Genomic DNA, 144,179 nt, shown 5'->3' on the forward strand with positions numbered 1-144,179 from the left:
GGAATTAAAATTTGATGAAAATTTTTTTTCGATAAGTGAAACGTCTCCATGAAATTGCATAATTGCAATTATGTTTATTTTTTATACGAAAAATGAACAAATTATTACAGTACAGTTACATTAAATGTTAAATCGAGTATTTTTTACTTAATCATTGTGTATAATAATTTAATATTATTCATTTTCGTTGAAGTTAACTGCGATTAAATTAAAAAACAAATGAAAAAAAAAACAGATCAAGATAGATTCGTGTAGCCTCGTGAAAATGTGGGTTAAGAAAGCTAAAAACAAAAATGTACGGAAGAAATGAAACGAATAAAAATTAGTTTGATATTCGTTAGATATTTTCAGGGACACTATTTTTGACAATAATTAAAGTCGACAGGATCGTCAAGGGGGATTTCGTGATTTTCGACCGCGAGAAACCACGAAACGTTTTGAAAAGCTTTGCAGTAATTAATCGTCGTCGAGGGAGATAAGAACAAAGAAGCGTGAGGGGTTGTGTGGTTCGTGAATGTGAGAGAAAAAACAAAATCTGGAGAGACAGAAAAAGAATAAGAGAACGAGAAAGAGAGAGAGAGAGAAAGAAAAAGAATGAAAGAAAGAAAGAAAGTGTACGGACGTGTATGTGTGTGTATATGTGTATATGTGTATGTGTGTAAAAACGAATCGTACACGTTAGGTACGATGAGGAATCATTGCCATTTGGGGCGTGTATGCAAATGAACTGTGGATGCCACTACGAGACGACAACTACTACTACGATAATTTTGCTTACATACCAACACAAACACATCCAAACACACATATATATGTACTAGTATGTAGACTTACGGTGTAAAACGATGCAAAAAGAGTACGAGCGAGTGAGAATGAGTTAGAAACGAGTGAGATAGAAAAGGGTTGCGTGTTAGGTCGTTTCAACGCTTCTACCCGCACGAACCAGATAGCCGTACGGCGATTCGTCGAATTTACATTTTTAGCGAATTTACAATTTGATTAGAGCCAGAGCTAAGCTTCTTATAACAGTCGAGCACGAGGCGCACCTTGCTACACTACATCCAACTTTTTAAAACACACACCCTTCACCCTTCACCCACCCCAACCCATACTACACCACGTTATCTCGGTTAACGCTCAAGCTGCTCGTGTCATTCGATTCGTAGAAGAGGACTGAGATTTTCTTAACGTAATAGTGATCATGCGAGAGTTAGAGTTAAAGGTTTTAACAGAGTAAAAGAAAGAGAGAGAGAGAGAGAGAAAGAGAGAGAGAGAGTGGAGGATTTGTTTTATTTATTTTTTTTTTCTACTTTACTCCTCTCGCGTTAATCTTTGCACGCTACCGATTAAGGGCAGGTGTTAAGGTAGAATGCAACTACGTGTCTTTGATTTTTTATTTTAATTTTTTTTTTTTCTGTAATTTTATTTCATTTTATTTTATTTTATTTTATTTTCTTCTTTTTTTTTTATACTCATCGAACTTTCTACGAGCTCATTAAGGACACGCACGTTTTAAAGGTAGTACAGGTAGAGATAGGAATTTTAAATACATACGTGTGCGTTTGTATTTGTGTGTAAGGATTATGTTACACTTTTAAGAGTATGAAAATTTAATTTTATTTTTTGATAAATCTGACTTATCATTTATTTATTTATTATTCTTCTTTTTTTTTTCTTAACGTATATTTAAGTGAATAAAATTAAATAAAAATGGAGAGGGGTAGAGAGAAATATTAAAAATATTTTTTTTTGTATACAGATTCTTAGTATTATTAGTATTTGATAAAATATACTATTTTCTTTTTTTATTATTCGATTAAATCAAGGATTTTAATTATCAATTTAGGTCGACTGTATCGTGACAATTAAAAAAAGCACGTTACATGGACTCGATTCGATTAGATTAAAATAAGATTTGGAGACATTTGAAAAAGTAATTTGCTGCCTAATAATACTTACTATTTGAGATAAGATTACTTTTATTTCAAATATAAACAAACGTTAAATAGTATATACAATCTGTCACGCAAAAATCATCGAAGGGAAAAATTTAACAACGATAACTTTTGTTAAAAATGTTCATGAAAACGTGAGGATTGCCTCGTGCGATAAAATTATTTCCTTCTTTCTTTTTTTTAATTTTTTTTTTTTTAGATTGCTAGTATCATACAAAATGATTAAAATTTTTTAATATTATAATTATTATTCTTTTTACGTTGTCTCTTGTATTTTTAAACCTGTAAAATGTTCCAACATTTTTTATTTATTTTTTTTTTTTATATTTACAATTCATTGCATTTCGTTATCAATTTTTCTTATCACAAATCATATAACTTTGTAATATTATTAATATTAATTATAATCAATTAATGTGATTGTTTTTAAATTTTGTTTTTTCTTGAAACTATAAACAAATTCTAATACAACCTGTAAAATGTTCTAACAAAAAAAAAACTTGTATATTTTTTTTTATATTTTCAATTTTTTATGTTTCGTTATCAATTTTTAACATTACAAATCATATAAATTTTAAATATTAATTATGATTGTTTTTAACGATCGATTTATTTTTCTTAAAACTATAATACAACCTCTATATGGTTATATTTTATATTAATTTTTTATTAAATTTGTACTATTTTCATTTGTTTCACAATTTTCTTTAATTTCTCGTCAACCATTTTCATTTTGTTTCTCATCTTTTTTCATTCCTAATCCCATATATTTTTTTTCTCAGCTCATGTTTGAAAGTACCCGTCCAACTATCCATCCATTCGAACGAATTTCCAAGCTTGGACCGATTCCCTTATTGCGGGCTGGTTTTAGACGAGCGAGTAAACAGACGAGTAAAGAAATCCATCTCGTTTCCTTCGTCTTTGCAAAGTCAATACTTTCGCGTTTTTCTCTCTTTTACTTTTTATTTTTGTGTGTGTGTGTCTATTTCTTCTTCCTCTTTTTCTTCTTTTTTTTTTATTTCCAATTTCTTTTCTCCTTATTTTCTATTTCTAATATGTCGTCGTTTTTTTTTTTTCACTATCTTGAATAAAAAGGGGTAAAAGAAGAAGGGGCAAGAGGAAATGACAATGAAGGAAGCAAAAATAAAATAAAAAATAAAATCAATAACAAACAAACAAAAAACTGAACTACTCATCCCGTTCAGATGAATATTAATCCCACGCTTTTTATCTCGCGTTGTTTTTTTTTTTCTTTTTTTTTTTTTTATTATTTATTTTACCTGGAAACGTAAATTTTTTCAAGAAAATTGTCTATTTAATTGTATAAAAAAAAAAAAAAGAAAAAAAAAAGAGAAAGAAAGAGATTCTTTTAACGTTAAGTCTCTCGTTCGTTATATTCGTATTCTTTATTTTTGTTTTTATTTCTCTTTTTTTTTTTTTTTTTTTTTTAACTCCAATCTTTTTCCTTTCCCTCGAAAAATCCGATATCAAACGTACCACCCATACTCCCATTTCCCCGTACTCTCACACGAGACTCACATACAAACCTACGTATATATATATATATATATATATATATATATATTCGTATTATATTATTTTTAAATTCCGTAATAGAATACCCGCTTTTTATATATCGATGTTGGAATTCAAAGGGTATCAGAGAAAAGGAAAAGGAAGAAAAAAAGGAAGAAAGAAAGAAAAGAAAAAAAAAGGGAAAGAACAAATTCAAAAATAATAGAAAGAAAGAGACAGAGAAGAAAAAAAAAACTAAATAAAAAAAAAAAAAGTAAAACGATAGAATAGGATTTGTAGAAAATTTATAAATTAAAATCTGTCTCTAGACTACTTTTGAAGTATCGTGTGTTCGTGTTAATTGAAATTAAAACGGTTTATATTGGGATAACCGGTGTTGCTACGTGAGATACGTGATTACGCGTATGTACACATTGTACGCATATATATATGTACGTAAATGTATATGTGGAATGTTTTATCGAACAAGTTACACACGTACGCAGGTAAACGAAGAAGATTTTCATCATTGCTTTATCGATCTTCCGATCGATTCTCTCTGCTACGATACTTTTTCCTTTTTATTTTTTTTTTGTTTCCTTTCCTTTCATTCTTTTCTACAATCCTTTTACCCTCTTTCACCACAGCATAGCCCATTTTCTACCTCTTCCGGGTACTCTATCTCACAGGTTAAGCATATCAGTTCGTTTTCCGAGGGAAAAACTCGTACAACACTTGAAAGTGAATGATAACGTGAACGGAAGTAGGTACTCTTATCGTTTGACGATAAAAATAACAAAGAACGCTATATAATATAACGTATGTATGTGTACGGTGGTGGTTTCTATGCTTGGGTTGACCGCATGCTTAGGTCATTGCTTGATTTATTGAACTGTTTTTTTTTTCTGATTTTTAATATCCATTAAGGGGTTAACTTGTCACTTTACATGACATTTTACATGGTCAATTTTAATTATTGATAATTATTGATATTTGATAATATTATTCTGTGAATACTATTTATGAATTTTTCGATAGGGGATGTTATAGTTTTATTGAGTTATTTTATTGATTGATTGATATGATTTCTTTTATTGAATTGTCAATAATTATTTTGGTGTTATCTATAGATCTTACAAATTTGGAATATATTTCGTGTAAAAAAATATGGTATTTTAATGTAAAATAAAAAATAGTAAAAAGTTTTAAGTGGTTTTTATTTTTAACGTTATTTTTATTAAGTGTAAATAATATTATTATTTTTATATAAAATTAAAACTAAGAAATTTGATTAACTGATTTAAAGCTGTCAATTATTTTTGATCAAACTTTAGTAAAATTATTTTTACAAGTTTACTTATATTATGATTTTTTTCTAAGAAGTGTGATGTTACTTATTTAATATCAACAAATATTGATTAGTTATAAAAAATTACAGTTAAAGAAAATTATAACAAATCTTAAATAATATTTAAGAAAAATCATAAAGGTTTGTTTTAGAAATTCTCGTTTATTTGATTAATTGATTTAAATATCGTATTATTTTAATAAATTATTTAATTTATTATTATTATTAACATCAAATAAAAATTAATTAAAAAAAGGTACCACTTATGTTCAAATAAAATTTAGAAAAAAAAATAAATATAATAGGGACCATAAATTCTTCCTTTATGAACGTTCGCAATATTTTATATCAGACGAATATTTGGAATATTTTCGATCGTACGAATGAAAAAAAAAAAAATCAAAGAGTAATATAATTAAAATCACGAATAAAAATTAATCAATATCAGGTAATAATAATAATCATCGAAAAGATGTTTATAACGAAAAGTATAGTATATCATTACGTAAGGACCTTCTCGTTCGTTGTCATGAGTTTGAAGATTGTAATCTACCCCCCATTACTTTCACCTCCTTTCCTCTTTCCTCCCTTTTTATTTTTTATTTCTCCTTTACTGTGTTAAAGGATAGGGAGGAGAGGGTGTGTGCGTCCAAGCGAGTTTTCTACTCTTATCGGAGGCGTTTGATCGTTCCTGTGAAAAAAATTGCAGGTTGTTACGCGCGTCCGATACGTTTACATTACAAGTAGTAGTAAAAGAAGAAGAATAAGAATAAGAAGAAGAAGACGAAGAAGAAAAAAAGAAAGAAAAAAAAAGAATAAGGAAGAAGAAAGTAAAGGTACAAGAGAGTAAGAGAGGGGGAAAAAATAAGACCAAAAAAAAATGTACGCTGAAAGGAAGAAGATCGTGCTTGATTAGACTCATTTAACAAAAAAAAAAAAAAAAAAAAAAAGAAAATATAAAACGAGAAGTTCAAACATTTAGCTCTTGATTTTTACCCACCCTTTAGCTCTCACTCTCACTCACTTTCTCTCTCTTACTCTTGTTTTCACCCCTTTCGTTTTTTCTTTCTTCTTTTTCTTCTTCTTCTTATTATTATCATCTCTCCCTTCCCACATTCTATAAACGACCTATTTCGAAACTGTTATTTCGCGGTTAAAGTTCATTTGAACTTCTATGCGATAAGTTACCCTTTTTTCATCCCCTTCCCCTTTCTCAATCTCATCGTTTCCTAAGCACGTTTTTTTTTCTCAATTTTGTAATAGTACGAGAGTTTAGTTTCTTTTCTTCTTTTTTTTATTTTATATATCTATGTTACAGCTAAAAATAACTAAATCAGTTATTTTATAGATTATATAGGTTATGTGCTGATTAATTAGGGTGATTCTTTATAGTGTTAAAAATTTATTCATTTCTTAAAATATTTACCATTTTTTAAAGTGAAAATAAGATCTTCGGATAATAGCAAAGTTTCTGTACGTTGTAATTAACATAATTTTATTTGTTCATAATTGGATATTTAAAGAATCAAATTAGTATAATTAAAAAATTGAAAAAATTAGTAGAATCAATATATGTATATATAATTAATTATTATATTAATAATATAAATAATAAGTAATTAATAAATAATAAATTATTATTATATATAATATATATAATATAATATAATTATAAAATATTATATAATATATAGTATTGTAATTATATATTAATATTATATGCTATATAATATTATAAATATAATAATTATAATATATATTATATTTTCTTTAATTTTTTATTTTTTAATATCTATATATTATATAATATATATAATAAAATAGATCAAGTAATTTAAAATAATATTCCAATCAGGAAAATAAATTTGTTAAACGTACGATAAAATTATTCCTAATTAATAGGTGCAATAAACAAACCTTTTAACTTGAACAATACAAAATCTGTTAATCTGTACATTACCTAGATGAAAAAAAGAGAGAAACAAAATTGTTGATTCCACACATTAACGAAGCAAATCCAAATCATTTAATCTGCAGATCATCTAGATAATATTCACATTAACAATAAAGTATAAAATCAATTAATCTCGACATAATGCATTCTTTCTTTTATTTAATTCTATCTTTTTTTGTTTAGAATATTCTTTGATCAAACTATGAATCAAACATGTTACACATCAATCGGAAATGTGTTAACGAATGTTAAAGATCTGACGTTCAATTTTCTAATTAAAATGCTAATTCGTTGAAGTAATACTCACGCACAGGTATTATGGAAAACGTTTAAAACAAGTATGCGAAAGAGAAAGAGAAAGAGAGAGATAAACAGAGAAGGATGGTAGATCTAACGAAGTACCAACGACACGAATTAAACAATCCCCATCTCGAATTCCACTTAAAATTCCAGGATGGTCCACCGAAAAGGTTCGGACTTCTCCTATCACGTTCATAAAAGATAGAGAAAGATAAAGATAGAAATATATATATACATATAGAGGTAAAATAAAGGGGAAGAAGTAAACGGGTAGGTGGGTAGAGAAAGTAGAGAGGGTGGTTTGTGGATGAGGAAGACTAGGAGAGTGGGGGGTTTAGTTGGACTGCGGAAGACGATTACTTTCCTACTTAATTACCGTAGACGGAGTTATAATCTGTCGTAAAATCTGAATAACAGGGGTGGTGGGAGAACGAGGGGAGAGGGTGGGGCCAATTTCTCAAGTTTATCTATGCAAATCCTTTTCCCAACAGACAGCATGGTGTAGCCATTTCTACGACGTAGTAGTCCGAAAATCCTTAACCCTCTTCTCGCTTTCGAAAATCATTCAAATTTAAAGGTATAGAAAAAAAGACGAGGGTTGATAAAAAAAAGGGAGGGGGTGAGGATATATCCCGAGGAATCGAAGAAAGGAATGGGAATAAAGAAAAGTACTTTTCTACTGAAGAAGAAAGAGGATCTCTTAATAAATCGTGAAGAGTAGAATTCGACAGAATGCGGGGGTTGGGAGGGGGTCAGGGGTGAACAATTTTTCATGCCTTACGGATAAAATTCGACACGAACGGGGGAACTGTGAGGCAAGGGGGTTTCGAAGAACTTGTTCGTCGGGAAGAAATGGGGGAAAACGAGACGAGAAAAAAAGGGTGCAAGGGCAAAAAAAAATTGGGGGTGAAGAAGAGAGTTAAAAACGTTTAGAGATAGTCTCGTTGAGGTGTAATGGTGAGTTTGAGGGAGATAGAAAGGGGAAATTGGTGGATTTTCGGAACGAGTCGTTTTGTTTAAAATTTCAACGAACGAAAAAGTAGAAGAATTATGAGGATAGAGGGGTTGCTTCAGAGGTTTTTGTGATAAATGGGTTTTATCGTGGTTTTAATTTTAAGAAAAAAAGAACAAGAAAATATTTCACACGCAAAGTGTACGTGACGATTTGTTCGTATTGTCATTTACACTTAGGGGCTTAACAAATTATGGTTATCTTAGGAATCTTTAAGGGATTGGTTTTAAGAAGAGTTGAAATTAGGAGACATCAGGTTTGATATTTGTTTTGTTTAAGCAACATCGAAATTCAATAATTTTTGATTGATTTTACAAAATTTAAAGAATTGATTTTTGAAAGAACTATTGCAATATTGCAAAATTACAGATATATTATAATTATTATTTATTTATTTCATCATTTCTATCTAAACATCTAACATATTTTATATAAAATATAAATTAATGGTTAAGTAAAAAATGTATTTGAAAAATAAATAAAATAATTTGTATCAACTGTTTGATGTGTTAAACATTTCGAAAAAGGGATTTGATTTTTAGAATTAAGAAGATTTCTGTATATTGCATGGGTCAAGGTGGTAGTGATGGTGGTGGTGATGGTAGATTCATTAGCATGAGAAATGAATATTCGGTAACGCAAGTTAGTAACTGGTGTTAGTGTTTGGTTGCGGCGCGTGCCAACGTCACATTCGTCAGAGGTTTGCAAGGAGAATTCTAAAGAAGGGGGTTCTGACGACCGTCTAATATACTCATCCAACCCTCGATCCACCCGGTCAAAAGTTCAGATAGGATCTCAGTACACTAGTTATGCCATGTTTTCGGAAGACGTCGAGATATCTCGGTGATATATTCGCTTTGTTCTACGAGTTTTCTATCTCTCTCTCTCACTCACTCTCATTCTCCGTTACTGTTTCTGGGATTCCCTTTCTTGTGAGTATCACGTTTCTAGTTTTATCCTTCTTACTAGGAATTCTTAATCCAAAGCTTCTGTATATCCTAACAGAAGTGAATCTCTTTTCTTACCATCATACAAGATCGTGATTTACGAGTGTTACTTCTTTTATCTTAAGGGTAAGATCAGAAAATACGAAAAAGAATGTTTAAGAACATCGTAAGAAATGATTCACTAGTTTATGTAAATAACTATGCGTTATTTGAGAACATCAATACATATGTATATCCAAGTAAAAAGAAGAAAATGAGAGAAAGTACAACGAATTACTAAAAATAAAAGGAAAATAATTTGACGGGGTATTTGTAATAACGATTAAAATAAAATACGAAAATCGCGTGTTCTCGGTGCATCCGACATTGAATTTAAGTCATTATGTGCGTTAAGTTAATAACAGATTTACATGATTTACTTTGTCGAGAACCAAGGGAAAATATTAAGAAGAAATAATCGTTTCTTGTAACGCTTAGAAATATGAACGATTTAAATCTTAGATCGTGGAAATGATTAGATGAATAAATTTGTCTTTAAATTGTTACTGTTAACACATGACCAAGTGTTTTTATGCAAAAAAAAAAAAACAGTAGGTAATTTGTATCATTTGTTTGCACTGCAATAAGTTAACGATAAGCAAATTTAACTTAACGTTTGATTTATTAGATTAAATTATATTTATTTGAATAATCATGAAAGGACAAATTATTTATCCTAATACTTAAAAATATAAACGATTTAGATATTAGATCGTAGAAATGATTAGGTACATAAGAATTTGTTGTTAAATTATTGCAATTAATTTACAATGTTCTGACGTACTTAATTTTTGATTCGTTTGATTAAATTTTTGATTTTTGACATTTAGATGATTTATAAAAAGATACAGAAAAATATTTATATTCCATGAAGTTTAGAAATATTATTATCTACACATCATAAAACATATAAAAAATATTTTAAATTATTTTTTATAATTTTTACTAATTAATATACGACGAAAATGTTTTTTAATCATAAAGAATTAGTTTGAAAAATGTGTACACATTTATCCGCAGTGCGGTAAAGATTTTGTACACGGATCCGATAGAAGTCCCCATTCGATTTCCTTGACTAAACTCTTCTCTCTCTCTCTCTCTCTCTCACTCTCTTACTTCCATTCCTTTAACAGAATATAAAACGAGAAGGCATTGGCGAATCGTGGCGAAGCGATCAATTGTGTTGCGGAACTACGGAGAATTGCCATTGTCGGCGAAAAGTTCGGAATTATACATTGGAAACTTGGAACGGAAGGTGGATAAGAGTAGGAGGAAGAAGAGGAAGAGGAGGAGGAGGAGAGGAATGAGGAACTGGGAAAATGGGGAAGGGAAAAGATAAGAAAAAATCTGAGACTTTTAAGGTGTATTCAAATTAAGTAACTACACAATTCCATATGTTGTTGGTAATTTCATCTAACACCATTATATTTTTCTTCTTTTAATAATATTCTCTCTCTTTTTATCTCACCCCCCCTTCCCTATTATCAACTTCATTTTTTTCTCATTATATAATTCATAATAAGTGTAGTCGATGTTTTCATGATAATCATAGTAAAATAAGAATCATCAATTAGTATGAAATAAATGGTGATTTTTGTAAGTACACCCGTTGGTTACCATGATGTTCTATGGTGTAATACCACAGTATGGTACGATATGGTGGCTTCGATTTAATTCAATGTTGATTCTGATTTAATTAACTACAGGCGCCGATCGGGCGAAATGCTTGGCGATAGTAACTGGAGTACTCGACGCCAATTCTTAATGGGCTTTCCCGGAATATGGTGCAAGAGAGAGAAAGAGAAAGAGAGAGAGTACTTTAGAAGGGGTTTTGTAGGTTCTCATTATTATTCCTCTCGCAAGGAATACTACTCGTAATGGGTTCTCGGCGGGATAACGATGTAAAGTTTGCGTGGCTGAACGTCGAATAAATTAATTGAAGAACGAGGAGAGGCGGTTATCGACGTTTAGTTATTTCTTCAACTTCCGACGACTGATTCTATCCCGAATGCTTTTGTTTTTTCATTCCTATTTTACTCTTTTTATTTCTTTATTTCATTATTTCTTTGTTTCTTATTTTTCTTTTGATTGTATTTTTTCTGTATTTTATACTTCTAACCTAAAAATGTATACTTAGGTTGGGTTATATATTTCATACGATTCGTTTATTTTAATTTAATTAAATTTTACTAATTGTTTTTCAGTCTGATTTAACATTTTTATTTCTTTATTTCTTATATTTCATTTAATTTCTTTTTTTATATTTTGTATTCTAACTCAAAACTATATATATATATTTAGGTTAGGTTATAATTTATACAATTCGTTTGTTTGATTTAATGAAATTTTATTAATGTTTTTATGAAACATTTTAATAGGGTTAAAATTGTGCATTTTAAATATGTTGGATAAAAAATATTTTCATAAATAATTGCAATATTAATCTGTCAGATGTCAAGACGACTACGAGTACGTAATGGAGAAATATTTCTGTGTTTGACGAATATACTCATCGTTGTTTTAATTTCCTTTTTTTTTTGTTTTTTTTTTTTTTTTTTGAGGGGTTGTAATTTAGGTATACACTTTTTAACAAAATCGTCGTCGTCAGATAATTGGTTAATTAATTGATTGTTTCGTCACGAATAGGAACAATTGTACGATTTTATATTTTAATTTTTATCATCGAATGAAATATGTTTATTGATTTAATGAAAAATTGATCCTATTTGTAGATATTTCGTATTTAAAATACTGTATCGTTTTACTTATTTATTACTAAGTGAAATATGTTTATTAAAACAATCAAAAATTGATCTGATTGCAGATATTTCGCATCGACATACACACGAGCCCGTATTTATCCGTGTCCCGAAATCAAACGATTCCACTCAAAAAACATATTTTTTATTGTTGTCCCGACAACAATCTCTTCAAACGTATACGTTTTAATATTCTACGAACGAAATGTATTTCAAAATTCTAATATTCTAAAACTTTATATACGTGTATCTGATACGCAAACGTACAGACACATAAAGAATATTCATTTACGTCTCGTGTTGTAGGAAAATTGATTCAATTTTTAACATTTTGAATAGCATACTAAATTAAAAAATGTTTAATCTTTTTAATATTTAAATATGTATGGTATAATATTTATTATAGTATATTGAAGAAATAAAATTTAATTGAAAATTGTGATGATTTAAAATTACTTATGATTAAATACTTCAACGATTTATTATTTATAATATTTATTTTATGTTATTAGTAAGAATTGTTTAAATAAAAATTAACTTTGTTTAATGTAATCAGAATTAAATATTATTGCAATTTATTTTCTACAAGTTTTAAATTGTATTTGGGTTTTCTGTATTTTGCTTGCCGGTATTTGACTGACAAAATACGGACACTTACTACTTAAAAATATTCTTCACGATTTTCATTGATTCCTAATTCATTTAATTCTCTATTAATTTCGGTAATCCAAACATGAAATAAAAATTAATTAATTCAACAATAATCTTTCGCAATAATATTTTATTGTATTATTTTTTAATATATTAAAAAATACTCGAATAATTTCTCGACATTTAATATAAAGTCGTAGCACTGATATTTTCAAACAACTATGATCATATATATTACAACATTTGCTCGACATTTTAAAAAGAATAGAAATAAAGATTCTAAAGACGTAGAAATATGCTTCCGGCAAAACTATACCTTTCCCTTCTTCCTCCACCCTTCTTCTAACCGACCCTTTACACATTGCCCTTTCCTCGTTATTTCAGAATTTAACGATTCTAATTTCGCAGACAGTTTCTTCCAATAACTTTCGTTAATTGTTTCGACGCCTGTATTCGAATAATAGATTATTATTTTTTCAACTACTATGATACAATGAAATTAGGATAGATAAAATACAAAGGTATTTGGGCAAAAATTAAAGGTCTCGTTACTCCTCATATTTTCGTTTTCCAATCGTAACGTTCTTAATTGCAAAGAAAATAGAACTGTAGGAAAATAGTTTGTTATTGCAAGTGTTTCGCGTAACATTAATTCAGATAACAAAAATTTGGCTTATGTTATGATACGAAAGTTCATATCCAATTTGATTCACAGTTTGTTCGAATTAATAAAAGATTTTTGGGGAAAGTAGAACAGAATTGTTGAATAAACATTGAAATGAATATCATAAATTAATGAAAAATTTAGGAACTAGACTATTTTTATTAATGTTAACTTTGAAAGTAAATTTAACGATAAAAAAAAGGACAAGAAATGATATAAAAGTTGACATCAGTATTACGTTGCAATAAAAGATTGAGAAAAAACATTACGTTATTTAAATTATCTCATTTTGATATGAAATAAAAATATTCCTATTACCGATAGATTAAATTATAAATTCATTAATTTATCGTTAAAATAATAATCGTAAATGAAAAAGAAGTAGGAAAGTGGATTAAAAAAAAAAAATCACATAGATAAATAACTGGACAAGATTGTCAGAAGTGAAATTATCATCGATCCTTGTAAATATAAAAAGAAAAAAAATTATCGAGTTAATCGATCTTTTTCTTGTCGAAGTGAAAGATTATGACTTTGTGGTATGATGGGGAGGATGGGGGAGGGGGTGGTGCATCTTCGAAAATGCTGACTTCCACCACCTGGGACACAATTAGTTACAATCTACCTTAGTTATGACTTATTCGCCGTAGCTGCTTGCCGCACAAATTACTTAACTTGGTCAGCTTACCCGGAAGTTGTTACGTACGATCCTCGTTGTGGAAGTTAGAGGCTGACTTTGCACCCGTCGTAGATTCTCATTAGCTGCTAACTCTCCCCGTTCCCCCCTACAAGTAACCACCACCACCCTACCATCACCAGCAGCACCACTACCATTACCACCATCAACTACTACCACCTTCTTTACCACCAACACCACTGGTATCAACCATCCTTCTCTACTTTCTTGGTACTGTCATTTATGATGCCACGTTCAAGATTGGCTCTTGGGTTAGTGGATCACGTTACGAATTTCGTTATATGACAAAAGTTTATATTACTCTTGATTAAATCGTTTGGGAAAATATTCTTTGTTATTAGTTTGATTTTATTCATATTATTAATAATAATTATTCTTTTTTAAGATAATTGTATTCGTGAGATACTCGTTTAGATGATTTGTCATCTTCTTAATAGAAGATTGTTTTCTTTACCTACATTTTTAATCAATTAGTATTATATTTATTATTACAGTTCATAATTTTATGTATTAAGTATATATGAAAATACTTTCTTTTAACAAATCTGTATTAAATAAAATTGAAACAGATGATTATTACTTATAAAAAATAATCTAACGATTAATCAAATTACTAAATTTTTCTTCACAACAATTTTTCGTTATTTATAGTACCAGTAAACAAATATTCTGTGTTATAATCGAATTGAATTCACGTACAAAAGGTTAATCAGAATGTTATTACATCATGAACAAGTTGAAATGCGCTAATTTTCTAAACGATTACGACCCAGATACGATGTTACGCTGGTTGCACAATCGCAGCTCATTTTCCTGATCAATGTTACGAAACAAGATAGAGAGAAAGAGAGAGAGAGAGAGAGAGAGAAAATGCAATCGATGGGTACGTCAATCGAACAGTTAGAATCGAGAAGGTGCAAAGCAGAGAGTACCTCAGTTGGTTCTCGTCTTGTTTGAAAAGTGGATTATCGACTTGTCGGAGAAGGGAATCCACCCTTTTCCTCGCCCATCCCTTTACCACCACCACCACTACCAACCAACCAACCAACCAACCTTCTCTTCCTTCTACACTTCACCATATCGAACATTCCAGTTGTGTTGTATAGGAGAATCCAACTCCTCGTTTCCTCAAAACTCAAGCTCTGGTCTCGGTCGTTTATAAATTTCCTCTTCTCACACTAACCCATATTACCAACGAGGTTAAAACCAGTTCCTACTGACTTTAGTCAGGATCGATAGTCGTGAGAAATAACACCAAACGTACGTCCAATATTTAAATGCAGAACAAGAATAAAAGGATGATGTTTGTGTGTTCTATGAGGGATATATTTGAATGAAAGTTAAACTCGTAATGGATTCGTTAATGTCTTATTTCATGTCATGTTTTAATTATGACAAGTTCATTGACCTCGTATCTAGAAATATTAAAGCATTTTTTTTTATTATTATTATTAAAGTAATGTATAATCAATTTTAAATTTATTATAATACATTAGTAATTTTTGTTAATTGATATTATTTAATAAAATGTTATTACTGCATAATAAGGGTGAAATGTTTTTTTAAATCTACGTACTACATTTGAAAGAATATTAATTCAATTTCAAATTGAATTTATTTATTATTGCTAATGCAGAAAGCTTCGTAAAGTTTCTAAGGGTTCCATGATTCGTATCTTAGATTTTGTATATATTTTTTTGTATTATTTTAATAATTAAATGAATGTTAATATTTATTAATATTATTTCTAATGAATAGAAATGTCTATAGAAAATAATTTATTTTAAATATTTATATTTAATGGTTAATAACATGAATAAATTAGTTATTTATAGATTATACAATACTACAAACTTATTCAATCTTCAGTATTATTTCTATATCTAAATAATTATAAAATAAACTTTATAAAAATCGTAATATAATACATTGAAGAGTAACCGTGTATAATTTAAAAGGAAAAGTATCATTTTTACTTCCATTTAATTCGTAAACTCGTATAAGAACCTTCAAGAAATTCTTTTCAAAATGAATAACATTATCAAGATAAGTATCATTTCAAGTCCCATTAAAAAAAAAAATGTAACCCAAAACCGTAAGTTGAGGATTTTTTAAAATAAAATTATTCGCGGGGTTAACATTTATTTTCAAAAAATTCTTCATTTTTATGTAACGTTATCAAAAGCGAATCATAAAACTGTTTAGTCCAATTTCGCTTGAATTTATTTCAAACTTTTCAGTTACCGCTGTACATGCTCTAACCAACTACGCGACAGGTAGTATATAAAAAAAAAAAAAAGAAAGAAAGAAAAAAAAGGCAGAAGCGAATATGTTAGAGGCTGAAAAATAAAAAAAATATAAAATACAGGAGGAGTCTCATTCGTTATCATCATCCTTGTTTAACATAAACGATATGTGAAGGAGTAAAGAGAGTATTATTTTTTCTTCTTTTTTTTTTTCTTTTTCTTCTACTTCTACATTTTCTTTTTTTTCCCCCTGTTTTATTTTTTTTCTTTTCCCGTTGAGCTTAACGTCGAAAAGGCTGAGAGATTCAACGAACGAACGAACGAACGAACGAGCAGTAGTAGAGTTTACTGAGAAGTAATTTTCCCGTTTTCCTCTTTCTCAGCATTTACTGCGATCTCTCAGCGAACGTTTTCATCGAGATCCTCCTCTCCTACATACACGTACACACACATATATATAAAAATATATATTGGGTCGGAGAAAAAGTTTTTTCGTATTTTCTTGAATACATGGATGTAAATTCTCATAACCAAAACAATATTAATTGTATCTGTCATTAATTGGGTTTATTTGGAAGTTCATAATATCGTAGTGTAATAATTGATTAAAAAAAAAAAAAAAAAATAAATATGGATATACTAAGTTGAAAATTATTTGAAGAAAACAAAATTAGAAAGTATGGAAACAATTATAGTTTGGTGATTTCGTGAAAATACGTAAAAACATTTTCCCTAATCCAATAAGTTTCTTCGTATTTTCTTGGATACATGAGGGGAGGGGGGTTAGGTTCTTATAATTAAAACAATATTAATCATATTTGTCAACACTTTGGTTCATTTGGAAGTTCATAATAATAATTGAACATAAAAAAATTAAATATGAATAAACAAAGTTTGAAATTATTTGAAGAAAGGTGATTAGAAATTATGGAAACAATTAGTAAGATGATTTTGTGAAAATACGAAGAAACTTTTTCCCTAACCCAATATATATATATATATCCATGAAAAATCGAGGAAGACTTCTCACTGACTTCGAGGTCACTCGGTTCGCCCCCCATAAAGGCATTATTAATTCAAGCCAATCCCGACGCGGCACGGAACGAATTGCCTCTATAAAATGTAATTTCGGAAGAGTTTTGATCCTAAATTTTGGATGGCAGCTTCAGCCTGGATAGTTTCATCCCGATAGATGAAATTTACTTCTTTCTGACATTTCACATTGGCTAACTTTGGAAAACCCTTGTCTTCTTTATTACTTATATATACTACTTTCAACCTATCTCATAAACACCTTTAAGAAAATACGAGAGACTTAAACTATTCGTCGTTTATTCTAATTTTTATTTTCATAAAGATGAAATCAAATCATTTTCGACAAAAATTGGCAATTTTTTCGATCAAATATTAAAGATAAAAGATTTGTTTTATGATAGTTTGTTTAAGAATGTTTTTTTTATATATATTTCTTCTTCTTCTTCTTTTTCTTCTTGTTTTATTATCTCATTGACTTCTAGAATTTTTCTTTCATTTAGTTGGGGAAACCTAATCAAAATACCTTAAGGCTATACTAATTCTTATGGATTAGACTTGTTGTTTGTTTTAATTAATTTTTTTTTTCTATGGCTTTTTCTTTGAAATGATATAAAAATAACTAATACAATAATAAGTACTGTAATTAGCAACTGTTTGTTTTAATTAATTTTTTTTCTAAGTCTAATTGAAATAGAATTAAAATAAACAAAACGATGACAAGTATAATAATTAATACGTATAATATTAATAATTGTTAATTATGATTGAACCCTGATTAGATCCTGATTAATTTTTCTTCCAAATGTTTATATTGTTTCACATAAAAATACTCGTACTCACAATAATATTAAATAGTATAATAAATGTACTATGCATAATTTAAAAATTTATGATAAAGTAAGATATTTTGTATAATATTTGTTTCAATGGAAATAATATATTGTTTCCTTGTGGTTGTTTTGTTATCAGCATTAGAAGTAATGTTTCCGAGAAAAAAAAAATACGATATATCGATAAAATGTATTTTTATATATGAGCGTTGTAAAATTCTTATAGACGGAAGATAAAGAAACTTGGATTTCTCGCGATATTTCTGTGACGTCACTGAGTCCATAGATCCATAGATGATAGTCTGTCAAGCTTTACTATCGTAGAATTGTACATAGATGCATTTTAATATTTCATACTTTCGCATCACCCAGAGAAATCGAGATTGTTTGAAAAGTTTTCTTTGCGAAAGTAGTTTCTATTGTTTCCACATGATCTAGAATATTTTTTCTTTCATATAAATGTTCTCATTTCTCACAAAATAAAAATGTATACGTATTATATACATATATGTATTTTTAAACGATAATTTTTATTCATAAATATTAAGATGAATAAAAATTTGAAGATATTTATTTTTAATGAATAGAATTTTTTTTTAAAAAATCAATCAATTTATTTACAGAAAAAAAAACATATTATTATGACAAAAGTCGAAACATTTTTTTTTCTTTTTTTTTATATATATAAATAAAAAAGAAAAAATGTGCAATATGAAGTATTGAAAACATTAAAAAGCAAAAAAAAATTGATATTTATTCGTCAAATATTTGTCAGCCATGAAACATTCAGGTCAACGGATCAATCTATAAAATTGTTTACAGTGTGATATATCACTCGACAACAATAACTCCTCCACTATCCTTTATTTGATTATTTTATATTTTAATCTAGAAATATACATATATACATATATATACATAAAATAAAAAAGATAGGAAAAGAATGGAAGAAAATAAATATCTTGTGTGTATAATTGAAATAATTCTACTAACATAAAAGAAGCTTAAAAATTATATTTTAAAGTCATATTATGATTAAAAATGTTCTTAAAGAATCTTAAAGAACATAATAATCTGTATAATACTTGTAATAGTTATTAATTTATGGATTATCCGATCAAAGGAGATGAAAAAGATTATTTGAAAATATATTAATAGTTTCTTTATTTTCTATTAAAAGAAAAAAACATGTTACAATTGTTTCTTATTCGTTAAAAATGAAATTATTATTATTTTATTAGTATGTCATAATAGGAATGGTGGATTAATGAATTTTTGAAGAATTTTAAAGACCATAATAACTTGTTATCCTTCTAATCGTTTCTAATGTGTAGATTATTCGATAAATATGATAGTTTATTAATAAATAATTTTGTACACACATGTTTTGTTGATAAAAATTATAAATAAAATTTCAAAATGAGAAGTTGAAAGTGTCCTAACAAATATAAAACATTTATAAAATTGATTATAAAAATTTGGTACACAATGTGAAACATAATAATGCATCGTTTTTAATGATTAAAATATTCTATAACAATTTCTAATATTAATTTGAAATAATTTATATAAGTTTTTTACGGTTTATTGTTTATTCATCAAGATTTTGCGGTGTCCTATATTTGATGGTGTTCTGTGTTTGGTACATTTTACTTTTTACTAAATGAAAACTAAAACTTTGCAATTAGCAGAAACGTTGGATCAAAAAATGAGAAGAATTTTAAAGACTATAATAACCTAACATATAATAGTGATCATCTCAAATATCTATATTGATCAACAGAAATAATTGAAAGCAATTAAATAACGCGCTCAAAAATATTTTTACTATCACAAGGGAACAAATAACCAAATTTTTTTGGTACCTGTCAGAAACATTGTATCAAAAATTAATAAGAATATTAAATACTATAATAATCAACGATCCTAATCATCTGCAATTTCCGTATCAATCAAGAAAACTGATCACAGAACAATTAAACCAAACTTACACACTTAGAAGATATTCATTTCTATTAGAATATAAGTCAAACAGTAATAGTTGGTGCCTTTTTCGTTGAAGATGGAATTACGATTGGGGTAAAAGGATTCTACCTAGAATTGGGGGGTGGTAGTAGTAGCTAGTAGAGAAAGGGTGGATCGATGAATTTCGTAACGGCGAATTTCCGCGGCCGTAGTAGTCCCGGCGCGTTGAGGGTGAGGTAGAGGGTAGAGGGTGGAAGAGGAGGAATGAAATGGGAGGGGGTGTTGGGTGAGGGTGGTGCTACCGCCGTTGCCGGTCGACGAAGGGGGGAGGTGGTTGGGTTGTTGGAAGAGAAGGTGGATGAGGTGGATGAGGAGTCGGAAGAAGAGGGGGATAGGAAGGGGGATAGAAGGGGGTTGGCAGGGGGTGGGATTGTAGGTGGTTCGTGAGCGAGGACGAAATCAATAGCGCCGTCGGGTTCATAGTGGCGCGCAGGAAGCGCCCTGTAGAAAAGGGACAAATGTAAATAAATTTAAATCAGAGCGCGGGTGGTAATAGCATGGCGGATAGAGAAACTTAGGGTACTGCTTCTGGTGATGATGATGGTGTATGTGTATGTGTGTTTGTACGTGTATGGATATGTATATGTTGTGTACCTGTGCTTGCCACTGCTGCTGCCATCTTCAGCGGCATCGTAACGATGTCGTTAAAATCCCCGCCAAGCGGATTATTCGTTGCTGAAGGAAGGAATCCTTAAAGGGACAATTCGCTTTTAATCAGCAAAGAGTTAGACAAAAAAATCATTGTTTTTGTTTTTTGTTTTATTTCATTGTAGTATACTATTTTGTTCGATTTGTATGTATATACTTTTTTATATTCTTTTTTAGATTAGTTTTTATCATTTTTAGTATAATTATTACTTGGAGCCCTTCGAATTCTATTCTGTTTAAATTGAAAGTAGGGTAAACCAATTGCTTGAATATCACTGTCATTGTATATTTGAGTGTGCATGTGCATGTTTCATTGTTTACATTTTTTCATCTTCATCCTCATTTTCATTTTCTTTTTTTTTTCTCTTCACTTCTTTAATACGCATGGATATAAAAAATCCGATTTCTTTTGATCAATTTCTATTTCCAAGTCGTTTAGAGGTACCTTTTTACTTTCGTTCTTCATTACTTGATCGTTTTCTACTTTATAGTAGCTTCTATCTTTCTTTTTTTTTTTTTACTTTTATCTACTTCCTTTTACTTTCTTTCGATCAGCAACCCTTAAAGGTATCAGCTCAGGCTTTGCTATAAACGGAAATCCGGTTCTATTAGAAGAGTAGATGAAAATTCAGCAGCCTCTTATTCATCTTCATCGTCATCTTTTTTTTTCTTATATTTCTTAAACACAATTTTATTTTTTATTTTCTGAATGAAAAAAAAAAAACTACAGAAACTTCAGTCTCATGTTTGATCTGTTCTTTAAAAAAAAGAAAAAAATTGCAACAATTATTATTTTTTCCAAAAATCGATGAAAGGAACGAGCAAAAAAAAAAAGAAAAACAGAAAATTTTTTTTCCTCAAGTTGACGCATCGGAAATTGAAATTCCTTGACGAGTAAATATAGAGAATAGGGATAGTAAAAAAAATGAAAAAAAAAAAAAAATACAAAAAATTGATTCCGGAGGAGGAAAAAAAAAATGAAAAAAATTCAAAAAAAAAAGAAGAAAAAAGGGTCAAAATTTTAAAAAAGTATGCCAAAAGACTCACATCGGTGTGTAGTATATTTATTCTTGTAAACGTATCCTCTATCCTATATTCCTATTCGTTTGGTATATGTGTATGAGTGGTGCGAGCTAGTATCACGTGAATCCTGCTGCATCAACCCGGTAAACTAGTTTCGCTCGATATTCTACCCACTGTGGCCTTTGGTAACTTTATGACGGACACGTTCCCATATTGTTTCTGTTTTGTGTTTGGTCACTGACCTGCTCTGGCGATCACAGAGAAAGATGCAAAATGGCTGAACCCTGTTATATATTCCGTTGTCGTTGATTACTATTCCATTTCCTCCGTTGAGTTTATAAAAGAGAAAGAAAAGACACACAGAGAAAGAGACAGAGTATACGTATGTATATGTATATGTATATGTAGGTATGTGTATGAGAGAGATTCGTTATCTTTCTCTGCAATCTGTCTCGTTCACGTTTCTAACAGATGAGAAACAAAAAAAAAGTCTAAAAGATAAAAAAAAAAAACTAGATCTCAACCCCTTCAACGAATTCCTCATATTTCTGTTTATATATATATATATATATCATATGTGGAATAAATATGAAGTATTATACGGATATATACATGCTGAAATGAAAAATATGTGAATATATCGATAAACTCGTCTATTTATAATACATACAATAGATTTTTCTTCTTTTTATTTTTTAATTCTTAATATTACGTATAAATGTGCCGAGATTGAATTTATTGTTTATAAATTTATTTTTTAATCAAATGTAAATAACTCGATTAAAATTATATACTTGAATAAAGTATTCATATTATTTTTCCTGTCTATCAGATATTTTTGTAATGAAATTACTGTAATAATTTTTACGATTAATAGTAGTATAATGGAGTGGTAATAATAAAGGGATTTATTAAAGTTAAAAAAGAAGTTTAAAAATTTGTTATCTTATTTACGATTTTTTTTTTTTATGGATATAGACAAGTATATTTTACTTGTGCGTGTTCTATTTTTACAATACCATCCAGTCACGGTATCTGCATAAATTCTTGTTAATCTTGATTAACCTTGAACATCACATGAACTACCTCAAGGATTTCTATATTGATAGACTTAAAAAAAAAATACTCAAGGTTTGATATTAAATTAAAATAAAACTGGAGAAAATATATACACATTATTCATTTTCCCATTTTTGAATAATGAGATCTAATAAAAAAAAACCAAAAAAAAAAAGAAATACTAAACTTGATCTGATAATTGTTTTATTACATACCATTGCATGATAAATGAGATAAGAAAATGATGAAAATAAGAAATCAATATAAAAAAAAAAACAAAAACAAAAATAAAAGTAGAAAAGATTATTAATAGTATACAAAAGAACAAAATATTAATTGAAGTATTGTCAAGTGTAGAACCACGAGACGATGTTTGACCGTAACGACAAATGTAATTGACATTTTTCGAATAAATTTGGTTAGGTTGGTTGGTTTGGTGGTACTAGTGGGTACTGATACTGATGGTGGTGGTAATGGTGGTTGTGGTGGTGGTAAGTTTATAAAGTAACGTTTACGAATCCTATACTCATTCGGTTTTATCCTGAAATTGACGGCTGAGAGGTATAAAAAGAAAAAAAGAAAAATGTTTTCGATCGTTATTCACGAGTTGTTTGGTAACAGGAAAGAACGTTCCTTATTTCGCAGGTACACATTTACGACATAAACTATTATTTTGACGCAACCTTCAACCTATATACTTTCCGTTCTCATTCTTTTTCTCATATTCTTTCTTCTAGTACTAACCCACCCCCTTCTATCCCATTTTTCCCCTAGCTCTTGTCTCTCACATATTCGTACGTTCCATGTTTTTCGTTCTATCAGGTGAAACACACCCATCCCTTCCACCACTATCCCACTTTCATCCCTCTGTGTGCTATTTTCCTCGCAACATGACGACTGCTTTGCTGACGTGATAATAAATTCTCCTCGTTCGTTTCGCACCCTCTCTAACAACTTCCCCTTTTTTCTGCACACCCCCTCTTGCCACTTCCCAGGAACCGTTTCTCTTCTCTTTCTTTTACTTCATCTCTTTTTATCTCTTTCTTACCATTTTGTATTCTCGTTTTCGCTGACTCTTTCAATTTTGTGTTTTGTAATCTTTCAAAATTTATTCAATGATTATTATTTCATAGGACACGATTGTTTAAAAAAAAAAAAAAAAAAAAAAATAAACAAACGAAAATAATTCATACGAATTTTGGATTTTTTTTTCTTATTTTTTATCAAGATAAAAATGAAAGAAGAAAAATTGTAGACAAATTGACAATGACTGGTAATATTCCATGGTAAGATGATTTTCGATTTTTATTCACACGGGAAAGGATGTGGCGAGGGTGGTTAGATGGAAAAATGAAAAAAGAAGAAAAAAAAATTGGGAAGAAAGAGCCAACAGAAGGGGGCGTTAAGGGATGAGAGGAAAAAAAAGGGGTGAACGAAACAGAAAGTGTGAGAGAAAGAACGCATCGAAGAAAGAGGAAAGAATGAAGGGGTGAACTAGCAAGAAGAGGAAAAAGGGTGGCATAAAGGGTGGGGCGTAGGGCGAAAGAAGGTAGACGAAGGTAGACGAAGGGTCGAACTCGAAAGTACTGAAATAGCAAACTATTTTTCTTTCTTTCTTTCTCTCAGTGAGCCCACGTACGAAAGTATGTGTAAAGGCGAAAAATGAAGAAGAAAAAAGAATAAAAGGAGAATACAAGCATAAAAAAAAGGAGAAGAAGGAGAAGAAAGGGAAAATGAAAGATGAAGAAAGATAGAGGGCTACGAGGTTAGGCAGGGTGCAGCCCTTGGGATATAACAGCATGCTCCTGCTTCGACCCTCTTTTCACTCTTGCGTCATGGTATGCTCCTGGTGGTGATGGTGATGGTAGCAGTGGTGGTGGTGGCATCAGTGGATCGTAAAAAATGAAGGAAAGAAGGGACAAGGGAAAGGGATGAATAATCAAACGGGCCGCCTAATGCTTGGACATTGTTTCTATTCTCTCATTCTCTCTCTCTCTCTCTCTCTCTTTATATTCTACTCTTTTTTATATTACATTCTAATAATTTATAAATATGAACATGTATGTATGTATGTATGTATATATGAAATGAAATTTTTGTTTAAGAATATAATAAAAATAATATATATAATATATTTTTTAATATAATTTTTGTTAGATGTATAGGGTAACCATATTATTTTATATATTTACTAATGTGTTACAAATTTTTTACATATATCCAAAAATTATATGACAATTCTTTTCTATTTTCTTATTAATATTTTTTTTAATTATTAAACTATTGTAATTTATTTGATAACTATTTATATTGATCTTAACGTTTAACTTTAATACATAAAATATTTATTTTTATGTTTTTTAGTTTTATGGAAAAAGTATCAAAAAATTAAGATTAATTTTTTCTTATTAATATTTATTAATTTAATTTTTATATATTATATATTTTATTATAATATTAATTTACATTATAATATTAATAATTTTCTAATAGTACATCTTTTTAAATGAAAAAATAATTTTTCTTTTAAGGACATCAATATTTTTTTAAACAATATCATCCACATTTTTCTACATTTAAATGAATTTAAATGTAAATGTTAAATTTCAACACAATATTAAAAGACAACAAAAAAATTCTAACTAATTCCTGTGATATACAATAAATCTTTATAAAAAGCAAGAGATACCCTAATTATTTATTTGTAATCCCAGTGAAAAGAAATTGGATAAAAAAATTTGATAAATTATTACTTAGAATACATTTCTTCATTTGTAAATTCATTGTATAAAATATTAATAATCTTTAATAACCTAACAAGATGGTAAACTTGATTAAAATTATTATTTAAAAAGCATCGTTAAATCTTAACAACGATAATTATCAATCGATTATTAACTCTTCATTAACGAATACATTTTACATTTCAGCCATTTTGATGTCTGAGGGTTGAGAGGGGGGGGAAACTCATAAACAGAGTTAAAGCACAAGAAAGACGAAAGGAAACACAATCCTTGATTGCGAAATTCATACCACTGTAGAAGAAATAAATAACATCCGTTCGTTCTTTTCTCCCCCTCTTCCTACCCCCTCATCTTCCCCTACTTCTTTTTCTTCCTTTCTCTTCCTTTCTTCATCTTTTACTTCTTCTTGAAACGTAATTTAGATAGCGGAGGACCGAAAGGCCACCTTCATCCCTAACTCCCACCACAACCACACCATCACCGCCATCGTCATGGCATTCATTTCACCTTACTATTTATGAAAACTCATTTCTTGAAGGAAACACCGAGAAAATAAGAAGCCCATCGTTCTTTTCCCAATGCTTTATATTTCTTATTCTTATATTTTGTTGTTGTATTTGTGTTCTTGTTTTTTATACTCATTTTTATTCATACTTTTTTTTTTACTTGTATTCGATTATTGTAATAATACACATAACAAGGATATACATCTTGGATGATTTATATTCTTGTAAATTTGAATCACGTTAATTGTAAGTTTCTAGTTTCTTACAATAAGTATAGTTGATGTTGATTTATTATTCGATGTTCTTTACAATTTGGATTTATATATATATATATATATATATACTTTTGTTTTGGTAAAGTTATAATTGGGATAAAACAAAGGATTGATAAGGTCTTTTTTGAGAGGAAGAAAGGGGAAAGTTTGAAAATGGTTTTTGTGTTATTTGAATTAATTGATTTATACATGTATCATTTTTTGTTTATATAAAAACTATAGTTGTAGTGTTTATTATGATTATAGTTGAATTATATAAATAATTAAAGTAAATTTAAATAGAAGAAGCATTGACAAAATTTTTGGAAACGTTTTTAAGTATGTAATTGAATTCGAGAAAGAGAATTAAAAATCTTATGTTGCTTAGATCATAGTTATTTGTTCTAATAACGATAATTAATGTCTATATCTAATATTTATTATTATTTCATGTATAAAAGTTAGAATTTTTGTATAAACTTATAAGAATATAAAGAACAAATTGATAATTTTTTTTAATTTTCATTTGTAAAGAAAAATCTTCAAATAACAGTATTGGAAAGTGAAGAAAAATGTTATAAAGAAGAAGAAGAAGAAGAAGAAGAAGATGAAAGAATAGAAAATAGAAATAGTGAGAAGAAAATTCTTCACTAAGTTTCTCGTTTTCGTCTGTTACAAGTAGATAAACGAGGGTGTGTGGATTTTGCCTCGGAAAAGCAATTCTCTTTCTTCCCCTTTTATTCACTTTCTTTTTTTTTTTTTCTTCTTCTTTTTTTTTCTTTTTTTTTCCTTCTTTATTACAACGATAACGGGTCTGCCGAGATGCGGTTAATATGAAGTATCGTAGGTGATGGTAGAGGTGAGAAGAGACTGAAAAAGGGGGGTGGTAGGATGAGAGGGATGAACGCAGAGGGATGAAACAGAATCGGGACGAGGGTTAAAAAGTGCGCGAAAAAGAGAGAGATAGAGAGAGAGAGAGAGTGAAAGAATGAAAAAGAGAAAAGGGGGTTGTGAGGGGGTGAGGGTTTAGTTCGCTATGAGCACACAGAAAGATTTGGAAAATGTCGAGAAATGGGAAGGGTTGTGACCGGCTGGTTCCCAAGGGAGAACTTTCCTTGCTACGAGAATTTTTAAGGGAAGTTTCTAGTATCAAAGATTACCCGTCCACTCCCCCTCAATTCTTAACACTAAATGTACCGAGACTTTTTAAATGATTTTCTTATTTTTTATTTTTGCAATATTTCATATGAATAAATTTTTAATTAAAATATATTTCATAAACATGGTTCTACTTTTTATTTTTTTTTATTTATCTTAATAATTTTATTTTAATAATGTTTAATTCTTTCAGAATCATAATCAGGATCTCGTAAATAATTTATTTTATGTAAAATCATAATTTTTTGGAATTGATGGGAGTATTGTTTTACTTTCTTTTTACTTTTATTTAACTTTATAATAATTGTAATAAATATTTAAAAATTATTAAACCATTTATTTATTAAATGTTTTTATTTAACGTTACTTTTATGTGTTCGTTTAACTATTAGAGAATTAGAATTAAAATTATTATCTATATATATATATATATACTCTCTCCAAATATATATATATATAGTTTATATTAAATCATATCTTAGTTTTATTGTTATCTAATAATAAAGTATTTTATTTATTATATCAATTAAAATGTAAACTCACGAATTACATCACATCGATTCACCTACTCCATTCATTGATTTAATAATCCAATCTTTGTGAACTCACCTGTAACAGAAAAACATTAACTTGTTAGTGAGATAATCCAAAGATAAATGTTTTAATCAACAGATCAAAAAATTGTATAATATTTTTAGAATAATAAAAGGTATATCGATACCTTTCTCACATTTTCCTCTTTACACACATTTATTATATATTACTATCAATTAAAATAGAGATACATTAAACTAAAAGTCAAATAAATCAATTTTAAATAAATATACCACATGTTCACGTGCTTAAAACAAATTTAGAAACACGCGGGCTAACAAAATTAGATAAAACTTGTAAAAAAAAAGAAAAAAACGAGGTGAAAGAGCAAAGCAACGAAACGAGTGAAATGAAAAGAATTGAAAAAAAAAATCGAAAAAAAATGATCCCAGCATAGGGGGTTTAAAGGGGACAGTGGAGGTTTGTTTGGGAAATTCGGTGGCTGGTTGAGTTTTTTGAAGGGGGATTTTTTCCTTTTTTTTTCTTTTTTTGGAAAAGGGGTTGAGATAAATTTGGTGCGGCGGTGCTCGAATTACGTTGGCGGCATGGACGGAATAATTGAAAGGCAGGGTTGCGTCAACGATGAGGAGAGCAAAGGGCCGTGGCAAGTGCAAATTGAACCTCGGGTACGGGATTTGCGTTATCGGGGCAGCCGTCAGCTTGTTTGCAAAGTGACTCCGACCATGCAAGCTGAGATGAAAAGAAGAGACAGGAACACGCCCACATGGTTCCGAACGGACCAATGGCGTACAACGATTGCTAGAATGTTTCGCGGCATCGAATTTACTTTACTCCCGATTCGATTCGAAAAAACTTCTATGTCCATTTGTTCCACGTGTGGGGATAACTTCTACCTATATATGTATGTACGTTTGTCTATACATGTGCGTGTGTGTATTCGACTCTTGTACAGAACAAAACGTATTCAAGTTCCATCAAATACATCGATATTCAAATGAAAATATATTTGAAATTATTGTAATTATATATACAATAATTCATCTGATTTTACAAAATTTTACATTTATATTTTAGAGATTTGAAATTAAAACGAAAATGAACAAAACAACAAAACTTAAATACGTCAATACAAATTTAAATACGTCAGTAATTAAATATCCAACCAATTAAGATTTTAAATAAATGCCATTGAAATAATTTTAATTGTAAAACAAATTCTTGGCTAGCCGCTACGATTTTTTTTCTCTCTTTTTGTTTTGTTTCCTATTTTTTCTCCAGTTTTAATTCTTATTTCTTTTTTTTCAACGGTGCGCGACAAAGCTAAAGAATTTTCTCCCCGTTTTCGTTTATTATTATTTCTATGAGAGGGGCAGTGGGGTGGAGTGAAGAGAGTGGAGTGGAGAGATACGCAATGCTCGGTTATTATTTTCGCGATTTCTTTTCTACCCCCCGGGGTAAAACGTGGTCCTCGTACCAGACATTCTTTCGATGCCTTTCTCACTCACAAACATACACATACACAAACATACACACACACACACTTTTTCACTTTCTTCCCCCACTCCCACTACTCCTAGCTCACTTACCCCCTTATATCCTCTTTTGACTCCTTCATAACCCCACACCCCCTCCTCTTACCCCTGTTTCTCTCTCAGTCAACGTTCCGAAAGACGTACGGTCTGACGTTGATGTTGTTGCGGAGAGAGAGCGAGATTCTAATTAAAAAATTAGCGTTAATTACGACGGTTGCGTTCGCGTGCTACACACCACGAAGATGGGTTCTCTGGTGTTGCTTTTGCTTTTGCTTTTTCTGCTGCTGCTGCTGCTACTACGAATAAGCTAAAGCGAGAAAGGAAGCGTCGAGGTGAAAAAACTCAACGAATGCATTTTAATCAACGCATTTTCTCTCTCTCTCTCTCTCTCTCTCTCTCTCTCTTTCTCTCTCTGTCTTTCTTTTTACTCATTCTTTCTTTTTATCTCACTCACTCACTCTTACACTCATTCTTTCTCTTTTACCGCACATTTATGGTTTTTTTTTCTTCCTCTTCTTCTTCTTCTTCTTGACGAAACGATTTTACTCTTCTACCTTTCGTCGCTAGGTTTTTCGTTTCTCTATTTTCCTTCTTCTTCTTCTTATTCTTATTCTTTTTATTCTTCTTCTACTTTCTTGTTTTATTTTTTCATCGTTTTATTTTTTTTTCTTTCTTCGAATCCTTTGGCTGAGCTCGAAAGATAACGGGGGAATCCTTCCCAAACTCTGGCTGGTACAAAAACCTCTGCTCTTACTTCTATCACCATCATCACCACCACTTTTACTACTACTATTACTATTACTATTACTGTTACTAGTGGGATGGAGGAACCACGAATACAGAAAGAGATTTTAAACTTTTTTTTCTCGTTTCGAATTTTCTTCGAGCTTAACCCCCTGGTATCTTTCTTTCTTTCTTTCCCTTTCCTCGGAATGCATTTCGTCGTGAAGCCACGACTTGAATTCTTTATTAAAGCGAAATTCTTCTCTACTGTTGCTTTATCTCACAGATTTTTCTCACTTTTTCTTCTTCTTCTTCTTTTTTTTTTTTTTTTACCCTTTCGTCTCTTCTTTATTTCTTTATTTTATTTATTTACTTACCACTTTTTTTTTTTTTTAACATCTCTGTTTTGAACGAATAATTTTATTCTCCAATGTTACGTCTAATTTTTGTCAATCAAACATCAACATTTGTTTCGATCTACCTTTCACGATATTTGTTTTAATTATGTTGTTTGGAGGGTTCATTAATCAAGGATTGAGATAAGAAAAAATTGATGAGGTATATGAGGGATGCATTTGAAAGAAATTGTACAAAATATTGTTTGAACTGATCGAACGAAAAGGGATGAAATATTATAAGAATGGTATTTTAATATTAAAAGAAGAAGAAGAAGAAGAAGAAAAGTCCTGGTTGATCCATTGTCTTTTTTTTTCCAAGCAGGATTCGACGATAAAAGCGAGAGACGGTTTTACAAGACTCTTCCTTTCCCCTTTTTGAAACTCTTCAAATGGTATTGGTGTTGTCTTCGATAGAATGAGAGAGGAAGAAAGAAAATAAAAAAGGATTTCATCTTTGTCAACAACCCTATCGGAGGATTAATAAGAACCAACGAAAATATAAACCCCCTGTATATCAAAAAAATAATCTTCAAGGACAACAATGAACATCATTTTTTGCTTTAAAAAATAATCTCCAAGAATAACAATGTACGTACATTCTTTGCTTGATATTTTTGATCTATTTTATTTTTAATGTAAATGTTTATTTTATTATTATTATTATTGTTATTATAATTATATGACACAATTCTATCGGTGGATTAATAAAAATAAAACCCTGTAATCCACAAAAATAATCTTCAAGAATAACAATGAACATCTTTCTCTAAAAATTCTAAAACATTTATCGTTTAATCAAAAGTTTTATTTATTTTATATTTAATCTTTTGCATTATTCAACAACAATCATTGCAAATATAATTTATTTTAAATTACATTAATAAAAATAAATCTATCATAGTTATTTATAATAATAATAATAATAATAATTGAACGATTGTCTGAAAGTTGGATCCAAATCCTAACCTACAAATTAATTACAAGTAGTAAGTACTAAAATTAAACACCAAAAAAATTAAATCCAAGTAATTCATCATGATTACCAACAATAAAAAATAATTTATATATTTTAATAAATAATTATAAAAATATAATAAAATATCCCCAATGTTTTTTATGCCCAAATATAACTGAGTATGCATCTGAACAATATTTATTTTTATGATAAATGATGAAATATGAATGAAACATGAATTTTAATATTTAGATAAAGAATTTGGTGTAGACAATGTCTGTGTTCAGTCGAGTATTAAAAGAAGGCCGAGGTCAGTCCTTAACTTTGGTATCTTCATTGGTATTTCAAGGGTAGTACTCGACATCTTTTAACCTCCGGCATACTCTCGAAAAGCCAACACTGTCGTAGTTCCTCTCACGAAACCTGATCTTGAGATGCATATTGTTCTACGAGAGTAAGAAAAAAGGAAAAAAGAAAAAAAAAAGGAAAGAGACAAAGTGAGTAGTTGAGGTGTGGTGGTGGGGGGTGGAGTATCCGAGTGTTAGGAGGCAAGGGGTTTGATATATCTCAAAGTTAACAGGGTTAATTACCCTTGATCGTCACGAACATCTCACGTTATTGGATCCTCACCACTCCCACCAACCTCACCCCTTAATAATCTCAAATTTTTTACACCCTTCTATTTCCCCCCCCCCTATTTCTCACCTATCTCTTTTTTCTTATTATCGAAACTCAAGGAGATTTCACAAGAGTGGGAAAAGAAAGAAAAAATAAAATAAGGGGCAAGAAAGGAAGGAAGAAAAAAAAGGACAGTATGAGATAGAGAGAGAGAGAGAGAGAGAGAGAGAGAGAGAGAAAGAGGGAGAAAAACAAGTAGATTTCCTTTGTCTCGAGTTCTTCGTTAAATCTCAGCACCCTTACCCCCTCTCCTTTCTCCACCTCAACCATCCCCATCCTATCTTTTTCCCCCTACCCCCCTCTTTTTTCCCTCGATCCTCACCAATTTAAATAGAAGACCAGCCGCCGTTGGTTATCTGGAATAAATCTCACAGTCTTCCCTTATAAGTTGAAGAGGAAAGGAAAGAGAAAACGCTGGTGGTGAAAGGAAAGGGGGATATGGAGAGTAGAAGTAAAATGGGGGTGGGAAGAAGACGACGAAAAGCCTTGGAGCTTAATTGAGAATTTCTCCATTTTCTTCTCTACCTTTCTTTTCTCTTTGGTAAACCTTACTAACCCGCCTACCCCCTCGTAACCCCTTTCCATCAATACCTATCTTTAACCCTTGACCTTTTTCCTCAGATTGATTAATTCGATTTTAATTTTTTATCGGGCATATAATTTCAAAGGGTGTTAAATTTGACAATGATTGTAATTTGTTTGATGATATTTTTTAATTTTGTTAAGAATTGTTGGTCAATAGTTTATGAATAATTGATTTTTGTTTGTATAAATAATATAAATTAATAATACGTGTTTATATTTATAAATATTTTAACTGTAAATTAAAATAGAGTTAATATATTAATTTAGAGAAAGATAGAATATTAATATTTATTTTATTTAATTATTTCTAATAATATTTGTATATATATATATATATATTAGGATTTTAATTAATCAGTATGTCTTATTTTTAGTGATAAATCATAATTAAATAGATAATTGTGACTGGAGTTAAATTATATCTAATACATAATTATTTTGTATGCATATGTACTTTTATAATAATATTATTGTATATATATTATAATAATATGTACTTTTTTGTGATAATATAAATATGTATGTGTGTGTGTGTGTGTGTATACTAACGCATATATATATATATATATAGCATTTACTTGTCTTGTATTTTAATTTAATATTTTTATTGTATTAATATGTGCAAGATAATTATTGTATTAATTCATTGCTATCCATTGTTTCAGATGGAAATAAAAAAACACGAATAAACGAAGCAAAACATTTTGTGGGCACCACATGGTGGAGGAAGATAAAAAGAAAGAAAAAAAAATTTAGAAAAAAAAAGCTTTGCGATAATCGATGACAGGTCGCGGATAACCATTCGATCCCCGAACAGTATCGAAGTCTATTGGGAATTAAAACCGTATTGAGTGTCGGTGGGTACGGTTGGTACAGTCGATGGGTTGGATGGACTCCCCCTTTGGGAGTTTAGGACTTCGTTTGTTTGATCTATTTCATAGGATATATATTATTACGTTTGAAATTATTTGAAATAAAAAAAGAAAAGAATTTTTGACAAAGAAAATAATTAAGTAGATTTAGATGAAAAGATTAAAAAAAAAAGAAAAGAAAAAAAAAACAAAAAAGAAGAGATAAAAATTAAATATGAAAATTTTCAATCGTCATAATTAATTGTTCGTGTATTTGAAATTGAAAATCCGATAACTGATTTTAAAAGAAAATAAAACAAAAGAATAAAATTGAGTAGCGAGTTGAGGATAGAATCGTTCGTGTATTTGAAATTATTATGAAATCGATAGCTGATTAAAAGGAAAAGGGAGAGAAAGGGATGGAAATAGAAAGAGAGAATGAGAGAGATAGAGAGACACACACGAGAGAGAGAGAGAGAGAGAGAGAGAGAGTTAAGCCTTTGGAATTGTGTTCATATGAAAGAGTCACGGTGGTCCCTCATTGTCGAGAATAGAGCCTATTCATTTGCAGTATTATCTGGTCAGATCACGTGCAGTTGATACTCATCTATAATTTGATGGCTGCTCTCATCAACCAACCCTCCTGTAAATCTACCGTAGTATTGCCCGCTTTTTTTTTATTCCTATTTTCTTTCTCTCGTACCATTCTCCTCTTACACTTTTTTTATTCTTTCATTTTTTTTTTTTGCAGTTTCCTTTACCAGTCTGAGAGATAGGGAAAGAGAGGGGGAAATTGAAAGAAAATATTATCTAGCTAACCGATAACGATGTAAGACGAGTAGTAGTGTTACGAGAATAAGTATGAGTTATATATATATAGTGGGGGATAGAAATGGTTCACCATAGAAACGGATGTATGATCTTTGACATTGATGTTTATGAAAAAAAAAAAAAAGAAAATTGAGAAAGATAGATACAATAGTTTTTTCGAAAAATTTTCATAACAAGATCAAGAACAATTTTGATAATCAAATATTAATGTAAAACGTTTGATTATCTGATGTATGTATCTTTGAAATTGTTTATTTTAATCGATCTTTTTTATTTTGTTATTTTCATTTTATATTTTACGAAAGAACGATATAAATTATTTAAAAATTAATGAGAGAGATATCAGAAATAGATAAAAGTATTATTTGAATTATTTTAAAGTTGTCTGCACGTTTGTCTTCTTTTTAATCAAACTTAATGAAACTGAAATATCTATAGTTGTATTTCAATTAACCCTTGATGGTTGATTAAACAGTAATGTGTCGATTTACAATTACTTGATTAGTCGTTTGATAACTGTCCTACTTATTTCTCACCTGTTAACACCTTTTCTAATAATAGACATGGTCTGGTTCAATTGTGATAACTGTTTTTATTACTAAATAATATGTTTCTCATTTATTGAACAATTACATTTAGTATACAGATCAATAATGCGTTGATGAGAGACCCAAAATTATGATTCAGTTAAATGTTAACATTAAAAAACAAAATAATTCATCAGATCAACAACACCAAAGTAAAAAAGGAACGAAAAGGGTTGTAACTCAACTAGAAGAAAGAACAGATGAGATTTTTAAATGGCCATATGCGTAAACCAAAAGTATGATATGAAGTATTCGAACAATCACTATTACCATAACTAAATCTCCGATGAATAATTGTAACGATTTATCATAACGATATGCTAGGGAAGTAATAAGGGCGGTCAGCTGGCGTTTATAATCTTCGTAGGAACACCAACTGCGAAGGGTTCCACGAGGATTCGAAACAAATGAAAAAAAAAAAAATCCAAATCAGCTTTGACTATGCCATATCATTCTTATCGCGATTGTGTGTGGTGCATTTCTTTTTCAAATCCGTATACTTTCCGTTCAGCGAAAAAAACATAGTTGGTTTTACCATTCGCGAGGGTTAAATCCGGAATATCATCATATTTCTAGGGGGTTAGTATAGCAAAAAAAGAAAAACGCTAAGCGTGCGCATCTCTTTACCACTTTTTCTTTCTTTCATTCTTCTTCTTCTTTTTTTCCCCCCATTTTCATTTCATTTCATTTTTTGTTTCATAATCCCTCGAACGAAATTCGCTGATTTTGGGATCCTTCCAAACGAGTAGTATTAAATCTTTAGAAAAAGATAGAAATAGGGTCGGTGTCATTAACAAAACTTTTTCGATAGATCATAACCAACTTTTCTGTATAATAAAACGAATGAAAATATAAAAAAAGGATAAGAAATATATATACAGAGTGTCCCATATGATTCTTTTCACAATTTTTCAAGTACTTGCAATAACCTGACGAAAAAATACTTTAAACAAAAGTTAATCTGTTTTTTTTTTTTTTTGATTATACATTGCAATAAGAAAATAGTTTAAAAGATTTTTTAAAGCTATTTTTATTTTTTTAAATGACACCCCATATTTTTGATCTTACAGTATTACAGTCCTTAATAATACGAATTAAACGAATTAAAATGGTGAAAAGAGTTATAGAGTACACCCTGTATTATTATTCCGGATAAAATTAGAACAATAAATCATAACTCGCGTGTAACTGACTTAACTTGCAATTAGTAAAGAAATAAATAATCAAAAAGAGAAGAATAGTGGGGGTAGTTTCTTGCAATATTAGGAAAACCTAAAGGGTTCAAAGACATTAAGCAATGAGATATTCCAGTGTTGTGTTAGACAGAAGGGAAGGGAGGGGGTGGTGGTGTCCAAAAGTCGATTAATCCACCCACATTTTAATTCATTCTCATTTCTACCTAGGACCCTTAACCCATCCCTTTCTCTTTCTCTCTCTTTCTCTAAACCCTTTTTTTCTCTCTCTCTCTCTCTCTCTCTCTCTCTCTCTCTCTCTCTCTTAACAACGAAATAAAAAGTAAAGTGAGTGAGTGAGTGAGATAGAGATAGAGATAGAGACTGAGAGATAGCGAGAACTATATCGGGAAGTCCATTCGTTACGGGAATTATCCAGGCATGGGATCTGAAAGAGTGAACCCTGAAGAGGGCGTCGACAGAGAAATAAAGAAAGAATGAAAGAGAGAGAGAGAGAGAGAGAGAGAGAGGAAAAAGGGACTGGCTGGTTTCGACGGGACTTTTCGTGATGCAAAAAGGGAGATGGGGACTGGTTGGTTGGTTGGATGGATGGTTGGTTGGTTGGTTGGGTGGATGGTTGGTTGGTGGAGGACGAAGGGCTTGTCAAAGCAACTGCGAGTACTCGTAGTCGTTCGGCCGTGCTATCAGCTGGCTATCGTTTCGACGTGTATTCAGAGACGAAAGCAGAATGTATTCGAGTGACTCTATAGTCACCTTGGGAATACTCGCTTTCGTTTGCCTGTTACTACTACTACTACTACTACTACTATTACTGTATTTTCATGTTGAAGTAGGGGAAGAGAATGAGAAGACTCTACTGCACCTTTTCTCTCTCTCTCTCTATCATTCTCTCTGTTTGGGGGGATGATGAGCATGAGAAAGAGCAAGAGAAAAAGAGATTGAAGTAGTGGGGGTATATATTGTATGTGTGTGTACGTGTGTTTATGTGTTTTTGTATGTGCAAAACGAGACTCGGTCGTTCCCTGCTGATTGCACGTACGTGATACGCGTACGTTCTTCCAGACTATCCACACGTTTACTATTCGTTCTAGTATTTATATATATATATGTATATGTATACATGTCTCTTTGCTGGTACCTTTAAAGCATCGTCAAAGGTTTCAGGGAATATGTGTAAGTTAATATATATCTATATATGTGTATGTGTATATGTGTTTTTGAAGACACGTGTACGTATGCAAATAAATGTTCCTATCGTGTACATATGCACGTGTGTAACTTCCTGCAAGAATGATTCTTATCATAGAACAGTATCTATCTATCTATCTTTCCATCTATTTATCTATATCATGTATCTCTCTCTTTTCTGATGTTTCATTGGTCTCGTTTTAAAGACACTTAGATAGTTCAACTTAGAAATAATATAACATACTTATTTTACTATGATTTTTGAGTCAGAGAAATTTAATTTTGTATACAATATTGTTACTTAAACACTACGTTTAGTATCGTTAATAACTTAACTTTACAAATAAGTTGCTTTGATAGATTGTTTTAATTTTGTTTAAAGTTTTTAGAAACTTTTTGTATAAAATGTATGTATGCTTGTACGTGTATTAATGAACAAAATGAAAAGCTGAATAATACGATATGAAACTGAAACGATATTGTAATATTTCATTCATTCATACAAATTTACAAATTGGGAAAACGTAAATTACGTGAAAAGAAAACAACCAAAAAGAGTTGAAATATTTTTCTTTTCAATTTCAATTCGTTGATTTGTCCCCTGTTATCCTTCACTCCTTCCCTTCCACCTCACCCTTTGAAACAAAAATTTGATCGAATGCAACAAGACACACACGGAATGAACTGAGGTGGGGCTTTGGGGTGGGAGTATATAATTGTCGCGTCGAATATAATTGTCTTTTTATTTCATATAAAAACTATTTGGATAGATATAAAACGTTAATATCAAAAACTGAATTGAAATGATTTTGATTTGCGAGGTTACGCGACCTATGAGATATGGAAGCCGATTGGTGGACAACAACACGAAAGGAGGAACGAAGAGAACGAACGAGGGTTTCGCCGAACGTTGAGTTTCGGGTTGTGATGAGGGCAGGAAAATGGGGTGAGGGGTGAAGGGAGAAGACAGGGGGGGAGGGGCGCGAAAGCACACCGACGATAACCACCGTTCGACGCCCTGAATATGCATGGCCCCAAAAAAAAAAAAAATTTTGCGCGTGCGAATCGGTAATTGGATTCGTCATTTTCCGCGTTTTCTATGGATGCTAAAAAAGAAACGGTGGATTTGTAGAGAGAAAGAGAGATACGATGGACAGACAGACAGAGTTAGAGTTGAAAGAAGAGAGAGAGAGAGAGAGAGAGAGAGAGAGAGAGAGAGAGAGAGAGAGAGATAGAAAAAACATGCGATAGGCGCATTCGAATCGTCGATTTTGTCAGATTTCTTCCTATCTTTTGCTTTTCCCTTTTCCCTTTTCCCTTTTCTCTCTCTCTCTCTCTCTCTCTCTCTCTTTCTTTCTCTCTCTCACACGTTTGCAATTGATTCTCGTCCACGAGAGCACAACGAAGTTTGAGTTTCATTGGAGATAAAAAGCTTTGGAAAAGGAAAAAAAAAAGAGTGAAAGAGAGAGAGAGAGAGAGAGAGAGAGAGAGGAAGTTTTTTGGGGTAGGGAAAAAAGGGGAAAGGGAGTGAAAGGGTGGTTTTCAAGTGAGAGTAGAAAAATTCCAATTTTTCATTCGATCTTTCCAAACTATTCGAGAATGTTTTTTCTAGTTCTCATACTCCTCTCTTTCTTTTTTTCTTTTCTTTTGTTTAGATTTTGATTCGATATCCGTAAATACGTAAAATTTTGTTGGAAATATGATATATATATATATATGATAACAGATTGTAATTAGAGAATTTGTAGGATATCGTAGAGAATAATTAAATAAATATTTTCGCTATTAGTCGATTTAGTAGTAAATTTGTAAATATTTTAATTCGATTAAGAATAAAATTGTAAATAGATAAAATTATAGATTAGTTAAAAGATAAACGAATAGATAAATCGTAACAAGTATTGAATTGGGGATGGGAGGAAAGGATGGATTGAAAGATGAAATTATCGATATTATATATTGCAATTTAAATTGATAAATAAATAATATCATTTAGTTTATTATACGAAATAAGGATAATTAAATAAATCATAGTAAAATAATTATACTTCAAATTCTAAACATTTTAAATCTGAATTGGTTTTAATAAATACACAAAAGTCAATAAAATTACAAATGTAACGTTTAAATAAAGAATAAATAAATTATAATAATATATCAAATAGTTTATATAATAAATTATAGAATTTATTATAAAAAAAAAACATTGAAGTTTGAGTAAAAAGTATTACCAACCTTTGCATCATCGTTTTGAATAAAATAAAAATCTCTGAAATATAAATTATAAGAAAGTCTGAACCGAGAAGTAAGAAGAAGGGGGATGATATGGGATGAGAAAAACGCGTCTAGGTTGTTCGTACGAGAACCCTAGGAATGATCGTAGATAAATTCGAGATATCGAACCCCGATATATAGGGTGACTGCTCCCTCTCTTGATTTATTTAATTTCGTGCTTCGATTTGTAACAGAGATCGAACCGCATCGATAAGTCTTCCGATCGGGATGGGTAAAACGTGAGTGGCTCGCTGATGAAATTACGTGCCATATCGAAAAATAAATCCGTTATTATCATCATTATTATTATTATTATTATTATTATTATTATTATTATTATTATTATTATTATTGCTATTTCTGTTATATTTCATTTTTTGTTCATCTTTTCACACAAATACCAACAATTTTTCTTCTATAAGGTTCCAATTCTTATAAATGTATCCTAAACATTTAATATTTTATTAAATCATATCAATGTTATTTAAAAATATGAAAAAATCAATATCCTGTGTCACTATTATTATTATTATTATTATTATTATTATTATTATTATTATTATTATTATTATTATTATTATATATTTTATCGAATATATTTCAATAACAATACATCTTTCGATTAGTTTGAAATTAATTTCGTCATCGTTGTTGTATCAAAAATTTTGGACAATCTGACATAGTAAGATACGATTGATATTTTACGATACAAAATAGAGAGAGTACGCGATGTTATCAGAACCAATTTAAACTTTAACTATACTTATATACATAGGGTGTCCATGTATGTATGCGATATATCATTAAGGTTAAAGCTCCCAATCGGGGGAGGGGGTGGGTGGGTAGAGGGGGGGGGGTAACGCGCATATAGATTTGTTTAATGAAGTAAAATTTTGTTGACGGGGTTAAATATGACGATCAAATATGTCGATCAAATATTGCGGAAGGATTTTATTTGCCTTTACGAACGACAGTACCGAGTGATATATGATTAACTCAAATTATATTCGTATCGTTCGATGGTCACTCGAGAGCGTCATTTCTATTCGTTTGACGTACCGTAATCGAAAACTGCGTGTGATTTTCCACCCTCCTCCTACCCTCCACCACCCCCCTGCCCGCCTACTCTTTTCACTATTCTCTTTTAAAATTCCACCACCCATCGCACCCAAAGGCATCAATTCTTCTTTCACCTATGATAACAATACGCGTAAACGAATATAATCGTTCGTAGAGGAAAAATCATTGTGATGATGTGTGATTTTCCAATAAAAAGAATATAATAATTATCATTTTGAACATAATCGTAAAGCTTCGTTGAAATATTTTAAAAATCATTTAGTATGTATGCGAGTGTGTGTGTGTGCTTTATCGTAGAAGATACGAATATATCGTTAAGAATAAAAAGAGGGAAAGAGAGAGAGAGAGAGAGAGAGAGAGAGAGAGAGAGAAAAGGTATCTATCAGAGTTTATCGTATTTTATTCCCTTCGATAAAAAAAGGGACTAAGAGAAAAGGGAATTCCGAACCGCAGAGTTAAAGAAATTGAGAAGAAAAAGAAAAGAAGAAGAGTGGGGGAAACTCGTAAGGATCCCCCATTTAATTAATCGAATTCTCAAAGCTTTTCGAAAGCCGATCTGAAGTTCTTGTAATCAACATGGCGATCGAGAAGTTGTTAGAATACATATATATATACATATGTGTGTGTGTGTGAGTGGTTTAGCAGAGTATCACATACAGGTACACACAGTCACATTGCATTCAAATCCGTATCGTCAATAAGCCAGTGTCGATTTTCAGTCCTGATAAGGTCATGCTAAAAGAGAACCTTTCTCTCTCTCTTTCTCTCTCTCTCTCTTTCATTCTCTTTTATCCTATCGTACAGTATACGGATTCGTATAAGTATATATATAGATATATAGTACAAATACAAACTTGAACACACACAATGGAGACAAACGTATGCGTTGAAAGTACGAAGGGTGGTAGGATCTCTTTCACCGATCATCCGTGTTTTATCAGGCCGGAATTATGCCGCCCTATCTCTCTGCCGTATTTTCGGACGACTTGGTCCAATCGTGAGAGAGGAGAGACCCTTTCCCTTTCCCTTTTCCTATTTTTCTCTCTTTCTCTTTCAAACGTTGCTGGATTTCGCGAACTCTAGCACGCTTTTACCAAAGCTCTCGAAAAGAACCGGAAGAAAATCTATTCCATAGGAAAACGTCCCACGTCCGTTTTTTTCGGCCCTTCACTCTTTCTTCTTCCTCATTTCCCTCTTTCCTTTCCCTATCTTCTATCCTCCCCCCCCCGTACCCTTACTCACCCTTCTCAATCTTCTCTCTTTTTCTTTCTTATACTTTTTCGTCTTATTTTTTCTTTTATTTTCTTCTACCTTCAACCTTCCAACCTTTTTGATTCGTTTTTCCTCCCTATTTGAAATCGACGAAATCGCGTAGTAGTCGGATTCTAAGCACGTAAGCTTTTTCTATTTATTGCACTCTTTTTTTGGCTGGCCTAAATCATTGCGCATCCCTTTTTATTGAATAGGAATGCTACTCTACTCGATGCACATGCTTCAACGAGACGTCCTCTCATCCACGATCCCTCCTCTATTTCTTTTTATTTTTGTTTTTGTTTTTTATTTTTTCTTTTCCTCCCCCGAACTCCTGGCTCTCACCCCCAACTATTCACACAACTCTGGCTGGTTTTTCATACTTATTTTTTTTCTTTGTTTCTCTCTTTTTATTCTTTATATTCAATTTTCATTTACTTTTGAATCTTGATTATTAATTTTCAGTAAAGTGAAATCGATATATGTGACGCGCAGTCTCTATTACTAAATATTTTTATTTGATTTTATTTCATTTATTATACGAATATCGTATAGAATTTAGATTTTTTTTATTGAATATTGAGATCCCCGAATTATTTTTCATTTTATTCATTTACTTCATATTCATTCAATTAGTTATTTATTGTTTTACTTTTTTCATTTGAAGAATCCTAAATTTGACGATAAATTTTTCGAGAATAATTATTGAACGCTACATTCGATTTTAATACTTTTTTCACTGTTATTATTCAAAGTATAATACTAATTTATTTATTAATTTTTAATATATTTTTTTTATTTCTTTTTTTTAACTTTTTCTTAACGTGATTTATTAACGAAATATTATTAATGAAGTATTAAATTTTGTTACTATAAATATTTATACAATCGTAAATTACAATTTACAATTAGAGAATAATCGATAAGTTACATATGCGTACATGTATATATGTATATCATATGTGTATAAAATGAATGCGTTTATTATACATACAGGTGAAAAATGATATAGGATTCTGGTCGTTTTCGAAAGAGTCAAATGTAAACTGGAAGGTAGAGCTCCGTTAATATTAGATTCGCCTGCTTGGAAACGATCCATATGGGAGTTTCGTTGACAGTGATAAAGACGTTCGATTCGCGAGATGCACGTCTCTATTCTACGTTACCCTAAATGTTATTTTTATAACTGATCTCAAATCCAATTTCGTATCGTCAAAAACAATATTCATATAATTCTCCGACATATTCATTCTAATTACTTTCTTCGATATTATTGAAATTATCTTAAATAAATAAATTAAAAAAATAAATAATAGAAAACTTACATATTATATAATTGCATTAAAAGAAAAAAAAATAAATTATTCGTCGGAATATTTTTGATTAAAAAAAAAAAAAAAAATAACAAGAAATAATTTTCAAAGATGGTATGAAACTTTGATGAATCGTATCTTTCTAATTTATTTGCATATTAAATACAAATAAAATTTTTTCTAGACCTTATATATATATATAAATTTTGTGGTTTATATATATAACAAATAATTTATATATAATAATAAATAAGTATATAATAAATAACTAAAACAAATATAAAATAATTATATAACTAATATATATACCTAACTTTAATACATAACTATATAACAAATACCTATATAATTAATATATAATTATAAATATATAACTATATAACAAAAAACTATAATAAATAACTTATATGTAATAACAAATACACATACAAATATATGTAATAAAAAACTTTCTATTGTCTTTAAATTTATATTCAGAAACGTTTGGAAAACGTTCAAGAAAAAATGAGGGAAGGGTAGAACGTATAAAAGAGAGTTGGTAGAGGGGTAAGGTGTAGAGGTAAGGGGTACAGGGGTGAATATATATTCTAGCAAGGTCACGATCTCGAGAATAGTCGAGAGAAGGGTTTTCCTTCGGTCGTTTCGTCTCGTGAAAATCAAATCTTCAAATTTGTCGTCCGATCAAACGGTCGGTTCTCGGGTCAAAGGTCGAGTAGGAGAAATCTTACGTGTACCTTTTCTATTTTCACTATTCTAAAAGGGGAGGAAAAGAAAAAAAAATAACAAAAAATGAAAAGTAGAGAAAAAAGAGAGCAGTAAGAAAAAAAAATGTCAAGTAAAAGGATTCATCATTTCTGTCTTTCCATATTTATTTTCTCTTATCTTTCAATATCATCTTCCTCCTCTTTCTTTTTATTTGTTTCTTGCCTATTTTTTTTATTTTTATTTTTATTTTTTTTTTTTTAATATTTTTATTTTTCACCTCAAACCTAGTACTCGTTTTCGATTCAGGAAGCCGTTGGAAAAATTTCTTTTGAAGAAGTCTACGAGACGCGGATTATTTTGCACTGCTTCGTAGACACCAAGAGAGGTTAATCAAAGGATACTATCGAGAGAGAGAAAGAGAGAGAGAGATAAAGAGAGGATCAGACGAGACTCTGGCGATCCAGGTGTTAATGAACAGAGTTCAAAGGGTCTCCTGCTTCTTCTTCTTCTTTTTTATTTTTCTTCTTCTTCTTCTTCCACTTTTCTTTTCCGTCTTCTTTTACTTCTTCCATCGAAAGGGTGATAAGGAAAAAAGTGAAAGAAAAAAAGGTTTGGGTCGTTGAGACTGCAAAGAAAGGATCGAAGGTAAACCTGTGATTTTTATTTTGTTAAAAATTATTTATTGTTTTTTTCTGTTTTTTTTTTTTTCTTGTTAGACGAAAACAAGAGAGATAGAAGAGTATTAAAAATTGACACGAAATTGTAAAATCGTTTTAATTTTATTGAATGTTCCTAATTTTTTTATTTATTACGATTACTATCAAGTTTAGAAATAAATTTTGATTATTTTGTTATTTTATAAAATTTATGTTATAAGTATTGATAAAGATATTTTGTGATATTGTTTAATTAAATAAATATAAATATAGATGTGTAAAATTAATATTTTATATACTCTACTATTATTTTGTTAAATATATAAATATTTAAAAAAATAAAAATATATAAATTAATATTAAGTAAAATATATAAATTATAAATCATTTATTATATTTTATATTAAAAATATTCCCAAAGGTGTTAGAAAATTATTAAATAAAAAAAAATAAATATAATTATTAATCTGAAAATTATTTTATGAATATTCTTTTTCTATAATAATACATAATATTAATATAATAATTTTTACTAATAGAATAAAATAATAATTATCAATATTATTAACGAGTGCTTAAAAATTAATAAAATGAAACAAAAATAAACTTAAACAAACTTTATTAGGAACAAAATATTATCTAATATTTGTTAAAAAAAATTAACACACAAGTCTTTCAAAAAAATTTTTTAAAATAATTTGCTGTTTGTTTGTTTGTTAAGAACCGAGTTGAGTAAATTGGTTAAAATATTTTATTTGTAATTTTTCCTTCTTTATTTTCCCCCACTTTGTTCTTACAACGTCGACAGTAATTTTAGAAACTGTTCGTCGTAAGGTTTCACTTTGAAAGCTTACCGGTTCACTGTTTTAAACTTGCAGCTGCCTCTTCACGTCCGACTATACACGGTTATCCTAAACGTCGTTATACTACGATTGAAGATTCGCAATGAACGTGTTTTTTTCTTTTCTTTTTTTCTTTCTTTATCTCTTTCTCCTTCTCTTTCCCTTTCTCATTCTCCTTTATTCATTCTTTCTCACTTGGGACCATGATTCGAGCTCTAGTTCATCTTTAAGTGGAACAATTGGGCTCGATTAACGAGGCTAATCCTCTTGTTCAATGCTTTCAAAATTTCACACAGTATAACATAGCTATTGAATACTTTTTATCTTACCAAACTAAAGATAACAATATTTTTTTCGATATTTTTATTTTAAATGAAACACTTTTTGTAACAAAAAGATGTGTAAAAAAAATATATATTTATTATTATATAAATTTAATAAATTAATAATCTTCTTCTTAGAAATTAAGAATAATCTTCTTTGAGAAATTAATAATAATATTATTTAAATTATATAAATAAAAGAAATATGAAAGAGAAGTTTATACAATTTAATAAATCATATTTTGTATGGGTGCTTTTTTTTCAATGTTTTAAAAATACATCTAATTAAAATTAAATAAAAAATAATTTCACCTTTTATTCTATTTTTTTTCTATTAGAATTTGTAACACAAAGAAATTTCACTTTTATTACCCGTACTTTATTACACGCTGGATGCCTTTCATATCCTTTTTTTTTTTATTTTTATTTTGTTTTCTTTTTAAAACGTATTAAAGACAACCTTCTTCTTTTTCTTTGAATAGAAGATGGGTGGCACAGTTCGAATGGAAAACACGTGCAACGCATAACGTGCAGTTACGCATGCCACTCCTCGTCCGGTTTAAACGGACAAATAAAATAAAATAAAAAAAAAAAAGGAAAGAAAAAATAATAAAAGACCATAACAATTTCTGCTATACCTAAATCCATGGCTCCTATCAGGTATGGCTTTTACGAGTTAGGTACGGTGCTCGTTAAAATCCTCGTATTGTCATTAGTCGTAACATGAGTGTATGCGTTGAATTAGAATGATTTGTTTTATCTCAGCTGTTGGAATTATAAATCAGTTGAGGGGTTGCAACGAAATATCCCCCTTGGCGCCGAGTTTAAATCCAACAATTTTCTGGTCTGGTTAGTTGTCTTGTTAAAAAGTTACGTTCTCATTTTTATTCTTTGTTTCAAATCATTCTAAAAGTAATTGATTAAATGCGTACGTAAATATGTTTTAAATGTGTGCAATAATTTTTGATAAAAGTGTTCATTGATTGAAAATGGGTTTAATTAATATTTAAATATTTATTTTTGAAAGAACAGAAAACTTTAGAAAAACGTATCCAAGATTTGTCCACGATATAAAATGTTTTTAATAATTGCATTAATAATAATTAACATTACAAATATTGTCAAGTATATTTATACAAATATTTGTATCTATTTGTATCACGTTATATATTTTAAAATGTATCATTTGTGCTATAAGAATTTTCAATTAACAAAATAACAATACTGCACAACTTGTAAAAAATTTTGTTTAGAAATGTTAATATTAAATATATTATAAAACAAAAATAATAAATAAATAGTAATAAAATATAAATCAAATTTTTCCCCTGTTCCAATAAATGTTGAAATTAATTACATTGTAATTTGAGATTATGTTAAGTTTGTTTGTTTAAAACGAGTTGATTAAATCGTCAAGAATTGAGAGTGACATCACGGTTGTTAATTAACAATAGACAAATGAGTTAGTCAAGGTTTTGTCTCGTTTTAAGGTAGAGATCTCTGTGTTCAGGAAGAGAACAACTTCGTGATAGTTTCAAACGAGCACACACGAGAATCCAAAACGTCCTGGGTAGTTGTCATTGTCGTTGTCGTCGTTGTACATTCTAAGGGCGAAAACTTTACGACAGATGGTCGTCGTTTGGTCGTTCGTGAATTCTCGCGAATGAAACTGACGAAGACGAAAAGGGAAACGAAGGGACAGAGAAAGAGAGAGAGACAGATAGATAGAAAGACGTGAAAGCTTGGTTACAACGGCATGAGGTCGTTCGGTCATTTGTCTTTTCCTTGGCAGCTCACGCGTAACACGACAAACGTTGACAGTGCACGCTAGTGACATTTCTGAACCAACTTCTATAGCAAGATAATACAAATTTTTGTCATACTCCAAATTCGTATTTTTATTTCTTATACCAGTTAAAATTAATTTCTTATCAAATTCAACATTTAAATTTTAAATATTATGTTTATTAATTTAAATTATAATATTTCATTTAATGTGTATGTAAATTAAAAATAAATATATTTAAGTTTTAATTTTTCTTAATTAGGAATAAAATTTGGAATTCAATTTGTATAATAAATTAAAATAAGAAGAAAGTATAATACATTCTAAAAAAATTTTTTTTAATATTAATGAATGTTTTCAACAAAATGTATAATGTTTGTTTTTTTTTACAGAATGATATATTTTTTTTAATTATTATAATATGTTCTCTTTCGTTCTTGGTATGAGGTTACGAAAGAAACTGTTGACTTTATATCTCAACTCGGATATGTAATTAAAGATTACTGTGTCAATGACCTTAAAGATATGTAGGTCAATATACTAGTAATGATATCAAAGCAAACAACTTCTATTTATACGAGAGTAGTTTCCATCCATTTGTAGAATCTTATTTATTCAACAAATATTTACACTATATTCTAATAATTAAATAAATATTATTTACCAATATTATATAATATACAATGTTAATAAACAATATTCCTATCAAATTGACTATACAGATTGTATTAAAACACTCGATGTCATACACATTCACATATATGTACACATCTACGCGTGTACGTATAAGAACTTAAATATTTTTCAGATACAAAATAGAATTTAAAAATAAAATTGTATTAACAAAACTATTATCAAATCTATAGTCAATTCAATGATACTGTATAAATATTCAAATTTTTGGATAATAATATAAAAAAAAATAATTTATATGTATCTATGTGTAGATTATCCATAAGCGCATCTGCAAACTATCTGTGATAGTATTGGCTAGACACGCGACCTGGTTGTTGTCGTCTGGCAAGATAGAGATTATTGGCCGTTGCTGGTATCCGATAAACGATAAGAGATTAAAGGAACACGTGGCTGGTAAGTAGAGAAGGGAGAACCCGATTGGCTCTGACGGGACCATTTGGATTATGTCATCGAAAGAGGAAATAGAAAAGATTAGAACGGCAGGATGCTGTTTCGATCGTTATGCTACTACACTTATCTAACCATCTTCGTAACGTAATGTGAATTGAGATTAGACAACCCCTCTTTTCTCTATTATTCTAATCATTTTTTGTTATCTTATTATTCTTTTTCTTCTATTGAATAAACTTATGCGAAAATTATTATATATTTTTATTTTTATTTTTTTTTTACAAGAATTTCTCTTCCTTCGCAATGAAACAATCAAAATTTATAAAAGAGAAAATGATAATAATTATTAAATTATTACTTTCTTTTCATTAATTATTTTCTTTGAGGATTAGGTGAAACATATGCATGTACTTGCCTATAATATTTTAATTCATTTTTTTTCTTAAAAATTAATATTATCTATACATATTAATTAAAAGTAATTATTCTGATTCTGTATACTTCGAGAACGTGCAAGTAATGCAATCAAAAAAATAGACAACGGGAGTATGGAAAAAAAAAAAAAAGAAAATACAAACGAGCTTGTTTTTCGATTACTCATGTGGTATACCATGGGGGCCACAATATCCAACACTATCTTTCTTTACGTAGAAACAGAACTACGTGAATGATTTTATCTTGTATAACCGAAGACGGTAGCGTTGTGGTTAACGAGCGATCATTTCTCGGGTCACGTAGAAACCAGGTAGAGAAAAGAGAAGACGAATGAAAAAAAGGATAAGAACAACGAAGAAGAAAAAAATAAAAAAGTAAAGAAAGAACTGCAATAAGGGGTTACAGGAGAAGAGCTGGGATTGGGTAAGAAAATAGGAGTGGGGGAGCGAGTAGCGTGGAGTGGGAGAGTAGCGAGCGAGGAGTGGGGCTATAGAGAGTAAGGAGTGGGGGAAAATAAAGTCAAGACGCGGCGCGTGCTTTGTTGAGATAGATAGGAGTGACACGAGAATCGGTTCCTTTTTTACCTTTCCTTACCCCCTCCCCTTTCTTCTTCTTCTTTTTCTCATCCTACCACATTCTCAAACCTTAACAACTAATATTTTCCTCTTTCTTTTTCTCAGGTAGTTTTGGTATCTTTTCTTCTCTTACTGTTTTTCTTATTTTCCTTTTTCCTTCTATTTCTCGTCCTGGTTTCTTATTTTTCTTCTGTGTTTTGTGTTCTGAAAAAGGAGCATGGTTTTCTCTCTCTCTCTCTCTCTCTCTCTCTGAAAAACGAGAGTGTTTATCAGGGACACGTTTAACGTAATCTCACCTCCCGAGGCACTCGCGTAATTAGGGTCTCCTTCGTCTCTTAACGTTCTTTACACAAACCACAAACATAGGAACGTATACAATCACATGCATGTATCTCGAATACACCAAATCGTTGTCTTTTGCTAGACTTCAAGTCACACTAATTCGTTCCCCAATCCTTTTTTCCCTTTTTTTCTTTTGCTCAGTCTTATTATCATTTTCTCTTTTGTTTTTTTTTCTTCTTCTTTTTTCCATCCCTTTTTCTTTCCTTTCATCCACTTTTTATCTTTCTCTATCTTAATTATTTTAATTCTCTTTTTCTTCATTTTATTCTTCTTTTATCTTCTTTCATTTGCTTTTTATATTATCTCTTCATTTCCTTCTCACTTTATCAATTATTATATTTCTTATCACATTTTGTAATATCTACATTTTTTTCTATTTCTATTTGTTATTCTCTTGTTTTTATTCTATGATTAGTATTCATTCGATTTTAGTTTCTACAGTATTATTCTTTTACCATTAACTTAACTCGTTCAGCAAGTATTATTTTAAGATTTCAAAAAGTGAGTAAATGAGAAGGGAAAGAAAAAAGAAAGGTGAGAGATGGGAATAAATCGAGAATTTGTTTTTCTCTACTATTTCTTATGTTACCACTTTATTCATTCTACTTTAAACCTTTTTCGTATTCTTTCCTCTATTTTCTTCAATTTGTCTTTCTCTCTTTATTTCTTTCTTTCTTTCTTTACTTTTCTTTTCTTTTCTTTTCTCTCCGAGAAGAATGGATTAAACTGGGCGTCTAGCTTATTCGTTTCAACTTGATACTAACTGACGTACGTACCGGAGTATTATCCAACGACGGTCTTAATTTATGTGGAGCGGATGGATCGTATTTCGACCTAAGTAACTAACAAGGGCTCTATCAAACCTTGAAAACGATTTTCTTTAAGCTCTACACAGTTCTAAGGTTTCATTAAGAGCACATACTGTTCTAATCTCAAAACTTGTTAATTTTTCTTAGTAGTAAGCTCAGAATTTTTCAACACTGCTCATAGTGAGTTCAGAACTTTTCAACTCTTTTAGTGGTAAGTTCAAAACTTGTCAACTTTCTTTATGGTAGGTTTTAGACTTTTCAACTTTACTCGTGGTAGGCTCAGAACTTTTTAGATCTGCTCATAGTAAGTTCAGAATTTTTCTATTACTCAAAATAAAATAACACGTTTTATTTTTGAATTTTTTATTGAGTACAACTTAGATAACTCTACTCTATATGTCATGAAAATTACGAAGACCCATAATAAATTGAATTACGAAGTAACTCAATTTGCGAACCCAATATAAAGTTCGAAATATATATATATATATATATATATATATATATATATATATATATATAAATAAAAAGAATAATAGGTAGATAGATAAAAATAAAATGTAGTAAATGAACGAAAGGTAAATTCTAAATGAGACTTACAATCGTAGTAAGCTCTCCTCGTACCGGGGATTTATTTCGTTATCCTACTACTTTCTGATATTCGGGAAAATTTTCAGCATGTTGTATATCCGGGAACGCTAACAATGCCAAAACGTAATACATATATTCGCTTCTTGCTTTTGGAAATGCATAAAGAGAAATGAACAGAGAGAGAGAGAGAGAGAGAGAGAGAGAGAGTGAGAGAGAGAGAGACCAAAAGAGAGTGAAATGAATGGGGTAAACATAAACGGAACGAGCTGCGTGCGAGTATTATTTGTCAAGAGGCGCAACGAGCTGCAGTATTTCCGGTAGAATAATTAGCGGCGCAAGCCGGTCATTGTACGAATCACAACTAAATACCGATTTTCTCCATAGAGAATTTACATGAGGATTTCAGGAGGGGAGGGGGTCTCTCAACGTGAGTGTGTATGTAAACGAACGAATGAACGATAGGAACGGAACGAAATGGAACGAACGAACGAACCAACCAATGAATGTACGAACGAACGAACTAACCAATGAACGTACAAACGAAACAACCAATGAACGAACTAATGAACGAACGTATGGAAAAATATTTGCGTTTTTCACTCGATTCCATTTTACCTATTACCCATATCCGAACGAATTTTTTTTTTAGGAACCTGTTTTTCTCCATCTCATTTTATATTTTTTATTATGTCAATCTGTATTTTTATTAATTTTTGTTTTTGTTAACAAATCTAGAATTTGAGGTTAAGTTTTTTTTTTACGTTGAAAGAGATATTTTTTTTTTTTATTGGACAAATGTAATTTCATTCTTTAGGGACTTTTTGCGACGATTGCAAGACAGACTGAATTAGATTTTGTGTTTTGTTAATTTAGTATTATATTTAGGTAATTTCTTTTTTGAATATTATTTAATTTATTTTATATTTTTCATTATGTTATATTAATTTATGTTACTCTGTAACATTCTAGATATTACGGTAAAAATGTTTATATAATACTTATGTTACACTATATGTGAAAGTTTTTATTTAAATTTACGATGAAAAATAGATCATTCTCATGGTCATTTTTACACGTACATTATATTTGTCCTTTTTCATCGTTCCTTTTTTTTGTTATTATGTTCTCCTTTCTGTATATATAATATGAAATGAAAATATATCTTCTAAGTTTTCAGTCAGTATAATTAATAATTACATCGAACTTGTTAATGTATCGATTCAATCGATGTTAATCAATTTAACTTCTTATTTTTATAAAAATCATAATAAAAAAAAAAAAAAAATCAAATGAAAGAAAATCAAATAACAGACATTTCGTTCTATCCTTTTAACTTTGATATTTAAAACCTACGTTAACTTTTCATTCGCCCGAAAGAGAGTTATAAAGAGTATTTTAATGATTGTTAAATTAATTTGATATGTTTAATAATACAACGGTGTGATTTAATAAAGATTTTAATTCATATGACCTAAACTATTTTTAGAAAAAAAAAATAAAATTACTTACTTTGATAATTAACCGTGTAAAATAATAATTTCAAATTATCACAAACAATATATATTTCATAATATCAAATAAATTATATAATATCAATTTTTCTTTAATAAATATATAAATAATTAATACACAATGTTATATATAAAAATATATAACAATAAAAAATAAAATTCTAAAATTGCTCCTCCTATTAATAATTCACTACAATAATCGTAATAAACCCTAACACGTATGACGAATATTATAAAAAAAAAAAAAAAATATTATTTTGATTTTGATTCAATATCGAAAATATTCATGGCAGTATTGTTAATCCTAAACGAGAGAAAGAGAGAGAGAGAGAGAGAGAGGGAGAGAGAGAGAGAGAGAGAGGAAGATGAACAAACGTGCATTAAACATCGAATATATTCGACACATGCCTGCTGGCCGGTTGCATTGGTGACTAAGAGAAATCGGATAGAAGAGAAAAATAGAAAGAGAGAAAAAGAGAGAAAAAGAGAGAGAGATAGAGAGGAGTAACAATACATCGAAAATGCGTTTTCCATTATCCGCTCGTGAGCAAATCGCAGGATAGTGGACCACCATCACCACCGAGCGAGAGTTTTTGGGTTGTAAGAGAGATAGAGAGAGAAAAAGAGAGAGAGAGAGAGAGAGAGAGAGAGAGAGAGTAAAGAGCTTCGAAACGGATCGTTCACAATGTGTCGTTCTAACGGTATACGGATAGAGGTCGATTTCCAATCGACGATTCACTCATTTTTTTAATGGATAATCCCGGACAAATCGATCCTGCCGGTTCCCATTTCCAAACTAAACCCGACCTCCCTCCCTCCCTACCTAACCTCACTCCCGAAAAAAGCCCACTTTTCTCTACACCCAATCCCATCTCTACCTACAATCTCCGAATTTCTATCCATTGAATCTAGTAGTGCATGTAACACAACGAGCAACGTTTGCGCGTATTATAGTGTGACGTATGTAGGATACGAGGATTACGATTCTTGAACGGACGTTCGGTATCATTCGTGGCGGATAATTCCTTTGGCGGATCAACTGTACCCACGGAATGAACTATAGTTTTCTATAGTTTTGTATTTTTTCCTATTCAATTTTTATATCACTACATTGAAATAAATAAATGGAATAAGAGAAATAAAGAGATAGAAATAGAAAATGAAAAAGAGAAAATAAATTTGATACAAACATTAGAATAACAATTATTTTATTTAACCTATTGTGTGTTGAATACTTTGAACTAAAATATTTTGTAGGAACGAATATTAAGAAAAAAACTTTAATAAATTTATATATATATTTTTTATAATTATTATAAAACTTTAATAATTAAAGTTTTTGTTTCTGTGAATATAATGTAATTAATTAATATAAATATTACATTATTTTACATTAATATTAACAAACAGGTATTTGCGTCGATAGACCACTCTGTAATTTTTACCAAAGGCATATATGCGTCCATAGTACTATAAGGGTTAACTATTGAAAAATAAATGTTATTAATATTTATAAAGAAACGTATGATTTTTTTATTTCTCTATACTTGCTACCATACTTTAAGTAATTATATATTAATTTATTATTTTTAGATTAAAAAAAATAGAAGGTGTGAGAAAATGATGAGAATTGAATGAATAATTGATTAGAATATAATTAATAATTTGTACTATTAATAAAAAAAAAAAAGTATGATTTTATATCACTCGCTATATTTTATTACACTTTTAATAATAATCTATTTAATTTTCTTCCTTCTCCATAAAAAAAAAAAAAAAAAAAAAAATAGAAAAAGATAAAAGAGAATGGATCTGGTTAATTGGTAGTGTAAATTGATTTGTTTGATTTAAAAAAAAAAAAAAAAAAAAAAAAAATCTAATTTTTTATTTTACTTTTGTTTCATTTTATCACTGATAATTATCCATTTGTTTTTCTTAATATTCTGTACTCTCAAAATCAAATATAAAGAGAAAGAGTGAGGAAAAGGGATTTGATAAATCGATCGAGAATGATAATTGATTTGTTAAATTGAATAAAAAGGAATGTTGGGGTTGTGGAGAGAAGGGAAAGTTTGGAAAAGGTATGAATACATGTAAAAAGACGTGGATTGTTCTATCTATCTCTCTCTCTTTCTCTTTTTTTTTCCCCTCTCTTTATTTTTTATTCAATTTATCTTTAATAATTATCTATCCATCCTATTTATTTTACTTTCAGTCGATAGTTATATCGTGGCTAGAATTTATTGCCTCAAATCGTTGTGTGTACACGGTAAAATGAATTTTATTCACTGTTAAAATAAATATCGTCGTACCGATGTTAAAACTATATTTTAAATTTCATTTTACAAAAGCGTATTTGTAGTTATTCGTCGGGTCTCGAATTATTTCACATATTGTCAGCAGTTATACATATATATATGTATTTTTATGCCCTCCATTTTTTTCTTCGACTTTTGGTCGTTTCATTAGATTCTTTTTTTGACTCTCTTTTTCTTTTTTCTTTTAACAATTATAAATCCTTTTTTGTAGATTCATTTCTTCATTAATGAATTTTATCATCGTCCACCCTATATATTATTTTCACGTCTTTCCTCGATTAGTTCGTTGCTTGGTGTTTTTTTTTTTTTTCTTTTTAAATATCTGACTCTCGACATTGAACTTTTTTTCGTAATCGTAAAAGGGAAAACGAACTAAACGAATTCAAGTTTTTTATGAGACTTTGTTTTTATAGAAGAAGAAACTAAAAAAAAAAAAAAAAACAACACGTAAATCAAATTTAAAACGTAAGCTCGTCAGAAGTGGTTAAACTATTTCAAAAAAAAATTATTAAACGAGTCTGATAAAAGATACAAAAAAAAAAAAAAAAAACTAGAAGATAAAAAAAAAGATAGAGAGAGAATATAAGAAAAAGAAAATACGATGAAAGAAAAATTTCAAGATGAAAATAAATAAAAAAGAAATGGTAGAAAGAAATGGAAGCAAAAAAAAAAGAACAAGAAAAAAAAAGAGAGAAAAGAAGAAGAATCCGGTAAGTAATTCCGTATTTGTCAACTCTGTAAATAAAACAGTCGGTAGGAATTCGAGCAGATTGGCAGTAAAGTAAAAAAGAGAAAGAGAGAGAGAGAGAGAGAGAGAGAGAAAGAGAATACCTACATTATCGACAGAACCCTCGGATCCTTTTACGTATCCTTTTGTGATCGGTAGTTTTGTTAACTGCAATTTCCATCAACTACTTCCTACGAACTTTGAAATAGCAAAAGGAAAAACCCATTGCACATAGACGTTGATAGAAATAAGAAAGAGAAAGAAAGATAGAAAAAGACAGAGAGAATAAAAGGGAGAAAGAGAGATAGAGAGCGAGAGAGAGAGAGAGAGAGAAGGAAGGAAAAGGAAAGAGTAAGAGAAAGAGAGAGAGAGGGAAAAGGAAAGAGGAAGCTTATTTTGAAAACACCATCGGATTAGCCGTTTTGTCGTGTCGGACGACAATCGAGGCAGCCGCACCCCTGTGCAAAACGAGGGTGCGATAAACCAGGTGGCACGTCGACGAAAAACGATGACGGACGTTCACTCCTCCCCCTTTTTACGTTCGGCATCATTCTCTCTCACTCCCTCTCTCTCTCTCTCTTTCTCTCTCTCTCTCTCTCTCTCGTTCTATCTTTCTTCCTTTGTTTATTTTTTTTTCGTTTTTTTTTCTATCTACCTTTTTCGTTCTTTCACTCTTTTTCTCCCCCCTCCCTCCTAACCTATCCCTTCCCCCACCCCTCGTACATATCCAGTTCAATTTTTTGTCAACGCTAATACGCATACCTGACGAGCCACAATGCGTCACTTATTTCGGTACCGAACAACCCACGTTTACTACCCTTGTCTGCTACCCCTTACCCCCTCTTACAATATAATACGGGTGGGGTTTCCTTAATACATGTTAACTACTATGTGGATTGGATTTAAATGGGAAATGATGATTATTATACACGATTTTGTGTTGGAAAAAAATCATTGTTATTATAAATGTGACGTTGTTCGATTTGATCAGAACGTATATTTGATTTCTGATTATTTTTTTTATAAAAGAAAATACGAAAAATACAAGAGAAAAAAGTAAATGAAAGAAAGTGGGAATGGTAAGGGGTTTCTATACAGTTAGGGTAAATCAAACTTCATTATTTCTTTTTTGAGTAAACTTTGGATATAATTGACTCGTTGCATTCAGTGTGTTAGATAAAATATAATAAAAAATAGGAGAATAGTAGTAATAATAATAATAATAATAATAATTTTGAGAAACGTAAGAAAGCAAAGCTCGCGTATAGTAGAACTAATGCTATGACTAGGTGTAGAATAAGGTAAAAATAAAAAGAAAAATATAGAAAAAGTGTAGAAAGAAGAAGACGGTCTATGTCGTCGTCGGACGTGCTCGGAATATTTGACACCGTTTCACGCGAGTTGCGCCAAAACTTTTTTACGGGCCACATAACGTGTAACGCTTTTTCAAGGCGTCTCCTAGAATTTCAGATTTTTTCCCTGGGCGAGCTTTAATCGTACATTCTTTTTTTTCCTTTTTTCTTTTTTTTTTTTTTTTAGGTGACGAAACTTTAGCACGTAATTTTCATCCTACCTATCATCCCACTTTTATTCTCATCCTCTTTCTCTATTCATCTTTCGAATTATCTATGCATTGATTATGAAACGTTTTTTTTTTTTTAAGTTTAAATAATTTTATTACATTTTTTTCTTTCTTGGTAATATTGTATCATTTGCTTTGAAATTTCCGATTACTTTGATCAATTTTTTTTTTATTCGAAATTGAATAGTTTATGTTTAATTATTTAATAATTTAATTATTTTATTATATATACTTTATCGAGATTTTTTTTTTTTTGATTGTATTTTATATGATTTTATTTTTTTTTTACATTTAAATTTGTTGAGAACTTAAATGAACCAACTTTATCAGCTATGATTTAGAATAAAACGTTTTAGAAAAATTATACATATATTATCATTGTCAATTAACTTAAGATTTGAAAGTAAGATTAATTTTAAAACCGTTACAAAATGCATTAATTTTATTATCAAATACCAGATATATATATATTTTATGAGAAAATATGTTGTCTTGGTCACAATGTTAAAGTTCTCAACGCCTCATTTATGAGGTATACCGATTTTCTTCTGTAAGTCTTTCCTTTTGATCTCAAGTGTTTCTCTCGTATTCAAAATCATTGACCTCGAGTTTCAAGAGATTAGAAGTAGGAGTTACTTTTCTTATAGTTATTTTTTTTTTTTTCGACTAAGTCCTTCTCTAAAAAGGAATTTTGTGGGTGGGCTATACCGAGATTTCAGTTAAGAGATAAGAAAAACTCTGAAGCACTTAAAATGGCCATTAAAACCGATCGAGTTGTGGTAGCCCCCGGGAGAAACTGGGCCCCCGAAAACTTTTTTTTCGGCCAACCAGTCCTCTGTTGATATCGACCAGACGCTTCGACCTCGCCCTCGAAGATAACCCTATGCTACATAAAACAGACCCTTTCTTTTTATTCTTTTTCTTTATTTCGTTCTAATTTCTTTCTTTCTATGTGATGAAACACAAAACTAACTGTTGAACCTTTCGAAAATAATTTATTAACACTAAGATCACACTCTTTTTCACGGCTTCTGAGAAATTGTCATTCGTTTTAAAAGTATGTTTCTTCATTTATTTTATTATCGCTCATTGGTTACGGATTACCATGGACTCGTAAAAATCTATTTTCGTTTAAAACGAACGATAAACTTATCTAACAAGTTCAAATGCTAACGAGGACCCATTCGTGTTTAGTCAAATGGAATGAGTTACTTTTTCTTATCGATTTTTCTCATTTAAAAATAACCGAAAGACGTAAATCTTGGAAATTTTTTACTTTCTAGTTACTTTTTTAGTATATAATAGATAAATTTGTAAAAGTATGTTATTATGTGCAATAAATTTATCTTATTGAGGGGATAACGTGTTAATTTACTTTATTTTTATTACATTTTGTCTTATTAAAAATTTAATAAAAATATTTTAAATTAAACTTAGATCAATCATCACGCTAACGCCAATTAGATATAAATTAAATAAGATAACATTTACAATTTTATCATAAGTTGAAAATAAATTTTAATAAACAGTAAAGTGTTCTGAATTTTTCCGAACTAAGTTTAGACTTTTATTTCACATATAAATTTGAAAATCTAAAAATATAAATATATAAAATAATAAAATAAATACAAATATAAATATATAAAATATATAAAAATTCGGTGTCATTTCAATGTCACTTATCTAGGTCTTCAGGTAGTTTAAATATTCAATAGATGGCTTTATATTTCAATTCAATTATTTCAATTTACATACGACATGACCTTACTTTTTCTATTTTTTCGTGTATTATTATTTTATGTATTCCATTCTAATTGTGGTATTATTTTATGTATTATTATAATTAACTAAATAGTTAAGAATTATATTAAGTCAATATTTTATAACAAAGCCATAGCAACGTTGTTTATTATTTAGAATAAACTCAAACTAATTTGTGTTTCATTATTATTGAAAAAGCTATTTTAATGGGTACTTATTTATTATTTTTGCTCGTTACATTAGACTTTTCATTCAGTTTCTTCTTCTTTCGTAATGTTGAAAAAAAGAAAGATCTGGTATAGGGGACTAGGAGAATTTGGATTTATTTGACTTGAGCGGAAAGATGAAAATGTATCGCGAGATCGCGCGTGTGCTCGCAAGCACGCTCAAGGATAATGCAAGACGTTTGTAGAGGAAGGGAAGAGAAGAGTGAAAGAAAGAGGAAGAGGACGGGAATTCACCCTTAGAGTTGCTCTCGGCAAAGCCATTTCGGAGGGTTCAGGCATATTTCAAGATTTCCCATCTTACTGATGTGAGTACATCATGTGCGTGAACAACTCTTAGCTTTTTGGATCCTCCTGGACGATAAAACGACCAGACAGTTAAATCATACCCCATATATGTCAAAATAATCCACTTATTATTATTATTATTATTAATATTATTATTATTATTATTATTATTATTATTATTATTAATAAATTTGGTTGCTTAGATTTATTATTGAATATTGTTTATATCTAAGAAAAATATAATTAGAGTAAATTAAAGTTTGTTAGTTTTTAATTAATATTCGAAAAGTATATTTTATAAAAATAATTCATTATGCAGTTTATAACACAATTTGTGATATAATAATTTAATAAATTTTTTGTGTTCACCCTAATAATAAAAGTAAAATAAATAAATAAATATATAATAGATATATAATTAAATATAATAACATATAATAAATAAATTTATAATAAATATATAATTAAATATAATAATATATAATAAATAAATATATAATGAATATATAATAAATATATGATAAATAGATGAATAATAAAAAAAGAATTAAGAGAAAAAAATGAGTGAGGTAGGAAAGAGAAAAATCCCCTCCCCTCCCCTTCCCCCTCCCCCCCCCAAAAAATAAGAATAAAATGAAACTATGATAAAAAGGGAAACAGTAGGACGACGAGTAAACGATTTTCCTGTTAGCAGAATATGAAAACAGTTTCCTCTCTTGTAGAATAGTTCTTCTGTACACAGCTTCTATGGAATAAACCAATCAGGGTGAATAATAATCCTTGCAAACAACTTCGGTTGTGTTTTCATGGGGTCGTACGGATATATATCCGTGCTCTATTCAAAGTTGTTCGTTCATTTTTCTTTTTTTATTTTTATTTTTTTTTATTTTTGTCAACTAAAACTACTTTTAAAAAAGATCTCACATACGAGACGAACTAAACTCACGTATTATTTTTCCCGTTTATCCGTTGCATTTTTATTTTATTTCTAATAAATTTTTACATTTAATAGTAATAAGTAAGTAATGATGACACTTACGATATTTATTTGTTATAAGTGTTGTGTGTAAAAATAATAAATAAATTATGTTAACATTTAAAATAAGAAAATGAACTTTTACTGAAACAACGCGATTGATTATGCATTGTAAAAAAAAATAGAAGTACATATATATATTTTTCTATTAAACATTCTGTCTAAAAGAATATGAATTATTCAAACTAGATCATTCAATCGAAATAATAGAAAAAAAGGAAGTAAAAAATAAACAAGAATAAATACCATTTTGTTATCTTTAGAAACACACGCCCATATCTTACTGCACAGATATGAAACTAATGCATACAACAAATTGCATAATAGTAAACGTAACGAACAATCAAACATTCAAGTATTATGATTTAATAAAAATTGATTAAAAAACAAAATAGAAATAAAATAAAACAATAAACAAATGATATGAAATAAATAATTTCCAATTAATATAATTTGTCTCATAGAATATAAAAATCCCTTTACACCCTAATGGACCGATGTACAAATTTTAGTGTCGAAATTTTGTTCTGAGACGGGTTACAAACTAAATAAAAAATAAAATAATAAAAAAGAGAGAAAGAAAACTAACAGAAACAAGAATAAGTTAAACAGATAGATTGGTAGCCAGTGTTACAGAGTGTTGGAGGATGAAGGGATGAGAAAAAAAGGGACAAGGACGAGGAAATAGGAAGTACTGGCCCGTAGGAACAAAACACGTACACATACATACGCATTGGGGACGTCATCGTGTCGCAAATTTCCTCGTCGAGAGGATTTAGCATAATTCCGTTGGCGGTGCGTCTCCCTCTGAAAAAGGGAAAGAGAGTGGAGAAAGGGAAAGGGCTGGTGAACGTTGGAAGAAGTGAGATAGATGGAATGGAGTACCGTCGGTAAATGCACACCCTTCTTTTCCATCACTATATTTTCCTCTTTCCTTCTTCTCCTTCTTCTTCTTCTTCTCTGTCTCATTTTTACCCTTTCTCTATCTTTCTCTCTCTTTCACTTGCACACGCTCAAGGCAAGTACGAAAACGAACGACAGGCATACCTCAAGCGCCGTGTGGGTCCATTTGGTTCTCTATGGTTACCATGGTAACCTGGACCACCCTATTTTCTTTCTCTCTCTTTCTCTTTCTCTTCTATCCAGTCCTCTCGAACTACTTTTATTTATTTTGTTTTCCATCTTTCTCTTTCTATTTCTGTCTCCTTTCTTTCCATCTAATCTTCTGTTATTTTTTCTCCCTCTATTTCTATTTTTTTTTCTATCTCATTTCATATTATGTGTCTGGCGTTTCGCGTTGAAGTTTACTGACTCGACCAACCCTCTTTTCACCCCCTTACTCACTCACTCTTGTTTCGTACAGCTATTTGCTTGAACATCGTTGTTTCTAGCGTCAACTCGCGTACTCGTTGCAGTAGGTTAGTCTAAAAGCTACTAGGCTAAAGGTTTAATGGTTCCCTAGATGTTTGCTACTTCAAAATTAAATTACTATTTTTATCATATTATCTATCTCATTCTCTTTCAATAAATTACTCACTCATTTATGGTGCTTGCACGTGTCATTTAGTTTTGTCTACTTCTCTCATCAACTCACTTCTATTTGTCTATTTCTTTCTCTCTCACTCATTCAATTATCCGAATATGTCTATTACTATCTCTCTCTTTCTCTATCTCTCATTCATATTTGTCAGTACCATTTTGATTTTTCTTTTTAAAACTCACCTCTGCAGATTTATTTTTTATTTCTCACTCTTTTATTGATGAACACATTCCTCTTCTGATTTATATCATTCTATCTCACTCGTTCACTTGTTAAACTCATTCATTTAACTTACTACTATCTCTTTTTTTTTAACCGTATGAACTTTACTATGATATTTCTTTTATTTTTTCACTAGTCGTTTAAATTATTATTTTTTTTTTTTTTTTTTTTGTAGAAACGTGTGAATTATTATTTATAAGGTAGGAAGAAAAAAAAAGGTATAACAATAATCGAGTTTAATTTACGCTTGAAATAACTGATATATTGTTATAGATGAGATAGATTTTGATTCTTCGCATAGAATGAACACACATGCAACGCATTTACCATCACGTAATATACATATACATATCGCCGCAACGGATCATACGTTGATCCAACGCGCGTAACTTGTTTGCATGGCCAACGTAATACCCGGACTTCATTATCAGCAATGGACATCAAACGCAGAGTAACGCTATTGCTGAATCTAGGAACTAATATCTTTGTATGTACGTTATACAGGGTGTTTCATTTAACCCTTTGCGGATGATCAACATTAATCATCAGCTTAGCTAATAAACACAGTTACAATTTCGACAGGTATAGAAGTCTGTCATCGTAATATATTCGATTTATCTTAATTATCGTTCATTTTATTTAACGTAAGGTTTATATCAGAAAATTTGTTTATCATAGTAACAAATGTTTATATCTTTAAATATAAAAATTCAATGTCACGTGAATTTCCAATGAACTTCTAAAATACTGAACTGATCTTAATGAAATTTTTTGTATTTTGTGTGATTTTTTTCAATTTAGTATATAGGATAGATTTTATTACGATTATTTTGTATTTTTTATTGCAAATTTAAAGATTTATTATTCAGAGGTTATCTAGGTTTCTACGTTGTTTAAATATTCAATAGATGGCGTCATATTTCAATTCAATTATTTCAATTTACATACGACATAATCTTACCTTTTTCTATTTTTTCGTGTATTATTATTATTTTACGTATTTCATTCTAATTGTAGTATTATTTTGTGTGTTGTTATAAATTACTAAATAGTTTAGAATTATATTAAATCAACATTTTATAACAAAGCCTCTTTTTTTTTTTTAATTTTTTAAAGAAAGCATCATTACTTTGGTCTCACAAAATCCGATAATTTTTATTTGAGAATATATATATATATATATACAGCTTATTATATTTCAATTAGTGAATTTATTTTCAAATGTAATATGGTTCTATAAATTTGATTTTTTATTACGCAATATTTTAGATAAAATTTATAAAAACATTTTGTGTGTGTGAACAATCCACTTAAAACCATCAGGTTACTCGAATAGTTCTCTGTTTAAAACTACTCTATCACTAAAGCACGAATATATCATAGATTCTAATATTCGATGCACATCGATACTACTTTGCATAATTTAATAATCCCGCTTTAATACCACTTAACACTTATCAAACGATCAACAACTGATGGGGGAAAACTGTTAGAGGTTTATAAGTAAATTCACAGCCACGATATTGGCAAAACTATTTCATGTTTTTTTTTTTTTTCATTCGATTAAAATAATTTCTCAACTGTCATTTAAATTCTGATCCAAGTGATTAAAGTTTTTTTAACTGGTATAAATTGAAATTAGAATCATTAGTGAAATAATTAGATTACTCGGTATAATCTCAATAGATACAGGTAAAGAAAAGTTTTCGAATCTTCTATGAAAGTACAAGAAAGAAGAAGAAGAAGAAGAAAAAAAAATAAGAAGAAGAAGAAAAGAATGAAGAAATGAACGAATGAACGAATGAATGAATGAAGGAAGGAAGGAAGGAAAGAATAAAAGGTTCGCAAAGGAGCCTGCAGGCTAGCGATAGAATTATCGTCGTATTGCAGTGTCGTGCCAAGCGCGTACGGTGCCACTATCACCACCACCACCACCACCACCACCACCACCACCACCACCGTCGTCGTTTCTATCCAGCCCCCGTTTGGTTTTCCCTCAACTACCCTCTTCTTCCCTAACCCTCCTCCCAGCATTGCAAGCTATGCTGCGGAGCACACACATTGTAAGCTAGACGGTAGGCGGATCGATAAGGAGACGAGTGCGAACGAAGGTTCCTACGACGGCAAAAGAGTACAGAAAATCAGACTTTAAAAGAAAAAAGAAAAGGATATTGATATTTTTATATTTCATATTTTTATTCTTTCTTCTTTTTCTTATTTTCTTATGTATATATGAATACATTATAATATTATATAAATATAATAAATAATACTTATTATAATTGTATTAATATATAAAATAAATCTCTCTTTCATCGTTAATGCGAATTTTTCGGGTAAACTATTGAATATAATTATTTTTATTTTTAAATTGAAATTCTAAGTGATGATATAAATTGTTGGAAAATAGTTTAAATACCTTAAAGAATGCTAATAAATTTATTTCATATATTTTTTTTAATAATATTAATATTGAAAAACCTACCTCTCATGATGGGGTTATGAAATAAATTGTTGGATAATATTTTAAATACTCTAAAGAATATTAATAAATTTAATTAATATTCTTTTTAATAATATTAATATTGAAAAAAATCTATCCCTCACGATGGGGTTAGTAAAATCCATTTTTCTAATGAAGTGAGTTAAATATATAAAATTAATCAAATATATATATTTATATCACTTATCTATAAATTATATCTATATAAATTTATTTATTAATAAAAATTCTTGCTGGATAGAATAAAAAATTAATATAAAAATTAGCATATATACATACCATATTATATAAGTATTAAAGAAAATATTTATATGAATGTGTATATAAGAAGATTTATATATGAGAAAAGAGAGATATATAGGAGGATAGATGAAGAAGAAGAAGAAGAAAAAGAAAAAAAGTTTATGACAGTAGAAGACGCTATGCCAGAGAAATGAATTCGAAAAAGGGGTTATCCGCGTGCTATTCGCTATCTACGACCGTAGCCTATCGATCTGACGGCATTATTGCTGCAGGAAGCAGCGACCTCAAATTCAGCCATCTGTGCTGAGAGCACCGCCGTTCATATTTCATCGCGAGGTGGATGCACCACCATCGCTACCAACACCAACACCAACACCAACACCAACACCAACACCAACATCAATACTACTACTACTACTATTACTATTACTATCCACCTTTACGTATATTCAATACTACTATTTCTATCCTAGTATCGTAGATAACTTTTTTTTCTTCCTTAGAGTACTCAACATTTTCTTCCAGTCAACCTAAAACTATAATACTTGTCAATAATTCGTTTTATTTGGTTATTACTTCAATCGATTTCACTTACTAGATTTTTATAGTTTGAAATTAAAAATAAGGGATGAAAGAGCACATACATGTATATATGTTTGTACGTATAACTATTGTATGTTGTACAATATTATTCATTGTTTTTCATTAAGTTTAATTAAGCTCGTTTCAATTAGGATAACATCCTCTTCCTGTGTAACATTGAATGAAACTAAACGGATAGATCGAATTATCCTGATTGTGAATTTCCAATATGTACTGTGTGTATGTGTATTTATCCAAATGTTTTATTATCAAAAGAAAATGTATACAGTTGTCATAGTTAAATGTAAAGATCAGGAAATTGAATCATAGAAAAATATATATCATCGTACTTTTAATTGCCCTTTTATTTGTTATAGATTTTATAAAACTTATAATAATGCAAGGATCGATAGTGTCATCGAAGTTTTCCTTAATTTTAATTTGGATCATTTATTTTTTTTTATCTTACAAGATATTTGTTCTATATAAGTTCGTTTATAGCACTTGAAACGTCAATGTGTTTACATTTCTCAAAATTTTACATAATCTTGATGAAGGATTAAAAATAATTATTAAACTTTAAATGTGCATATTGCATTCTTATAAAGTTTATTAAATCCTTTAAATGTTTATAAAAGCAGAAGGTAAAAATATAAACGAAATTGACATAGAATATTATAAAATAAAATATTTTTAAACAACTAAACAATTTAACCCTTATCGGTTGTCAGGTTTTGCTAGTGATGATTCTCACTAAGTTGCAAATTGGTTTCAGTAACTAGAAAGAACAAAAATGTTCATTTATTAAAAATTTATTATAAAAATCTATTATAGAAATTATTCATTAGAAATTATTTATTTTTTTTATAAAGAAGTACTACAAATATAAGAGATTATTAATTATGCTATTACTAATAACATATTTTTATTTGTAAGTAACTTCCCAAGTGACTTACGACTGATAAGGATTACTATCAATTGAAAGATTGTCAAAAATAAAATTAGTTAAACAATTGCATTAAAATACGAAGACACATTTCCATCCTATCAATTAGACTCTTATCTTTAAATTTTCTATCTCATCTAAGAAGATATTGAAAGAAAAGTTATTATCATTTGAAATAATCTCTATTATTTCATCTTAAATCAAATTAATTTAACTATAATATTTCTCTCTCTCTCTCTCTCTCTCTCTCTCTCTCTCTCTCTCTATCGTTAACACGTCAATTACGTTCCTTTAGTAATAAGTATTGGAAATTGATAGATATCTCTGATAGATAAAGCATTCTAACGAGGAGTATGATTGGTCCGTTGTTCAACCTGTCCCGTTTGCAACTACTCCAAATCGCGAGAACACAGATAGAGAGATAGATAAACGTGAACAAAGAGATAGACTATGGTAGTGAGTGACTGAACAAGAAACACACAGAAATAGAGAAAGAGAGAGAGAGAGAGAGAGAGAGAGAGAGAGATGAGAAGCAAGGTAGTATTGAGCCATTTAGAATTCCGAATTGGGATCAAATAGCTACGCTCGATTGATTGTCCAGAGTGGAACTATGCTCACGCGTTTGGAGAAAGAGACCCAGAGATAGAGTTATTTCCAAGAGGAATAGAATGAAAGAGAGAAATTGAGAGATGGCAAGAGAGATACATAGAGAAAGAGAGAAGGAGTAGGGATAGGAGAGTGGTGCAAGAGAGAGAGAGGGGTGGTTTGTACTCATGCTATATAGGGTTTGCATTATTTATGAAGCCGCCACGTTCCTGATGAGAGCAACTCCATCCTAGTCTTTCCTTCTCTCTCACTTACTCTCTCTCTCTCTGTCTCTCTCTCTTTCTATCTTTCTGTTTCTCTTTCTCTTGGATGGTTCATTCTCCTTTTCCATCTATAGAACATTCTACATGTTATGTCACGCACACACTACTAGTACGTTAGTCTAGTCAACCGTTAGGTAGTATCCGTGCTCGTCGGCTTGCGGAACAAATCACGCGGCCAATCCCCGTTACGTCCGTGATCTCCGTCTACTCGCATCTGTTCGAGCTCGTAAATAATTAAAGCCTGCGTCATAGTTGGACGAAATATATATACATATGTATATATGTATATATGTATATATGTATATATATTTATGGAGAAAAGGTGATCGATAGATTCTAGCTTTTAGATATATTCTAAATCTAATCATTTTTATAAATGATATAAGATGATTTTAATTATCAATTAATTTCGTTACTATGTGTAATATATACATATATGTAACTAAGCTTATAAATAATTTGGATATAATCATGAAACATAAATAATTTTTCGATTAGAACAAATAATTATTACCATAAAAAGAAATATTATTAATATTTATAAATTATTAAGATGTAAATTACAATCAATCTTCTAGCTTTTACAAATAATCAAAATCATATTATTATTATAAAATTAATAATTTTCTTTTCATTTTTAATATAAGTTAATTTTTTTAATGATACGATGATTTTATTATCAACTTACTTTGATCATCTTGCATAGAAATATATATGTATATGTAACTTTGTTAATAAATAATTTTTGGATTAGAATAAATTATTATTACAAAAATGAGAAATGTTAATAATATTTCTGAATTATTAAGATGATAAGTATTCTAAAGAATATGACGATGATCATGACGATGAATAATCCTATTGTTTAATGCAATATCATTGCTAATGATTATTCAAGTTATGTTAATAAGATATTAAATAGATACAATACAATGTTATTATACAAGTATAATCTAACCATTAATTATCTGTAGTATTAAATCGTTTGATGATTACTATAGTCGAGATCCCTTTTCGATCTTGAATGATCCGAGACTTGCGAGATTAAGTGGATCGATTTACCCCTTTGGTAACAGTCAGATCGAGAAAGAGGAAGATGAAAGCATCCAATAGAAAGAGAAATAGAGATAGAGATAGAGATAGAGAGATAGAGATAGAGAGATAGAAGTCGGTGTTGCAACGACGAACCTAATTCCGCGCGGGATTTGCTAATCCGGGCTTGCAGAGTCGGTCATTATTTGGTGTCCTGTGATCCCAGAGGGGTAAAGGGAACGCGAGGAACGTAGCCTGTGGCATGGAACGCGTTGTATTTATCCCTCGATATATCACCCAACCCCTAAACACTACGGAAAAGTTCGCTACCTAAACGGAACAACCGATAGATCGGTTACGGAGAACCACGATCATGCTAAAATTTTGTACACTATAGTGATACCGTATTGGTTTCGTTTATCGATTATTACTATTACTGAAATTTCAAAAATTGAAAAATATTCTTTTCACATACACAATTTTCTCTCGTAATAAACATTTAACAAATATTTATTTATCACCAAAAAATGATGAAGTTGAAAATTACAAAAAAAAAAAAAATATACAAATCTTATCGTGTTATCGATTGATGAAATTTACTAGAGTTAATTGTTTAGACATACAAAAAAAAAAAAAAACCGGAAAAATGATAAAATAAAGCTATCGATATAAGTTAGCGTGAAAATCGATTATACAATGCTCGTTTACAAGATCGTAAAGGTAAAAGCCTCCGTTGGTAATAGTACCAGTAGGATACTAATTGTAAAAGGTGAGAAGGTGTCACGTGAAAGTAGCTGGATTACGATGAAGATTTATCCGATAGTGAAACCCTCCTTGACTTTACTCTCAACACACCTATATGTAGACAAGTATATAGATTTATAAGTACATATAAGTGTACATACTCTCTTTATACACAGATAGAACCCAACAAAAACGAAGGGGTAGGACTTAATTCATTAACCCTTTTCTGATTTATCAATCATATCGTACAGAAAGAAAACTAACTTTCATAAATTTTCCTCACTTAAAATTAATTCTCAAATCATTTTCATTCCCACCGTATTAGTCACATCCCCTAATTTACATTCTATTCTATTATATTCTATTCTATTCTATTCCAACCAACGAAACGAGCAAACAATCAAATTCGATAATAATAATAATCGATAATGACATCCGATGAACCTGTAAACGTACACAGATAGATAGAAAGAGAGAGATAGAGAGATAGAGAGGAGGTAGAATGTCTGTAAACACTGAACCAACAATCACACTCAGTAATTTTGAGGATAATTTCTGAGCGATATGAAACGACACTTCTCGCGGATTGGTTTGAATTTGCTACTATTGCTGTTACACACTGTTATTCTCCGGTATTGCTGTTGCTGCTAGGATACACTAGGAGAGAAAGATAGAGATTGATAGATAGATGGATAGAGATAGGATTAGAGAAGGAAGAGGATAAGAGGATGGAATTGAAAGCACAAGAGAGAGAGGGAAAAGCTCGTATCCCGAAGCGTATCTATGTATAGGCCGATAGGTATCGATCCTTGTGACTCTCTACAGCCTGCACACGATTCTCGATGGGGTGAGTTTATATACCGCAGCCTGGTGCCATGCTAGAGTAACCTCCCTTGCACACGTTTCCAGAATCGTGTGTGTGTATGTGCATATATGTGTGCTTATGAAAACACCGATACTGTTATTTATGTATCACATCGATACTAGGCACTACCTGGTTTCTATGTCTTTGCATCTCAATGTATCAACTATCTTTCTCTTTCTCCGTCATTTTATTTCTATCTCTCACGTTTGCGTGTTGATTTAGTATTATTTATTATTATTATTATTATTATTATTTGTCAAATGTATAAACAATTGGGGGAAAGGAAAGTTTAACGAATACATTTATCTTTATATATATGTGTGTGTATTACAAATGTGTAATAATAAAATGGTGTGTGTTAGTATGAGTAAATTGAATATTGATAACGTATGTGTGAAAATTGAATTATTGGGAAAAGGTTATGTATGATATTTTAAGGGTTTATTTTAATTATTGGTATATATATATGTATGTATGTGAAAATGATAGGAAAGATTGGGAGATTGATTTAGTTGCGTTGAACAATTATTTGATTTTTAGTATTTCATTTATATATTGAGAAAATAAAGGAAGTTTAGTATTATATTCGTGGAATTTAATAGATATATGTATATATTATATGAGATTGAATGTGTGCGATAATACTTTTGAAAATAATTATTGTTAAAATATATTGTATAAACCGTTTATATGATAAAAAATAATTTCGAAGATGATACTTTTATGCAAATGTGTCGAAAATTTGTTTTGTCGATGTTTAAAACATTGCATCCAATGCTCGTAAATTTAACTTTGATTTTTTTTTTTTTTAAACATCATATATAAAAATAATTATGAAAATAATTACGAACGAATTTTATCATAGTATAAATACGAATGCATCAAAGAAAATAATTAAACGCTTAAATGTTTAATTAAATCTTATTTTCAATAAATCACACAGAGATATATATATATATTTATCGATTATTTATTTAATAATAATGCATTTACGTATATCTACGAAAAAGCAGATAAATAAAAAAATCAAATCTCAAACGTACGTTGCCATTTTACGGAAAACAATATGGCGTAATTAGACGATGCAAATAAAAATTTGTATCTCACTTGAGTTCACCCCCGTATCTACCACCAACACCATCTCATCAAAGGTTATACAGGAAAAGAAAAAAGTAGAATAAAAAAGAAAAACAAGAAGCAGAAAATGAAGAGGGAGAGTGAGAGAAAAAAAAGAAAGTGAAGGAAAAAGGAAGAGGGTTGCTCTTCGAAGAAAGTTAAAGCTCCGTCTTCGTCGTCGTAGTTCTTGGATTCTTCGGAATTCCTAGCATTTCTATCGTATTCCGAGTCATTCGCGGTGCTTCAGCACCAAGAAAGATTCCTCGAGCCACACTGACGCACCCGCCAGAAGGGCAATCGTTCTTTTTCTTTTTTTTCTTTCTCTTTTTCTTACATTTTTTCTCTTTCTTTTTTACACCCCTTCTTATTTGTTCCCTTTCCCTATTCGAGAATGACTCACGAATGAAACGAGATGAGAATTTTTAATATGTTTCACTCAGGGATGTATCATAAGGGTGTTAAGCGAGCAACTGTTCATCGTCAAGTAACTTGCAACATTGTTGATACAAATTTATGATTATATTTTTCATTAAATACAATTGATCGGACACTTGATACTCAATTGTTTATTAATTAAACTGATTTTATACAAATCGATGATATTTGGGAGTGGGGAGGAATAAAAAAGTTGAAATAATAGAAAAACCTGAAAAATGTAACTTTCATCGTCAGTACGTGTTTTAAACAATCACTATTTATATTAATTATTTTCATACTGTTTAGTTAAATATTTTCGAACGAAAAATATAAATTTTATTATGTATAATTAAAACACACACAAGATAAAATCTATCTACGATTGATAATGATTTAATGTATCTGTCAAAACTGACGATGAAAAATACAAAAAAAAAAAAGTACGATTCGTCATAGGAGGATCTATTTTAAATTCAAAATATTTTTTTAACAATAAAATCGATAAAATGTTACTGATGTTAAAATCATTGCACGAATTGCTAGACACTTATTGTTAATAAAATAGTTTAGAAATGGTTCGTGGTTATTGTTCGAAAATGGAACTTCCGGTTACGTTTTATTAAATTTTATAGGTCGCAAAACATTTTTCGGAAAATCCATTTGCCCATACCCACGTGTTATTTCAAAATCCATCGTCCATTTACTACCATTCTCTTTCTCTCTCTCTCTCTCTCTTTCTCTTTTTCATCATTTCTTTCTATTTTACTCTTTCTCTCTCTCTTTCTCTTTCACTTGTCCTCTTTCTATACTACCGATTCCCCTTTTCATTCTCTCCAATTCTCGTCTCTAGCACCGATCAGCTAGCTTCCCACTGTCTCTCGGGCGCTGTTATTTCACCCCATTTCCAATCTATTCAGCGAGTATCGTCGATTGTTCACGATTCGCGCGATTCAATATCGCATTCAGCGTTTCTCCGCTAACGATCGTCAAAGTGCTCCGAATGTCGTCAATTGTAGGCACGAAAGTGTTATCGGTGGCATTGTGAATCAAAAAAAAAAAAAAGAAAAAAAATTTTTGTCCTTTTTTTTTTTCACCTGCATTCGGGGATTATCTCGCACGTCGGTGCTACGAAATTAAAAATTCTCTTTCTCTCTCTTTCTCTCTTTAAATCGTCAACCTGTCATAGATCGTTTCCATCTTCAAATCGATTTGCAATTCTAAAAAAAAAAAAAAAAAAAAATTGGGGTGGGAGTGCGGTGAAAAAAAACGAAAGATTTCTTGACGTATTAAACGGAATAACGCTTTTTCTCGTTTCGATATAAAAGCACCCACGCGCGATTATTCGATGAAAGTATAATATATCACGACGATTATCTCACACGTTAGGCTTTTCTTTCATTTTTCTTTTTTTTTTCTTATAACGACAAATGTTTCGCAAACGAGTTTTATTCGCGAGACGAGTTATTATTCATTGTCATTCCTCGTGCAAATGAAAATGAGCGACACAATCATCACAATCATCGTCAAAAAGATTTTTCTAAAGTTTGTCATCACTTTGGTTGCATAATTTCTATCACAATTATAAACAATCGTTCTATTTAATTAATTAATTACGATTGTGTATCTTGTCTCGATTATTTCATCTCAAGTTTATTGTTTAACACGTTTTATTAATTAATAAAAACAAATTATATATAAATCTCACGTAAAAATGATAATAAGTATAATTTATTTCTTACAAATTTATAATAATTTATTATAAAACGTTGAATTTTTATTCGAAATATGATATAAATACATTATTTTTCATTTTATGCATTAGACGTTACGTTTAAAAAACAAATAAACATTTTCACGTATACCAAGAGAAATGGTTCCTTTTTTTTTTGAGAATTATTAACACGAACAGGACTTTCATTTTTCTCGTTTTTCTTTTCTTTCTTAAAAAAAAAGAAAAAAAGAATAAAGGAATAAAAAAAAATTTCCGGATTGAAACCCTTCTCCTAACGGTGCAGGAATAATAAAGAGTAGCGAAGCTAAATGTTTTCACATCAGGGAGGAAGGTAAGTACGTGCTCGTCATGAATATGTAAATCTCTCAACAAATTTCCCCCACCCTTGCCACCCATACCCCGTATTCTACCCCCCTCTCTCGTTCTTTCGTTCATTCAACCTTTCCTTCTCGTGCAACCGCGAAACAACCTTTTTTTCATTTCCCCCTTTTTTTTTGTTGTTCTTTTTACGTTCCTTCGTCTAATTAACTTCTCGTGAAAGTAAGATCAGCAATTTCGCGAGACCTCAAACCTTTAAACTCGTACCATCCTTTTGAACCTTCATTGTTATACTTTGATATAACATTTGCTACGTTTACCAAGCAATTGGTGAAAAATGAATTACTAATATTCGTAAAACGATTGAAATTCACTGAGATTCAATTCAAATAATTTTTATTGTATTATGGTTGCATCAAACTTGCCATCACGAATTTTTAAACTTATTTTTCATATAAAATTTACCGGTTTTTCGTTGATACCAAAAAATACTGTATATTTTTAAATATTATATTTAACTATTTATATTATTTACTATAACACATATATGTTAATATATAATTTATATAATATTTAATATTAAAATATAAAAATGATATTTTTTAATATGAAGCTAATAATTATATAATATTCTAAGATAATATTAATATTAGAATATATGCATTTATAGATAAAACATTGAAATATAATAGAAAAAAATTAAAATTCGTAGTATCAAACGATCAGACAATTTTTATATGCGAGTTGTGTTGTATCCTTTCCTTTATTTCATATTTCTCTTTCTCTCTATCACTATGTAGTACAACTACCACGTGAAACACATCCCCATTCGTCCAACGTAAATTTCAGTACAGTTAATTACGAGCGTGATTTCGGAAGTGAATTTACTGCGTTCAATCCCTTAACCGATTAAAAATTTGATACGATCTCACTGCCGATCGATGTACACCGTTTAAACGAATTATACCATCGATCCCCCAACGTTCTCACCATATACCAGGTGTCTAATTTTTAACCTTTTCAGTCAATTATTTACGAGATTACAAAATAAAAAAAAAAAGGAAAAACTAACTCACAAAAATTTATTTGACATCATTTCAAAAATAGTATTTTATTTCTAGATTAAAGATAATTTTTGACACTTAAATTTATATGAATAATGATACGTCGAAAATGATTTATAAAATGGTTTCGTATATTAAAATACCAAAAGTGATAAGAAAAAAAAGAGGGACAAAAATTCATCGTTCGTTCCTTTTACACGTAACTTACTTTTTTCTGACACCCCTTTTACTTTTTAACATTCTTTTATATCTTCTTCTCATTATCGTCCTTAGTCATCAGATTTTTTCAACAAAGTCTCGCTATAATTGTGTTAAAAGTGTCAAAGACATGAAAAATTTACTTCATCTCTAATTTAACGAGACCCAATTTTTCACATCCGTCGATTATATAACTTTTGAAGATACTTTTTTTCTATTCTTTATACTTATAATTAAAATTGTTCACGTTCTTTGTATCATTTATATGCTTCAAATGTATATCAAATACGGACAATCATGAAAAGATAAGTATTATAGTGAAAAGAACAAGTTGATCTTTCTGACAGGAAGGGAGAAGGGAAAGGGGAAACATAAGTGTGAAATACATGTATCCAAAAACGACAGCAATTGCGTTTATGCGTGTTTTCATCCTTAAAGTTTCTCACTTTCAGTTTTACCATCAACACACGTTTAAACACACGCATACCACTCCAATTCTCAATCTTCTCCTTTCTACCCCTACGTACTACCCCGGTAGTGCCCTCAGGGATGCAAGGCCACCGAGAATATTGTTTTTAGGGTGTTGTTGTCCGAGCCACCACCAATTGGTAGTAAACTCCGTGACTACACGAAAAGCTTTACGCCTTTTTCTTTTTTGTACTACCACCACCACCATCACCCCCAATTTTTTTCTTTCTACTCTTTTACTATTTACTTCACACAGCTCGTATCTTTTAACACGTTATTTTCCCTACTTCATTTTCTCCTTTTTTTTTTTCGTATTCTTTATACCCTTTTCTTTCCCTTGTTCTCTCATTTTTTTCACGTTCATTTTCCCCCACTCCTGTTTTCTCATCTTTAATACAATATTTCTATCTCTTTCTATTTTTCATTTTGTTTAAATCTTTTATTTCTTTCTCTTTCCCTATCTTACCTTTGCTCTCTCTCTCTCTCTCTCTCTTTTTCATTCATTCATTCTTTATCTTTCTCTTATCTCATATCTTTAATGTAGTACTTTTTTATTTCTTTTCTCTGTCTCTCTTTTTATTTTTTTACGTTTCATTTCTAACACTTTCTCTTTCTCATTCTCATTCACTCTCATCTCATATACTTAACACACGTTATGTTATATCTCTCACTTCATATTTCAAACTTTTATTTTTTCCTTTTCTCTCTCTATCTCAATCATTCTTTTTAGGATGTTGTTTTATTCTTCTCGTCTTATCAGAACGAATAAAAAAAAGTATGTTCTCTCAAAGCATATCTTTTTGCTTTTTGTTTTTTTATTCCCTTAAAACTCGTTCGTTGCTCATCGTCTAGTTCTCCAAATCCCAATTCGCGTTTTATACGAAAACACTAAATTTTAGCAGAGTGCATGAGGTGAAAGTATATCAGAATATGGGTGGAACTCATAGAGGGATAAGGGGGGTGTTAGTGAGAAGGGAAAGTTTCGAACGACCTTGGAATAAAGCGTGTTCGAGAATGGCCAATGGCTATCGGCAATATTTCCAATTTCGTGAGAAATAAATTAAAGAAGATTCTCTACTTCAACCCCTAGCACCCCCATCCTCTATCTCCTCCCCATACCAATTCCTTTTCTTTTTTCTTTTTTTCTTCTTTGTTCATTTTTTTTCGTTTTATTGCACGATCACAGGTGTATGCATGAAAATGTGTGAAATCTTTAGCGAAATCGAAGTAAAATCGTTAAGAGAGAAAATATCGATCTAAATATATCGATAGATCGTAAAAGACGTTAATGAATATGATTATTATCATCGGGTAGTCTCATCAATTTGATGTCAATATCCCATGAGGAATTAAAACAGAAAGAAAAGGTCGAAATAAAATCGGATTTATATCAATCAATCTATCTTTATCTTTTTTCTCTATCTCTCTCTTTCTCTTTTTCTATCTTTTCATCACTAATTGTAAAAGTATTTCTATTTAACGACGATTCTTTCGATAGGATCTACGTGTCGATGTCGATTAAAATCTAATGAAATTTTCCTATCGGTGTTGACAGAAATAAAAAAAAAAAAAAAGAAAACGGATAAAAGATAAAAAAAACATATTAATAATTAAGAAATCATTAATAAAAACATAAAAAAAAATGCTTAATGGAAATATAAAGAAAATTTATTAAAAATAAAAAAATATCATTTTTCGATGTGAATTTTTTTCGTATTTGATTCTATTTCGAAATTATACATTGAATAAAAAATGATATAAAAATTAAATCGAACACTAAGTTTCATTCTATGAGACGAATTTATTTTTTGTACAATAAAACGAAATGATAAAAGATAAAAAGTATGCGTATAAATAACGAAGAGAAAAAATCGTAATTTGATAATTTGATAAATTACACATTAAACAAATTAATTAATTTTCCATCTTACGAATATATTTTTAAAGTTTTACGCAAAAAATTACAGTATGCGTGCACCATATCAGAAATGAAATAAATTAAACGAAAAAAAGAAAAATATGACACATAGGTGAGTTCAACAAAGTTACTGAACTCTACAAGAGTTAATAATTAAGGGATCAAAACAAGAAAAAAGAAAGAGAACAAAACTAAAAAGGAATGATGACGATGTAGAAAATAAAAAGAAAGAAAAAAGAAAGAGAAACAAACAGGGGGTGGCTAGTTAATAACGTTTGTTAAAAGTCGAAAGGAAGAGAAATCATCTTTTGGGATTCCTTGGCTTGAAGAAGTTAAAGAGTATGAGAAAACTGTTATAAAGAGAAGAGAGGATCCTACCGGAAATGATGCGTAGGACGATCTCAAGAAGAGGAGAGGATTTAAGGGAAGAAAAGAAGCAAGAAAGGATCTTCCTCCTGCTGGGGGAACTAAACACGACGTAGATTTATTAAACGAGTCCACCAACGTAAAAGTCTAAAAGAGAAACAGAGAGTAAAATAAGGAAAGAGAGAGAGAGAGAGAGAGAGAGAAAGAAGGAAGGGTGGAGACTAGAATAAACAATAAATTTAGGTTTAAGAAAACATAGGGAGAGAAAAGGACAAGGACGAAACATTGAGGGTCCGGTCCAAGGAGGTTCTCCTTCGGGTGTAATTTCTAGACGTGCAACATTTCCAACGATGTATCCAAACGAACAAAGAGAGAAAGAGAGGGAATGGGGAGGAGAAAGGAGGGGGTGGAGGAGGGACTCTAACTAACACACACCGCAACCATCCAACCTTAATCCTAACGTGCTTAAGGTGATTTGTGACGGCAGAACGAAGGCTTTAAAGAGTCTCTCGTTATCTGACCGTGCACACCGTGAACGCACTGAATCAACGATTAATCGTAAAAGGAAAAACCACTACTTACTAAATCTAATATATATATATATATATATTTTTTCCCCTACTTTTTTCTTTGTTTTTCAGATTTTTCAGCCTAAAATTTGTTTTTTTTTTCTTTGAGTTGTTTTTGATCAAAACATTTCTAATATATGTAGGGTTGAAATATCTAATAGAAAATTAATCAACCCCTTTTTTAACCATGGTCTATTTAAACTCGTAATTGTCAATATTTATTTTTTATTTATTTTATTTTTCTATGGTATGTCATTGTATAATTTGGTAGGGCTAAATGTAATACGCTTTTCGCGTGTAATGATGAATAAGATATAAAGTAAATACATGTATATTTTTTGTATATATTCATGAATACTATATGACGTATATATATATACATCAGTGGTAATCAGAAGATTAATTATTAATTGCTAGAAATTTTAATAAATTTATTAAGTAATATAATTATAATATATATAATTATAAAGTAATCATAAATCTGTCTTTAATAATTTTATTAAAATTATTTAACCAAATAAAACTTCGTTTTTTATTACTTCTGTATTGTTTGATTACAATCATAATGATAAACGTATTAAACAAATATTACATATCTTTCATTTTTATTTATAAATTACTTTGAATTTATATAATAACTTAAACTTTTCATTATACACATCAATCAATCCGACCAATCATACTCATAGCATTTAAACTCAAACTTAACATATTGTATTTTATCGTTGCAATATAACACACATATACGTCTATACAAATACATATGCGTACGTATTAGTAAGGAGAAGGAGAAGAAGAAGAAGAAAAAGAAGAAGAAGAAAACTTTCAACTTCTACGAGAGTCTTTTATTATCCTCTAAACTTCGTTAAGAAACCACCCTCGAGCACACGCACGATGGAAGCTTGAGAAACGCGACGTTTCCCTCGACAGAATAGGGAAAAAGAAAAGAAAAGAAAAGAAGAACAAAAGAACAAAAAAAAAAAAAAGAAAAAAGGAGACAAAAGAAGCAAATCTACAAGACAATGGAACTTCGTCTACGATTTTAAAAATGATGATTATTTTTAAAATCTACACACATATCAATTAATACTAAACACTAATCACACTCTAAAAATTAATCATCGATAGACTTCGATACAGCGTTAAGGTTAATTAAAAAGAGGTTTTGAAAATTTGGTTGATTAAACTAGTTGTGAAAGTAATGAAAAGGTAGGAGGTAGGGGCAGGGGGTTTGAGGTGGTTGTCAGATGTGTATACAGTTAAAGAGTTGGTAGAAATGTGGCAGTAGAAGGATGAGAGTGGGTGGAAATAGAAGGTGTGGATGAGGGGGAATGGGTGATAGGGGACTTGAGGGGGTTAAGAGAGTTAAGGGAGGGGGGTGTCCGAGGGTAGGTGGTCAGAGGGCGTAACACGGGTTACGCCAGGCTATACATTACGAGCTTTAGTAGGGTTTAGCCGTCGGTGTATACCGTGTCGCGGTCACCATTTCGAACCACCTATACACATGCATGCATTCAAAGAGATAGGCTCACGTTTATACATATATATATATATATATATTATGTATACATATAATATACGCTTGTATGTATATATTTATATATATATGTGTGTGGGTGTATGTATGTATGTGAATATGAATCACGTATTCTCGCTTTACGTTGATTCGTTAACGGGTGAGGGTGTATCGATGCTCTAGTGAGTGTGATTCGTGCCACCGTAGAAACGTGCTCTTCAGAGAGAAATAGAGAGAGAGAGAGAGAAAGAGAAAGGGGTAGGTGGGTTAGACTGGGGTGAGGTGAGGTTAGGGGGAGTGAGTAGTTCGTACTCGTAACGTAGATATACGTGCGTTCGTGCACGCTACTCGTAACGAACCGTAGCGTGACTTAGAATATATGGATGTGTGTATGTGTATATATGTGTGTGTGTTTGTGGTGAGGTTGTATCGGAGCCAGTATAAACCGGGCTTTGGCCGGTAGCTTGCAGTCTAACTTACTCTACGTTTGGAGACCCTTTCTCTCTCTATCTTTGTCAGTGTGCATCTCTTACTCCTTTTGGTGTGACATTTGACCTCAGCCAGAGATGATAACGTCTATCAGTCGTATCATACGTATACGATTAAGGTACAGAGAGAGAGAGAGAGAGGGTGAGGGAGGGTAAAAGAGGGAGAAGGAATGGCTAAGAATTAGTTAGTGTCTTATCAGTTATAAGAATTATGAGGTTACTGTCGCTTATGTTAATTCGATTCTATTCATTTTCATTAAATTTTATTAAACAGTTTCCGTATAGATTATTTTATTTAAATAAATTTGTTTGGAATGTTTAAAATGTGTATTAAAATAATAATTTGTTAAAAATATAATTTTGTAATATTTTTTTTTAATTGTTTATTTGAATATTAAATATTATTTTGTTTTTGTTACAGATTTGCATTTGAATTGGATGTTAAATGTTTAACAATATTTTTTTAAGTATTACAAGTTAATACTTAATAAATCTTTTTTTGATTATTACTGGAGTACTTTAATATTAAACGTAATATATTTTACGTAATCTATATTAGAAAATTGTGTTCCTTCCAATATTAAACAATATTATTTTATCGTATAGATAAGATTAATTTAAAAAATTATTATTACACAACATTTTCCTCTTATTACAACCGATAAAAATAATATTAGAAATTTATCGATGCAATGTAAATGCAGTTCGTTTACAAGCGAATAATTTAACGAAATTGAAAGTTTTTTAAATAATCTATTGATAAAATATATTGATCTCTTTCTTTTCTTACCCTCCTTTCTCTCTCTCTCTCTCTCTCTCTCTCTATTTCTCTCTTTTATTTTCACGAATGCATCAATAAAACTTTGAGAAACGATCAAGACGAATTCTTTCTTTTTTTTTATCTCGTATCTATATTCCTTTTTTCTCTGTCCCACCCCCACCCCTAACCCCTCTCTATTTTCTCCTTATCCTCGTGGCGGAAAGTAAAGTTAATGCCCAACAGTTAAGAAACTTTTCTCTTCTCACGCAGTTAACTTCCGTGACAATTTGATGCAACACATTTATCGAATGGGGCGAGTGGGGAGATGGGTGGTGGTAGGGGATGGGGGTGGAGAAAGAAAGTTACGATACTTTATAAGTTATTGTGCCGTGGAAAAGTCCCTTCTTCTTCTTCTTCTTCTTCTTCTTCTTCTTCTACTTCTTCTACTTCTTCTTCTTCTTCTTTTTACTCCACCTTTTCCTTTTACTATTTTGCTTTCTTACTTTCCTTTTTATTTTTTCTTATATTTTTTTTTGTCCTGTACGGCCGATGTATTTTCTTTGTCGGACGAAATTTTCTTTGGTTAGTCGGTGTACTTATTTACTCTACGGTAAAAGACGATTTGCGAAAAGGAACTGCTATTGTGTGTTGAACGATTCCCTGAAACGTGTGTTTCCTTTTTTTTTCTTTCTTATTCAGTCAGATACACACGTATCTTTGCACACGTATCTAGTATCGATTACAGTTTTTTCGTTCTATCGAATATATAGATATATATAATTACGTAAACACATCAATATTCTCTTATGATTTTATATATATTTTTGATTTTTATAATTAATATTAATTTAATTGATTAATTACGGACAAAGTTTAATTATAATTTAATATTTCTATCTACTTCAAAAGAAATATGTAAAATAAAAAAAAAGGATTAGCATAGACCAGTTGAAAAATAATTTTTTTACTCAATTATTTATATTTATTTGTCCTATTATTAAAACAATTAAAAAACAAAGTGTCAGTATGCATCAAATAATTAATAATTTTTCCTTTAAATTATTTCTATTAATTCCATTGTGTTAAAAGGTAATTGTAAATTATGTTTGTCCTATTGTTCAAAAGTTACATCCAAATTTGAGTGTCATAATTATTAGTTACATTTCTTGTTATCCTACAAATAACGATATAAATTATGTTTCTAAAAAGTATTATTGTATATCAATAAGTAATCAAGTCATTTAAGTGTTCCCATTTTAAATGGTTCACTAACACATCAGTATACAACATATTCGTGCGAACGAGTTTGGTCACACGTGCCGTGTCGCGTGCAACGAACGGGTGTCGGCTCCCTTTTGTAGGGATCATTGAAAGCCCTTTTTAAAAAGAGACGATCAATGTTAGAAGAATGAAAGGGAAAAGAGAATTTCTTGATCGTATGTGACACACTTATTTAAATATTAATAATTAATTCTAACATATTATTTTTCATTCAGAAATAAATATTAAACAAATAATATCAAGTATTAAATTTATAATAAAAATGAAAGAGAATCAAAGAGTTGCATGAACTTAAATAATAAAGTTCAAATACAAATTTGAGCTACTCTAAGTAACGAACATGAGTTGTCAGCATATAATTTAATCCACGCACACATACACACATGCAGACATTCTTTTTCTTGTTCTTTTCCATTCTTAGCCCTTTGCAAAACACCTTTCTGAAAGTCTAAATAATATAATAGGAAAGAAAAGTAACCGAGTATGTGAATGTCTTAACATATTCACATACACCTTTAGCATGAATTTGTATATACTTAAACTAGATGTCTGTAAACGTGTGTATAGTAAGCACATAAAAAGAAGGTATCTTGAAACTTGGCATAAAAAAAAGAGTCTAAAGTAAAGTATATATATACATATATGAGAAGTGTCATAAAATCAGCGACTATGCGAATCCCAGCGAATAGTATGTTGGATCTAAGTAAGCAAAAAAAAAAAAAAGAAAGAAAAAAGCATACAAAAAATATGTAGAAGAAGAAAAAGAAGAAACAACATCAAATGAAGAAGAGACAGAAAGGGGGGAGGGGGATTAATGAGTGGGTGTTGGAAGTAAGGGTTGAAGGTTGTGTGAAGTGTCATGGACTGTATGAGTGAACGACTAGAAAAAAAAAATGAAAAAAAAAGACTAGGAGAGGAATTGAGAAAGAGAAAGAGAAAGAGAAAGAGAAAGAAAGAGAGAGAGAGAGAGAGAGAGAGAGAGTTGTAAGAAGAAGATAGCTAAGGTTTGAAATAAGAAGCAGAAGAAGAAGAAGAAGAAGAAGGGTAGGCGCATTTGAAAATGTAATCAGTATAATAGCGAAGTTGTTCTGTGGAAAATGAGTAGGAGAGAAAGAGAAAGAGAGAGAGAGAGAGAAAGAGAGAATGGCCTGACGTCTCAGTTTTCTTCTTTATTTTTCATCCTTCTCGATCTTGAGTGTTGCACGCAACATCCGATTCTTTATTTTTCTCTCTACACCCAGTTTTATCTTTTTCTATTTTCATATATATATGTATATATCACACCATCTCGATTCTACTTTCTTCCACATACTTTTGTCTATTATTATTATTTTTTTTATTTATTTTTATTTTATTTTTATTTTATTTTTATTTTCTTTATCTCTGTCTCACTATCTTTCTATTTCTATTTCTATATGACGTTCTTTTCACCCTTTATATCCCTACGGCTGTTTTCACTGTGGAAAACGCCCCTCTTTGTCTCACGGCTTTAATTTGTTAAAAGCGCGAAAAGTAGCACCTGTCGGACGAGAAAGATGGTCTGGTATTGCTACTCCTAAGGTAACTTATATATATATATTTAATGTACAAGAGGTGAAATGCATTTGCATTTGTATCTTCTTCCTTTTTTTATCCTTGTTTTATTTTTTTAATCATATTTCTTATCCTCATTCATCTAATAATTACCTATCGTGTATTCTTTCATTTTTTTTTTCTTTCGTTAGGAAGGATTTTACTCGTTCTTTAATTATGTATCTTTATTATCATTAATATGATAAGATAGTAAATAGAATTTCAAATGCGAATAACTGTAGTTTGTATTTTTGTTTTGTTTTAATTCGTAGGATTTTATTTAATAAAGTGTAAAATATTTGGGGAATGTTTTATTTTTTTTTTTTGGTTTGAATTATTTGAATAAATGATAGGGCAAATTTGTGTTTTATGATAGTATAATACGAGATATTAATTATTTCAAAAAAGTATGAATTGAATTATTTATTGTTCTCGATTATGCATGCGATATAATTATATGAATAAAAAATTTGTAAAGTTACAATGGAAAATAAGAACATTGTATTTTTATATTTAATTATTAATCGATAATTGTGGTTACTTTTCGAACAATTTGGGATATTAGGTTTTAACTAAAGTTTTATCCGATAATATTATTACAAGTTTCAACACGTATCTCTGATCGATGATCCTTTTTTAACAACTTATCAGAGATTCCGAAAAAAGTTCAACTAAACGAAACAAATAATTTCATATAGTATGTGAGAAGTTTTTATTCTATGATATAATCAGTTTACAAGAATATACGTAAATGAATTGTTCGTAAGTTTTAAGATAAAAAAAAAAAAAAAAAAAAGAAAAAGAGAAAATATTGATAAATAATTTCAATAAACAACTATTATTACATAAATCACTTGAAACAAATTCTAACAGTTTAAAGTGAAATTAGTTTCATATACTAGATTATAACAAGAGGTAGGAATGCACAAGCTATGTATTTATGGTATGCTTGCAATTCCGAGATCTGAACCGCAAAAGACACGATTTCGTTTGGTATTATAAACGTTTCACGATTCGGGTTAGTAGTCCGTGTTCAGCAAAAGCTGATCGATCGACCGTAACTTCCCGTATTCAGGAGATAAATCCGTATTCTATAATATTTCGAGCGTATTCTGCAAAACGTATACATTTATATATCTATCTCTATATATATAACAACGATAACAAAATATTCAACTGATAAGTTGAATATATCTATAACAAAACAAAAAAAACGGATACGGATGAACAGATGATTGAATTATTTTTATCGTACAATGTTTTCAGCAAAAATTCCACTTTAAACGTTGCTCAACATCGCGAATAAATATTATTCATATACGAATTAAAGAATAATTTAACGATATGGAAGATAGGAGTAAACACAGAAGTATTCTTCGATTAATTAACATCCTTTTTCTCTCTCTCTCTCTCTCTTTCTCTTTCTCTTTCTCTTTCTCTTTCTCTAATAGAAATTCATTGACGAAATAACAGGAGAACAAAGCAGGTCTTTGTGCGATTTAAATACCACCCGATACAATATCAACGATAAAATCTATTTTAATTTTCGTACTTGTGCGTGCACGCGCATACCATTTCTACACGCGAGTATTACCAACACAACGGAAGAAATAAATGTGTCGAGCAACGTGTGTGTGTTCCTATTACTCGTAATCACGATCGGGAAAAATTCTCTTGCGTAGCGGTACAAATTTTTGTTACTTTTTTTTTTATCTAGAAAATACCAAGAGATTATTTCATTGATTTTACGATTAAATATATATATATATATGAGATTAGGGAAAATATTTATTCGTATTTTTACGATAGATTTTTTTAAAGAATTATTTAACATCTATTAACATTAAACAAATTTAAAAAGTATATGTAATATTTATTATTTTATTGTAAAAATATTAGGACACATAAATTCAATCAAATATGTAATTATACGATTAATCAAATATAATTTTTGAAATATTTTGCTTATTTACAAATTCCTACGAATTTTATATTATTATTTATAAAAACAATCGTAGATCAATAATGAGTAGAAAAAATAAATTTCTAAAATTTTTTCAATAAAATATAAAACAATTTTTGAAAGATTCTATACAATGTGTACAACAACGATAAAGAACAATTCACGAATAATACATACTTGTTAACACATCAGATAATGATTCATCCAACGTGAATCGAATAACTAAATATATTTCATTCTTTCTCTTTCACAACTTAAACATAAAGAATTTATAATCGAGGATTCAATCCACGCGATTAAAAGTTATTTTAAAGTACCTTATCGACTATGGTAGTAAGTAAAATATATAAGTAAGAAACTAAGAAAGTAAAATACTTCCTTTGAACATTCCATCATCGAGTCATTTGAATTGAACAGAATAGAACAGAATAGAACATAACAGAACAGAATAGAATAGAATAGAATAGAATGAAATAGTAGAAGAACATGGAGAATAAAATTAGTCGTAGAAAGACAATCGTGTATTTTAATGCTTACACACATACGCATACATGTGTTTAAACGCATACTAACATAATCTTAGCACATGCCGATCGTATCAACGTTCGACGATAGTTCGTACGGTCGTCGAACCAAAGTGACCAAAGTAAGAAAAATAAAAAGAAGAAGAAGATGAAGAAAAAGGGTTTAAGTATTTTTAATAGGCGGTACGAAAGGCAAAGGAAAAGAAAAGAAAGGAAAGGAACGTTTGCCACTCTCGTATTCACCGAAACGATTTACATCAAATGCAATTGATTGGCCTACTCTTACCGAGAACCTAATCGCAATCATTTGTCGTTGTTCCTTGAAAGTTTTGACTTTGCGACGTTTGAGAATGGAAAAAGTGAAATAATTAAATGATTTCAATCATCTTAGATAGAAATCATTTATCTAAACGTTCGTAGAATTCAATACAATCATAATCTTTCTTTCTTCTTTTTCTTCTATTGTATTCATAGTGTATGTGTGTGTTATTAAGTTGTTTTTTTCTTTTTCTAATTTTACGAGTTATAAGTTAAAGTGTTTAAGAATCAAGTAAAGATATCGAGAGTTCATTTAATGAGAAAAAATATTAAGTAAGGTGTTAGATTGTTAATAAAAAAAATATATATATATATATAATAGAAGAAAAGTTGACTTAAAGTACACGTGCTTTTTCCTACTAGTATTTTCCCTTTAAACGTGTCTTTATTCTACGAGAGAGAAAAAGAGATAACGTGTATGTGAGAAAGAGTTGAAGAAGGACTAAGGATAGAAAAAGAGAACGTGTGTTTGTAAAAAAAAAAGTGATAAAAAAAAGGAAAAAAGAAAGAAAGATGGTATATATATTTATGTATGTGTGTAGAAGAGAGTAAGATAGAAGACTTTCTTTCTGAAAGTGAAAAAATGATAAAAAGAGAGAGAGAGAGAGAGAGAGAGAAAGAGAGAGAAAGATTTTTCTAAAGAAAGTTTGTGTCATATATGAATAAAAAGAAATGTATGCCTGTATTTGATAGTAATAGAAAAAAAGTAATGTGTGCGTTTATGAGATACTATGAAGTAAAACATATTCGTATAAGAGGGTATTTAGAAAAAATATTTAATCATATATGTGTGTGTGTGTGTATAATAAAAATGAAAGTACGTGCGAACGTGAGAGAAAGAGAGTAAAAGATAAAGTTTACGTACGTGCATGTATGTATGTATGTATGTATGTATGTATTTATGTATGTGTGAAAAAGTTAGACGAAAAGACAGGGGTGTTTTGGGTATTTTTTTTTTTTAATTCATAGAAAACGTATGACTTTTTTAAAGTATTCAGTTTGCGTCAGAGTTGAAAGAAATAAATCAAACGAGTCGTGGTAGTGGTGGTGGTGGTGGTGGTGGTGGTGGTGGTGATGATGATGATGGTGATGGTGATGGTGGTTCACGAGTTGCCTCGGTGAAAATGCTTTTAGTCGATAATAATGACGATCCTACGAAAATCGAGTTCTACTTTATTATTCGCACTTGGAACACGCTCGATACGTTATATTACGAAGTTAATCGCGTTTCGACCTACATATCTCGCTCATTGCATATTCTCTCACTCGTACTATGGAGTCTTCCTCTTTCTCTCTCTCTCTCTCTCTCTTTCATCTCTTTTTTTTTGTATCTATCTATCTCTTTTTCTCTTCACTTCTCGTCATTTTTATCTCGCTAAATTAAAATAATATATATACATATATACATATATATATATTATATGAGAGTGTAAAGCAGCACACACAGGATGACCTTTTAGTCGCTGTAATTAACGATAGAGGTAAAAGTAATTTTTAGGAAAAAAGGGCCATTTTTGTTTGAGATGAGTTAGAAAAAGAGAAATATAGAAAGAGAGAAAAAGTAGTACGGATATCGAGCACTCTTTTATAAATGAAAAATATAAAATGAAAAAAAAAAGAAAAATCTTCTCTTTTATCTCTTAACTCCTCCCTTCCCTTCCCTTCCCTTCCTCTCGGATTAACTTCATTTATTGTTATTTTATATAGAATCTGATTTGACACGTAACATCGAACTTTTGTGTACTTCTTCTGTACTCTTAAAAATGATATATCATTGAAAATATTTAATTATCTTTTTAAAACGTTATCGAATAACTTAATACGTTAAATAAAAAGAATATTAAACATTATTATCTTACAATTAACATATCAACAATTCGTAACACAAATATCTTAAATATTTGACAATTTTATGCTCGTATTTAAATAAAAAGAACGAAAAAATAGTTAACAAAAAATTATTAACAATTGTTTAACAATAATACATAATGTCGATATTTAAATACAATAAAGAATGATACGATGTATAATCTAATGGAAATTTCTCATGCAATTGTAAATTCTATACGAGCAACCATACTTAGGAATCATCGTTTGTGTTAGCTCGGTGACTGCAATTTCGTTGCGGGCACGAAACGTTGTCCATTACGACTTTCGAGGGAAGATGAGAGTTTATGGGTAATTCTCCCCCACTCTCTTTCTATCTCTATTTATCTCTATCTCTCTCTCTCTCTCTCTTACAAGAGACCAATGACGGTACCATTCACGTACGTGACAGTGGCTCTTAATGCCGATGAATCTCTCCCGAAAGCCGACACACCCCATACCCAATACAAACTCATATCCATGAATTCTACATGGCACATAATATATATATATATGGTGTCCTAAAAGTCACTTTAATAATTAAAAAGAACAAAATAAAGAAAGAATTAACAAAATTATTATACATTATTGATAATAATTTAGTTTTAATGTTATTAAGGAAAAGTACGATCCTATAATTCCTGTTATAAAAATTATCAATAAAAATGAATCAGTGTTCAGACATATCAATAAATTACAGTAAAACTTTGAAGTATTCGAATTAGCAAACAATCGTAATTGTTTCAATGAAATTATATTTTTCAATTAGATAATCCTTACTTTTGAATCACCCAATAAGTGTGAGTAAATTTCTATTTAAATATATGATACACGTATATCGCGTTATTACTAATACTACGATAACAAATTATGCCTTTCTCCTTATGGCGTCTCTTTTTTTTTTTAATCCCAAGAGAGAGAAAGAGAGTGGAAGAGTGAGAGAGTAAGAGAGAGGAAACACACGTGTCATTATTTTCGCGTGACTATTTTCGTAAGGTCGCAAAACTGGTAAGACACGTGCGACACGTCTACGTTAGTGAAACGTGCCACCATAGCTATGTTTTTTATTCTCCCTGTTCCCCCTCACCCTTTCTTTACCCGTATTTTAAAGAACATGAAAATATTTCTAACTCGTACGTTTTTCTGTTTTCTTTTAAATGATCCTAAAATAACTATAGTCAAGTTAAAACTCTTTTTCTTATTTTTTCTTTTTTTTTTGGTTTTTGATTTCGTGTTCTCGAATAAAAGGGCGAACCTTATGAGGTAACATAAACGATCCCTTATGGTTTTCTACATTTTTGTGTGACACTTCTCATTTTACATTATTTACCCTATCCCACACACTCCTTAATCTTTCTTTTGGATATTTTTTTTTATTTTTATTTTATTTATTTATTTCTTTTTTTCAGTTCGTCATCTTGATATTCGAAGTTTTATGTTTAAATTGTATCGTATTAAATTTACGCGTATTGATATTATAATCGTTTATTTTGTTTTTTGAAGAACTAAACGTAGATTTGCGAAAAGCATTAATTAACGACGACCAATACGTTATCGTTTTCGCGTATTCAATTGAGCTGAAACCATTTGTTTCTCGGGATTAAATTGAAATTTCAATAACAACGCTTACAAATAGAAACTTCAAGCTGTTCAAGTTTGGGTTTTGTACTACAATCAAACTCGTACCATAAACCATCGTAATCATAAACCATCAAAGTAAAAAAGAAACGAAAAGAGGAAAAAAATAGATAGAAAAAAATATAAAAAAAGAATTAAGAGTATCTGGAGTACAGAAAAAATATGTTTCGATAAATTTTTGAACGCAAAACCTAAATCAAATGATTGAGTTCAGTAATTTGTAAAAATACGATAATTCGTAAAAATTATATAGTTTTTAAGCAACATTTAAATTGTATTCTGTTCACCATCCCAATTGGCTCAAATCTTATTCCATATTGAAATATATGCTTCATTTTTTTTTTAAACGTTCACTGTGAAATATGTGGAACGTACACAAAGTTTAGTATTAAATTTCTAGCATTAGGTTTTCCACTATAGTAAACAATTCTTGCGTGTGAGTACAAACTTCGAATTTGAGAACGAAAGAAAAAACGAAAAGCTTTAAAGAAAATTCAAGAGAACCATAACTCGCCCAGTGCCGTATCGTAAATGTCGAAAAAAAGAAAACATTAATAAAAACAAAAAAAAAAACAAAAAGAGAAAAAAAAAATTAAAAAAGAACTCGAAGGCATAACGTGTCTCGATTTACGCGTTTGCGATCAATTGGACGTTGACTGGTCAACGAAAAAAAAAAAAAAAAAAAAAAAGAATAAAATATATATGATATAAAAAAAAACTAAAAATAAAAAAAAAGGAACAAAAAAGAGAGCTCAACGAGTTGTACGTGACTTTCCGTCGAAATTCTCCCATACGAATAAACCATCTCGTGCCGTAAAATCAGACCGAACAGAGGATACACCCTCCCCAACCCCTCCCCCCACTCCGTTCGACACAACTTGATCATTCAATAAAAAAAAACGTGTCTCGATCGCATGACATCAGAATTCAAAATCGATAAAAAATAAAAACAATAATAATTCCGGATAAATATATTTTTGACGATTTACTTTTTTTTCTTTTTTGATCTCATCTTATGTTAAATCGTGCGATCTAAAATTGTATTCATTTTGTTTAAAATAAATAATTATTATTCGAATGTGATACGATATTGTGCAAGGGTATTTTAATATTCGTAGTGGGTCGTATTAAAAATCAAAATTATTCTGCAGTAACATCTTCCACTTTTTATCCTTTGTGAGAGAGAAAGAAATATAAAAATAAATTAATATCTGGATAAATATTTTTACTGATTAATAAAATCTAATTGTAGTCACTTTTAAAATAAATATTTTAATATTAATCGTTACAATTACAAATGAAAAGAATTTCAATATTTGCAAGCTGTTAGATAAAACAATTAATTCTGATGTACCATCTTCAACTTTCACCACATGAAAGAAAATAAAATTGAAGTATTTATTGAAGTGATTTTTAATATCATATTTTAATAACAATCATTATGATAATTATAAAAATATAATACAACTCTTTTCACTAATTTTTATCACTAAAATGTTAAGTAATCAAATATAAACAACCCCAGTGTCTCATCTTCTATTCCAACCCCTTTCCGAAAGAATGTATTAATAAAAAATTTAATAAATATATCAATAAAAAAATAACAATAACAATAATCAAATAACGATTACGAGTATCAAATCAAATTAGATTGTCTCAAAAAAAAAAAGAAACAAATAATCTTAGGTGTAAAACAAACCCCAATAAAAATGTAGTCCAATAAAAAGAACAAGATGCACAGAAAAAAAAAATAGAACTCAACCGAAAATGCATCGTAATTCGTTGCTAGAGTAAAGAGGGAAAGAAAAAAAGAAAGAAAAAGAACGAAAGAAAGAAATGAAAAAAAAAAGAGAAGAAAGAAAGTAAAACGAAAAAACAACAAAAAAAGAAAAAAAAAACAGAAAAAAGAAAGGAAAACACAGGAAGGGTTAGCGAGAGTGGGTCGTGTTTATACCCGGCGGATACCTTGGGTGCATCGTTCGCCCCGGTCAAACGTTGGGCGTGGTGGGGAGATCAAAGGGGGTAGAAAGGTAGGGGTAGGGGATAGCGAAGACTCGACAAAATTCGACTGGCCACAGCCTATCGAGCTAAATCAACTCCTACCTATATGATCATTATATTAACATTGTTTTTATATTTAATTCCAACTAATTAACAACAATACCTAAATATCCCTATCGTGAAAAATAATGAATTAAAAAAAATAAAAATCTCACCTGATTGGTACATCTACGATGGTCTATGCCTAGATCTCGAACAGTTGGCTCTATCATTGCACAAGAGAGCACTGCACGAACACTCTTTTTTTTTATTATTTAAATCACCATCATTCGATGCCCACTGAGATCCTTTAAAGGGGGTTTTTTTTTGTTTCTTTTTCCTCTTCAATTTTCTTCCCGAATTCCTTTAGTTTTCGCTTTAGTCAGTTCAATATATTTTCAATCTTTCGAGAGTATCTTTATCATAAATCTTTCATATGTTTAATTGGAGAGTAATACTTTGTTGCACTATTCACAATTTGTCCTTCGAGTATCCAACAAGGACGACGATCTAACGTGTTATTGAAGTAACAACACCGGCACCGTTAACACACACGTCAAAAAATTCGAGAAACAAAATAAACCTTTCCTCGTTCACTTTTCACCCCTTTTCGGTTTAATATCGTAATTTATCTTCCTATTATTCTATATATTATTGAGAACAAATCAAAATTAATCGAACGAACAAATATATATATATATATATATATATATAACGAAAGGTAAAAGGTAGAGGGTTGAAAATAAAACGTTAAAATAATTAAAACAAAGTATATACAAAATCTAAAGATTATTCGAGATGGTAGACAGATCAAAGTTGTTCCTGGGTAATACACTGCTAAGGGATGATGTATAGGAAAAAGGAAACCGAATTTTGTATTTCTCGGTTTGGAATAAAAGTGGATGACGATAGTCACAACGACTGCACCCAGTTCTATCTAGACAAAACCGGGAGGGTGGTCACCACTAATACTAGACAAGGATAGATTAAAAAAATATATTAAAATAAATAAACTTATAGATAGACGTTAATAGAAAAAATTGTATAGTATGAAATATAAGAATACAATAAACTGAATGATACACATACTTATATATACCATTATCCTAAAATCAGGATAAAATCAGTAATAGGATAAAATATCTGTGTCCAGTGTGAGAGATTAAGATAGATAGAAAATGATAAAAAGATATATAAAGTGATAGAAAGACAGACGAGATGTGTATATGTGTGTGTCTGTGTGTATGTTGAAGATGGTGACAAAACTTCAATAATAGATACGGCACGAAATAGAAGTACGCGGATCGGGAGCTGGCACTGCACTGACTCCGACCTCCTCGTTCGACCCTAGTCCGCGGCACTTACTCTCGTCCGGCGCATGCGTGTTTCAACATGGCGACGTTTGCGCCGTCGTCGTCGTCGTCGTCGTCGTCGTCGTCTTCTTCATCATTCTCGTCATCGTTGTCATCAGTTTCGTCATTGTCATCGTCATCTCTCAATTATCATCTAACTTGATATACTACTACTCCGTGGTAGTAACAATTTTTGTAACCTTCCCTTCCCTTGTCCTCTTCTTATAACTCATCATCATTTTCCTTCTTCACTTATTCGCCCGTTCGATCATTCACCTTTTTTTTTTCAATTATTTTTCTTTTCCCTCCTATACTCCTCATGGTTTTTCCATACCCTTTTTTTCTCACCCTTTCATTCCCTTTAGCGACCTTTCGACACCCTCATCTCTTCTTCTCTGCACACATATAAACACACCTTGATTTTTCTCTTCCTTGTCTAATTTTCTATATACTTTTATCCTCATCTATATTGTTCTATCTTCTATATCTAGTATCTTCTTTTATCATCTTCTATCTTCTTTCCTTACTTGAGGAATACTTCGGTTAACGGTGAAACGAGAACGCACGCACGCGCGAGTTTCATCCCCTAAATCGCCCCCGTTCTTCTCTCTGGTGGTCCTTCCGCCCCACCCCTTTTCGCTCTTTCCATTCTCCCCCTCTTTCTCTCTCTCTCTATCTCTTTATATATATATGTATATATCCTATAGTACGGAAAACACGGACGTTGGCATGTGCAGAGAATATGATGGAGAGGATCGAGAGATTTGCCAGAGTCAAACGATCTGCTTCGACTTCCCTAACAAATACAATCCTATAGGGTGATTCTTGTTCTCGAGACTCTGATTTGAAGCTTTGTTTTTTCTATTTTTTTTTTTTTTGTATTTTTCTTTCTATCAGTTCAAAGTTCGTTAAGTGTTTTAATGAGTTGTAGTTTCATTTACGTTCGGTATTTTGTTGATTTTTGTTACGTGGAATAACATTTCTAGTATTTGTTTTTTAATAATTAAAATCTACGAAAGGGATATTTTAAATTGTTTTTAAGTTAAGATATTATAAATTGTGTAAATTTAATCAGGAGATTTAGAAATGACTTTTTAATGTAGGTATTTGTAAGATGAGTTTATACAATTGTTTGATCTATGAAATTATCAAATGAAATGATTTTTCAATTTCTCAACATTTTTTTAATGTTATCCTTTAAATATTATAGTTTATAGTTTGATGTTTTAGAAATATTTATATATATTTTTGTAATTTAGTAAAACGATAATTGCATCGATATATTATTGAAAAATATTTCTAAATATTTTATTAGAAAATGTTCGATTTATGGTTATCTTTGAGTGCTATGGGCACTCAATACTATATATATATATGCGATTATCAATTATTTTCGAGCTTCCTTATCTGGAAATTCTTTTCTTTTTCTCTTTTTATTTAATTAAAATAGTTAAACATTAACAGAAAAATTATTCCATTAAATATTTAGCAGACTTTGTATTAAAAGGGTTAAAAAATATTTCTAAATATCCAAAAAAAAGAAGAAATATTTAATTAATTTAATAATTAAACAAATATATATGATTTCTAATATTACAATAATGTTTTCCTATAAAAAATGATTATTTAAAGTTTTGTAGTAGAAGGAAGAAAAAAAAGAGAACAAGAAATAGTAAAAATTAACGCCTTATGGGAATGAATGGACGATAAAAATGATTGAAATATTTGAAGAAAAAAAAAGGGTAGAATTTCTTGGTACGACGAAAAGGCAAATTATCTTTAGTCGTCGTGTCCTTTTTTTGTCATTCGTTGATGCGACAATGCGGAGAACTGTACTTCTTATTTCTGTTAGGAACCGTTGTTGGCGTACAAACGTTGCACAGCCAAATCGTAGGTCTTCCAACAAATTTGGCATCGATTCAGAAATTCGCGGGTGGATGAACGTTCGACTTTCTCTCTTTCTCTCTCTCTTTCTTTATTTTTCTTTTTTTTTTTTTTTGCTTTTGGATACATTCAGTCTTTCGGTATATACGAATGCAGACATTCGATTCAACTTTGTATAACACGAATGATATTATGCAATGATTTTACGATCTAGAATTTTAATTGTCTTCTAAAAGATAAAAAAAACTAACATGAATAAATAATATCAGTGTAAACGTATTTTTAATGATATTCTATATTAAATAATATTGCAAACTTATGTATCATGATTTTATTATATTATTCGTTTATATAGATCGTATAGTGAAATGATTTCTTATATATTATAAATGTTTCATGCAATGTTCTGTTTTGTGATATTATTTTATTATAATTGAACAATTACTCTACTTGTTATTTAATTCAATACAAAATTAAAAAGTAAAATAATTAATTTAAATAAGGATTAATTAATTGTGATCTATACTAGAACTTCAATTAAAATATTATCATTAAATGTTATTATAATACATTTTATACAATTCAATTATAATTAGTTTTTATTATTGTAATTTGTTTTATAATATTTTATTACATAAATTTTTATTTGTATTATTATATTTTTTATTATTATAATTATTATAATAACTTTATTTTTTATAAAGAAGACAAATATTTGAATTTATTATTAAAATAAAATTTATCACACTACTGTATCCAGAAAAATATATAAAATATATGACACATAAATAAACAAATTATTAACAATCTTCCACCTCTACATTTCTCAAAAAAAAATAAATAAATAAAACGAGAAAATGTGAAGGCTCAAACGGATGATACTAATTCCGTTCATTCGACATTAACGACTGACGAAATTTCAATAAAGCCTTCAAATTCCTCCTAACTAAGAAGATGCTAGTAAAGTTTAAGTTCGTCGACTCATAGCTTTGCCTTTAACCGCTCAAACGTTGCTCGAACTTCGAAGACTGGCTGTACAGACACACACACACACATACTCACATAAACGTAGAAAGAGAGAGTAAGAGTAAGTGTATGAGAGAGAGAGAGAGAGAGAGAGAGAGAGAGAGAGAGAGGACGACAAGCGTAATCCTTAATTGGTTGGCGTGATTCAGTCGGTTCATTCATCTAACTAAAGCATCCTCGCCTTAGGCGAGCGAACAGCATGTGGTGGTCACATCTCCTTTTCTCACCCTTCCTCCTCCTTATTCACACAAACACATACATACAATATATATATGTATACATATACAAACACATAAGGTATATACATACATAGATACAAACACATACGTTATATATATTACCTATCTCATTCCGCCCCCCACTCTACTTCTGTTTTACCCTCTCTCTTTTTCTCTTTCTCTTTTTCTCTCTCTCATTCTGTCTGACTCTCTGTCTTTCTCTTTTACAAGCGTAAAGAGAAATATTGCCAAAGGCATGTTGCACGGTAGCTGGTCTCGTTCGTACGTCGTTATAACGTGGGATCAGATAAACAAACGTGGACTTAACTCCGACTGACATAATCGTTCGCACGAGACCGAGATAGAAGAACAAGAATAAGAAGAATCAGAATAAGAAGAATAATAATAAGAAGAAGAAGAAGGAGAAGGAAAAGAGGAAGAAGACTGTTAGATTAAGAGAAGATTGTTATGAATCACTGACGGATCGAGTCAAGTTGTAGTCCCAAATGATACAAATATCGGGGCCCCCCATCATCAAATTCATGTTAGAAAAAAATTAATTTAAAGGAAATTTCTGTTAATTTTATTGTTAATACTAAGATCAAACTATCGGGTTTTGTAAATTGTTAAAAATGTATAAGTTTAATTAATTTAATTAAGAAAATTTAAGAATGTTGTTATTTTAATACAATTACATTTACATGTACATTTAATGTGGTTATATCATATTTACCATAACAATATTAAATAAACTTATTAAAATTAATTTATCTAAACTAAATAAGAAGATTTTTTTAAACTTCGGGGAACTATTGGGACCCACGTTTAGTTAACTTACAACTTAATCCACCATTGTTAATAAAAAACACTAGTAAATTAACTTATTAAAAGAATAAAAATAATTTTTTTCGAACTCAAATGAAACTTCGGTGATACTTTTGGGCCTTAAGCAGCTGTTTAGTTCATTTAACATTAAATCTCACAACTTTTACAATATCACTAATAAATAAACTAATTAAAAAAATATAATTTTCTTCGAATATAAATACAAAAATTTATAAAAATTCGGGGACCCTTTTGGGCCTCACGTAGACGTTTAGTTCAGTTAACACTAAATCCCACAACTGTTACTGTATTACTAATAAATAAACTTATTAACAGAATATAATATTTTTCGAACCAAATTAAAAAGATTTATAAAACCTCGGGGACCCTTTTGGGCCTCACGTAGGCGTTTAGCTCACTTTAATCCGTCATTGTTACAAATGAAAAAGAAAGAATGAAAGAATGATAGTGAGAAAGAGGAAGAAATAAAAGTGTCGTGTCCAAGTAGGTTGTAAACGCGCGAGCAGAGATGTCCTATTGCGATTGGGGTAAAAGGAAAAACGTAGGTAGAAAAGAAAAGAAAAGAGAAAAAAAGAAAAAGAGAAGAAAAGGAAGATGGTCGTTCGAGAAAGAAGCTGGCGTCTCTTAGACGATGATTGCTCGGATCAGAGTAAGGAAAAAGGACGTAGGACGAAAGGGTGTTTTCGGACCTACATGAACAGATATTATTACTGACGTTCGTCCCTTCCTTTTACGTTATATACTTTCTCAAATATTTCTTTACATGTGTAGGTGTTCGCATATTCGTTTATGTAAGTTTATATTCTTCTATTTCCACACACACACACATACACATTCACATACAAACATGTATAAACTCGTAAAAAAAAGATGTATAAGTGTGTCTTTTTATACTAGTGTGTATATATTCCTATAAATGTGAACTCGTGTGTGCATTCTTAAAATAAGTTGGAAAAAAGAGAGAAAGAAAGAGAAAGAGAGAGAGAGAGAGAGAGGGAAAGAGAGAGAATGAAAAAAATAAAAATGTCACTTGATGGAACGGTGGGACGAAGATTACCCACTTTTCACCGGCTGCACGTTCCTTCGTCCTCGTTATTTCACGAACGCGAATTACTTCTCCTTCTACCCCTGCTTCCTCCTGCTCCACCACCTTCCCCTTCTCCTTTCCCAACTACCCCTTAGCACCCTTCTTCCTCGATGAAAATGGAGAGATCTACTCGTTACACGTGCCACGATGTAGTAACCTTCAACCCCACCTCACTCCTACCCCCATACCCCACCCTCATTCTTACCACCTTCTCATCCTCATCTTTGTACCTACCCCTACCCTTTCCCTCCACCTTCGTTCGCGTTAGCGATTACTTTCGGGAACGTTTATCTTTTTTTTTTCCTTTCTTTTTCTTTTTCTTTTTTTCGTCAGAGCACCGAATTGCCATTTCTCTCTTTCTCTTTTACCTTCTTTCAAAATTTGGCTCGATAAGCACGTCCTTTGCATAATTTTACGATTCAGGGAAAAAGAATTTTTATGGACGTTAGAGAGTTCCTACTTTGTCGTGCAATATTATTATTATTATTATTATTATTATTATTATTATTATTAAAGTTATAGAAGTGTGATATTATTTGTTGAAATTTTTATCACGTGATACGATGTTTGGAAATGTTATTATATTTACGTATAATGAATTGTTATGCAAAATTCTTACGAAATATTTTGTTATGCAAAAATTTTACTTTAATCCTTGTTCATTTTTGGGGATCCTCTTTGATTGAGAATTTATGTTAATTTGTTTTGCATATGGCAAATTTTTGTCATCATAATGTGATGTCTATAATCTTAAAAAAGGACTCTTTTTCTATTTGTGGGTTCACAATTATGCAAATAATGTTTTTTTCAATTATTTAAGAGTATTTTTGTTAGATTTGGAATGTTATTGCAATTATATAAATCGTGTGTCAAGTAAATAGATCCAGAACAATGATTATTATATTTATATATGTTATACATTAAAATTAGAATTTGATTAGAAAATATTGATAATAATGATGTATTATTATAACATTATAAATAATAATAAAATTAAAAAACGTAAGTATTTGTACGAATATTAATCAAATTTAATGACAACATGTGTATGAAGAATTAATGAATACAAATTGTAATAATAAGTAAGAGTCCATTTAAAAACAAATATTACAAACTACTAATCCCCTACTACAAAACTAAGTTATCTTTATTATACTTGATCACGCGACATAAAAAAATATAGAAAAAAAAAAAAAAAACAAGAAAAACAAGAAAAGAATCATGCATCTGTCACACGAATCGATTTAACATACGATAAACATGATTACATTCAATAGAAACTTTAAGTTCGTACAACCGAAAGGTATTTTCTTTTGATCTCGATTAAAGTTACCAAATTTCTTTCTCTTCAAAATGTGCTCATTCACTTATATAAGAAAAGTAAAAATAAAAAGAGGATAAAAAATATAAGAAAATAAGAAAAAGAAGAAGAAAAAGAGGAAGATCGACGTGTAGTTCGGTGCATTCAAGAGTACGAAGAAATGAAAGGAAAAGAGATAGAAAGAGAAAGAGAAGGTGAAAGGAAGAATAGCTTGGAGGCGTGCATCAAACCGGAAACGGCTCGACAAGGAAGATCTAAGATCCGTGAAGAGTTTCGCGGAAGGGTGAATAATAACGTTTGAAATTCGAGACGCAGAGTAAAACGATGTCGTGGACGACGAGAAGCGCGTTTGGCAAAAAGGAGATGATAGAAGTCAAGAAGAAAAGTATATATATATATATATGTGTGTGTGTGAGTATGTGTGTATGTGGATATACACAGATAAGTACATATGTGTATACATATATTCTGATATGGGATGTATGTATAAGTGGGGGTTGAAGAAAACGGAATAGGAAATGGTACGAGGTGGTGGTGATGGTGTTGGTAGTGGTAGTGGGGGAAAGGTAGTGGTGGGGGTATCGTTCTAGTACGGTATAGTCAAGGCAAAGGGATGTGAGAAGAGGAAGAAGAAGAAGAAGAAGAAGATGCCAAACAGGCAGCCAGGAAGGCAGGAAGGCAGAAAGGAAGGAAGGAAGGAAGACAGCGAAGAGAAGGTTCAATAAAATGGAATATCTAATAAGGGACAAATGCAGCCGAGAGAAGAATAGTATAGGGTAGGGTGGGGTGAGGGTGGTGGGGTTGATAGGAGAGGGGATATTCTTACTTGGTTCTTTCCAAGACGAAAGGACACGATCTTGAATTCGATGATTCAACCTTTTATATGCATATTGGTTGTGCATCCTGTTACTTAACTATATCTTTTTGTAAAATATTGTTAAAGTATATACTTTGTTGTTCTTCTCTTTTTTTTTTTTTTTAGATTCTAAACTAAATTTTATGGTAATAAATTTGATTGTGTTATTTAATAAACTTTGTTATTATATAGAAAGAATTTTTGAAAGGAGTTTATTGGTACAATTGCAATAGTGCATCAAAGTTGCAATCCACTTCTGTAAAGCCTTGTAAGTACTGTCCTCTGTATTTTTAATACAGGATGTATTTAAGTAGATCATAATTTTATTATTTTTACAATTAGTGTAAGAAATATATTGAAAAAAAATTGTTAAACATTGTTTAATTAATGTCTGTATTTTTATAAAAAGGGTTTATTTAGTAACTGGCGTTATTAATCATAATTTTATTATTTTTTCAAATAGAAAAAAAATATTCGAAAAAGAATAAATGTTCAAACATTGTTCAATTAATTTGTATCACGAAATACTGCAAATTTGTACCCATTTAAAATTTCAAAAAATGATTTTTGAAGTTACATTGATCCAAATAATAAGATACCACCCAGTATACACAATATATCCTTCATTTTAACTTACTTTTATCTTTTCCTCTATCTATCTTCTAAAACATTACGACTAAAGTCAAAAGGTCGAAAAATACAGTTGACGAATAGAAACCTATTGCCAGCCAACGTTTTAATGTCAGTTCTATCATGAAAGAAAAAAAAAAAAAGAATACGAAGAAGAAGAAAACGATAGGAAAAAAATGGTTACAAAAATAAAATGAGATAGAACAGTATAGGGATGATTTACGATAGAAACAGAACGAATAAATGGGGAGGGAGGGAGGGGGAGGGGGTAAAGGGTAAAGGGGTGGAAATAACGAGGAAGGAAATGGATTGAATTCTGGATTAAAAAACTAATCGTAAATCCGATCGTACGAAGTAAAACGATAACGACAAACGAAAAACCAACGAACCAACCAACCAACAAACCGAGATCGACCAATCGACCGACTTTACGATCATTCGACTTCCTTTTCCGATTCCTTATCGCTATTTCGAATCGTAAGAAGGTTTAAGATTGCTGTTTCAAGTGTTTCGTCTTAATTACCCCCAGCCCTTTTTCTTTTTTACTTTCAATCATTCCATCGATATTTCTTTTTATCATTCTTTTTATTTCTATATACTTTTTATATGTTTCTGTCGAATGTTCTTGGTAAAAGATCGTATTAGCATCATCGTACTAGAAAAAAAAAAAAATAAAAATCATTTTTTTAAAAGACGTCACATCGTTTATTCTTCAAACGATTCAAACTTAGACACAAGTACAAGTACGGGTAAAAGTAAAGGTAAAGGTACATGCACAAGCATGGGACATTGTTAGACGACAAACGAGACCGAAACTTTCTCTCTCTCTCTCTCTTTCTGTCTACCATTCTCGAAAGTTTCTTTGAAATCAGTCCAAGAGAAGTAGTTTGATTTCAATTTACATATGCATCAGTGGATACTATTATCCTATCGTCCTTTCGAATCGTTCTCTCGGATTTAAATAAAGCTTATCTACAAATATGTAAATGTAAATGAAAGAGATAGAGAGATAGAAAAGAGATAGAAAAAGTGAGGGGGTGAGAGAGAGAGAGAGAGAGAGATGGAAAGAAAGTTCCATACACAATAGATGCGACTTATATTTTTGTAACGAGTCGTTTTCAAGAGCTAACCCCCTGCTAACCGGAGGAAAAAAAAAGCTTGAAATTTATTAATCGAACGTTGAAACTGTTTTCTTTTTTTTTTTTTTTTTTTTACCTTTGTTGTCTCTACAGGTTATTTATTTTTATTTATTTTTCTTATTATTTTTTTTCTTATGAATATAAAATATATATATATGCATAAGTAATAATCCACGAGTAAACGAACCAATGTCCGTTTAATTGTACTCTGATACTATTCCAATTCCCTCTTCGTTATTCTTTATTTTTGTACCAGTTTTCTGATACCTTTACAATGAGAGATGAAATAAAAAATGAAAAAAAAAGATGATAAAAAGGGAAATGTTGTTACACAAAAAGAATCATTCAATTTTATAACAATCATACGATATCAATGAAACAGTAATTATAAACAGATATTGATTGAAATAAAATCGAAGAATATTTGTTTCTAAGTATTTCGTATCAAATATTGATTTAGTACATTTATTAATTGTAACAATTAAATGCATAGAATAACTAGTTAAAGTAAAATAATACGAAATGAAATACTTTAATTAATTGTGTCAGTCGAATGCATAGAACAACTTATTTTAAAGTATTTTTATTCTCAATTATTTTACAATTTTATTATTTCGTATTTGAAAAACAAAAGTTTGACAAAATCTTGAAAGAAACAACACTGAAAAAAAACTTCAAAAATCTCGAAAAACAATTTTAATGCAACTCTTAGAAAAGACAAAGTATGAAATGAGAGAAGATTAGAATGACAGAAAGAAAGAAAGAGAGAGAGAGAGAGAGTGGATGAGAGGATGAGCCTAAAGAAAGGATGAGAAAGAGTGAAAGATGGGATGTGAAATGGAATAAAACCTCTTTGGAGTCGCGTTTATAAGATGGATGGCTCTCATGTGAAAAACCGTTCGCAAGCATGCGTGCTACCAAAAAAACTTTGCCTACGTCTCACCATCAATGTGTTTCGTTTTACAAAAGAGTATTTCGTTCTTCCGAAGTATTCACCTTTACTCGATTCGGAAAACGTTGGGATGTTATCGATGACGTAGCAAACGGTGGAGAAGGGTTGGTGAGGAAGGATTGGGGTAAAGGTGGGGAAAAGCTTTTGCTTCAAAACCGCACGCTTATGGGACCACCTTAGTAGACCCGAATATCCTTGAAAATGTATTCTCAACATATTTTTCTTCGATTTTCCCTTTTCTTCAGGGTAGAGAGTGAGAGGGGGACTAAGGGTGGAAAAACCAGACGATCTAAACCTTCTATCCGAAATTTTAATCGAATAAGTCTTACTTATACCCATTTTTTCTCTTTTTTTATATCACTCTTACTCATCTTTTTATAAATATTTTTTTACAAGGTTAATAATAATTATGATAATAATAAATGTCTGGGATTAAGGAGAATTTCGTAATAGTTCATCGTAAACTGATTTTTTTTTTTAAATTTGATAAAAGAATCAAGCGACTTTTTAATAACTCAATGATTCGTAGGTTGAAATAATCATAATTTAAATCTAATCATTGTACTTAATTAATTATACTTCATTAACCAATAATAAATCGATTACAAGGCATTTCAATCGTTGTCTTTTAACAATCAGATTTTTTCTGTTATAACAAAAAAAAATTATTTTTATAATAAAGAAATTAAATAAATAATAATATAAATGTATAATATAAAGAAGCATATACCATTTGTAGAATTTTTGCGAAGATTTTCAAAAAGATTATCGAAATACGTGTTGATATTAAATTTCGAATCAACGTCAACAAAATATTCTACGCCAATGAACAAAGATATACAAAGATAAAGACGTAGAAGAAACAAGCGTGATAAACATTTTTTTTTCAACATTCGTAACTTAACGATCACCGTATATCACCGGTCCTTTTAAGCGGCGGCATGTTTTGTTTTTTTCTTTTTTTTTTTTTTTCCCCAAGCCTCGATACGCAATAAAGGCGCGAAAGAAACAACAGGTTTGGTGGTTATCGCTCGATTAGATCACCGAGATCGGATCTCCCAAAGCGAATAAAATTTATTCCAAGCTCTCTCCCTCTCTCTCACTCTCTCTTACACACACACATACACATTCACTATTTCTCTTTCCATCCGATTTCGTGTTATTTTTTTGAACGCGCAAACACAACCGCTGCACGTTGAATAGTTTGCCGTTGGCCTCGTAAAAATGGATACCAACATATATTTTTCAAACCTACTCTCTCTCTCTCTCTCTCTCTCTCTCTCTCTCTCTCTCTCTCTTTCTCTCTATCTTTTTTTTTTAACTTTTTTCCCTCTCTCTTCTTTTGCGTTCGTTTTTTAAACGTTAAATCCATCGAATTTTCTGTCGCACATGAGAATATTACGAAAAACTTCCCATGGATTTCAAATTACTTGCTTTTAAACTTTGCATTATTACTTTACCCGAAATTCAAAGTCTCTTTTAATTGTTTCCTATAAATTATCGAAAATTAAATTTCAAAAAAATACGTTGCCAATATTAACAAATGAAGATACGAAAGATAGAAAGTTGAGAAATGAGAAGACAAGTACAAATGCAGGTAAAATGAGAAACTAAAAATACTTTTACAGTGCGGACAAAACATAAATACTTAATTATCATACAAAATTAAAAAAAAAAAAAAAAAAAATAAAATAATTATTAAAAACTTTTTTAAAATGATATTCTCTACACGAGTACATTTTAACGAAGTATTTCATGATTAAATTATAATTTTTCTTTAAAAAATGATACACACATATTTTTATTTAGACAATTTACTTTAATAATTAATGTTAAAATTAGGTATAATATATTTTAAAAGATTTTATCCGTGAAAACCATTATAGTGGCGTGTCTTACTGGAAGATGACATTCGCGAATGTTACTATAGTGGCGTGTATTGCTTAAAAGGTTAAAATATAAACACACATTCACATTTTTTACCTCAGTACAATTGGTAAAAAGTAAATTGCAATTTACTATAACAGAATAAAATTTTCATGGTGATTAAATTTATGAAATAACATAGGATACCACATAGTAATGCTATTAAAATGAAACGAAAAATCCGAATGAATATGGACAATTTTCATGGAAATATTGTTTGCGGAAAAATATTGCGGCATAGTAGTAGTTGGAGGTGGGTTAGGTTGACGTGTTGGTGTTGGTGAAGGTGAAACCAGTAAGAGAAGGTTGTTGATGGTGGTAGAAGAGTAGAAGGTAAAAGTGGAGGAACAGAAGGAGGAGGTGGTGGAGGAAGAGATAGAGGAGGATCGGTTCGACGATCAATTGCAATTTGCACACCAATATAGCTTTGGATATCGGATTTGCAAGAGGAGAAAACGATGAAACATGATCTGGCCAGCCGGTTGCGACGAAATAAAAAGCATTCTCGTTGTTGGTTGTACATCTTTCTCTATCTCACTCTCACTCTCATTCTCTCACTCTCTCTCTCTCTCTCTCTTTCTCAAATTTCGTTCTCTCACCAAACCACAATTACGCGTTACCCTTTTGGCAAGTTAAACAGATTCCCCCACATTATTTGAATTCCATAAGCTACTCATCTCTTAAAACTAAAACAACGGGGCAAGTAAATGAGGAATAAAAGGAGGAGGAGGAGTAGGGGGATAGGGGTGGAGGAACGAGTATAGTGAAATGTTTGAATTCGCTAGAAGACTTTTGGGAAGTTTCGATGAACCTATCGATCAACCAACTAACCAATTATTTGAAAAATAAGATAATAAGCGCCATCTATTTTTTTTTTAGCAAGCAATTTTACTATTCTATAATACTCTTTTTCTTTCTAGTTCTTCTTATTATTATTTTTTCTTTCGAAGATAGGTATAGTAGTCATCTCAGAGAACCCGGATATCCAACGTCGAAGTAGAAGGAGATTGAACTCGCAGGAGGAGGTTGCCAAGCCCTTCCTTCTTCTTTTTCTTCTTGGGCCTTTTAAATCCAATCTTTATTTCTTCCTTCCTTTTTTTCTCTCTCTATCTTTTTTAGATCGTTTTTTCATGTCTTATGTATCATATTCTATATTGTATCTTACAATGGTTAGGGTGGAAAGGACAACGTTCTGAAATAAAACCTAAGACGATTGATACGTATAGGAAGAAAGTGAAATAGAAATAGTTAGATAGAAAGAGATAGACAAATAGTAAACGAAAATGAAAGAAATAGAGAGAGAGAGAGAGAAAGAAGAAATAGATAGAAAGAGTGAGAGATAATTAGTAAAAGATAACAATAAGTATAAATACGAATAGTAAACAATAGTGTAAGACAGAGAGAAAAAATAGTAAAAGATAATTAGAAAGAAAGAGAAAGAGAGACATAGAAAAGAAAAGAAAAAAAAATGAGAAAATGTTAGAAATAGTAAAAGTGATAGAATACGAGTGAAATTGTATTAGTGAAAGTGTGTGTGTATATCTGTGAGAAGAAAGAATTATAGAAGAAAACAGGAATCAGAATAAACAGAAGAAGAAAAAGAAAGAGAAAAAGAAGAAGAAGAAGAAGAAGAAGAAGTAAAAGAAGAATAATATGAAAAAGTTTTGAAAAGAGGAATAGAAGGAATCTGAATGACAGAAGAAGTAGAAACGAAATAAGAAGAGGGAGTTTAGAGAAAGAGAGAGAGAGAGAAGAAGGGAGGAGTAAGAGGGGGTGGGGGAAGAGAAGGAGAGGATTTCGTCGAAGCTTTCGACAAGTTTTCTGCAATCGATTCGTTTGATGCGAATTCGTCGTCCGCCTCTATCCACCTGCGACCAAATCGAAGACCTTTCACGAACTCTTGCGCAGGCAAAAAAGAAAGAATTCAAGAGAAGAAAAAAGAAAAGAAAAAGATGGGTTGTGGAGGGTTTGAAAAGAAGGATGGAAAAGATAGAAACAAGCACGATTCTCCCTACTTAAATCGCGAAATAGACGGAAAGATAGAGAAAGAAAGAGAGTGGTTGGGGGAAGGGGTGAAAAAGGGAGGGTGTAAGGAGGAAGTGTAGAAGTGGTAAGAGGAGGGAAAACTTGGAGCTGAAAGTTTGTCAAACTTTGTCGAATGTTTACCGCGACTCGAATCGAGACCAGCACAGAACTGTTCGCGTCCCTTTTCTTCGTCAAGGGAAGCCATCCTGTTTGTAAACTTGCTAAGGACTTGCCTTTTGAAAATAACCAAAGACATGCTAATTAAAAACTAAAAACTAAGAAATAGAAAGAGAGGAGACGAGGGAAATGAAAAAGAAAAAAAAATTTGTTTCTTGTTTTTCCTCATTTTTTTTTTCTTATTTTTTTTTCTTTCATTTAGCAAAACCTTTACGTTTCGTATCGATACGTGTAATATTTTTGTGAGTTAGTATTTTTTTGTTTTTATGATTTTTTTTGTTATTCTAGCGTCTAAACTGTATATGTTAACTGTATATATATATATATATATATATATATATATATATATATATATATATATATATATATATATATATGTTATATGGATTTGAAAATTATTTCGTAAATAGAGTTACACGGTACGAGAAGTTACACGGGTGAGTGATTTTGTTTGTTACCATTCGACTATTGGTTTAAAAGTGGAGAAACGTTTGAACGATTTTATCAATTCATAGAATACTGCCGTACTGATAGAAACAATTAACCCATTTGTATTCGCGACCAGAATAATCCCTTATACAACGACTATCGTTCATAGGAAATAACGACATTTTTTTATAAAGTCTTGTGAGTAAAAAACAGTTTAAAATATTATCAATTCATTTTGTTTTCTTTAGTTATATTTTTACAATCAAATCTAATCATTTAAAAGCAAAAATACGATATCATAATGATTGTCATTTGTGTGTGTGTGTGTGTTTTTGACCAATTTATAAATTAAATTTATTACACATCTTAAGTTACAATGTAAATATGGATTAAAAGTTTATATATGTGAAATAAAAGCAAATATTAATAACAATTACAATGAATTGAGTTTATTACCAACAGTTTATTCTATTGTAAATGAAAATTCATTTACAAATTTAAGACATAGTTTAATGTTTGATTTATAAAGTAAATTATGTATACACATTCTCAACAACAATATGAATTGGAGTTGAAAATATATAGGAAAATGATAATACATATATAAAACAATTAACACGAATGAAATTCATTTAATTAACATAACACACCTCTGTTTATTGCAATTACTAGCCCATAAATCAAAAATCCTTCTAGTAGGACAGAAAAGTAGCACTGGACTTTAAATTTAAGGAATGCGGTTTTAAAAATGAAAAAAAAAAGTATTAGTCTTGGTAACCGCATAGCTAGTTTTCAAGTAGTCATGGTAAATATTTACTCGTCGCGAAAAACGGAAGTAGAGAAGTTGCACGAGGAATGAAAGATTTAGAAGAACCAGACGAAGTAGTACTAGAAGAAGTAAAAGTATCAGAAGAAATAGGAAAACGAAAATAAAAAGAAACAGAAAGATAGAAAAAAGATTCGAGTAAGCGGAAGATAGTTTGGCGGTGCGTACGCGACTAGCTGAACACAGAATGAGACAGACAGATAGAAAAAGAGAGAGAGAGAGAGAGAGAGAGAGAGAGAGAGAATGAGTGAGTGAGTGAGTGAATGGAAAGAGGTAAAGGCTACTTCTTCAGAATACCAAATACCCATTTCGTCTCGCCTGACCACCTCCGAATCGGTCCAAGACTTTGCAAAAGGACTTCTCGAACCTAACCTACCCTGAAAAACCTACTTTTCCCTTGATTTTTACCCTATACGAAAATAGAGAAAATGTTACCGTTTCAAACGTTTCTGATAACACCACCAAGAGAAAAAACACCGTTTCATTTACTTTTCAACTATTACCAGTTACTACCCTGTCTCCTTTCCTCTTCAATCCTTTCACTATCCTTTCCCCCTCTCACTTCCTCTTTTTCTCTTTTTCTCATCCCCTTTTATCCACCCTATCCCCAGCTATCATCCTTCATACCTCATCGAATCTACCAACGCGAGAAGCTTTCTGCTACCTATTTTGAGAGAGCGCGTTCAAAGAGAGCGAGTTTATAACGTTAATTACAGTTGCATTACGTGGACCAACGTTTTAACCCGATTGGCGGTTCGATATTTCATTAAGTGTACATATCGTCCCGCATAAAACCTATTAACTGCGATGGTTTGTAGCCCTTGCGTATGGAAGAACATTATTAGGGGTAGGGAGGGAAGGGGAGATGAAAATTTTCAAACCACATTCTCTAAAGGTGATCGACACAAATTTCATTTAGACTTTTCAACTTCGTTAAATGTATATATGTATATATTTATTTTGTAGAAAATTGTTGTAACTAATCATAATGCGTGTATCATCGAACAAAAATTTTCAAATTTATTTACTAACCATTCATCTCTAAATCATATACGTCGATTTTATTTAAAATTACCTATCCGTTTAACGATGTATCCAATAATAACATGTTCATATTATTTTACAAAAGAATTTAAAATCACGCGAAACATATTTTTCTATACGAACTATAATTTTGTTTCTATGGGAAATTATATTTTTCTCGTGTTAAGGAATAAAAAGATAAAATGTTATTTAGATAATTGGTTTAAGACGTGATATTTTTATCATGAAAACAGATCAACCCTTTGATTGTTATGGACGCATATATGCGTTTGGTAAAAGTTGCAAGCTTGATCTATGAATGAATATACATACATGTTTGTTAATATGAATGTAAAATAATGTAATGTTGCTTTATTTATTGATTATTGTTTTAAGTCTTGTCACATGAAAAGTATATTATAAACAAAAATACTTTAATTAATAAATATTATTTATTATTATAAGTCTAGTTAATAATTTCAATTAATTAAAACAGTCACGTTAATAATAAAGTATTCTGTTTCTAAAAAAACACTTTAATTAAAATTATTCACCACTTGAAAGATTACCACAACAATTTTATCACCTTAAATACATTCTGTTGATAATACTAATATATTTCGTCTGATTGAGATAAAAAAAAAACGAAAGACAAGAAAAAAAAGTAGAAAAAAATAAAATGAAAAAAAAAAAGATCAAATAAAGGTAAAACAAATATAAGAAAAAAAGGTAGAAAAAAGGGGGCAGGGGGGTTTCTTAACAAAACAGTAACTGATTGTCTAATACAAATCACCGGACGGTAAACTCTATTGGGATGTCGCGACAGGGAATTGGTTGTGCAGTGATGTCTAGGACTCAGAGCTTCCTACGTATATGTAAACTTACACATACACATACACACATACACGTACATTTACTTAAAGCTAGCTAGGTAGCTAGGTAGCTAGCTAGGCTTGCTCGCAAACTCTCAGGAAGGTACACGTAGACGTTCGCACGAATACACCTCCTCGTTAGCACACTTACACATCGATGCACTCACGTGTATTGAGTAGCAACGGGTTTGGGTGGGTAGGTGTATCCTAGAGGTATACGAGGGTAGATGAGGATGCGTCTTGCGTGAGTTAGGGTTGACCGAGCTGAATAATGCATGTGTCGAGCTACCTCTGCCCCCCTGTTCTCTATATTCTCAGCATTCTCACACGCACTCACGACACACAAGTACAACTTGGCTTGACTTGGCTTTGTAAGCTCACTAACACACATATTTATACACGTGAATCGACTAAGTCTTACAGATATACATACATATATATATATATATATATATATTTAGAAACTCGTAGGTGTGTATAACCTTCGTCTATGTTTGCACGATAATTTCGTATACACGCCCGTTGCGGCATGAACTCCCTTTACACCGTAGCTTTATGGTACCCAACCAAGCCCCCGTTCGAATATATTTTTCAGTCGGATTTTGCGGCGATAGTTTAGACGAGATTACCTTTTCTCTACTTTTATTCTTATTTCTTTTTTTGTTTTGTTTTATTTTTTAATATTTACCGTAAGATGAGACGACGATTAGGGTCTTGTGTAAGCTTCGATGATAATGGTAAGTAGAATTCAGGTTTTATTTACTCACCTGTAACAAAAAAGATAAAGGTTTTGTTAGTTTAATATTCATATTATTATTATTGATGAGATTATTGAATTAATTACAAGATATCTTAATAATTGTATGTTCATTTTTTATTTCTTTTGAAATGTTGAAAGAATGCACGTGTTGAACTGCAATTGGATTCAGTGTAATAGGTGTTTTTTTATTTTTTCGTAAAAGTGTTTGATATTTTTGTAACTAAAATTAATAAGTGTATTGAATCATTTATATTTAATATTGTTTTTAGATAATTTAAGTTTTATGATAGTTACTAACATTTTACCTATTTTATAATACTTATTGCGAGATATTCTGCTACTGTTATTTAGAATTTGTTGTTTGTATCATCAACCCCATATTCAGTGATTATTATTTTACAAATTCTGTTTAATATATTCTACTACTGTTATAAAATAAATATATATATATTTTTTTCTTTTATTATTACTTCTTCTCTGTATGATATTTAGTTTAAATAAAAAAAAGATATAAAATATATTTGAATATAATTAAATTAAAAAAAAAAATTATTTAGACAATATTTGCACGTGTCTTTTCCTCCTTCTTTTGATTCTTATTATTATTATTTCACGAGAAAAAATGGGTAGATTTTCTATTAAGCCAAAAGACTCGTCGGTTGTAAAATTTTTCGAACAAAGTGTAAGAAGGATCCAAGGGAAAAAAGGATTTTATATTTGAAAAGTAAAGAGAGTAGTAGGTATACTCTATTTGAGTGAAAAAAAAAAAAAAAGAAATAAGAAGAGTAAGAGAAAAGAAGAAGAAAAAAGAAAGAAGACTAGTAGTTTTCTTCGTGTGGTGTATCTATTCGAGAAAAGATAAGAGAAGATAAGAGAACACGCGACTCCTTTTGTCTACAGGTTTCGTCTGGATTATGTCGATGCTCGAGACATCAGGCACTCTCATTTTCGTCCTTCGTAGGGAGTCAAATCCCCCCACCTTTCCAAACCCCTAACTCCCTAACTCCTCCAACCTACTACCCACCCTTTCGTCTCTTGCACGTTTTCCACCTTTCCATTGCCGTAGTAGTTCGTCGTAGTAGTCAACTATGTCTAGCAGGGCATCGTCTGAAGGGCAATTTTGCTACCACTCATGCGGCTTCGTTCGCGTTCGTTGCACCTTTATTTCCTTCAGGATGATACTGGAAGAAAAGGAATGAGAAGGGACGGCATGGGCCGGAAGAATAAAGCGGATGAAAGATGCACGTAATGCTGGATGGAAAATTCAGAGAGACTTCGAAACGAAGGAAGAAGAAACGTTTGACGAATCACGTAGTTCTTAATACTAACATTTTGCACGCTACGTTGATGCCTTTGTGTCATATACTCGATGCGTTATACGTATACATTATATTTCCTATTTTTTTTTTTATTTAGATATTGCTCATTGTTTAAAACGTATACAAATAGTCTTAGAAAAAATACTAGGATCTAGTTCTTTTTTTCTTATTCTATGCTTATTCTTTTTTGTAATATTCTTTATCATTTACTTTATCGTTTCTGAACATATTTTCTATTTTTAAAGGGTTGTTTATTTGATCTTTTTTAATTAGATGGTTTTAAGATAGGTATAAGGATATATATTTCAGATATTTGATATATTTTTGTAATTTGTTATCTTATTTTTCAAGACTTGTTTTGGACGATCAAAGTTAATGGTAAAATAAATTCCCTTATATTAATTATTAAATAAATTAAAAAATTAAACCACAAGAGAAATTATTACTTGATTATATTTATCATTGATGCTAAAGACAATTTTAATAAGACATAAAAATTTCATTTAATACTAAAAGTAAACTAATATTTAGTAGAATTTAAGTTTTCGGTTTTATTTTTGTTCACGATAAAATAAATTCTCTTTTATATTAATTACGAAATAAAATAAAATAAAATAAAAAGTTAATTTCAAAGATCCAATCTATCACAATTAGAATTAATATTAATAACAAAAGAAAATATTAATTCAATTTCTATTATAAATTATCAAAATAAGAGATGATCAACAATAATGAATTATATTTATATATATAATACTTATAATGGTAATTTAACAATATAAACAAAGGAATATTATAATCAAAAAAAAAAAAGGGTGGAGAAGAATAAGATGTAGAAGTCATTGGGGGTAACTTAAGAGAGAAATCGGGTGTCGTTTCTCACTCACCCTAACCCCCACCACTACCCTTTTCGAACTCGACTACGTTTCATTCTCTTTCGACAAGTCAAAGCAAGCGACTAATTATTATCAGCGTCGTTGCTAACGAGCGTGCAGAGAGTACACGGAAAATTATGGAGGGGGGATACACAGAAGAGATTCTCTTCCCTAAGCTAAGAGAAAACGGGGGTTGAAATGAACGAACGAAACGAAACGAAACTAAACGAACGCTTTTCCTGTTCCTTCTCCAACGTCACGAGCACACGATTCACCCTCGTGTTCGACCGCGAAACGACAAATCGTTGCGATAAAGAGAGAACACACAAAAAGAAAGGAGTGAGTATATGAAAGACAGAGAGAGAGAGAGAGAGAGAGAGAAAGTAAAACCAAAACCACGAGGACAGGGAAGGGGTTGGTTGACGGTGAAAATAAATCCCACCGACTGTAAATAATCGTCCTAAATTGGCTACGTTGAACAATGGAAGGCGTTGTAAAGCTCTTTTTCGAATATTACGACCAAATTTTAAGTGAAAGTGAAACTCAGATTGTATGTGTGTGAGAGAGAGAGAGAGAGAGAAAGAAAGAAGAAATTAAATTACCAAGGACAAATGAGGAGTGTTGTTGAAAAATAAGTCAGGACATAACGAGAAGGTGGTTAAAGATTATAAAGAAAATCCAATTATTAATAGTAGTAAGCAAGGATATAATTGTCCCTTTACGGTATCTTCTTTACCATTATATAGGATTACCCAATGTGGTAGAAGAGAAAGAGACCCCGCGTTACCTGTTAATTATCGATAACGACCGTAATTTCTCACGTGGGAAAACTTTCGAACGCCGAAGGGAGGGGATGAGGTTTCCCTACTAGGGAAGAAAGGAAGAAGAGGAGACAATGTGCTTTACCTGCATCTAAAACATCATCTCGTCCTTTATAAAATATCATATTACGTCTCGGTTTATGGTGTTTACTCCTATTTCTCGATTGGACGTGATACGATGATAGTCATGCGTTTTCATACTTTCTTAACTATTACTTTTTTTTTTTTATATTGTGGTAAGTAAAAGGAAACACAAGGTCAAAGTATATTATCCATCTGTATCATTCATTTTTATTATTTTTATGATCGTTAAACCTGAGTTTTATGGTTTGACCGAGGATTGGGGGTTGGGATGGAGGAAATTGGATAACTTCAAATAAATTTGTAAGTTTATACGATAACGCGAACTATGGTACGATCATTTGGAAATAATTTCATGGGGTTTTATAAATTGGTGTAATCTTATGATCGTTAAAAATCATTTCTGTGATACTTTAAATAAATTTATATGCAATAATTTTTAGAGGGTTTTATTAATTGTCCAGATATCATACGCCCTTTTTCTCTAAATGTTTCATTGAAATTCATCACACCTCTTATAGCTACTTTAACTGTATTAAAATGTTTCAAAATATTAAATATTTTCATCCACATACATACATTTATTTTATCAATCATTATTATCTGTAAATCATTGTCTAAATTATTTGTAACTATCTTCATTTTTTACTTGATCTATTGCATAAATTTTATACTATTGAATTTATGCTGCAAAATAAAATTAAAATAATAATAACAATTTTTCAAAAAGTATTCTCTTAATTCTGAAACGTTGACGTTGTACATTTTTATCTATCTTATTTAACCCCCAAACTCGTTTGAAAATTTGTTGACGCGTAAGGGATAAATTTGATGTCATAGTGAAAGAGAAGAGAGAAGGGTTAGAGTAAGGGTGTTTCAGGGGTGTCGGGGAGGTAGCCAAGCCATACTGTATATTTTAGCGTCTGTGAATAATCAGCAATCAGCAGTGGCTGCGGCAATGGCGGTGGTAACAAATTCCACGTGTACACATACAAACTAGACATGCAAATTGGAGATACGAGTCTCGTCCTTACTCCAAATTCCAGCCTACTACTCTTGCAAGGGCTAACACCATCGATGTCAATGGTAACACACCAGAATACTCCCCCTCCTCCCTCCTCCCTATTCTAACCCTTACCAACCTCTCTCTCTCTCACACACACATACACGTACTCTTATTGGGTTGGCCCTTTTGGTCTAACGAGTCGTGAAACCGCTTGCTAGGATCGACGTATCGCCCTTTAACGTGAGGAAACACACGACGACGATCACGACGACGTTTCAGGACCCCGACACGACATGGCACCGATGCACTACTGTACCCTTATACCCAACCAATATTACAACCTTCGACGCTATCAAACCCTTTGTCACGCTAAACGGGTTTTAAGCCTCGCCAAGCTTTCACTTGTACCTTCATCGTACCATCATATCGAAACTTCATTTACTTCAAATATCATTCTTTAGAAAAAAAAAAGAACAAAGAAAATAAGTAAACATATTTTAATTAACGTGTTAATAAATAATTATTAATTTTTGTTTTTATTAAAAAAAAAAAGGAAATTAAACTTTCATTTGTTTCTATAATAAAATAAAATTTTCATGTAAATATTATTTAAATATTAAATGAAAAGAAATTCTTTTCATAAATAATTAGATTTAGATAGAAAATAAAGACAAATTCAAGAATCGAACGTTCGTAATTTTATTCTATCAAATATTTCTCCAACATTATCTTCTAAAACATATATGGGAATAAATAAAATGTAAATTAGAAAATGAAACGTGAAATAATATTTTATATATGTTATTGACAGACAATGAGATAAATTAAAGATACATGTAAGAGTGAGAGAGACAGAGATAGAGAACGAGTAGTATGAGACAAAAAGGAACCGTGTAAAACAGATAGAATCCAAATGGGTAAAATAAAAATTTCGAAAGAACGCGACGACGCGTAATCACGGATCAACAAACGATGGAAAATCAGATCTCGACGTATCCCCTTTTGAAAGTTTCACGGTGTCGCGAATATATCTCGAACCGATAGCCTGTATATATCATTACATTTTCCAGAGGCAAATGCGTTATTCGTTGAAAAATTCATACTCTGGTAAATTCTACTACGCTAGCTGACGTCGCTCACGTTGGGGAGAAAAAGAAGAGAGATGGATAGATATAGAAAGAGAGAGAGAGAGGGAGAAATAGAAAGAGATAGATAGGATAGGATAGATAGAAAGAGATAGATAGAAAAGAGAGAAAAAGAGAAAGAAAAGGAAGAAAAAGCATAACCGCGACGTATCGATTTCACCTGCACCAACATCGTGTGCTAGTAGTACCGTGTGCGTTTCGTTTGACAGCCGACATCTACCTTCCTACCAACCAACCAACCAACCAACCAGCCAACCAACCAACCAACCAACCTACCGTTCGTTCATTCGTTCCTACGTACGTACGTACGTTCCTGTTCACCCCTTTTCGTCCCTTCCATCCTCCCCCACTCCCTTTTAGGATAGAAACGCGAGCTGATGTAAACGCTGAGAGCAAATATGAGAGAGGAGAGAGATGCTAATTCGCGGATTCGCCTCGATAAATCGGTAGAGTGTATTCTCGTTGGTAGACCACATTGACGACGTCATGGGAATGAACGTTGGGACAGAAGAGAAGATACCTAACCCTACGTAGTATATCTACACTAGTACTTACACGTACGTACCTAGGTACGTACGTACTAACTGTAGGGTTTGTAAACGGGAAACGCAAACGTTCTAATTTGCTTAGTCCTACCTATCCTATTCCCTTGAATATCTGCAAAGATCCTAACTCTTTTTCATGGTTTACATTTTGCTTCATACGTTTTCTACAATTTTTCTGACTTATGTTTTTTCTTTTTTTTTTTTCTAGGATTTTTAAGGTTTCTTTTACTTTTTCTTATTTTTTTTTCTTTTTTTTTTTTTTTTCTTTATCTAACGCCAACCCCTGACGGAGATGAAACCTTGACAGTCGCTCACGGATTCTTTCTTTTTCTTTTTTTTTCTTCTTTTATTCCTCTTTTCATGAGAGAATCAATCGGACATCTAACACGGTGCAGACAAATGGATTTTGTTGGAAACGCGTCGAACGAGATTGACTAGCAAAGACCTTTGACGTTTCCTTTTCGAAATTTGAAACCGGCATGTTCGTTCGTTTGGTAATATCAAGTGTTGAAGGTTTGAAACTATGAACGTGAGATATGTGGGACAGGTTTCGACGGAAAATAACGACAAACGTTTAACGTGTGTGTTATCGATCAAATACAATCAATCTTTCTCTCTTTAAGATATTTATTTGGGTTGGCTAATGAAATTTATCAATACTTTCATACGTAATTATAACGTCAAGTGATTTCAATGAAATATATTTAAAAATATAATTATTTTATTATTTTATATTCTTCGTGTGATATAAGATATATACAAATTTGTGATTGTGTTGTACAATATCGACAAGTGTAATAAAAAAATATATACACTTTGCAAATAATAATTATATAATTTTTATTATTATTATTAGTTTTAAATTAATTGTTAAGTAATTAAATTCAATAGGAAACTATTCAAACAAATATATTATATTACTTTTCCATAAATGTGCATAGATTTCTATTATTCGAACTTTGCTGAAAAAAATAAAGTAAAAATCTTGAAACACATTACAATAAATTTATTTAAAATAAATAAATGCAATTGTAATATAAATTTTTTTCTGTTTTTTTTTTCTGAGATGTGTATTGACTTAAAAATAAAACAAAAATAATGACATTATCGTAAAATAGATAATAATAAATATATTATCACAAATTATGTTTCCATATTTAAGATAAATATAAATACGATTATTTCTTGTTCATCTTTCTCTACGGTGTGTATAAATGTTTTTTTTTTTTTTTTTTTTTTTTTGGCAGACCCCATATGCATGCCGTTGTTCTTTTTTTTTCTCATTTAAAGGTCGAACAAAAGGATCGTTTTCTCATGGACGATGAAGAAGAAGAAGAAGAAGAAGAAGGTTCACGTGCCAGGTAGATAATTGATAGTCTCGTGCTCAAGTCTCGAACCTCGAGAATAATTGGAGATCCTATCGAGGATACCTCGAATACGAATTGTGAGCCACAGGCTCCCCCTCAATCCCCAACCCGCCCCTGTTTCTCCTACCACCATTCCTCAAACGAAATACGGAACGTTCTACCTCGAAGAAATGGTACTATGCTTTTTCTTGTGGGCGCTGATCAACCCACATCTGATTACGAGGGTGCGGTCTTAAAAAAAGACGAAGGTAAAAGGTAAAAGGGAAAGGTAAAGGGAGAAAGAGAGATAGAGAGATGGAAAATGGACCGACTACTACACTGGATTATCCTGTTTTACATTCTAGCATTTTATATGGAGAAACAGAAAATCATCTGATTGCTTATTTGCATTTGTGATGATACTGGAATGCGTCAGGTTTATGTGTTGTTTTGAAAAAAAAAGGCAACTTAATTTTTAAGTGCACTTGAAATTTATTTTTTTAGTCTTCTTTCTCCCCTTTTTTTTAATTTACGGTTTGTTAATTTTTTATTTAGAAAATTTTTGGTATAAATTGAGAGAATGAGATTGTATTCATTCGATTATTATATAAATAATGATTGATGTATGATATTGATTTTATGATTAATTTTATATCATAATTAAAGACACTTAATATTATTGAAAAATAAAATAAATTTGTATATAGGTTGTTATAATTATGAATCGATTAGAAAATTGTAAGATTTGTTTGAAAATTCGCGAATATTTATTAATTTAAATAAACAATCTAAAGTAATTATTAAGATAATAGTAATATTAAAAAAATTAATAGAAAATTATTTTTATTTTAATTTAATGACATAATATTTTAAAGCAAACTTTAAACAGTTAACATCAATTTTTAAATAATTAAAAAGAAAAAGGAAATAAATCAACAAAAAATAAAAATAAAATAAAAAATAATTTATATGCAAATTAAAAATCAATTTGATAAATATAAGATTAAAATAAATAATTTTCCAAAACAAATATTAAATATATATATATATAATTTAAAATTAATGCAAAAACACACACTCACATACATTATTCTATACTTCATAGATAAAAATCCGTGTACCGAAGGAAAGAAAGAAATTTAAAAATAAAAAATAAAATGGTGTTGGATGTAGAGAATAGAAAGTTTCCAAGAGTAAGATTATTTCATCGTGCAGAATATCTTTTCTAGGAATACTAGAACGAAATTGCTTCTCGATGTCTTTCGTCCAAGTTTCTCCATTGCGTTGTCGCCATCAACGGTTAGGTTGGACAACAGATGAAAGAAGAAAGAAGAAGAAGAAGAAGAATGAAAAAAGAAAGATAGAAAAAGGAAAGATAATAGTATCTGAGTTACGTTAGTTTGAGTATAGCACATTCCTACTGGTGGTTTTATTACTTCCGGAACCAAAGATGCGAATTCCGGTAACATAAATGCGAACTTTTGATGTACTTTCATCAACTGTGCTGACTTCCACCACTTATTTTTACCATCAAAGTAAGAAGATGATTTTATATCATCCGGTCATGTGAATCTTCCTGTCTTACTCTTTTAAAATGCAGTTTGTTTTATCTGCTTACGATTTTTTTTTTTAATTTCTTTTAAAATATCTTTCACTTTTGAGGCGTTTTTTGCTTGCTGATTTTTTGATTTACTATTTTTCTTTATTCTCTTTTTATTTCTTCTCCTTTTCTTTCATTTCTTCGTTCTCTTTTGTCGTGAATAGTATTGTGGTCGCGTGATACGGGTACTTAATTTAAACGTTGGATAAAATAAAAGAACGAAATCGTCCCTTTTTCTCTACGTGCGAATAGAAAGGGAAAGAAAGGAAATGAAATCTCGTTTGGAGGAACTTTCCCTCCTCAACCCCATAAGATTGCCACCTTCAATTCTGTTAGATTTTTTTTCGATAGTTGATTATTTTTCCTTCTAGATACTCAATATAAGATGATAGTTGGATTATTCCAAAATGGTTGATGATTTGAATATTTTTATTTTTCGATTGATCAATCAAATTCATTGATTTACTTAAAACAAGTATTTCAGAAAGAAATTAATAATTGATTAATATTGTAACCTTTTAGATAAAGTTAAATATTATTTTGAAATCATTAGGATACATACATTAATTATGTTAACGAATATTTGCAAGAATATATTTTCTAAAGGGAAAATATATTATCACTGTATAAATTGAGATTCGAGATAATTCTGACCACTAATAAGGAGGATTGTTTTATGATCAAAATTATTATATAAGTAAAATAAAATATACAAAATGTTACTAAGTTTGCGTGAATCAAAAATATAATTTAGACTATTAGAAACTTTATAATAATAAAAAAAAAAAAAATACTACCTACCATAATTAAAATACTAGAATCCTATCTTAAAATAAAGAAAAAGAAATGGAACATTAAACAAAGATAAAAATAGAAAGGAATGATTAAATAAACAAAAAATAACTCACTAAACTTGGTAATAAAAACATCAAATTTTCATTGCGAGTTATATCTTCTTAACCCTTTGAATATTATGGACGCATATATGCGCTTATCAATATTATTTTCAACCTACCACCTTGATTCAAAATTCTTTTCTATTTTCCTTCGTTTATTTTTATCAAAACAGTTCACATTAGCAATAAAATCATTCGGTTTCCAACGATTGCAATTAGTTAGGTGGGTTCTGCACTCAAGGAGTTAAGAACAAAAATATAAGAAAAATAAGAAGAAAGAAAAATCCGAGAATAGATAGTAGATCTCCTTTTTCTCGTCTTTCTCCTCTCCCCTCTCTTCCAATGTCCTATCCTCCATTACGTAACGACCTTCGATCCCTTGAAAATTCCATCGTGGATTTCCTCATCCCTTTGACTGCCTCGAGGGTTGCTCTGGTACGTTGCCGGTGTCGCCACCACCTCGCAGTCCTGCCAAGTCCATCGTCGCGCGATTATCCGAGAAAGAAGGAAGGAAGGAAGGTTATTTCAGTTATTTCCAAGACGAAGGGACTATCCCTACCCTTTACCCTCACCCCTAACTCTTCTCCTTCTCTTTTACTATTTTTCCTTTTCTATCCTTTTGTTTCTCCATTTTCTTTACCCACACCCTTTAACTCTTCCTTTACCTCCTTTTCCTGTTAGTGTTAGTGTTAGTGTTGGTGTTGGTGTTGGTGTTGGTGTTGGTGTTGGTGCTGGTGTTCGTCCTCCTCTTCCCTCACCTTCCCCTTCCCCTTCTTCTCTTGCTCCTACTCTTTGAGACGGTTAACATAGTAGTGGGAAGAACTGAGTGGAACGTAGGAGAAAGAAAAAAGGTAGTGAAAAGTGCAAGGGGGATGATAGTAGCAGGGACTATGGTGCTTTTTCCAGTACATCCTACGCACGGACTCTCACCCTCCTCTCTATTTCTCTATCTCTTTCTCTTTCTATTATACTATATACTCACTACTCTACTTTACTCTAGGAAAGAGGCAAAAGCAGCTGTAGACTTTCTCAGGATGCGGAGAAAGGCGTAAGAGGAGCGACACGAGGGGACAACGAAATTGAAATGGCGAAAGCGGATCATGGAATAGGTTGGCTAAACCTTCCTAGAGAGGTGGGGAAAACGGAGAGGGAGAGAGGGTTCCTGCTCGAAAAGTGGAATGAAAGAAAAAGAGAGAAGAGAGAGAAAAAGGGCTGGAAAAAAGGGGTGGAAAAGTGTAACCGTCGAAGCAGGTCGCCGGATGAGGGAGCTAATCCGTATCCTGATGCAGAAACTGCCTCGTAGGCCCGCGTCTTTCGATGTCTCCAAAAATTCATACTACTACAAACTCCCCCTCACAATCTTCTCTCTTACTGCCACCCTTTTAATATTCTTTTTTTTTATTTTTTAGATAGTAATATTGTTTTACGTTTTAATGCGATTTGAAGTAATGGATTATTTTATTTTAATTTTTTTTTCAAATATTATTTTTTCATCGTCAAGTATTTACTGCAATTGATAATTAAATTTGTTTTAATTTTTTCAAGCACCTAAAAACTATTCTCGATATTTTTGAATGTTCATAATATCATCGAACGACATAGGGTAGAAATAAGGAGGAAGTAGATAAACGAAGGGTAAGAAAAAATAAAATGACTAACAACCCTCTCGACATTTTTTTATCCAGACTTTCCTTCTCCTTCCTTTCCTTGATTTTATTTTTCTTCCTTATACAGACCCGTAATACGAGAGTTTGGAAACAGGTTGAAAAATAATAAAAAGAAAAAGAAGTAAAAAAAAAATAAATAAACGAAATGTAAAAAAGTACTGACAGAAAGACACAGAAAAGAAGAAATAAATAAAGAAAGAAATAGAGAAAGATAGATAAGAGAGAGAGAGAGAGAGAGAGAGAGAGAGAGAGAGAAGAGAAACGTTGCAGAGTCAAACTCTGACGACGACGACGACGACGACGACGACGAAGTTAAGTAGAGTCGGTTGGCCGACTAGAGACGAAGTTGATGTGTTCAAGGACAAAAAGTAAAAAAAAAAAGTAAAGTGAAAAAGTAAAAGAAAAAAAAATCACGCGAAGCAAAGAACAGGGTGTAGGGTTTAGGGTGTGGGGTGGGAACGAGGTAAAGATAAAAAGAAAATAGAAAAGAAAATAGAAAAGAAAATAAAAAAAAGAAAATAAAAAAAAGAAAATAAAAAAAAAGGAAAAACAAATTAGAGTAGTAAGAGAAAGGAGTGGGGGTGGGTTAAAAGAAGGCGATGAGATTCTTTCCATCCCTTTCCCTTTACGTCTGTTACGGTTCTCTACGTGTCCTACGTGTTTCCTTCCTTTTCCCTTCTAAAACATTTCTCTCTCTCTCCCTTTCTCTCTCTTGCTCTCATTAAGAAGAACTTTTGCATCCTCTAACTCTGGTTGCTTCTCTTGCTAGAGTGCAATCTGCACCACCAGCACCAGTAACAGCAGCAGCAGCAGCAGCACCAACCGAGCAACCAGAAGGCGTCTGCCGTTCCGTATTTATTTCAGACTCCTAATGAGTTTGCCTGAGCTTTCTCTCTTTTCTCTCTCTCTTTCTCTCTTTCTCTCTTTCTCTTCGCGTGTGTACACCCGAATGCTTCTCTTGCGTTAAGGGATGGAAACGTGTGCGCGAGTTACTGGCAAAGTGGCTCCCTATGGCGAAAGATGCAACTCGAATAAAGAGAAAGAGGAAAGTAAAATGAGAAAAAGAGTGAGGATGAAGGGTTTCTTCTAGGGGGAGGGGGAGGGTTAAGGGAGGTACTGGTGGGTGGTGGTGGTTGTGTCAGAGAGGAAAGGGTAGAGGAAACTCGGGTTTACCAGACGTTTTTAAGTTACGAAAGGAATCATGCAACGTTAGGGGAAAACCCGTTGCCCTTTTTGGCACTTCCTTCCAAGTCGTTTCTCCCTTTTCTAGAAGCTAGCGGTTTCGATGAACAAAGACAAACGATACTATTTATACATATCCATTCCTTTCGTCCTTTCTTCCTTTCTTCTTTTATTATTACGATTTTGTTTTTGAAATCCTTTTTCATTCATAGTGAAAACATGGTGAAAACGGCTTTGGTACCACCCACCCAGACGATTTTTTCTTTTTTCTTTTTAACCATCGTCCCGATTTTTCTTATATTTTATTTTTCTCTGTTTGTCCGTTCGTTTGTCTATCTGTCTGACTGTCTTTTTCTGTTTTTCTTCTTTCCACACATACAACCTTCCTCTTTTCCCTATCTTTTCGCAGTACTTAAATACAGGAAGAAACGAGGCCGTTAAAATGTTCCGCCATGCACAATTTATCATGGACTGCGAATGGTAAACGCAGAAGGTCTACTCTCTCTCTCTCTCTCTCTCTCCTATCCCCCCCTCCCCTTCTCCCTTAAACTTCACCCTTCTCTATCTTTCTCTCTTTTTTTTTTATCTTTCTATCTTTCTTTCTTTCTTTCCTTCGTTCTTTCTTTCTTTTCTTTATATCAAAGTAGTGGAAAAAAGAGTGGGAGCTTAATATTCGTCGAGTTGTAGATGAAATCGAGAAAGAAGAATAAGGGTGAAAAAGATAACTAGTGTGTAAACGTGTGTATGCTTGTGTGTGTGTGTGTGTGTGTGTGTGAGTGTGAGTGTGTGTGAGTGAGAAAGAGATGGTGCAATGCGCCCGATGTACTTAGAGAAAAACGCTTCGAATTTTATTTTTCTCGCGCAAAGAGAAAAAGATGCACACGTTTGGCAAGGATGCACTTACTGGAATCTAAATCGTTAGGAAAAGGGAGAACCCTTTTTGTGACGCTTGTTACCGTCCGACTCTTTGAGACGTTTCCCTTCGAGATACCGTTAGAGATAGAAACATGGAAAAGGGATAAATGTAAAGAGAAGAACCATGTCTATTTAAAGGACACGCATGAAAGGATCTTATTCCAAATTTTTATAGGGAATTTTTTAATCATTTTTCAAGTAATTACTTCTTACTTTTTTTTTATCAAATTTTGTACAATCTATGTTATCGTATTTTTATCATTATCGTCATTTATTTATCGTCTCTATTACATTATAATAATATTTGGCATAGTTTCTTTTTTTAAACGAGTTTTATTTAATTAATTTTTTTTGAGAATTGTGAAATTGTTTTATTATAAAAATATAATAAATTTTCTTAGAATTTAATAAATATAAGAACTTATTAAATTGATAGAATTGAATTATAATATAATAAATAATTTTTTAATAATAATTCAATTATAAATTATTAGAATTTAATAAATTTCTTAGAATAAAGTAACACACATATAAAAAATATAAAAAATTTAATTTTATATAGAAAAACAAAATTTGTATTACAAACTCAAAACAATTAATATTTATATTTTCCTTTTTTTTGTATTAACAAATCAAAAATAATAATTATTTAAGTATTATTATTATTATTGTTATTATTATTATTATTAATTAGGAATAGAAACTTGAAAGTTCATTGCCGCAAATACCAAATACCGCCAGTGTTCCAAAAATATTCTATAACTTTTAATAAAATTAATCACAATTACCAAATGTTGTTAAAATTTTCTTAAATATCTTATTATTATTATTAATTTATTATATTATCAATAATATTAAATTGACAAATTTTCCCTTAATATTTAATATTGCAGATGATGTTGTAATCGTTAGATCGATTTATTTATAAGATACGTTTGAAACATGGCATAAGTTGATGATGCGTTTACGAAGGTAAGGTGGACGTTGATCAATTTACCTACTTGGCGTCCGGTCAACTTCGATGGACCAAAGAACTCTATGGCTTTTAATCGGCTTACGATTAGACTCTTCCTTTAAGGACGTAAGCTCCGCTTTCGTCGCATAAAGTTATCGCGCGAGTATACCGTCCGGTCAGCTTCAAGCTTGTAAACGTACTTAAGAAACTGTTTTAGTAGCATCTGACCATTTGAAGGACGAACTTGAGAACAAGTAAATCGACTTAAAGTGTCGATTATTAAAGTGATCAAATGATTTTACAAGAAAAAAATAAGAAATGAAAAAAATAAGAAAGAAAGAAAATTAGTTCAAAACTGTATCTTTTCAAATTGATAAGAATTGTTTTTAAAAAACAAATACACCCATACACATTTGTATCGTACGTTGAACGTACGATAATGATTAAATAATTTACTAATTAATACAACTACTTTTCATGAATACGTTAAAACGATAATAAATCTTTTTGAAATAATTAAAACAAACAAAATGCATAGTATTCATCGTCATTATCATCGTCATTATCATCATCATTATCTTCCTCTGTTCATTATCGAGAATCAAACAAAACCCTTACACTTCCTATACTTACACATTTATATACAATTTTCCACATATGTATAATATTGTTTAGAATATATTATATCTGGCTAGAATTATTAAGTAATTAATAATAACGATTCGTTCGTTTGTTTCGTTATCACGCGAATAAATTCACGCATGCCAATTAAATTCCATTAACCAAAACGGGAAACAAAGTGTACTACGTTACAGTAACACGTTACGTTGATTTTTAAAAATCGTAAAAAAAAAAAGGAAAAGACAAAAGAAATACAATTATTATCAAATGAAAAATTAATTGCTAGAAACCTTTTTTTTATTATACAACTTGTCAAAAAATTAACGCGACAGGAAAAAGCAAAACAAAAAGAATAATAAAGTATTCCCAAAAAAAATAAAAACAATAAAAATACTACAAAGTCAGACGAATAAACGAGCGAAATAAACAAAACAAAATAACAAAAGGAAAAAAAAACCAGTGGTAGACGAATAAAAAAAAAAAAAAAAGAAAAAACCAAACCAAACCAACCAACAAATTCTACTTACACTGGGCTTGAAATAATTACACTCAGCTTGGGTGCTATTCGTTTTTCGGAAAGAACACCGACCAAAAAGAAAAAGAAAGACAGAGAGTTAGAAATTGCATACGGGGGTGTAAAGGGAGGTGGGTAGAAGGGGAAGGGACACAGGTCTAGGTAGTAGGTCCTCCGACGACGTATTTACTCTCGAGCGTTCGTTATCGCTCGTTAATTGAGCCCTTGACGCGGTAGCATTTCACACGGTGTTAGGTGGCATGACGTTAAGCGTTCCGAGTTAAACTGTTAGAGGAGGGTTATGAGGGAAAGGGAAAGAGAGTGATGCTAAGGGGTAAAGACGGGGGGTAGAGGGGGTTGGGACAGGGGTGTAGGAGATGGGGGGGGGTTGGTAGAAGAGGAGAGAAACGTCGAGACGTCTCTCTACGTTTCTCTTTCATCGTCTACCACGAGATTCGAGGTTCACTGCCAATGCTAGCGTAAAAACGTTGAGCTTAACACGGCGGGCCCGTTTTCACTACGCTCGTTTGCCTTCACCTTTCTCTCCTTTAACACCCCTTCCCCACAACTCCCTCATCATACCACCTTTTCCTCCTCCAACACTACTACTATCACTACCACCTATCAGCCCTCTCTCTCTTTCTCTCTTTTTCTTTATTTTTGTCCCTTTTCTGTCTCTTTCTCAGCTCGGTTAGTTTCCCTAGATTCGAATTTAATTACCGGATTCGTCAAATTGCAAAGTTGGCGGCGATCATCCAAGCGCGTTTATGAATCCCTTGCTCCCCTCCTCTATTTTTTGCTTTTTACACTTCCTCGTAGTATTTTTGTGTTGGTTCTAATTTGTTTTTTTTTTTTAGAATATTTTTTTTTCATCAAATTTTTCTACAATTAACTTTTTGAGTGAACGCGAACGGGGGAAAAACATGGGAAAGGTCTTTGACGTTTGGAAAAAAAAAGGAAATAAAAGAAACGCGTTTATCAAAGGAGGTTTTTAACAACGTTTTAACGTCTGGACGTTTTGCTAAAAATTTACGCGAGGTTGTTGATCTCTTATTTTTTAATTGGTTGCAACGTAAGTTTGCAATTGCATTGTGAAATTTTCTAAGGTTTATTGTTTGTTTTATTGTTTATTGAAAATTTCTATGAATTGAGAAATGTTAAAGAATCTTAAAATAATAATGACACGTATCTAACCGAAAAATTTGATTCTACAATTTCGATACGTATATAATAAGTACCATCATTAGTCAAAAGTAAATTGTATATATTTAGTATTTATAACAAAAAAACAATATCAAATAATAAAAAACGTGGAGTAGAAGAAAACAAAATAAAAAATCTATCAAACAAAATGTAAAATTTGTTCAACTCAAAAAAATACCGTTTCATATTTAAAAAGAAAAAACTTGACAATAAATTGTCAACATATTTTTCAACGATGAATCACTCCGTGTTCTGTTATAGCATTATTGTTGGAATACCCTGTACATATATACAGAAATAAAGAAAAAGAGAGTTAGAGAGAGAGAGAGAGAGGGAGAGAGAGAGTAAGAGAGAGCAAAACTTCGCATTTCAGCGCGATTTCCTCGAGTCGCCCGAGGAGGTGCCGGTTCGTCTCGACGCGATAGGCGTTTATACGAACGCCACCACATCTCTCCCTCTCTCTCTCTCTCTCTTTCCTATCAGAAAATGATGATGCAGCCGTGGCGCATGCCGATGAAAAATGGCGGGTTCGAGTGAAGTCACCGGAATGAAATGCATGGATTGGTTTAGCCCCGGGCGGCTGCTACGGAACTGGCATAGACAGGACTGTGATGGATTACCGTTGCACGACCGTTCCAGGACTTCTCTTTTCGAACTCACACCCTATCTAGAATTCCTTCAAACCATCCCCCAACCCCTCTCTTCTAACTCCTCTTCTCCTGTCTTTTCTTAGATTCGTACAATCATGATTACTATTATAATGCGTGTATCACTCATGTTTTTTCTTTTATTTTCGTATTTCTATCTGTTCCTTTTTTCACGATTTCATTTTTGTAGTGAAAACTTCTTTAGAATGGGGGTGATTTGAAAACAGATGAAACGATGAAACGATGAAGGAAAAAAATGACGAAAAGGTACGTCACTAAAGATAGAAAAAAAGACAAACAAATATACACCTATAGGATTGAGTTTACGAAAGAATGAGGGTGCATTTGTTTTATATTATGTCGGTGTCCTCTTTATGCAGTGCTTTGTAGATTTCACTTCTGGCAACCAGAATTCACCTACTGCCGTGTATAAGCAGCATGAGAAAATACATCCCCACAGTCTACCGCCGATTATAGGTGGCATCAGAAAAAATCCTGAAGAGCCTACTGCAGACCACTGGCAGTATTATAAACATTATCTAGGGACGTAAAGAGGTTCGAGGAATCTACCCATACTCGTGAGTGCCACCCACGGATGGTTCTTTGGGCATAATTACTTCTCGAAAGTACTCAACAGTTCTACTCGTACCATTACATCGTTATCTTATTCCTAATACTTTACTTTCGTTTCATTCTCTCGTAGCTTGGAGGAGTTTTACTTGTATCGTGTGTGATCTGCACACATGCTTTATTTTTGTACTAGTACTTACACAAACGTAGAAGAACTTTTTTCTCAATCAAACCTCGTATATCCGTTATTTGCACTTTCGTGATCTTCTCAACGCAACATTCCCGTTTATGATGTCGATTCTGATATCGTTTCAGGGAATATTCACGACTAGCACACTCCTACCTTTTATACACGTATGTACAAACCCTTTTGATTTACCGTTTGATTTAAGCAAAGCATGACAACTTTCAAAAATGTTATACGTAAAGGTAGAGAGAATAAACTGTCGATGAATCGTCAAAGATTTCTTCTTTTTTCTTTTTTTTTTTTGTTTCATTTTAGTTCAAAGCTAAGATTAAAAACAACGTTTGATTAATTTCGAAAACATCCTGTCACTAATGTCGACTTTACCTTGGTGATATTTTCTATTATTTGTGTGTATATGTGTATGTTTGTTGAAATAATTTATACGAATAAATATATTAATATTAAATTTGTTAATAAGATTGTACAATTTTAAAGTGAATTAGAAAGTGAAATGAATTCATTAGATAACCTGATAAATTGATTTTGGAAATGATATTTTACAAGATATTAATACAAATAGGATCTCAAAAGTTTAATTATGTGAATAATCGATGATTTTCGTAGAACAACCAAATAATCATAGGCTCGTATAATTATGCTTGTATTTCACTGATGAACCGTTTCATAGAAAGCTAATACATTGAACACACATCCACATATGCACGTATACATAATAGAGGTATTCGAATTTTGTATAATGCAATATTCTATCTAAGTATCTATCTATCTATCTATCTATCTATACATAGGGTATTACACACACTCTAGGTATTTACGTTTATGACTGAGAAACACATTCGGAATATAAACTAGAAATATTCCCAGTTATTACAACTGTGTTGCTCAAAGTCTACACTCAAAATGAGCTTTCAAACGATTCTACCACACCTTTAAATACTTCCTAGATCATGCTTTATCTTAATTTAGGCTTTTTAGATGATTCATCTTCAATTTTTTAATATTTTGTAAGTATAATTAACGAATATTTACCAACCTCAAATAAGCTATATGCATAAATAATCTATTATACTTATGCTACATATAAATTTTTACATAAATACATTAATATTCATACAAGTAATTATTTATTTATACATATATTACTATATAATAAGAAAAAAATTAATAGATTCTAAAGACAAAATTTAATTAAATATAATAGATATACTTTGAAATACAAATAATTTTTTTTTATTTAATTCCGAGATAATCATATAAAATATTTAATCATATATACTACTACTTTATAATAAGAAAATATAGTTTAATAAATTCTAATTCCAATTTTGCTTTTAAACAAGATCGAACGAATTTTCTTCATTTATTTTTTATAATTTTATTTAAAAGAAAAGAAATGAAATTTACGTTCTCAAATTTTCTAATAATTAATTTAAAGTTATAACGGATAAAATAAAAAATATTAAATACGATTATACATACTATCAATGATAATTTTAATGAAGAAACAGAATAATAGCTAATCGTTAATTACGAGAACATTTTAATTATAGATTTACTATTTCGTATTATTTTGAAAATGAATATGTTCAATAACTATTAATTATAAACAAATCAAAGTAATTGGTTAAATATTTAATTATATTTTTAAAATACCTCTATATAGAGATTTCAATAAAATCATAAATAATAAAGTTGATTTTATCAATAAATTGAATTTTATTACATTCATAAGTTTACAGTTGCATTTTCTAAACGTTTAACATATTACAACGATTCGACGAATTGAAAATCTTTCGTAAAAAATATTCAATGATTTCAAATAGAAATGTCGAAACGAAATCGTACCAATTTCATGCTTTTATAAACTTAGAACGAAATGTCTAATTTTTCTTCTATTCATCCAGGGAAAAAAAGCGAGAAAGTTCGTAAATATAACTAAAAAAAAACTTATAAAAAAATTACGAACGAGAACTTTCTATTCGACTGACATGTGTAAATCACGAAAAAAAAATTGTCTTCGCGAATATCGTAAATAGAAAAACGAAATAGAAAATAAATTATAGACTTACTATAAAATTGCAAATAATTTGAATGATTGCAATACTTACTTGTCACAAAATGTTTGATGCTTAAACGAGCTTTTGATCATGCTACATCTAAAATCTTTTTTTATTTTTAATCGCAAAATATTATTTAATATTAAAAAAAAAAAAAAAAAAAATAAACGTATCGTACATGTTGATATGACAGAAGGAAATACTGTATATCTGATGATTGATCATCCTTCATTTTTTATATTAGTTAAATGTTTGTTAAATTAATTTAATATTTATTAAAATTAATACAATAATACAAATTAAATATTTATTTATTATAATCCAAATATTCTGATCAATTTCGATTTGTTATTAAAAAAATTAAGTTTTGACAAGTGGGAAACGTTAAAACAAATGTATTTTAATTAAAACGATCTTAAATATAAGTAGAGTATATTAAACAATCAAATATACCTTAATTTGTTGTTAATTAATCGAAGAAAACGTAAATTATTGCTTAGAAGTACGGAATATAACTTCTACGCATTTTCCTCTTCGAAATCAAACAACAAACTGACACACGTGTCTTCTATGAAAGAACATTTATTAAATGTTGTTTATATGACTTTTCATAAAAGGAAATTCTATCTATTACACATATTATTATATGTTATACATATTTTGGTCTTTGAAAAGTCGTGTAAACAACATTAAATAGAAGAAATTTAACTGAATTTCATAGAGGACAAAATAACCAGTCTTACGGTGGATTTCAAACGGGACGTTAGTCGAACTTACATTCCGTGTTTTTAAAGTGTAATAAAAGTTTTTGTATATTTAATAACAATTATTAAAGATAAGTGCAACATTCTCGTGTAAAGTAGTGTAAAAAAACAATCGATAGAAACATTTGTATGTGATTTTCATGGAGGACTAAAAAACTAGTTTTACGGTGTTTTCGAAGAGGACGGTGCATTAAAGTTGTTTTTTGTGTTTTTAAAGTGCACTAAGAATTTTTTTTGGATTCAACTATTGAAGACGTGTGCAACATGTTTGAGGTATGTCAAATCCTTTCTCTTTCATTATTTCATAAATAAATGCATCTCAAAATAACTATCGGTCGAGATTTATTTTATACACACATATACAAGTTACACACTTATATTGAAACATTATAATAATTACGGACTACGGACTTATCGGAAAGACCCTACGGACTTATCGGAAAAAACCTCACTACTTTTCAGAAAAAAACCTTACTACTTCTCAGAAAAAAACCTTACTACTTTTCAGAAAAAACCTTATTACTTTTCGGAAAAAACCTCGCTACTTTTCGGAAAAAACTTTACTATAGAGGTGTTTACTACACTAACAGAGGTCTTTAGTTACCATGCATTTTTTAGTTACCAGAAGCAACTCGTCTCATTTCTCTGAATTGAGGACTTGCTTGCTGTGTAATCTGTTATCTATTTATATGTGTTTTCAATAAAACGTATAATAATTTTTGAATGTGATAACAAGAATATAATAATAATAATATAACAAATAAACCCAACAATTATCCTACTCTCGATATTCTGCAGTCGTCTCTTTCTCTCGAAACTTAGTTTTTCGAAGGTTTCACTTCTAACACGTGTGATCTGTCCACATGATATTTTTCATTTTGTTTCATAAAATTCAATCATTACTATCACTTAAGGATGTTTAGGAAGGTACAATTGGAGATAAAAGTATTAAAAATGTATAATTCGTGAATATTTAACGTTTTACTTCACATTATGAAATAAATTAAATTATGTCAATGTGATAGAAGAGAATGTATTATACAAAAAGAAAGAAACTAAAAGAAAATAAAAAGACAAATGTAATTTGATCAATTTTGATGAATTAATATAAGAAATGATAAATAATATCAAACAATTTTTAAATAACTTTTTGATATCGAACTCACTTTGATTTTTATTTTATCTTTAATTATTGATCTTATATTATTTATGTTTAATCCATTATATGATTAAATACACACACACACACACACATAATAGCTTTATATATTATATATTATATATGTAAGATTACATATATTTAAAATAACAATTATATTATTATAAATTGTAATAAATTATAAATGATCTAATGAATCAATTTAAAATTTTTACAACACCTTAAACATTAAATATAAGAAACATTCTCTTTTTTCTGTTTTGACATACTTAAAAAACATCCTTACGAAGTTTCACTTCAAAAATATTTTACCCCCAAATATATTTTATTAAATTGATACGAAAATGTTTTAAATTAATTAAATATTTTCATAGAATAAAATGAGAAGAAACAAATCGTTTATAAATTTGCTTAACTTCATTGACATATGTTCATTTTAAGATGCTCAACTAAACGTCACACAGGGCTAAGTCTTCTTCCCTAATCTATTAGCCCTAAGTAACACTGAAATTCGCGTATCAACGGAATATGGAGTGGTCCTCGTTTCATCTCACAAGCCCATTTCTTCTTTTGCTTCTTCTTTTTCTTTTTTTTGCTTCTTCCTTTTCCCTTAACATTCTTGCAGAAATTCAAAGCGTTCTAAATTCTCCTATATATATATATATATATATATATCCTATAAAACCCCGACTACTTTCAATTCTTCAACTCCCTAACTTAGTACGCCCTTTCACTGTCGTCGTTTTATCGTATTTGATCTTTCGTCCGTCCGTGGAAAAAAAAAAAAAAGAAAAAAAAACAACAAAAAGAAAAAGAAAAAAAGGGATGATAAGAAGGGGTAGGGAGGTAAAAAGAAGCTACTCCCTCTGTCACTGTATTTCTATCTGTTTCAAAGAAATATACAACTTAACTTAAACTTAAACTTGCAGTATAATGATTGAAATGCGATTATATACGATAAAATATATTTTTATCTTATTATTAAATATAATCGATTGTTTGGATCGTGAACTAAGATTTTTTTCTATTTTTTTTTTGTCCACGTTCTGTAAATGAATTTTTGTATAAAGCATTTTGATTTTTTTCTTAACAATTTTATTTCTTATAAAAAAAATAGTTTAAGGGGACCTTCTACTCTGCAATTTAAAAAAAATTTTTTTTTTTTTTTTACATTTTTCGAATGTATATATATGTAGAAATATTGTGTTAAAATTTCAAAAAGATCCGATGTCTCTAACTACATTTTTGGTGCCTGAACGTAACTACCTCGGACCGCTTTCCTGAGCGTTCGGCGCGCACGGACGACTCTTATCTTGTTCAATCCCTTTCTCTTTCATTGTTTATTCAAGCAGTTTATTTTATTGTAATCTGTCTAATCCTTCGTATTGTCAGGTATATTTTTCGGGGGATCAGACATAGAGAAATATATAACTGTCTGAAGATGATGATATATAGATTATTAAATTATGAGGATGTTAATGAGCTAATAATTTGAATAATACGTGGCCCATTGCTGGGCCCATTAATGGGCCGATAATAATTGCCGGTAATGGGCCGATAATAATTGCCGGTAATGGGCCGATAATAATTGCCAGTAATGGGCCGATAATAATTGCCGGTAATGGGCCGATAATAATTGCCGGTAATGGGCCGATAATAATTTCCGGTAATGGGCCGATAATAATTTCCGGTAATGGGCCGATAATAATTGCCGGTAATGGGCCGATAATAATTTCCGGTAATGGGCCGATAATAATTTCCGGTAATGGGCCGATAATAATTGCCGGTAATGGGCCGATAATAATGGCCGGTAATGGGCCGATAATAATGGCCGGTAATGGGCCGATAATAATTGCCGGTAATGGGCCGATAATAATTGCCGGTAATGGGCCGATAATAATTGCAGGTAATGGGCCGATAATAATTGCCGGTAATGGGCCGATAATAATTGCCGGTAATGGGCCGATAATAATTGCCGGTAATGGGCCGATAATAATTGCCGGTAATGGGCCGATAATAATTGCCGGTAATGGGCCGATAATAATTGCCGGTAATGGGCCGATAATAATTGCCGGTAATGGGCCGATAATAATTGCCGGTAATGGGCCGATAATAATTTCCGGTAATGGGCCGATAATAATTGCCGGTAATGGGCCGATAATAATTGCCGGTAATGGGCCGATAATAATTGCCGGTAATGGGCCGATAATAATTGCCGGTAATGGGCCGATCATAATTGCCGGTAATGGGCCGATAATAATTGCCGGTAATGGGCCGATAATAATTGCCGGTAATGGGCCGATAATAATTGCCGGTAATGGGCCGATAATAATTGCCGGTAATGGGCCGATAATAATTGCCGGTAATGGGCCGATAATAATTGCCGGTAATGGGCCGATAATAATTGCCGGTAATGGGCCGATAATAATTGCCGGTAATGGGCCGATAATAATTGCCGGTAATGGGCCGATAATAATTGCCGGTAATGGGCCGATCATAATTGCCGGTAATGGGCCGATAATAATTGCCGGTAATGGGCCGATAATAATTGCCGGTAATGGGCCGATAATAATTGCCGGTAATGGGCCGATAATAATTGCCGGTAATGGGCCGATAATAATTGCCGGTAATGGGCCGATAATAATTGCCGGTAATGGGCCGATAATAATTGCCGGTAATGGGCCGATAATAATTGCCGGTAATGGGCCGGGGTTATCATTTCGATATTGAGCCCTCTATGGGCTATTAGAAAACGTCAATGATCGGCCGTTAGTTGTCATCCTTTGCCCGGCGATTGGCCATCCAAGGGCCTGTTTTCAAACTTTGTATGGGGAATTATTAATATCACTCGACTTGAAAAAAAAAATAAATAAATAAAAGAATAACTCCACCCCAACTTTTCACCTTTACCAACCCCTACCCCAACTTCTTCTTCATATTCTTCTTCTTCCTCTTCCTTTTCCGCGTTGTGTTTACACTTCCCTTATTATTTTCATTTCAATTCTCATTCTAATATCTTCGACAAGGAAACATTTTTATTTCATAAAAAGAAAAAGAAATGAGAAATGTTTAATTGATCATTGAAGTTGAATTTTATAAAATAACAGATTCCCATGTTCTCAACCCTTTTCAAAGTTTGTTTGCATTTTAATTTATTTTCATTTCAACTTGTTCGTACACTTTCGACGGAGACTGTATCTTTCCTTACAAATAGAAAGGGATCATAATATCTCACGATTCATAAAAAAAAAAAAAGATAATAATAATTACCATACGTGTTCCATCGACTGGTGTAAGTACCTCAAAACTAAGGCACTGAAGCAAAAATACAAGCATCCTCCGGCACTTTCTAAAGATGTACAGAAAGTGCTAAAGCCTATTTATGAGGATCTGACTAAGACAGAACTGCTGGAAAGATGTTTAGGTAGACATACGCAGAATAATAATGAAAGCTTTAATAACTGCGTATGGAACATGGCACCTAAACACCTGTTTAACGGCAAAAAAGTTGTTGAAATTGCGTGCAAAGTTTCAGCATGTATCTTTAACGAAGGACTTCAAACAGTGATGAAGATAATGGAAACGATGGGCATGAAACTTGGGCCAGGAGCGATCGACTTTGCTAAAAGACGCGACGACCGACGTATCGAATCTGCGAACCGTCGAAGCTCTGAGTGCTCAAAAGATACCAGATCAAAGTGGAAGAAGGCAAGACTGGAAGAAATTGAAGAATATGAACAAGAAGAAGGTCTATTGTACGGTCCAGGCATCGCAGATTAAGTTTAGGTAAGAATTTTTCACGATTTTGAGTAGAAAAAAACTTTAAACGCGTTTATCTCGAAACTATGTTTTGAAATACTAGCTCCATCGTATCTCACGAATCAGTAAACCGATTCTTATAAAATTTAATCCACATATTCTACACATGAGCTGTAACAAAGTGACGGAGAGTTTTTTCTTATATTTTAATTTTTACTATTTATTTTTAGTCAAAAACAATAAAAAAAAGGTCAAATTTACGTTTTTTTTGTAATTTGTCCACCATTTTTTTATTTATTGATAAAATTTTTATATAAAACTGTCACTTTGTAGCTGAAGTCATACAGAATATAAAACCATTTTACTTTTATGTTTCAGGTAAGCCATTCTCAAGTTCTGATGGAGCTACCAAAGCACTAAAGTTTTAAGGTGTTTTTTTATACTACTGTTTTTGCAATAAAAAATTAATTAAAATGAAAAAATAAAAATTCATTTATATAGTTTAAGACTCAATTTAACAAACTCAACAACTTTTAGATCGATATCTTTTATAATTTTCTTGGAAAAAATTCGCGAAAATAGCCTTTTTTTTAGGTGCTCAGAGTAGAAGGTCCCCTTAAGACAATTAATCAAATATTTATTTATTTGAACAAATTGAAGTTAGACAAAAATTGATTTGGAAGATCTCTCATTGATTTTTAGATAAATAAATTTTTATATTAAATATTTTAATTTTTTTCTTAAGAATGTTATTTATTATAAAAAAAATATTTTAAGATGATAATTGAAATTTTTATTTATTTAAACGAATTAAAGTTGGAAAATAATTAATTTTTCAGATTCTTAATTTATAAATAAATTCATATACTTATTTTTCATATAAATTAAAAAATTCTAAAAAACCTAACCTATAATAAGAATTTTCTTAATTATTATGAATTTTAATATTAAATATTTGTTCTTATTATTTTATTGATACTTGAGAGAAAGAAAGTGAGAGAAAGTAAGTGTATGGGTATATGTAAGAAAGAGAAAGAGAAAGAAAGTAATTGTGTGTTTGTGTCTGTGTGTATGTGTATATAAGAAAGAGAAAGATAAGGTAAGAAAGAGAAGGTGAACGAAGAAGAGAAAAAATATTCCAAAGATATCGCGTCTCTCGTCTTTTATGAAAGCGAAGTAAAAGAAAGTAAAGAAAAGTAAAGAAAAGGAAAGGAAAGAGAAAATAAAAGAAGGGGTAAAAGTAAGGGGTTAGAAAGGGAGAATAGGAATGGAAGGGAAATGATGTTCGTTGCGGTCTCGTTGCATGGCAAAGAAAAGAATCGCTTATCTTTCGCAACATACGAACGTGAAACTACAGATCTCGTTCGAGAGAGGAACACTGATAAGAAAATTATTTCGTTCGTAGGAAGAAAGAAAAAGTAAGAAAACAAAAAATTGAATATTATTAAATTATAAAAAATTTAAAGAGAATGATTTAGATTACGTTATCGAAACGATTCTAACGATTTAATTAATTTAAATGAAAATGTGTGAATATAAATTATTTCATTAATTATTATTATTACATTCGTGCATAATAATTAATGAACATTTTTAAGTAAGAAAATGTTTACTTATTATTGTGTGTTAATAATTTTTTTTGTTCGTAATTAATTAAATCTTAATTTGTTTAAACGTTGCTCGAAAAATGTTGGCGTGTCTATAAATATTAATTTATTATTATAATATAAATAATAAAAATATCTAATTTATTATTATAATATTTGTGCAATAATTAAAACGATAGCGATTATTAATAATGTTATTTAATTTTAAATGATTTTTTTTTTTTATAATTTTGATACTTTTTAGAATTTAAAGGTTATGTCGTCAGTAAGAAAAACGATTAAGAAATATAATGAAAGTCGTTAAAAAAATTAGTTTCGTTTTCTACGACGATATCTACTTTATTTATTTGATTGTTATATTTTAGTTTCTTTATTTTTCCTAATTAATCAAGGAAGATCTCTCACGAAGCTCTCTTATTCGATATCGCAAGGATCGTTTCTTAAAAGCAAACTCGATATTAGACACTACTGTTCGAGTAATGGGAGAAGAAAAGTAGAGAAAAACGAATGAGAGAGGAAAAATAAATGGATAGAATAAAGAGAAATAAAGATAGAAAGAAAGAGAGAAAGAGAGAGAGAGAGAGAGAGAGAAGGAGGTTATGGTACTTGGTAAGAAAAACTTCGTAGCGACTGTCTCTAAAGGAATAAAAAGGAAAAATAAAAGATAAATTCAGAGTAAAACTCTTCAGACCGACGTCGCGACGTTGTTGCATGCTCGACCGATACGAATTCTCTATGGGAATTCCGCCAATTATTAATTGATAAGTTTGCTTTTCGTCATTAAGAAGAGACGATTAAAACCGACAAAAGAAACTTTTCAATTCTAGGTAATTACGATTTATAAGTTTTTATGACACAAACGGTTCTTTTTTTCCTACTCTTTAAATAATTTTGTATTATTTTTATTCGATTTTGTTTTTCATCGTCACGGTATTTTATAATTTGCAAATTCGTCTACTTTGATGATTAAAAATCGAAAATATTTTTGATTGAAACTTTCAATCATTTTATTTCTTGGTCATTCGAGATTTGTTATTTTATTTCTTAGATTTTTATACGATTTTATTTTTCATCGTCACGATATTTTATAATTTGCAAATTCGTCTACTTTGATGCTTAGAATTTGAAAATATTTTTCACAGAAATTTCAATCATTTTATTTCTTGTTTGCTCGAGATTTTTACTTTATTTCTTACATTTATAATTTAAATCAATTTTTTTCGTCTAACATAGTTTAAACTCTTAAATTACTGAATGAACAGCAAATTATTGAAGAATGATTAAAACTTTCGATAAATGTAGTTTAGTAAAATTTAAAAATTAGCATAAAAAGAGTAAGAGCTTAGTATAATATTGAATAAAGTCAGTTAGGGATTGAAAATAGGATAAATGTAAGATTGGTATAAGAAAATAGGCTTGGATTTGTATATCTTGTGTGTCAGTCTTTTCAACCGTAATATGCCAAAACGAAGAAACATACTAAGCTTTCGAGTAAACTGCACGAGTTAAGACAAGCATAAGGTAATACCAAGATAATTCCACAAGCGAATAAATAACTTACATATACCTACATACTTACGATGTTGCAAAATAAACACGAATAATAACGCTGATGCTAGATTATCAAATTTATTTACACACGATTACACAATAATCTTATCGTTTGCATCATAGGTTTATCTATAAATAAATAATTAAGTTTAGGCAATTGGAACATAAGTTGATAATTTAGAAAGAGTTCAAACAAAAATATAAATTTTTATTTTTAGTCGAGAAAAAATTGTTGATCAATAAAAATTTCCAATTAAAATATATCTTAACCTTCCGTATAAAAAAAATTTTTATCTCTATATAATTTTATTTAAATTCTAAGATAATTAATAATTACAATTATGACATTTATTAAAAATTTGTTAGACGACTGATCCAATTTAAATCGATCTCGATCGAATGAAATATTTTCCTGCTTAAATATAATTGGATTAAATACATGAAATTAGGTTAAAAGCAAAGGCTTTTGTGTACAAACAGACAAAGTAAGTCTAATTATAAGTACGTTAATATTAATGTGCTTTAGAATAGAAGAACAGGAATCGTTGTTCATGATGGTGGTATTCAAAATAAGCAGATTATTAGTAAGAGAATATACTACTAGGTAAGCACATCATTACTCGAAGTTCTTGTAATAGATCTACATTATATAGTAGCAAGAATGAAGAGATAGAAATAGGAATACTGAAAGAGAAAAGAGAGAGAGAGAGAGAGAGATATAGAACAACTAATCCGATAGTAACAATCATTAGAGACATTCTGCTGCGCGTGTCAGCGTGCAGGAAACATTCCGAGATTCTCTGGTGGTAACAGGAACAAATTAGGTCGATCTTCGAAGTGGAAGAGAGCTCGTCGTCGTATTCCGAATCCAAAGCAATAACGTTGCTGCTAGCTAGTACAATGTTGAAATTGCCAAAGGCACAATACACGGTCAACATGTCACATGATTTAGTGTAAATGTCGATACGTATCTATATCGAGATTTGTATAACAAATATTATGTATTGGGGCAGAGTATTTGAAAAGAGGATTCGATAACGGAGTTTATGAAATGTATGTTATCGATTAAGTATTGCATATGTAGTATATAACTCGTGTACAATAACTATTCTTATATAAATAGAGTATATTAGAGTATTCAAATAATTGTTAATTAAACGAAAGAAATGTGTATTGATGTTTAAAAGCACGAAATGTACGATTTATTTAACGTTTTCATTGAAATTCATCGTCAGATTGAATTGTTGTCAACTATCAAAATACTTGTATTAAATGATTTGTTTATGTGACTTTCCAAATGTGGCGTATGTGTGCAACGATAATAATATTCCTAATAAAGAGATTTTAAGATTATAATATTCTGATTTCATCATTTTTTGGAAGAAGGAGGGGGAAGTTCAGGAGTGGGGAGTATTGGAGAAGTAGAGGTGGAAAGGCAGGGAGTGGGGAGTATTTTAGAAGTGGAGGAGGAAGGCTTTTAAACATCAATAAGCATTTCTTTAGTTTAATTAATAATTATTTTAATACTTTTATGTAGTATACTTATATTAGAATGGTTATTATACATTAGTTATTTATTATATATGTTTCTCGTAATTTATTTTAAAATTAAAAACTTTTAAGAGAGGAAACAGTTGATACTTTATCGTATATCGAAGAAAAGATGAAGAATAAAATCATTCGAATTTTATATTTGCATTATTTAATACTTTTATATATATTACTGGTGAAAAGACCTCGACCTAATTTATCCTTTATTGCGAGAAAGAGAGAGAGAGAGAGAGAAGAATAAAAAGAGAAGATTGCCTTTAAAGGAATCCTTCGAATCTAAAATTCCTAAAGCATGCTCGACTATGTGTCCGTTTTATCGTCTTAGTTATCGATAGTTGAACTTTTCTATGTTGTAGTAAGTATATCCTTAAGATCTTACATTTCTTATACAGACTCTCCCAAAAGTAACCTTAACAAGTAAAGAAAGATAAAACAAAAAATTGATATTTGTTTAAAATTTAAATATTTTGTTTATTTTATTTGAAAATATTAATCATTTTGTGGAATACAAAATTATTGTCACTAGAAATACCTGTTATACTAATACTTATAATAAAATTTAAAAGATTCAATGATTTAATAAATTTATTAATCATACATTTAACCATAGAAATGAAAATTATTATTATTATTATAATAATACTGAAAATATGAATTCAACATTGTATATATTAAATTATTTTACTTAGGTAATTATTACAATAATATATATTTCATTCGAAGATATGAATTTTCATTTTTAAATAACAAAGTTAAATATAATTGACATCTATAATTGACATCCCTATGCGTTTTAAGAAATAAATTGTTGAATTTTTATTTATTCTTGTAAAGTAACTTTTGAGATAGCCTGTATATAAGACGATTTATAGAACAGCTATAAGAATAAGATTAATATCTTATAAGAACTATCGTTGAGAACTATAGTCGTAGAAAATATACCGGTTTGTAATAAGAACAATGTTAGTTTTACCACCTGCATCGATATTAGAACGTATGTTTGATACGATAAAAAGAATTAAAAGATTCTATAGGAAGTTTCTCACGGTATTTTTCAAGGATCTAATGATGACTATAGTATAGGAATTATTTAACTATGTTTTAGGAACCAGGTGTATCGTTGAGTATATCAAGCAGGTGATACGATGATTTCAGGATTGCTCGAAGAGATTTAACTTTTAGTCAGTGTGTAAATGTACACCTGACCGTATATGAGTATGTCAGTAATATATACCTTGGAATCGACCTTGAGTGTATCAAGTCTCGTTATCTTTTTCTTTTCTTTTTATTTAAGTTGCTTCGATGTACTGGTTTCATCGTAAATAATCCTTTAAAACTTAAACCAGTATGATTGTAAATGTATACGTGATTAATGAAACCATTTCTAAATGAAATTTAATTCATAATTGTTCAAATGATTATGATTATGATATAAATAAACAAAATTGTAACAATTGATTATTGTTTATAAGTGACAATTAAAATTCATTATTTATTTTATATTCTTATAAGAAATATAAGTAAAGCTATTATTATTAAAATATTAACTAAAATATTATTGATAATAAAATACAAAATTTAAATAAATACGTTTCAGATTATTTTTAATTATTTAATAATATTATTAT

At 30.4% G+C, this 144,179-nt stretch overlaps 1 protein-coding gene and 2 long non-coding RNA genes across 3 annotated transcripts; 2 read left to right on the plus strand and 1 right to left on the minus strand.

Annotated features, from left to right (window-relative positions):
* Positions 1–27,907: 27,907 nt before the first annotated feature.
* LOC149031406 (uncharacterized) lies at positions 27,908–93,993 on the minus strand. Its single transcript, XR_016177823.1, has 3 exons — positions 93,728–93,993; positions 92,815–93,282; positions 27,908–27,978 (listed from the first exon to the last, which is right to left on the minus strand). It is a non-coding gene; the product is annotated as an uncharacterized LOC149031406 (long non-coding RNA).
* LOC149031407 (uncharacterized) lies at positions 30,874–37,877 on the plus strand. The gene is made up of 3 exons (XR_016177788.1): positions 30,874–31,165; positions 31,785–32,029; positions 33,461–37,877. It is a non-coding gene; the product is annotated as an uncharacterized LOC149031407 (long non-coding RNA).
* A 42,578-nt stretch (positions 93,994–136,571) lies between the features above and the next one.
* LOC149031408 (uncharacterized) lies at positions 136,572–138,440 on the plus strand. The gene is made up of 2 exons (XM_089176080.1): positions 136,572–137,869; positions 138,221–138,440. The coding sequence occupies exon 1, from the start codon at positions 137,558–137,560 to the stop codon at positions 137,861–137,863; it is 306 nt and encodes a 101-aa protein (XP_089032206.1). The 5' UTR covers positions 136,572–137,557; the 3' UTR covers positions 137,864–137,869; positions 138,221–138,440.
* The last annotated feature ends 5,739 nt before the right edge of the window (positions 138,441–144,179 follow it).

Source organism: Polistes dominula, unplaced genomic scaffold (assembly GCF_049000335.1).
Source record: "Polistes dominula isolate Pdom_NZ unplaced genomic scaffold, Pdom_raw_medaka contig_21, whole genome shotgun sequence".
Taxonomy (NCBI): domain Eukaryota; kingdom Metazoa; phylum Arthropoda; class Insecta; order Hymenoptera; family Vespidae; genus Polistes; species Polistes dominula.

Coding starts and splice junctions, on each gene's coding strand:
- LOC149031408 (XM_089176080.1), top strand. CDS start 137,558: ATGGCACCTAAACACCTGTTTAACGGCAAAAAAGTTGTTGAAATTGCG.